General features: G+C 44.7%; 4 protein-coding genes, 1 non-coding gene and 2 pseudogenes across 6 annotated transcripts in view; 2 read left to right on the top strand and 5 right to left on the bottom strand.

The window, feature by feature from the left end:
• FAM240A (family with sequence similarity 240 member A) overlaps positions 1–6,227 on the bottom strand; it is a 9,281-nt gene extending 3,054 nt beyond the window's left edge. The window contains exon 1 of the mRNA XM_012771042.2: positions 6,079–6,227. Coding sequence (XP_012626496.1) covers positions 6,079–6,221 — 143 coding nt within the window. The 5' untranslated portion in view covers positions 6,222–6,227. The remainder of the gene's footprint in view (positions 1–6,078) is intronic.
• A 17,228-nt stretch (positions 6,228–23,455) lies between these two features.
• Positions 23,456–24,414, bottom strand: LOC105875085 (insulin-like growth factor 2 mRNA-binding protein 1 pseudogene; annotated as a pseudogene).
• An 11,750-nt stretch (positions 24,415–36,164) lies between these two features.
• On the bottom strand, positions 36,165–39,793 carry CRIPTO (cripto, EGF-CFC family member). Its single transcript, XM_012771653.3, has 6 exons — positions 39,479–39,793; positions 38,630–38,682; positions 38,406–38,537; positions 37,889–38,003; positions 37,684–37,793; positions 36,165–36,522 (listed from the first exon to the last, which is right to left on the bottom strand). Exons 1-6 carry the CDS (start codon positions 39,550–39,552, stop codon positions 36,407–36,409), a joined length of 600 nt encoding a protein of 199 aa, XP_012627107.1. The 5' UTR covers positions 39,553–39,793; the 3' UTR covers positions 36,165–36,406.
• Positions 39,794–41,587: 1,794 nt separating this feature from the next.
• On the top strand, positions 41,588–41,694 carry LOC142874925 (U6 spliceosomal RNA). Its single transcript, XR_012922509.1, has one exon. It is a non-coding gene; the product is annotated as a U6 spliceosomal RNA (small nuclear RNA).
• Positions 41,695–48,073: 6,379 nt separating this feature from the next.
• Positions 48,074–90,123, top strand: LRRC2 (leucine rich repeat containing 2). 2 transcript variants are annotated; one of them, XM_012771039.3, is made up of 9 exons: positions 48,074–48,258; positions 61,138–61,281; positions 64,216–64,423; positions 67,868–68,024; positions 71,680–71,816; positions 77,373–77,518; positions 78,877–79,032; positions 83,409–83,545; positions 86,020–90,123. In XM_012771039.3, exons 2-9 carry the CDS (start codon positions 61,157–61,159, stop codon positions 86,067–86,069), a joined length of 1,116 nt encoding a protein of 371 aa, XP_012626493.1. In that variant the 5' UTR covers positions 48,074–48,258; positions 61,138–61,156; the 3' UTR covers positions 86,070–90,123. The 2 variants fall into 2 exon arrangements, with proteins under 2 accessions (XP_012626493.1, XP_012626494.1); XM_012771040.3 differs by lacking the exon at positions 48,074–48,258 and adding an exon at positions 48,409–48,604.
• LOC142870592 (uncharacterized) lies at positions 48,151–56,722 on the bottom strand (annotated as a pseudogene).
• A 12,157-nt stretch (positions 90,124–102,280) lies between the features above and the next one.
• RTP3 (receptor transporter protein 3) lies at positions 102,281–106,714 on the bottom strand. Its single transcript, XM_012771038.3, has 2 exons — positions 105,713–106,714; positions 102,281–103,319 (listed from the first exon to the last, which is right to left on the bottom strand). The coding sequence occupies exons 1-2, from the start codon at positions 105,865–105,867 to the stop codon at positions 102,608–102,610; spliced, it is 867 nt and encodes a 288-aa protein (XP_012626492.2). The 5' UTR covers positions 105,868–106,714; the 3' UTR covers positions 102,281–102,607.
• Positions 106,715–143,294: the final 36,580 nt, after the last annotated feature.

The raw sequence follows: 143,294 nt of genomic DNA, 5'->3' as shown, positions 1-143,294 counted from the left end.
CTGAGACAGGAGGGTAACCTGAGCCCAGGAGTTTGAGGTTGCTGTGAGCTAGGCTGATGCCACAGCACTCAGAGTGAGACTCTGTCTCAAAAAAAGAAACAATCAGAAATTAAAATTTAAAAAATCAATTATAGTGACATCAAATATGAAATAAGGATAAATCTGACAAAAGATATGTATGAGCTGTATACTGAAAACTGCAAACCATTGTTGAAAGAAATTAAAGTAGATCTAAATAAAGAGAGAAATATATTGTGTTCATATATCAGAGACTCTAAATATTGCTAGAATGTCAATTCTCCTCAAATTGATCTATAGATTCAATTCTGTTCAATCAAACCCAGTATGTTATCTGAAATAATAGAAATCAACAAGCTGATTCCAAAATTCACATGGAAATGCAAAGGACCTATTAATAGAATAACCAAGACAACTTTGAAAAAGAAGAAAAAGTTGTAAGACTTACACTACCTGACTTTAAGAATTATTATAAAGGTAAGCAACCAAAACAGTGTGTCGTTGGTGCCAATGGATATATAAATCAAGGGAACAGAAGGAGAGCCTCCAAATAGACCTACACATGTGTGAGTAATTGATTTTCAACAAAAGTGCAAAGGTGATACAGTGGAGGAAGGACAGTCTTTTCAACAGAAGGTGCTGGAACCATTGGATAATCCATACCTCACATTTTATTAAATGATTAAGTCAAAATAAATTATTAATGTAAATATAAAACTTAAAATCATAAGACCACTAGAAATAGAACCTAGAAGGTAGTCTTTCCAACCGTGAAATAGGCAAAGATTTCTTATATACAACAGCAAAAACAAAAATCTATAAAACATTTTTTGATAAATTAGACTTGATCAAAATTGGGAACTTTTCTGCAAAAGAATTAACCGAAAGAAAGTAAGAAGACAATGATGAAGAGAAGAGAAGAAACTAGTGAAATATGAATAGTTCCTGTCTCATTAAGGAGGTAAGGAGATCAACTCAAAACGTAAGAAGAGAATAAAAAACAACAGAGAAAAGGGGAAACAGAACACTCTAAGTAACTAAGATGGTAGAAACAGTCAATTATAATAAATGTAAACAGACTAAACTCAACAATTAATGACTAAAACATGTCCGATTGGAAAAACATCTAATCTAACTATATGCTGATGAGAAAAGACACATCTAAACGATAAGGACAAAGGTACGCTGAAAACAAAAAAAGGGAAAAAAGATATATAAGGCAAATATTAATAAAAACAAAGTTTGTGTGGTTATATTAATAGCCAATAAAAAGACTTTCAAACGAAATGATAAAGAAAGTCACTGCCTTATGATAAAACGTTTCACTTCACCATGAAAAAATTTTACACTTTTAAACATGTATGCAGCTAATTGTCTCAAAATAAATACAGAGAAAATTAATGAGGCTATGTGGATTATGAAGAGGTGTTGAGGAGCAAGGAAAATAGTGCTCTTGTTTTCCAATATAAAATTTCTAAAACAACCTTTATTATAGAAGATTAGAACTCCTACGTATCCACCCCCAGCTTCAGCAACTCGTGGCTAATCGTGTTTTCCACATCATATTGCCCCTGCATTTTAAACAGAATAATTAGATTTAGCTGTTTTATCCTTAAAAGATAAGAACTTTTTCAAAAAGAAACTACCTTGCCATCATCACACTTAAAAAATGAACCAGAGGTACTGGATCTCATCGAATATTCAGCCAGCTCATGATCCCCAAATTGCCTTACAGTTTTTAACAGTTTGATTGGTTGAAGCAGGATCCAAATAAAGCACATACGTTTTTGTTTGTTGCTGTATCTTCTAAATTTCTCTTCTCTTCTCTTCTCTTCTCCTCTCCTCTCCTCTCCTCTCCTCTCCTCTCCTCTCCTCTCCTCTCTTCTCTTCTCTTCTCTTCTTTTCTTTTTTTTGAAACAGAGTCTCACTTTGTTGCCCAGGCTAGAGTGAGTGCCGTGGCGTCAGCCTAGCTCACAGCAACCTCAAACTCCTGGGCTCAAGCAATCCTGCCTCAGCTTCCTGAGTAGCTGGGACTACAGGCATGCGCCACCATGCCCGGCTAATTTTTTCTATATATATTAGTTGGCCAATTAATTTCTTTCTATTTTTTTAGTAGAGACGGGGTCTCGCTCAGGCTGGTTTCGAACTCCCGACCTTGAGCAATCCACCGGCCTCGACCTCCCAGAGTGCTAGGATTACAGGCGTGAGCCACCGTGCCTGGCCTTAAATTTCTTTTAATCTGTAAATTCTCCCTCATGTTTCCCCTTCCCTTGCAATTTGTTGGAAACCCGATCATTCTGGAGAGTTTGTGCAGTCTGGATTTTGCTGACTGCATTCCTGTGTGACTTTAACCTACTCCTGTCTCCTGTACGTTCTGTTTTTTTTTTTTTTTTCTTTTTGAGACAGAGTCTCATTCTGTTGCCTGGGCTAGAGTGCGGTGGCATCAGCCTAGCTCACAGCAACCTCAAACTCCTGGGCTCAAGTGATCCTCCTGCCTCAGCCTCCCGAGTAGCTGGGACTACAGGCATGCGCCACCATGCTCGGCTAATTTTTTCTATATATTTTTAGTTGGCCAATTAATTTCTTTCCATTTTTAGTAGAGACGGGGGTCTCATTCTTGCTCTGGCTGGTCTCAAACTCCTGACCTTGAGCGATCCGCCCGCCTCGGCCTCCCAGAGTGCTAGGATTACAGGTGTGAGCCACCACACCTGGCCTGTATGTTCTGTTAATGGGAGTGTAAAACTAGAGGCTGGATGAGATTCAGGTTCATTTTCCTTCCGACAAACTACTTCACACTGCACGGGCGAGAGGATGGACAGCCATCGCCTCTGGCTGTATCTCTCTGTTTTGTTTTGTTTTTTTTGATGTTAGCAAACACACTGATGATCCTTGCTTAGATCCAATTTACTTTCATTAGACGTCACCAAACGTTGTTTATGTCTGTCTGTCCCTTGTCATCTGTGTCTGCAGCCTGCAGCAGTGGAGGAGGTGCGGCCGGCAGGAGCTGTGGCCCGGCAGGCAGGCGAGAGGTCACTGCTAGAACAGGACCCCGCGCCGGGAGGGTGCGGGGAAGACACAGGTGGAGTCACCCTCTGGTCCTCTCACCACTGTCGACAGAACCCAGCCAGAGGCCAGAGGAGAGGGGACCCAAGGGCCAGCGCGGGAGAAGGGGTCTGCTGAGGGACGGCACTTGCTGGGGGGGCGGGGGGCAGAGGAGACAATCCAGCCTGGCAGGGGAGCCGGGAGTGGGGAGAGTCCTGGCTCAGAGAGAGCCCGGTCCACGGTCCCGAATACAGCCAGTCACGAGCGCCTAGTGTATGCTCAGCACTGCAGTGGGGACTTTGGAGAATACAGAAGATTATGCAAAAATGGCTATTTCTCTGCTCCACAGATGTGGCAAGCTCTTCTCTTGCCTCAGCCACGTGCACGTGTCATTTCTCCTGCCCGGAATGCTCTTCTCCATTCTCCCTGTTTCCCCTGGCTCTCCTTTGCCTGCAAGACATCACGGGGTCAGGGCAGCGGACCTGGGCGTGGGCGACACGCCTCCCGCCAGCTCTGCAGGCAGCTGCGCCCCGGGGGCCAAGGGAGCCCGCTGAAGCTGGGAGCGCCCTGGGACCACAGCAGGGAGCACTTGGGCCCGCGGTGGGCAGATGGGAGGTGGCAGCATGTGTGTCGGCTCCCTGACCAATTGCAAAACGGGGGACGTCCATGCACACCCTGTGCTCATCGGGAGCCCAGACGCTTCATCTGCACTGAAAGAAAAAGAGGAAGCGTGCGCTCCCTCTGGCCACGCTCAAAGGGCGGCGAGTCTCCAGCGCCTCTCTTACTTGGCTAGTGTCTGCTTCTCTATGATAAAAGTAACGGCGAGGAGACTGTGGCCCAGGGAGACCTGGGAGCTCACCCCAGGGACCCAGAGTGTGGGCCACGCAGCCGGCGGCTGCAGGGGTCTGCTCTCGCCCCCGCCCGCTCTTGCCACTGCCTCTTACTCTTGCCTTCCTCCTCCAAGCGATGTCTTCCTTTGCCACTTCGCTGCTGCTGCATCAGACCCTGGATTACGCGGAGAGGAGAGGAGGGAGGGCGGCTGCTATTCCTGAGCCCTGACCCCGGGCCAGCGCCACGCTGGGTGCTTTAGGTACATTTTCATATTCAAGCCTTCTAACAGCCTAGTGATCTGGGGCATCTTTTCCACTCTGTGACGGGACAACCTAGAGTGGTGACCAGAGCAGAGGCCCCCTGGAGCTGGGCTACACGGCTCAAATCAGAAGAGGGGGTGGAGGATAAACAAGTTAGGGTCTTCTGCCATCCCACCAACCAGAAAGTTTATTTCCTTGCAGGCTTTTGTTATATGCATAGATAATACTGTATAAATGTTTTAACAAACTGCGCAATTTGGTTCAGAGCCTGTTTTGTTCACCCCTTGGCTTGCGCCTCTCTTGGAGCCTCTGGTCTCTGCCTCTTCCTCAGTCAGTTTCACTCCACGTGAGGCCTTTTGCAAATTCCCCGGGGAACTCACATGGTATGGGACTCTGGAGGGCCTGGCCTGGGGAAAGGAAGATGGTGGAGATCAAAGAAATGACTGGCAGCTCAACTCAGCTTCTCCGGGAATGCCCGGATGCGACGCCCAGCACTACACTTCAGCAGGTAGGACAGTGGCCGGGAAGAGGACTGAGCAGGTCTCTGTAAGTGGAAGAGGCTGGGTTCTCCCCAGAGCTCAGGAGGGGGTTTGGGAAGAGAACAGTGAGTTTCTCACTGTGAATTAAGGCGTGTTCTCAGCCCTGCAGCCACGAGCCATGGGCCCTGCTGTCTGGTCAGCTCACACTGTCCCTTGCCATGCATGAGCTGTGGCCTCAGCAAGCAGCCAGCCAGCTGAGCTGCTCCTTTGGAGGGAGAGAAACCCAGACAGGCTCTCCCTCTCCGCACCCTTGGTGGCTTCCCACAGCTGTGTGTGAGGGCACTGAGCTGGCACCGTCTCCACAGTGACCACGACCCTCCTCCGCACACAGGCGTAACTACTCTCCACTGCTTGGACTCGCTCAGCCGGACCGAGGACGCAGGACAGAGGGAGAGATCCTGCCGGCCGGCCGCCCCCAGGAACCACGGGGGCATCCTGTGTCTTCACCCAAACGTGCACTGAGAATTGGTCACTGTCACCTTTGCTTGATTGCTTTTCGCAGGCACATTTGCTGCCCCCCTTCCTCCCTGATTTAGGGTAACCCTTGTGTGCTAGACAGGCGAGATGGTGACAGAAAGGAGAGATTTTTTCAGTTTATAAAGATAAGAATTAATGGACTGTGAGCATAGAATATTCAAATGGTTATGTCCTGTAAGACTGTGGTCCCACCTTCCGTGCTGTGGACCAATACCGGTGCGAGGCCTGTTGGGAACTGGGCTGCCCAGCAGGCGGTGAGCGGCAGGCAGGCGAGGCTTCATCTGTATTTACAGCTGCTCCCGTCACTCGCGTCGCAGCCTGAGCTCCGCCTCCTGTCAGCTCAGCAGCAGCCGCAGATTCTCCCAGGAGCCTGAGCCCTGCTGTACACTGCGCGGGCGAGGGAGCGATCCTGGTTGCGGCTCCTGTGAGAATCTAGCGCCGCTGACCCGAGCCGGAGCCGAGGCGCTGATGCTGGCGCCGGGGAGCGGCTGCAAACACAGATGATCACTGGCAGAGAGGGCTGACCGCACAATGAATGTGGTGCGCTTGAATCTCCTGAAACTATTCTCCTGCCCCGGTCCCACCTTCCATGAAACCCCTCCCTGGTGCCAAAAAGGTTGGGGACTGCTGCTCTAAGATATCCATCTGGCATCTTCTGGGGAAATCAATTTTGCTTTTGCAAATCAACGAGATGATAATGGTGTGTCATTGAGGGTTCACTGATTGTCACAAATGCACCACTGTGGTGCAGATGTTGGCAGTGGGGCAGTTGTGTATATGGGGGGGGCAGGGGGTAAATGGGGACTCTTTGTACTTTCTGCTCAATTTTGCCATGAACCTATAACTTCCCTAAACAATACCACCTATTTTAAAAATGAGTTAATTTTAAAAGTAGACGAACAGCTCCGTACCTCCTCAGCGCACTCCTTCCCAGGCGATGCTCCTCCGACTCTCGGTAGCAAGTCTGCTTGCCGATCTCCCTCTCCCAGAAGCGCTTGAGCTCGTGACAGGTGTTCCTGCAGAAGACCTCGCGGCGCGCGTACTGATTGTTCATCCCCTGGAAGAGGAAAGAGCGCAGATCCCCTGTGAAACACGATCCCCGGGACTCCGCAGGGTGCGGGCGCCTGTGTGGACCAAGACCCTGCTGGGACAGGAGGGGACCCTGGCCAGCCACAGGACCTGTCCGTGGGGGGACACGCGTGGCCCAGGCCCTGCTGCTGGTCGTCGGGACGCAGCTGTGCGCACAGAAGCGGCCGCCTGAGCGCTCGGTGCCTGAGCAGGCTGCCCCGCGACAGGCACCTGGCAACACCTCTGTCCTTCCTCCCCCTCACAGGAGAATCTCTTCTCAACATGTTATCAGCAGGGAGTGTGAGCCAGGCGTTTCGTCCACCTCCGTCCATTCAGCTATCACAACATCTGCATGAGATGGGCTGTACCGTCATCATTTTGTAGCTGGGACGTCTGAGGAGTTCCGGAACTTGCTGTGGTCCCTCTGCTATAACTGGCGAGAGCAGGCTTCATACTTCTGCGAGTTTCCAAGCTCTTTACTAAAGGGGCTTGTCATAGAAAATGATTCCAGTGCCTGACGCTCCCCAAGCAAGCTGCTTTGAGGTACGTGTGTGCGTGCGCGTGCGCACATGTGGGCTCTGTGTGTGGAATGACACTTGTCAGACACTCCAAATGCCCACTTCTTTCCATGAAGAAACTCTGCTCAGCTCCCGGACCTGAGTGGGCCCAGCAGAGACTGCAGATGCTCCCGTCTGTGGGTGGGGCCCCACAGAGGGGTTGGGGACACGTGAGCCTGAGTGACTTGGCTTGGCTTCCCCCAAAGAGGGATGGGACCCCATGCCAGGAGGGGCCGTCAGTGGGGGAGTGGTGGGTCCAGACCTGCATCCTACAAGATGCTCTGGGGGTTGAGACTGGAGGGGCAAGGGTGGGTGCAGGGGAGGAGCCCAGGGAGAAGCTGTGACCAGGGTGGGCGGGGTGAGGTGACCAAGAGTGGGCAGGCTCCCAAGGGATCTGGAGGTCACTCTCCACAATCCAAGTGGGGCGTGAAGGAGAGGGGGTGCCGGTAGAGCCCCTCCTGGCTGTGCCTGCGCAAGGCGGGAACGCCAGAGGTGGGAGGCTGTGGAGGGCCGTGGAGGGCTGTGGGAGTGACCTTGAGTAGCGCCAGAAGGATGGGGTTTGAGTTGCCACCCAGGGGAAGCACCGGAGGGGCACCTGCCACGTGTGCCTAGAACCGAGGGTGAAGGTCCCGGCCACAGCCCTCTCACAGAGGGATGGGGACCGTGAGGCGAGAGGAGGAGATGGGTCTGAAGCCAGATGTTGACTCCAGACCTGTGTTTCCACGGCCTCGACATACCTTCTGTTTGTCACATAAATTCTCATGGCCTCCATTTCCGCATCACTATAGATTCTCTGAAGATCAAATCTGATCGAGATGTAAAAGTGTTTGGCAATTTATAATGTTCTGAATAAATGTAATGACGAGCTTGGCCCTGGCCTCTGCTTTTCGGGCTGTCGTCTGACACAGGGACACCCCCAGCCCAAGCTCATTGGATGTCATTGACAACCCCAAATAAGCGCTCATCCTTTGTTTACATAATATTAAGAGTTTGGCTTCTTGGGTATGTGACTGAGGTCCATTTATGTCTGTCCCCGGTCTGTTTAAGAACTCTTAGATGACAGGACAGGGTCCATTCTTAGGTCAAAAGGTGAAACGGCGTCCCACGTAGGACCACGCCCAGGGGAGCATTCAGTGAGAACTTTTGTCCTATGTCCATCCACCTCTGGTCCATCAGAGGGGCCTCACTGCACCCACTCACTGGGGGCGTCCCACGCGTGTAAGAAGGAAGAGACACGTTGTTCCGAGGAATAGCCGAGTTCCGTCTCGCCTGAAGATTGACGTCCACATCCGTCTCCATCTTCACCATGTTATTTCCCTTTTAGACAGACTATCTTGTTTTAGTCATTGCTCTCACTAGGAGCAGAACTGTAGCAGCTGCTATCACCACTTTCATGGCCTCCAGGAAACAAAATTAAATGACAACATTATAAATACACATTTAGGAAAATATAAAGATAAGGCAGAATGAAGGAATTGAAGGTATCTGCCCGCCTTCACTTCCGAGGGCTGACGCTGGGATAAGACAGGGTCCCTCCTGGGGTGACGTCAGCTGAAGCAGAGAGTGACATGAGTACAGACTCGTCATGGGTACTTCATGTAACAGGTGCTGGAATGGGGAGGCACAAGGAGGGTCCCCTGACCTGTCTGGGGCTTGGGGTGCTTCCTAGGGGAAGGGACATGCCGATGACAGCACTGCAGAGCCAGAGCCACAGAAGCACATGGGGATGGGGAAAGGACTGACTGCAAGGGGGCACGAAGCACTTCTTAGGTTACAGAAATGTCCTGTAGCTTGTTTATAGTGGTGATTATAAAGCAGTATACACTTGCTAAAACTTATCACACTCTACATTTAAAATGGGTGAACTGTAGTATACACGAGTTATACCTCAATAAACGTCGGGGGAAAGTTTCTTCTCTTGTCTTTGAACTGAAGATTCAGCCCAGTCCCCCGGCTCTAACCTGCTGGGGGACTGTTAGCGACTCATGCTTTAGCGCAACCCTTCACAGGTAACGTGTTTCTGTGACTATTTGTGCTTTGGTCTCCTGGGGTCTGAAGTGAGGACAACTGCTTCCCCTTGCATAGGCATGGTGAGGAGACTACCAACACTTGGAAAGTCCTTAGGGAACACAGGGCATTGTCCTTGATGAATAGCTCTATGCCTCTGTACCACCTCCGCCAAAACACCACCCAATCTGTTGTTTGGGAGCATTGGGACTGGTGCTTCCAGTCAATCACCACCAACGTGGAAAAGCCATAATAATCTCAATGACAATTGCGAATTTTACTTCACAAAGTTAATTAATTCATGCTCAAAGAGAGCTACAGCGTGATGTGAAGACATCCATTCCGTTGAACAAAATCTGTTGAACTTCCGCCATCTGCGAGGCTCCTGTGCTGCACCAGGCGCCACCTAGTGGCCAGTGAGCCCCCTGGAACAAAGGAACATTGTCCCTCCGGAGCCCTGTCACCGGGCCAGCAATTTAATTTCCCTAGTCTCGGGTTGCTCTGAGTATTAAACCCAAGTGGAGAAATCTGAGAGTTGCTTTTTTTAAAGAAGAGTTTTGGCTTATACTGATCGTTCTTGTGACTCTTGGCTAGAGCGGCTCATTACATACCGGCCGATTGTGCGTGATACCAGCGTACGTCTCGCATTTTTGTGATTATTTTTCACATTTCAAAAAGTATGTTTAATTGCTTTGAAAATTTTTCTTTATGATCAAGGCTTGAAATAGAACAGGAGGCTCCAGTTCCAGGTAAGAGGGGGCAACTCGCCCCTCCCAAGGACGCCGCTCAGGACAGAATGCAGGGGGAGCTGTTCCAAGTCTCTGCAAAGTAAGTAGCAGCAGGTGGCTTGGAGGAGAAAACCGGAATTCCAACTGCCATTAGGTGGCGCTAGATTTTCCACTTTTCCTCTGGTATCCCCAGTGTAGGCTCAAGGCAACCAGAACCCCCTAAGTGGGAACATGGACAGATGGAGCTCCAAGAAATCCTTTGATCCTAGGGAGAAAGGGGGCTCCTCATGCTCAGAGAACGGGGGAAACACCTGACTTTCCAGGGAACTCCAAGCTGAGGGAGGCGTGGTGAGGACAGAACTGAGTGGCAGCCTGATCTGCAGAGACTCGAGACCTGGAGGGCAGAAAGTCTTCCTCTCTGAAGGAGGGCGGTGGCCCTGACGGGGTGGAGCTGACAATTGCCACTTATTTTCTCTCTTGGGCTTGTTGGCACTTGGCGCAGAAGTCAGTGCAGTTGCAGAGAGTGCGCTGCAGAACTGGGTAAGTAAAGTCCCAGACTTCTGGCCAAAGGACTGAAAAAGGGGACTCCAGAGAATTGCAAAGTATCAGGGATATCTCCGAGGTGGGCGGACCTCAGGAAAGAGATCCCTAGAACATTGCGCCTGAGCAAGCTGCCTCTGAGCTGCGCATGCGTGGCTGTGATCCCAGCCCCTACACCAAAGACTTTTCCAGCTACCCGGGCCGTCACCGCGCCGATGGCACTGCAAAGAATTTCAGAGGAAACTGACTCTGAAACCACAACTCACAGAAGGCTGGCTGGAACTTGAGGCCTGAACCCAACCACACGAATTGTCGGCTAAAACAAACAAAAATATCAATAGTCTCTAAAGGTCATAAACAAGACTGAAAGTGTAAGAACATAATACTCAAAATGTCCGGGCTAGAACTCGACAGTTACTCAGCAAAGAAGCAGAAAAATCTCAACTAGGACGAGGAAAGAAAATCTATAGATGCCAACAGAAATCACACAGATGTGATAATCTAACAGACTTAAAACAGCTATTGAAAAAATGCTCCAAGAATTAAGGCAAACACTCTTAAAGTAAAATGGAAAGAGAACAATTAATAAATTGGGCTCGATCAAAATTAAAAACTACGCTCTACAAAAGACATTGTTAAGAGAATGAAAAGACAATGTACAAATTGAGGGAAAAAAATTTGCAAATCACATAAATGACAAAGGACTTTTATCCAGAATATATAAAGAACTCTCAAAACTCATCAATAAGAAAACAGACAACTTAATTGAAAGATGGGCGAAGCACTCGAATAGACACTTTACCAAAGAGGTTACACAGATATCAAATAAAAACATCAAAAGATGTTGAACATCATTAGGCATTGGGCAAGTGCAAAGTAAAACCATGTAACGATGTCACTACATTCCTATAAAAATGGGCGAAGTAAAAAAATGTTGACAAGTGCTAGAGAGGATGGGTGTGGAGCAATTGAAACTTTCATGCGTTGCTGGAAGGAATGCAAAATGGCGCAGGTATTTATCCTGGAAAACAGTTTGGCACTTTCTAAAGTTAAATGTATACCCACCATTTGACACAGCAATTCCACTCCCAGGTATTTAGCCGAGAGAAATGTAAACTTATGTTCAAGCAAAGACCTGTACACCTCTACACAGCTCTACTGGTGATTGCCAAAACGTGGAGACAACCTAATAGTCCTTCAATGGGTGAATGGAAAAAAATCTTCAAACATGCATAGGACGAATACTGTGCAGCAATTAAAATGAACAAACTGTCAATACACGCAGTAGCTTGGATGAATCTCAAAGGCATTATGCTGCGCGGAAGAAGCCCATCTCAAAAAGCTTACATATTCTCGATGATTCCATTTATGTGACATTCCTGAAAAGACAAAACTCTAATGACTGCCTGGGGTTGGAGATGGGGGAGGGTATGACCACAAAGGCACAGCACAAGGGAATTTGGGGGCGGGGCGAGATGGGGTTGTTCTGTCCCCTGATCATGGTGGTTGCGTGAAGCTGTATGTGTGTTAGAATTCACAGAACTGAGCAGGCACAAAAGAATCATTTTTTCACTGTGTTAATATAAAAATTTAAAAAACAGAACAAAGTTTTTAATAAAATGTACTTTGACATTTTGCTGATTTGATGAGATTCGACCATTGAAAAGTCTCAAAGATTATTTACTGTCGCTGAAACACCACTGAGCCCTGCTACCCCATTGTCCCGAGAACCAGCAGCACTGGCTGCACCTAGGAGTTGGTCAAATGCAGAATTTATCAAGACCAAAATCTGACTCACAGTCTGCATTTTAACCCGATCCCCAGGTGACCCTTGCACATTACAGTTTAGGAAGCACTGCTTCAGAATCACGAAGACCGACACTAAGGTGCGTCCTCTTAAGTGTTGGTCTTCTGAGAAGCCCATTGTGCTGCAGGACTCTATCTGAACCTTCCTGGAGGGCGTTTGTTCCTCTGGGGTTTCAGCGTCTCTCAGTCAATATGTGCTGTTTTTTCTTCACTGTATTTCATATTACTAGAACCTTGTAAAGTGAACACTGGATGCTGATTTCTCGTGGAGTTTGACTTGTTTTGAATGCATCATTATATCGTACAGAGTGGGCATGGAAAAGCCCCATTATGATTCCTAAGTCATTCCCAAGCAGGTGCAAGCAAGCAGGCTCAGAGGAAAGACGACTTCCCTTCCCCCCAGGAGTGTAAGCGAAGCCTCCAGCCCAGGCACACTCAGGCTCGACATCCTTTACCGTTGAGAGGAGTCCGGGGCTGTCTTGGTGTGGTGTAAGGAAGGCAAGTGCTGCCGCGCTTGTTTCCTCGGGCCTGGGGTTCACAGAGACCACAGCCTGGTCCTGAAGCCTCAGAGCCCCAACCTTTTATATGCGGGGTGGAGGAGTTACGGAAAGGCCTTAGCCTGTCAAGGTTACAGGCACCAAATTAGTAGCAGAATTATAGAGATCTCATTCCAGGGACATGGTGGCCTTGCTCCTGGTGAAAGTAGTGCCCTTCCCTGCTCCCATGCCCACCCCGGGGGCTGGTGAGCTTCTGCTCTGGCAGGCCCTGCAGGCCATGACTTGGCTGCAAACAGAGTTAATGTTCAGAACATGCTCTGGATTATCTGTGAGCATGAATCCTCGGTGCACGGGGCAAAGCTGCCCTCCACTCCTTGGGGGATGAAGGAGCCTGGGGTGGTGTGACAAGTCACACTTTGGGGTCATCTTACAGGATGACTTAGAGAGGCATGTAGTTCTTTGGAGCCGATAATCCATGGATAGAGCTGGGTGATGACATTTCACAATCTGCTCAGGCCTCCCCGAGATGGGTCAGAAACAGTGAGTGTTTTCCAGTAAAAGGCATCAAACCAGGAAGGGCTTCTCAGTGGAAAGTGTCCTTTATGGCATTTCAAGGGGCACGGTGTATTCTTACACCAAACTTCAGGAATGGACCCTTGTCTGAGAACAGCCAGTCCAGGTCGTCATCAAACCCCGCTTTGCCACCAATGAGCCTGGTTGGGACTTAGGTTACACAAGTCACAGTGTTGATGCTCAGGCAACGCTGTATTTAATGGGTAGAGACTCCTGCAAGGGTCTTCTCCATCAGACCGACGGTTGCCAAGTGCGCTGCAGCCAAGTGTCTTACTGACAACGAGGGTGTGCCCTTCATCCGTGCCAGCTACGGACTTTCTCTGAGAAGTTTAAGAAGACTCTAGAGACAGAATAAAATTTCTCTTTGGGGGCTGTAGCTGATATCACTGAAGTATTAATATATTTAAAAGTAAAATATATTCATTTTCCTTTTAGTGTTTTTCTGCCGATAGATGTTATACACAGAGAAGACAGGATGAAAATGGTAGTAAAATATTTCTACCATAAGTTTAAATGCCCATTTCCTTGTTAGAAAATTCACAGTGAGACTGAATATTTAATAGGTGGAAGATTATCTTGAAGGATTGAGTTGTTTTTGCTTTTGTTTTTTTCATTGACACGCTAAATGCTGGAAAAGCCTTTTTGGTTACATTAGATTCCTCAAATTTTATTGACTCCATTAGCAAGTCCTCCAAGAAAAAGCTTATAAAATTAAGTGTGGCTGCTCCCCTTGGGCTCACAAGTGATTTGAAAAAACCTACCCAATCCACTAGCAGGAAGGTTATTGCCTCATAATTTGTTTACTTCAAAGGACAACCGTTTACAAGTTTCCCAGTTGATCTGAATTTTGAATCGACAACCTTCTGAGTTTCCAAATTTTCATTCTGTGTTTGTACTTTATTTAATGGATAGACTCCTGCAAGGGTCAATCAGACCAACGACTGCAAAGTGCGCTGTAGCCAAGTGTCTTACTGACAACGAGGGTGTGCCCTTCATTGCCCTTCATCCGTGCCAGCTACGGACTTTCTCTGAGAAGTTTAAGAAGACTCCAGAGACAGAATAAAATTTCTCTTTGGGGGCGGCCGTAGCTGATTCTGTGCCTCCCTAGCCAAAGTCTCTCACTTGGCCCCGTTCCCAAAATGCTCACTTACGGTTCAGGGTTTATGGCTGGGCGAGGAGGAGGGGAGAGATGTTTAGGACAAGGTCTTTCCTGCTCTGAATCAGTGTTGTTCACACTGTAGGTTAGGAAGCATTCAAAATTGTGTCTAACAAATGTCACAGCTGAGGAGGGGCCTGGCACAACGCCTTGACAAGTTAGGATGCTTCCACTTACGTTTGTGGTTTTGATCTGTGCAAGGTTTTGCATTTTTCAGTGTATGGGTTAATTTCAAATTGTCCTGATTAGCTCAAGCTATTCCCCACTGGAAACCAAACTGCTACGGAATGACGAAGGCCCTACCAGAGGAGAGAGTCGTGATAGAGAAAGTGGACGGGCTCTTGGCTCCAGCCTGGTCCTGGCCTTGTCAAGGTTCCTTCTCTGGTGCCCTGGCCCATCTGGAGCAGGAGCCCCTTCCTGGCTTGCTTCCTGAACAGGGGCTGCGGTTGACTTTATTGCTATTACTCGTGGATGTTCCTGGCTCTCCTCTGTTTTCTGGACGCATGGATGACTGCATTACCAGGCTTTCCCGAAGCTGACCAGAGCCATGGGATTCATTCTAGCAAAGTGCTGGGGTGACACTTGCCGCTTCCAGGCCAAAGCACTTAGGAGCAGGTGTGAGGTTTTCCATGTTCCCACTGCTGTGAATCCTGAAGTCTCGGGTTTAGACAGAGATGCTGTAAGACTACATAAGCCTGGGATGCTGAGTGAGACCTTGACGGCCCTGGAAAGTTGGCTGCAACTGGGGGAGGTTTTTGGAACAAAAAATAAACTGCTGCAGTTGTTTGTTTCAGAAATGTGGGTGTTGCCTATTATAGGTCATGCCATCATGACCTAGCCTGTTTGACTGATACATGCATATATCAAATATGACTTTCAAAAACAAGGTCTGCTCTGGGTGAACCTTTGTACAATTTGTGTTATTGCTTAGTCCCGAAACTGTTATTTTGCCTGTTGATAAGGGAGTGTCAAAGGAGAAGGATGATTTCCTTGGGGAGAGAAGGATATTGATTACCACCCAAAAGCCACTGTCCATTTCTCCCTTGTGACCAAACCTCAGTTTTGCCGGGTACCCCCACCCCCATCTCTGCCCAGCTACATCCTTCTCTGAGCCATTCGTGGCGGTCCCTGGGCACATAACACAACTCCAATCCATGTGCTGGAAGGTGGCGTCTCCTGGGGTGGGGGCTCTGGTGGAGATTTCCTTTTCTTAAAAAATACATGTTGGGAGTAGTCTTCTTCTCCCTTGGATTTGGTTGTGTCTTCCTGTGACCCTTGAAATGCTGCAGTCATGTTGGAACCATAACAGTAGCTAAAATCACTAAAATTGGCAGAATAGAAAGACAGAAAGACCCAGATTATTGATGACATTACTGAACCACTGAATTCACCAAAACCCAGATGCTCCCAGCCTTAGAAATTCATGTTAAGGGTGAAAATTATTTTCCTGTGTGGTTTAAGTCAGCTGAGTTGTTTTTTACAGTTGGCACTTCAACAACATGTGTTTAAACTGCACAGGTCCACTTATAGGTGGATTTTCTTCTGTCTCTGCCACCCATGAAAGAGCAAGAGCAACCAACTCCTCCCCTTCCTCCTCCTCCTCATTCTACTTATTGCGAAGCTGATCCACTTCCACTTAATAAATAGTAAATATGTTTTTTCTTCCTTATAATTTTCTTAATAACGTTTTCTTTTCTCTAGCTTATTTATTTATTGTAAAATAAATAAAAATATTTACTTATTGTAAAATATAATATATAATACATATGACATTCAAATATGTGTTAGTCAACTGTTTATGTTATCAGTAAGGCTTGCAGTCAACAGCAGTCTATTCATAATTAAGTTTGGGGGGACTCAAAAGTTGTATGTGGACTTTCAACTGCGTGGGGCATGGGCACCCCTAACCCTTCCATTGTTCATGGGTCAACTATATATACCTTCCTCTTGGAATAGAATCTATTCTTTTTCCTTTTCTCTGCTTTCTAGGCTTTTCCCCCCTCCTTTTTCTGGCACGGTTTCTGTATACACTTACTCAAATAGGGATATTGGAAAGGGCAAGAACTTTGTCCTGTCATTAGGCAACACATGCCAGTTAATTAGTTTTGCTAAATATCAGCTTCTTCATTGTAAATTAGGAATGATAAAACCTGTAGAGAGACATAATAATATTAAGCAATTGTTTTATTAGTATTATAAATAACAACTAATATTTATTAACTCTTTCTAGGGTCTGGTACTGTTCTAAGCTACACACACTCACACACAGTAATCCTAGGGTATTATTATAATTTCATTTCATAGATGAGAAAACTAAAGCACAAAAGGGTGAGCACCTTATCTGAGATCTTGTTAATAGTAAGTGACAGGTGGGTTTGTGAATCCAGTGGTATGACTTCAAAGCCCTTAATCCAGTGTAAGCTCCAGCACATAGAGTTGCCTGTTTGCTTAAACGCCACACCCAGACTTCTGTGTGTCTTTGCCCTTGTACTTCCACCATCTGTTCCCTACTGACAAGATACATAAAGAAGGCGATTGAGGCTACATAAAAAGTTTCAGAGATTGCTAAAGTTGAGATATTTGACCCCTCCAATGTCATATTGAAATCTGATCCCCAATGTTGGAGGTGGGGACTAATGGGAGGTGTTTGTTTCATGGGGGTGAATCCCTCATGAATAGATTGATGGCCTTCCTGGAGGGGGGACTGAGTTCCCACTCTGTGAATTCCCAGGAGAGCTGGTTGTTAAAAAGAGTCTGGCACCTTCCCCCTCTCTCTCTCTTGCTTCCTCTCTTGCCATGTGATCTCTGCACATGCTCCCCTTTGCCGTCCACCATGAGTGGAAGCAGTCTGAGGCCCTCACCAGACGCAGATGTTGGTGCCATGCTTCTTGTACAGCCTACAGAACTATGAGCCAAATAAACCTGTTTTCAGTATAAATTAGCCTCAGGCATTCCTTTATAGCAGCACAAAATGGACTAAGACAGGGGTTATCAGACAAAATAAAAAAGACATGACAAAACAAAAAAGAGACAACAGCATGCAGGCTAGTCTCCCTAGAGGATGTCTCTTGGGAGCAGGGTCACTAGCAGTCAGAGCAGAGCAGCACACACAGGCTCTGTTGTGGGCTTGTTTCTTTTCTTTCTTTCTTTGTTTGGTTTCAACTTTTGGAATAATTATAGATTCACAGGAAGTTGCAAAGAAATGCACAGGGGGGTCCTGTGCATCCAGTTTCCCAGTGTTAAGCCTTTACATAACTATAGCACAATATCAAAACCAGGAAACTGACATTGGTACTATCACAGGGTTTCTTCAGGTTTTCCCCGTCTCACATGTAATGTGTGTGTGTGCATGTGTATCTCTATGCAATTTTATCATGTATGTATATTTGCGTATTACCACTACAGTCAAGATACAGACCTGTTCCATCACAAAGATTCCTCTGATTGCCCTTTTACAGTCACGGCCACTTCCCTTCTTCCCATTCCCCACATCCTCTGGAAACCACTAACCTGTTCCCATTGTTTTGTCATTTCAAGAGTGCTACATAAATGGAATCATACAGTATGTGATCGTTTGAAGTTGGCTTTTTACACTCAGCATCATTTCCTGGCGATCCATGAAAACTGTTGTGTGTATCAGTAGCTTGTTCCTTTTTATTGCTGAGTAGTATTCTGTGGTGTTAGTGCACTAGTTTGCTTAACCGGCCACCTGCTGAAGGATGTTTTGTTTGCTTACAGTTTGGGGCCATTATCAATAAAGCTGCTGTGAACATTTGTGTACAGGCTTTGGTGTGGACATAAGTTTTCATTTCTTTGGGATAAACACCCAAGAGCTTGATTGCTGGGTCATATGGTAAGCACATGTTTAGTGTTTGAGGATACTGATAAACTGTATTCCAGAGTGGTGATGCCATTTTACATCCCCACCTATATCTGACGTAATATCTTTCTTTTCATTTGTCATGTTTTGCTTTGCTTTTCGAAAAACTTCTTATTTTAAAATAATTTCACATTTAACAGAAAACTTGTAAGAATAGTACAAAGAATTCCCATATCCTTCACCAAGATTAACCAAATGTTAATTTTGCCACATTTACAGTAGCATTTCCTCTCTCTGTCTCTCTGTCTCTGTCTCTCTCTGTCTCTCTGTCTCTCTCTGTCTCTCTCTCTCTCTCTCTCTCTCTCTCTCTCTATATATATATATATATATATATATATATAATCTATCTATCCATCTATTTCTTTTTGAACTATTTGAAGGTAAGTTGCAAACATTATGTCCTTTTACCCCTAGATTCTTTATTGTGTATTTCCTAAGAACAAGGACATTACCTTGTATAACCACCATACATGGATCAAAATTAGGGAATTTAACAATTATTACCTAATACACAAATGTTTTTCAGATTTTCTCAGTACAACTTACAGCGAATTTTCCCCCCCTGGTATCCAATCCCATATCACACACTACATTTACTGTGTCTTTTCAGCTACTTTTAACCTAGAACAATTCCACAGCCCCCGCACCTTTTTTTCTTTTTAAGTGTCACGACACTGATTTTTGAAGACACAGGCCAGTCCTTTGTAGTATGCCTCTCAATTTGGTTTTGCTTGATATTGCATCATCATTATTAGATTCAGCGTGTGGATTTTTGGCATGAACGCCACAGAAATGATGTTGTTCCTGCTGGGGTATCCTAGCAGGAAGCACGACATGGCCATTTGTTCCAATATTGGTGGCGTCAGCCTGAATCACTTGCTTAAGGTGGTACTGCCAGTTTTCTCCACTCTAAAGTTACTATTTCTCCCTTTAAAATGAATAAGTACTTTGTGGGGAGATGCTATGAGACTATGCAAGTATCTTGTTGCTCATTAAACCTTCAGCCTCTAGTTTTAGCATACACTGATAATTCTTGCCTGCAACAATTTTTATAAGATGGTTGCAAATGTAATTTTATAACACCATTTTCCTTCTATATTTATCAGTTGACACCCTACAGTAGAGTTTCTTCTTCTCAACTACGAGCCTACTGATCTATTTACCTAAATGTCTGTTTTATTATTAGTATGGACTCATAAATTATTATTTTATTCAATGGGTTATAATAAATTATCATTTTTAATTTTTATTCTCAAACTGTTCCAGATTTGGCCAGAGGCAGCCCCTTCAAGCTGGCCTCTGTGTCCCTTTGATGTGTCTTCACCGTCCTTTGAGCACTTTTTCACTTTTTGGCACGAGACGCTCCAGTCTCATCTTGTACTCTCCCTGTCCCAGCCCTGAAGTCAGTCACTTCTCCAAGGAGCCCTGGCTCCTTTTGGAGGAGAAAGGTATTGATAAGCCAAGACCTGGTTCTGGGTGTGCCTGTACTGTGGCACCTCTCGGCCCTCCCAGCACCTGGGTCTAGGGCTTTCTGGAGTGAGCCTTGAGGCTGCTTGGTGGATTTCTAGTCACATTTACTCCTGAGAAAGCCCAATACAGTGGACATGCGGCATTTTCTGGGTTGAGGGCTCCATTGACTGCCTTCTTGGGCTCTGTCTGGCCAAGTAGGGCAGGTGTAAGAGCCGTATTGAAGCAGTCCTTGGAGGACGTCCTAGGAGAGAAGCAGGGGCCACAGGTGAGGAGGAATCTCATGCAACGTGCACCAGGCAGAGCATTCGGAAAATAAAGCTACCTTCCCCTGTCGCCCACTCCCCGCCACAGCTCCTGTCCCAGAGGCGATGTCGGTAGATGGAGACATCGCTTCTATTACTAGTACTTTGTTGTCACACAGAGCCCTTTCTTCTTTCTCTTTTCTTGGAAACAGGGGATTTATGGTCCTTCAGTTTTTGACCATCAGCTGCCCCCAAATGGTGGAAGAAAATTCCAGGAGCTGCCAAAGCCCAGTTGGATTTTGAGACATTACATCCAGCACAGCATGTTCTTTGCCCTGAGAGCCGACTTATTAGGTGTGGGAGGGGTTAGGAGAGAATGGAATAAATAGCACGAAAAGAGGGCTGTCCTGGGGAAAATAACAACGCAGGGTTAAAAACCCTCCACCATTTGGCCCAGGAAAACCCGGCCTGCAAACCGGCCTGTGAACCAGGACTCCTGACTATCAAGAGTTGATTTGGCTCCAAGAAAGTAGGAACGTGGTCCAGCTGGCACACTCACACATGAGACTTTGCGAGACAACCCATTCGTCAGGAAGGGAGCTACAGTCCTGAGTGTAGGGACTGATGGAAGCAGAAGTTATGAGTCACTGGTCAGAAAGGGATGGCAGGAAAGACACCTGCAGGTATGGCCCAGCTGTCCTGTGGCCCAGGAAGGGCTGTCTCTGTCCTTTGTGACGGGGCACTGAGAAGCCCCTCGTCAGGGGAAGATGCTTTCATTCACTGCCGAGAAGCAGGGGCTGCCCCTCAACAGTGTTTAGACCTCTTATAGGCAAGTTCAAGGTCAATATGGCAGAAATCAGCAGGAGTGCGGGGATGGGGCAACCAAAACCTTTCTTCAACTGATCCCAACCTTTTATTAATGTTAGTTTTGTGACATCTGAACTATTGATGTGGGTCACGTGGTGTCTGCATCCTTCACTTGGCTGCTTTTCTGGGCCAGGGAAGGTCTTCCCGAGGCTGGTAACGTGGTGAGGCTTCCTGTTAACCTAGTGGTGGTCTTTCTTCCTAATGCCCAGAAAGGTGAGCTCCACCCCCTCCAGGATCCAACAGCACGTGACACATGACGTGTTAGTTACCCCGTCACCTCGCAGTCAGAAGGAGTGTAAGAACAGTAAAAAGATAGAATGTTTAAATTTAAGCATAGGAGACTAATTTTCTACAAGAGAGAGAAAGTGGAAGATGAAACTAATAGGTATGTTATGTTATGAAGCATTTTATGTTATATTGTGGTCCTCACTGAAAATCCTCATGTGAGGTTACCTTACCTGTTTCAGACATAAAAACTTTAAGGCAAGAAAGACGGAATAACATGCACATGATCCCATAGCTGTAAATGGCAGAGCTGGGCCTCAGAGCTGTCTGATCTCAAAGCATGCAGGTGCTCTGGACGCTGTTATGTTTGCGTCTGGTGGAAATTGGCCCGTATGTTAGGCACATTAGACATAACTTATAAATATCCACATAAAACACGAGTAACATTGTGTAATGTGATCCACATGTGACTAAAACATGTCAACCTGTCTGATCATCATTTAATAGGGAAGAAGTAGAGAATTCAAAGTTAAATCTTTGCTACTTAAATAGAAAAGAACTATTAGCCACTGTGGTCAATTAAAAAACAGATGACCAAATAAATGAACAACTAAAATGGGGTAGTTGGGGTTTGCTCAATAGAGAGTTGGGGCTTGGAGTCTGTGACCGTGGATTCTGGAACCCAATTTACTCCTTGTGACTCCTGACAGCTCAACTTCATTGGCTGTGAAACACAAGGAAAGTGCTTAACCTCAGTTAGGAGGTGGCCCAGGACTGACTGGCAGGTGAGAAACCCCTTATGAGTGTACAGCCCCAGGACCACGAAACTGAGCGCACACAGCTAGGAGGTGCACATGGCCAGGATCACAGAGGTATGGTAACCTTTCCCCCCAACATTTTTTTTTTTGCTTTGCTTTTCTTTTTATATAAAATATCAGCAAGCTGCAAAAAGAAAAAAATAATTTTTTTTTTTTTCAAAAATGGGGTTGGAGGAACAAAAAGGAAAATAAATGCTGAGGTAACTTCATACCTTGAGGTAGTTTACTTGGCACACAGCATTGCCTGACTCCGCCCACATGTCGTGGTTGTCTTGTTGTTATTGTTGTTGCAATGTTGGGAGGGAGGGGAACTCCACGCATGGGGTTTTCCACGTGTAGAGAGAGGCCTTCCTCCCTTCCCAGCACTCTTGCTATTACTGTCCAGGGAAGCTAAAGTGCATTACCTGGCTAATATGCATGGTCAATCAGTATATTAGAAGGGGAGGCCTAACCTCATTTAACTGATGGCTGCTGTCCTCCATAAGGGCTAAACTTCCAACGGATCTTATGAGCCTGGTAAATTAATAAATTAAGCTTATTTACTCCTTTGTGTATAATGCTGCTGGTATTCTGAATTTTGTTTAGACACATTTTTCATCATGCCAATAAATGAATCATGGAGGCAGAAGCCATCGATTAAATATTCCTCTAGAATACAAAAACAGAAGCAAGTATTCTACAATTTACTAAATTTTCCAGATGATGGACTTTAGCTTTATGGGGAGCTCAGGGTTGGCTTCCAAGTCCCACCACCACCAAGGAAACAGTGCCATGGCTGAGTGCCCAACAAGCCCTGCCTCTGGGAACCAGCCCTCATGGGAGCAAATGGGCTGGCATGAGGGCACCATGGCAGCCTTTGGGGCCACTCAAGTCCTCCATGGAACTGAGACTTTATCAAGGGGAGTCGGTTTCCCCTTCCCAGTGCTCATATCCAATCATTAAAATAGACTTTAAAAAAATATAAAATCCGCCTGAGAATGATGGGAATCAGGGACAGTGGTCAGCTCCTACCCTGTGAGCAATCAACACCACCTACGTGCACCTGGACATGACATGGGACCTGCATGGGCAGAGACGTGACTGTGGTGGAGAAGCCCCAGAAGAGTGGGGGAATTTCACTTGTGCCAATTTTTCAAGATGGTGATCTGAAATAGATCAGCCACCAGGGCACTCCCTTTAAACGTGGATTATGACATATATTTTAAACATCTTTCTCCCCATTTCTTCCCCTTCCTTATTACTTACTGCACCTACTGACTGGTTGGGGAAGGATTGGAATTAAACAACAGATTTGGATGGGTCTTCTCCCTTGAGTCGATACAGTAAGCAAAGCAATGCATTTTTCCTGGTAGCAGTAAAGATAAAACAACATAGGAAGAGGTGATGTCAGCGCATGAGAATGGAGGTATTTTAATCAATTAACCAAGCAGGGGAAAGAAGGCTGGAAAGATTTTAGAGTCAAGAAAGAAACCATCCTTTGATGCTGATCAAACCATCCCTCTGTATGTTTTAAAAACCTGAAGGAAATTTTATTTCTCTTCCCACTGGAGTCTGACCCACCCTCTTGGTGGGGCCTGGAGAACTTCCTTAAATAATCCACGTTTAAAAGCACCCTGAGCTAGAATTTCAATGGTGACACCCCGAGGGGTGGGCAGTGTTGGGCCAATTGGTTGGGCATTTGGGGCGCAGAGATCAGGGTTCCTCACTGAACATCTTTCTCAAGCAAGTGGGCAAAGCTGATCTACAGCCCAGCCCCGGTGTCCTGGATTCCCACTCATTCTCAGGCCTGCTGGGGAGAGTGCGCTCTCCATTGCTGCCCATTGTCCTGGACACGATGGGATGGGATGGGGCCAGTCACTTCCTCTGTGCCTGGGCCTGGTTACTCTGTCCCTTCTGGTGCTGCTGCTTAACCTGGGCCAGGATGTCTCGGATCTTTCGCTGAGCCATCTGGCTGGCATAGAAATGTCCGATGATTTTCACGATGACCTGGTCGTTCTCATCAGGGGTCTGGTCTCTTGGCACAACCACCTCAGCAGCTGTTAAATTCTGCAACTCATTCACCGTTTTGCCACCTTTGCCAATGACCCGGCCAGCTGCTGACGCTGGTACCCGTATATGGGTCTCCAGCTTTACTTCCTCCTTGGGACCATAGAAGTTCTCTTCCATGAGTTTGCCGTAGATTCTTCCCTGAGCCTTGAATTGGGCTTCTGGCGGTCCAGTGATGATAACCATAGGAACTTTGGAGTCGGGGTTTCAGGTGGTGCAATCTTGACGGAGGCGCTGGCGAACCGCGACAGCTGTTCGATGTGCTGCCCCTTCTTGCCGATGCTGGCGCCCACTGCCTGGGCAGGAATGAACACCTGCACCATCTCCTGCTCGGGAGCCTGCATAAAGGAGCTATAGGGAGCCGCTCCAGTACCGCTGCTGGGAGGTGGCAGGACTGCACTGGATGAGGCTGGGAAAAGTCCTACAGCAGCCAGGTTGAGGCCAGGGATCAAGTGAGACTGCAGGCTCATGGCGGCCACATCATTCTCGTAGGCCTCCAGAACTTTCTTCATGATTTCCTGCTCAGCCCTGCAGCAGTTCTCGATGGCCCCCTTCACAGTGATGGTCCTCTCAGGGTTGTAGAGGGTGAGGTCCTGCAACGAAGAGATGGTGACTTTTGTCTCTGTGTCCTGCTCCACCTTCTTCAGGTTACGCCCTTCCTTGCCAATGAGACGCCCTACAAAGTTATTGTGGGCCAGGATCTTCAGAGGGACCTCGTCAGCCGTTTTGGTGTCCTTTGCTTCTTTGTGCATTATCTCCAAGATCATCTTACAGGCAGAGGAGCAGCCCTCGGGGGTTGAGTGGATGCTGATGGCTTTTTCAGCTGCACCTGCGTTCTCCTTCCTGTGCACGTCTATCTTGGACTGGGTCTGTTTAGTGATGTTGCGGATGGGGGCCCCTTTCTTGCCAATGATGGCACCCACATACTGGGTGGGCAGCAGGAGCCGAAGGGGAATGTCCACCTGCTGCTGTTTGGCTTGGGCCCCCGCTGCCACAGGTGAGCCCTGGCAGGGCTGACCCCGGGAGCCAAAGCCTCCCGGGGTCAGAGCAAAAAAATCTGCAGGCCCCAGGATCCAATCCCAATCCCAACCCCAGCCTTCCATGTTCTGAGGTGAATAAGGCATAAAACTTATATCTCCCCCCAACATTTTGAGGACAGATCTGACTGCATATATTGAACCTAGTACCCCTTAAGGATGCTACCACTTGAAGATCATAATATCTCTGTTTTTTCTTTTTTGGTTGGTAAAAGATGGTCACCATAAATAAAGAGGTCTCTGGATGGCTAGGCCAAATGCAAGGGAAGTCTGGCAGTTACATGCGTAGCCCCCCGAGGGGCTGTGCCTCTTACTCGGACATCTCTGGGCAGCTTTAATCTTGGGCACACCAGGTCCCTCTGCTAGGGCCACAGGGGACTGTTAAACAGGAAGCAGCAGAGCATCTTTCGTCTCCCTCCGTCTTGTCTCAGCAAGCCCCTAGCCAGGCCCGACTCCCGACCTCCAGGGTCCTCTTGACCCAGTGGAGAGGTTAAGAGTCCTGAGTCATGACTGTGGGGCCTGCAACCACAAAAATTCAATACGGATTTCGTAGGACACTTTTTTTTTTTTTGAGACAGAGTCTCACTTTGTTGCCCAGGCTAGAGTGCCTTGGCGTCAGCCTAGCTCACAGCAACCTCAAACTCCTGGGCTCAAGCGACCCTCCTGCCTCAGCCTCCCGAGTAGCCGGGACTACAGGCATGCGCCACCATGCCCGGCTAATTTTTTCTATATATATTAGTTGGCCAATCAATTTCTTTTCTATTTATAGTAGAGATGGGGTCTCGCTCTTGCTCAGGCTGGTTTCGAACTCCTGACCTCGAGTGATCTGCCCACCTCGGCCTCCCAGAGTGCTGGGATTACAGGCGTGAGCCACCACACCGGGCCTGTAGGACACTTTTTAGTTTACAAAGTACTTTCAATTACATGATCTAATTTGCTGCGTTATCAAGGAGGATTACGGAAAGTGATAAGCAGTGCAACAAATGTAGCAAATGACATGAGACACACAGAGTGTTCCCCAAGCAATGCTGCTCCTGCTGTAGACAGCGTGATGGGAGTGAAGGAGGAGGCCTGCAGGTGAGCAGGCCGTGGGAACTGGGTGGCCTGGGCAGAGGCAGGCAGAATCGATGACCCACGTGCCCCACGTCCTCCAGCCCACCACAGACCCCACCTGGTACAGGGCCAGGAACTTGACCTTCTCTGAGGAGCATCCTGTGCTAACTGTGCCAGAAGTCTCGCTCCAAGGCTTCGCATGCCTTCGGGTGGTCTGTGCACACTGTGCCCCTTTGTGCTGCACCAATCTGGAGGAGTCGGTGCCTGTCCCTCTGGCAATTTATCTTCAAGGGCCTCGTTTAGAATGATGCGTTGCTAAGGATAAGAGTTGTGAAATTGACATGGCCTGGGCTCCTGTATCCCTTGGCATGACATTTTCTAGCTCCCGTATAAATCTGATCCATGTCCCATTACTTTCAGATAAGCAGCTCCTGCTTGGCTGGTGAGGTGGACACCAGTTGGTAAGCCGCCCTGGATCACACTAGCATTTTCGCCAGAGTCTCCCATGTCATTCTCTGAAGAAAAATGAGAGCAGCGGAAGATTCTCCAGCAGTGGTCCTGGTGGGGAGATTATTTTGGGCAAGAGACTTTTTGGGGTCCTCCCAGACATTCAGGGTGAGGCTGCTGAGTCCAGTCATGTCTGCCCAGGCATGTCCTTAGGCTTCAAAGAGATACAGCTCGGGCGGGGTGGAGGTGGCCCACGGGGCAGCCGTCCAGCCAGCCCCAAGGCTGGCTTCACGGAGAAGGAGTCAGGCTGAAGGGACAGTGGGATAGGACTCTTCTATTCCACCAGCCAGGTGGAAATGTGTTCAGGTCATGTCACGGGCTGATGTCCTGGGTCTGGCGTGCAGCCGGTGATCTGTGGGTGACCATGGCACAGAGCCAGGGCTGCTGCCGGATGACAGGGAGGCCGGCAGCCGGACGCCAAGTCTCCCATGCTCCACCACAGCCTCTCCTGGCTGCACGTCCTGGGGCCCAAGTCCCCTCCTGTCAGTTGAGGTCTTTCGTGGTGTCATTAAGGCCTTTTCTCTCCTGAGGATCGAGGTGTTGCTGGGGGACAGCCTGGGGGCTAGGACAGTCCAGAGGCCAAGGAAAGACTGGCCTCTGTTGGGGCTTGTGGCCTTGGAAACTGACTTATCACTCTAAATCCTCCTATTATGCTAAGTTTATCTGTGAAGTGAGGGGGTTTAAGGTCATCTCCAGCTCGAACACACGATGGTTTCAGAGAGGGTTCTTAGCCCAAGGTCCACGGACCAGGTATGGGTTTCCAGAGACCCATGAACCCTCTGAGAGTACACACGCCCTTGTCTGTATGCTCCCATATGCTTTTGTTTCCGGAAAGAGAGTCCATAGCTTCCTTAAATCCTTTTACACAGCTGAGAGACAATGAAGCTTATAAAGCATGTATTAATATAGGGTAAGCACCATTATCACTCTTTAAATCAGTTAACTCATATCTGGTCTTCAGGTCAGCCTTCAGGGACACAGAGAGGGTGAGTAATTTGCTCAGGGTCACACAGTGGGCATTTGGACTCTATAGCCCAAGCTCTTAACTACTGTACTACATTGGGTAAGGAATGGTCTCTCCATTCTTTTTTCTAGTACCTGGAAAAAACCCTCTCTGTTCTCCTACAACGGTGTTATACAGGCTAAGAAGGTGTTTTATGGTTGAGGCCAGGCACAGTGGCTCACGCCTGTAATCCTAGCACTCTGGGAGGCTGAGGCGGGAGGATTGTTTGAGCTCAGGAGTTTGAGACCAGCCTGAGCAAGAGCAAGACCCGTCTCTACTAAAAATAGAAAGAAATTAATTGGACAACTAAAAACATATAGAAAAAATTAGCTGGGCATGGTGGTGCATGCCTGTAGTCCCAGTTACTCGGGAGGCTGAGGCAGAAGGATTGCTTGAGTCCAGGAGTTTGAGGTTGCTGTGAGCTAGGCTGACGCCACAGCACTCTAGCCAGGGCAACAGAGTGAGACTCTGTCTCAAAATAATAATAATAATAATAATAATAAGGTGTTTTATGGTTGAATTTCTCTTCCAATTTAAACCACCACAGCATTGATTCAATCAGTAATAATTAAATCATTAGTACTGATTTAAGTCATTAATTTAATGGTAATGAGTCAATTGCAATAAATCAATAATAATGCTTTAAGTTATTACTAATAAAATCTTGATAGCTGTAGGACACTTGGTGCACGAAAGGCATGAGTTTCAAATAATTTTTGTTTCATAGCACGTAACTGATCTCAGCTAATTACTATTTTTGTAGATCCCTGTAATTGTCCAATAATGTCCTATAAAAAGTAATCCGTTATCATTCTTCACAAATATGGTTAAAGACAGTCCCAGGTCTTGCACTGGCAAATTAGTTTTTCTGCAGTAGCAATATATTAGCCTATGGTCTGTTGTTACCCAAACATATATCTATAAAAAGAAGTGACTAGAAAGATAAAGGAAACATAAGAGACAACTAATGACTTATAAAATGTTTTTCTGTAGAACACCCAACATGGAAAAATTATTTCATTATAGTCAAGCATGATGGCCTGTCTTAACTTTGTGTTTTTAAATATGTATTCTGGAGACCAAGGGTCCTTTAAGCAAAACTTGTGTCACATGGTTTTACTGAATTCTTTGGATTCAACAACAGCATACACGACTTGGAGAGTTTCTGCATGCACAATGGTACCAGATGTCATAATACCACTGTTGCTATGTGTGTTCATTAAAAACTGTGGGATTGTCTTGGAGAAGAGAGCAAACGTTGGAATGAGACTGCCAACAGCACACTGACATTATTTTGTGGGAAGCAGAAAACCACCCAAATATCGTATTCAAATTACATGCTGAGAGTTGTCTTTTCCTGGAAACCATGATGCAGCTGACACAAAATCTTCATTCCTAGCCACAGGTGTTTATGTCTCTGTGCTACATTTAAACTCTATCTTGGGCCGGGTGCAGTGGCTCAGGCCTGTAATCCTAGCACTCTGGGAGGCTGAGGCGGGAGGATCCCTTGAGCTCAGGAGTTCGAGACCAGCCTGAGCAAGAGTGAGATTCTGTGAAATAGTAAAAACAGTAAAAATTAGCTGGTTGTGGTCATGCACACCTGTACTCTCAGGTGTCCCAGCTGCTTGGGAGGCTGAGGCAGGAGGATTGCTTGGACCCAGGAGTTTGAGGTTGCTGTGAGCTAGGCTGACGCCCCAGCACTTTAGTCAGGGTGACAGAGCGAAACTCTGTCTCAAAAAAAAAAAAAAAAAAAAAGAAAGAAAGAAAGAAAGAAAGAAAATTCTATCTTCGTGCTACATAACAATTGCTCTGAAAATGTGCTTCTACATGTTCTGGGTTGGGCAGGCGAATGACTTCTGGTCAGCTCCATGAGAAGGGGCTCGTGGGTGTTGTATGAGTGGGAAGTGGATGGTCTCTGAGATGGCCCAAGCCCAGGAGGCCTCCTATTGCCCAGAGATGGGGTGATCTGGACTCCCCTTGGTCTCCTGGCAGATTTCTAAGGCCCCTCAAGAAGATTTGGGGCTTTCCACCTGTGCACCTGTGAAAGCCAGCGATGTGTAAGCACTTGGAAGCCACTTGAAGTGTAGGTTGAGTGGATAAATGAATCAGCATCATTTGAGAGTCCAAAATTGAGAAAAACTAAAAAGATCAAAGAAAATTTATTTCTCTTTCTTCATAGGATCTGAGCAGTTTGATCTCCAAGACTTTCTGCTCCTGTCATTGGAAGTGAAGTGAGACTGAGCTTTCCCTTCTGAAGCCCTGGGGCTTCTTCCAGCTATTGCCTTTTAAGTTCAAGAAGAAAGGCATTTCCCAAACAAATAAGACCACGAGATAGGGAGAGAAAGTTACCCAGTGTGTTTTTCACGTCTGCAGTGTGAATCTGAGAAGATGATGGAAGGTTCACAAATACTGTCCCCAGCCATGGTCCCCAGAGACCTGTGTGACTCTAGGTCAGCGAGGCACCTGCTCTCCCTCCCCCAGGGATGGCAGGACTTTCTGTCGGGGTCTGGTCACTGTGGTGATGGGCTTAGCTGTATGGGCCTGATTCGGTAGGTCGGGAGAGGCTCGGGGTGGGAGGATGTGTTTAAGCTGCCAGCTGCACAGAACCCTGCTGCCTCTGTGTCCCTCCCTGCTCCCTCCCAGCCCCATGCCGAGAAAGGGGGGCCGCCCAGTACGGGTTCCATGGCGGCCATCTGGGGCCGTGTCTGGGGATTGGACTGGGGGCCCTCAGGCCTGCGGAGGGGGTTCAGCCCAGCTCTGGAAACCGCCGACCTGCAGAGCTGCAGAGGCCCCTGTGGTGCAGAACAAGCCGAGATGGAGACCGAGCCTCCAGGTGGCGCCACCAGCCCCAGGGAAGCCTCCCGCCGTGGCGCCTCACGTTTGGCCTCACACTTTACTTCACATAGTTTGGTGCAGACGCAAATTACTTTCATAACTTTAAAAAAGCAGGGAAACAGAAAAATAATGCAGTAGGCACGTAAAGATCCACTTCTACTTAATGAGCAGTAAATATATTTTCTCTTCCTTGTGATTTTCTTAATAACATTTCCTTTTCTCTAGCTTACTTTATTGTAAGAATCCAGTATAGAATACGTACAAGTTACAAAATACGTGTTAATCGACTGTTATCGGTGAGGCTGCCGGTCAACGGTAGGCTATCGGTTAGGTTTTGGGAGTGTCAAAAGTTATAAGTGTTGCCGGGCGTGGTGGCTCACGCCTGTAATCCTAGCACTCTGGGAGGCCGGGGCGGGAGGAGTGCTCGAGGTCAGGAGTTCGAAACCAGCCTGAGCAAGAGCGAGACCCCGTCTCTACTAAAAATAGAAAGAAATTAATTGGCCAACTAATATATAGAGAAAAAATTAGCCGGGCATGGTGGCGCATGCCTGTAGTCCCAGCTACTCGGGAGGCTGAGGCAGCAGGATTGCTTGAGCCCAGGAGTTCGAGGTTGCTGTGAGCTAGGCTGATGCCACAGCACTCTACCCTGGGCAACAGAGTGAAACTCTGTCTCAAAAAAAAAAGTTATAAGTGGACCTTTGACTATGTGCAGGTCGGCACCCCTGACCCCTATGTTGTTCAAGGTCAACTGCAGGGAGGAAGGATAAGGAATTATGGACCATGGAGTTGAGCAGAGCAGCCAAGTATTCATCCTTGTTGAGGCTGCAGGAGCTGGGCAGTGTGGGTGGCAGAAGGCAGTGGGGGTGGGGCCCACTGGCCACGGTGACTCCCTGGGGCATGATCAGAGCTGGTCTCCATGGGAATTGCCCTTGGCCCGGGGGAGCTGCCTAGGCCAAGGAGATGCTTCCTCCCCGGGGACAGGCCCTAATGACTGGTGGTTGCAGGGGTATGAAGGTTCAGCCCAGTTGACCCACTGGGGCATCATTCCTGTACAATTTGAAGGTCAATGGACAAGTGCTGCTGCCACAGCCTGAGACGGGCATGGTGATGGAGGCACAGACCCCCAGGGATGGAGCGTCTGGTCACCCCTGACCCCCAGGTAAGCGACATAAAGCAGCAGAGGCACTAGCCCAGGTGAGGGGTGTGGAATGGGCAGAGGAGGCAGAGGAATATCAGTTGTCAGCTGTGCTCTGAGGTCAGCTGCAGCAGAGGGGCTGCAGTCTGATCCAAAACTCCACCTCTCAGGAAGCTTGCCAGGGACAATTGACCAGTCAGAATCCTGGAGGAAGTGGAATCAACAGGGTGACAGACACCCGGATCCCCCCAGAGACCGGGGTGCTGGCTGTGAACCACCCTCCTCTCAAGCCCGCACACCGGCCCAGGGCCACAGCCCCTCCCTGGGCAGCTTGTGCTCACTGACTTGCTGTGTGGGAGCACAAGGGCCCGGCCCTTGCCTCACTTGGGGACAACTCAGACAGGCCACCCAGAGCCCCCCATGCCACCGTGCACCCCAGCACCGCAGGTGAGGTGTCTCCCCTGCCTGCAGGGTTGCTCCACAGAGCGAACGCAGTCGGCCTCAGACACTTCCAAAGCAGCCCTCTGTACCGTGGTGGTGTGTTGCCCTCTAGTTTTCTACTCACTAATGTCATCAGAGTATGACCTCTCACAATTTTCACTGAAATAGAAACGTCTATTCTGCATTTAGCTACTCATCTTGAAGGTTTTCTTCTCCCTGTCATTTCAGAGTTGTCCCAGGCTGACTCCTTTTCCCATACAAGCGTCCATGAACTTCACTAGGGTTATTCGTAATCTCCGACACAAAATAAATCTTGCCTTTCTTTACAAAAATCTTAACTTCTCAATGACAAAGCATGTGCTATTGTAGATAGTTTAGATAAAAAGAATTAAAATTACCTAATTCCTCTACTCAGAAATGACCACTTTAATATTTTCATGTCTTCTACCTTATAAGGATTCCAGTGCAAGCTGTATTGTATTCTGCCTTTAACACCTGACATTGTATCTTAAGCATTTATTTCCCTATGTCTTTAAACATTCTTTCTAAAGATGTTCTAAAGGTGGTGTGATATTCCAAGGTTAAGGCTGAGTCCTAATGCAGTTAACCATTCCCGAGTGCCAAGCCTTTAAGCCAGCAACAGGTTTTGAATGAGCCAGGGCCAGTCTAGCCCCAAGAATGACGGGGTGAAAGAGCAAAATGCTTTCCACTCCAGAGTGAGGACCCAGGTGCGTCTTTGTTGGTCCCACACGAGGTCTGTGTTTTGAGAAGCCTGTGAACCTTTTGAGGGTGGAATCTAGAGTCTCGTGTATCCCCAGAGCACTGTTACTCAAAATGTACCTCTGGTTCATGATTTTGGATGGTTTACAGGTGAACGTTCTTTTTTAATTTCAAGACTTGTGTATATTATCCTGGACTTCACAAATGCTATTGCTTTGGACAAGTAAAAAGCATTTTAAAAAATGAGTTGATAGGCCAGGAGCGGTGGCTCACGCCTGTAATCCTAGCACTCTGGGAGGCCGAGGTGGGCGGATTGCTTGAGGTCAGGAGTTTGAAACCAGCCTGAGCAAGAGTGAGACCCTGTCTCTGCTATAAATAGAAAGAAATTAATTGGCCAACTAATATATATGGAAAAAATGAGCCGGGCATGGTGGCGTATGCCTGTAGTCCCAGCTACTCGGGAGGCTGAGGCAGAAGGATCGCTTGAGACCAGGAGTTTGAGGTTGCTGTGAGCTAGGCTGACGCCAGGGCACTCACTCTAGCCTGGGCAACAAAGTGAGACTCTGTCTCAAAAAAAAAAAGAGTTGATAACCACTAGGCACGTGAAAAGATTCTCATCACTAATCATTAGGGAAATATAAATCCAAACCATAATGAGATACCACTGCACACCCATAGGATGGCTAATAGAAAGAAAAACACAAAAAAGAAAGCAAGCATTGGCAAGGATGTGAAGAAACGGGAACCCATGTGCATTGCTGGTGGGATTGTAAAATGGTTAAGCTGTTGTGGAAAACAGTATGGTAGCTCCTCGCAAAATTAAAACATAGTATTACCATATGACTCAGTCCACTCTGAGTACATACATAAAAGAATTGAAAGAAGGGACTCAAACAGATATTCATACTCCAATGTTCATAGCAGGACGATTCACAGTAGTCAAGTGGCTACAATGGGTGAATGGACAAATAAAATGTAGTACATACATACAATGGAGTATATTCAGCCTTAAGAAAATGGTTTGGCACAAGCCACAACACGGATGATACAACATGGATGAGACTTGAAGACATTATGCTAAGTGAGATAGGCCAGACACAAGGACAAACACTGTATGACTCCACTTGTTTGTAGCATCTGGAATAGTCAAATCCAGAGATAGAAAGTAGAAGAGAGGTTGCCAGGAGCTGGGGAGGGGTGAATGAGTGGTTAATGTTTATTGGGCAAAGAGTTTCCTTTTAGGATCATGCAAGTTTTCAAAGTAGATAGTAATGATGGTTGCACAACAATGTACATGTATTTAACGCCACTGAACTCTACATAGGTGATTAAAATGGTACATTTTGCTATGCATATTTTACCACAATAAAAAGTGAATTGATGTAAAGAAAAAAAATTAACTACATTGCTTGATACTTTATTATGCTACAAAGAATAAAAACAACAACAACAACAAAAAATTAAGTACAGATGATGTGGCCCAAATCATCGAGGTGGTATGGGGATACCCAAGTTTGGAAAGCACTGTCCTGGCCTCACCCACAGTGTGGCTATGAATTATTTCCATGCAAGTGAAAAACTTTTCTTTCAATGCTCTCAAGCAAAACTTTTTTTTTTTTTTTTAATTTCTATTTCTGGCCCTGAAAATGTTTTTAAACCCTCCGTGCTAAACATACAGGTAGAAAGAGACTAAAATGTGACATTTGTTGAGAATCTATTTTGTACAAGTGTCACCGGTGTGAAGGTTCTTGCTAATGTCTCGGAAAGGAATTTCAGGACACAGACACAACCGAGTGACAGTGGCAAGTTTATTGAGCAAAAGTGACAGGCTCAGCAAGGGCTGTGCAGAGGGAAGTGGAGAGGTTCAAAACGAGCGCCGAGCCCCGAGCAGTTGCTATTTTTATTTGCTGAAGTCAAAGAAGGCTGGGCGGTCAGTGTGCATTCTGTCCAACCTCAGTTCTTACAGTTCCCCTGCTTTGCCCACAAGGGGGGTCAAAACCACAATGCTAACATTGCTATATCATCGTGGTAGAATGGGGGGAAGTTACTTTGTACCTGTGCCTGCGTCATGCTGGGAATTTAATGGCTCCTTCTCCTCGGGTCAACCACAGATCCGCAAGGCCGTTTGTTCGAGTGGCTACCTGACTTTTCTATTCCCTCCTCTCTTGTTCATACCTAAGTGACTACCCGCTCGAACACAAGTGTTTTATGGATTTATTTAACTTAATTGTAACACTGTGATGTAGATATTAATCCAGATTCACAGAATGGGAAACTGAGTCCCACTGTCATGTACAGAAGTGGCCAGACCCGCATTCTGCACCAGGCCCTGTCCGCCTCCACATTTGTGCTCTTTCTACTACTGCACCTCACTGCTTCCTGCTATCCCATTTCACTTTCTTTCACTGGGCAATGCAAAAAATCCTACCCGTTTGGAATTTTGCATCTGCACGGAATTAATTTGGAAAAACACAAATTGTGGAGTGAGTGGTACCTAAATAATGGGAGCAAATTTTGTCCCTCACAGAAGGGTACACACACAGCAAAGCCAGAAACAAAACTGGACACCCACCTGGGGCTCCTGGCTCTTGTGGTTTCCTCATTTCTGAGTCAGACATACTGTTACGTTCCATAGGAAGACAGACACAACACATACTCACCATGAAAACTTGGGAAAATACAAAAGTGCACAGTGGAAGAAGCCCCCAAACCACAAAGCACCAGTCATCGCACCACCTAGAAATAACTACAGTTCACATTTTGGTTAAGATAGTTCCCATTTTTACTGTGCATACACATATACACAATGTATTTTAAAAATGGGCTTTACAATATAAAGTTTTATCACCTGGTTTACAACTAAATATATTGTGAACATTTTCTCTCTTCTATAACAGTTAAAATAATTGCATAGTTTGGAGAAAACATAATTTATTAAGCAATCTCGTTGGGGAAATTTAGATGCAAGTTTCTTCCAAGGAGACTTCATCCTTCTTACAATGCCTTGAGAAACAAAGAAAGTCCTTGTCTTGTACAGCTTTTTATGGATGATGGAAACTTGCCTGTCAATTTAGCCTTTTAACTTGCTTCCCTACTCCCATCAAGTAGCCTATTTTCTCTCTTCTGATCCCTCTCGCCCATGTGCTTCTCTTTCCTACCGGATCTCCCTGGAACACGCGCAGACAGACTTCCATCACCCCATCACTCCGGTTCCTGCCCTCCATTTCCTCTTCTTAAAGTCCTTCTTTGCTTTCAAAGACATAATCTTAATTGATTTTGATCAACTCTACTCAAAACTTTACCCTCAGTTCCACATTAGGATTAGCCTTCAATAATCTGAAGACAGAATTCAATTGTTTAAAAGAAAATATTAATAAGGAGACCTTGGTAGAGTTACATATATCAAGAAACATAGGCTGGGCTTGGTGGCTCATGCCTGTAATCGTAGCACTCTGGGAGGCCGAGGCGGGAGGATCGCTCAAGATCAGGGGTTCGAAACCAGCCTGAGCAAGAGTGAGATCCCATCTCTACACTAAATAGAAAGAAATCAATTGGCCAACTAATATATACAGAAAAAATTAGCCGGGCATGGTGGCGCATGCCTGTAGTCCCAGCTACTCGGGAGGCTGAGGCAGGAGGATTGCTTGAGCCCAGGAGTTTGAGGTTGCTGTGAGCTAGGCTGATGCCACAGCACTGTAGCCCGGCCAACAAAGTGAAACTCTGTCTCAAAAAAAAAAAAAAAAAAAAAAAAAGGAAGAAAGAAAGAAAAGAAACATAGGACTTGGGCATAATGTAGAGATAGCTGACTTTTTTTTTTTTTTTAAACATGTCTGGGGAGAGAGCACGGCAAAGCTAAGAAGCAGCTGGCCCTTTAAGGAAGTGTTATGTACATTATGGAAATGTATTCATTATTTAAGGCAACTAACAAATGATCATCTTCCAGTTAGGACATTGGAGCAGCAGTCTTTACCAGTCATGAAGTTCCCATGGTATCTAAACTTGTATTTCCAGAAAAAGTCAAATGCCAATTAACAGTAACTTTGTAGAGAAAGGCAGATGCCAGCTAACATAAATGTGATCCATGCAGACAGTGGTATTTCTGGAGTCCGGGAAGCATCGAGCTGCTCATCCACCACATGGCCACCTGGAAGGGAAGGGGCACCCGGTCATTAAAGCAAACTCCCCAGCAGTTTACCCTGCCGCCCACACACGGCATATCTACATGAGCCAAAAATTGGTTTGGGCCCAACATCTGATGAGGACAATATGCTTATCGGATCAACAGTACTGACCACATGAATTCAGACTCCCCTAAAAAACTCTTTTAACACAGGTTGCCACAGGCCTACTGTTATCTGCTCTTCCGGGGACATTCTCATACCTGTACCCTCTCCAGCAGGCGATGCCTTCAATTGCGGGGATGGGCAGAACCTGGCGAGGCTCTCATAAGGGGACAACACATGCTGGGCTCCAAGTTCCAGGAAAACACAGTCGTCATTCAACCCACACTTACCAAACACCTGTCCTGGGCCTGACACCCAGGATGCAAGTGACAAAGACACAGTCCCTGCCTGGGCTGGGGCCTCATCTGTACCCAGTGAAGTGTCTGCTTTCATTTACTTCCTGGACTTGAATATATTCAATTTCTAATATCTCCACAGGCCAGAACTATAAGAGGCCTCTGAACTCTCATAGTGGCCCTAGAAAGCTGGTCAGGGTGGGGAGAGTACCTCTGCTCTGCTCTCGTTCTCCCTCCCCTCTAGGTCCTGCCCTTCTTTTCATTGCTTTCCTCAAATTAGTTAAAAAAAAAAAATTAATAAGGTGAAACATTCTGGGACCAGTCGCAGGGCTGGGGAGTGGGGGGGGGGCTATGCCAGGGCCTTTTAGGCCGCAGGAAGAAGTCCCTAAAGGACTAGCGCTGAGGTCAAGCCTCCGGTGGAATTGCTGTGGGGGCGGGTTCTAAGTGCATTGCCCATCCTGGAGATAGTTTGACTCCCTGTGCCCAAAGCAAAGGAACACCAGAGAGCAATTCTTGATTCAACGGGAGACCGGGCCTTGTTTGTTTTCCTCAATAAACGTTCACACGTGCTAACATGTCAAAGAGGCAGCAGGACCAGCCACATTTCTGAGGAAGTAAGAACCAAGCACGCCTAGGTGACCACGTCATCTCAGTGCTCTCGGGAGCAGAACTTCGGTTGCCAGGCTCTAGCAAGCCACGAGGTACACGGAGAGACCCTGGTAACCAAGCACCCCGAAAGGCAACTAAGTCACCGGAAAGGGCGTAAGATAGAGAACTTCTGCTTACCACACCCGGGGAGAAACGGCTGAGGAAGGCAGCGGAGCTCACCGCGCCAGCATCTGCACATGGAGCACTTCTTGGGCAGCCAGGTGTCATGGGGCATAGCCCCACAGTTCCTGAGAACGACAGCCAAGGCAATGCCCATGGACTTGAAATTTCCATTCTCCTTCCCTCTGCTCTCCACCCCTCCCTGCCCCCGTGAATGGCTCACTCTTTGCGCGCATCATACTCGCAGTTCCGGCCGTAGAAATAGGGGAGGCAGGCACAAAAGGACCCCAGCATGCAGGTTCCCCCATTCAGACAGCAGGTTCTGTTTAGCTCCTTCTCTGAAAGGTAAGAAGACTTGGCTGAGGGTGGAGGGACGGCAAAACAATTCCTGCAAGCAAGGTTCACACAACGCCAAGGACTTAATCTCCCCAACGTGTTTGCAGGTGTCTAAAAATTGCAAACCTCACAGAATAAGACTCTGCAATTGAGTGTTCCTTTTGCTACCTGTGCCTTTGAGCAAAGAAATCATTTTCATGCACAGGCCACTGATGGGTTTCAGGAGATCCCCAGGGAGGTGAAGTACACAATGCCTGTCTCGCGTCTAAAACCAAAAGCAGTCCAACCACCTGCCCAGTTCCAAAATCGGGTGCCCATCCCCTTAGGTGAAAGAGTGTTGAAAAGATACTCCGGAGACATGTGAAGGACCAGGACAGAGACGATTTAAGGCAGGCAGCTCTTACTGTCCTGTATTCCCATAGATGGCACCAACACGAAAGACCGAGGACCAACTGCAGGCTCCTCCTGGGACCGAAGGCTGTCATTTCTGAAGGCCAAGTCTTCCTGAGATGGACGTGTGAGTTTGTGGGCCAATCCTTAACGACAAAATCAACTCAGGGAGTCTGCATTTCAGGTCACATAAAAATTGTTAGTGATCAAAAGAACAACAACAAAAAAAGTCTCTCACCAGCAACTAATCCCAGTTCAAAAGCTTTGGAAAAGGCCATGATCAAAATCACACTAGGAAGAGGAAATCAGACATTAGTTAGCAAAACAAAGGAAATAAAATCCTACAAATTAGCACCTGGGTTCTCTCAGCATGAGGACAAGACCTCAGACCACAAAGGAGTGATTTGTAGAGTGCCACATTTCTTTTTTTCTTTTCTCTTTCTTATTTTAAAGGCTAACTCATGTAACCAAGAAATATGTTGAAAATAAGTCACCAATATGCAGTTCTTTCCAATACATATTATTTCTTAGGCCCTGTTTTCATATGTGCATAATTTTAAGTAGGTATACATTTTTTATCTTCTATTTTACAACATATATTAATATACATTATATATTTTTTCTCCCGCACAGTTTTCATGTAAGAATTTAAAAATGCCTGCATGACATTCCATGTTATTAACGAATCACATTTTACAAACTATTTCATTTTAACCAGTCAAAATGTTTCCACGTTAAAAAAAAATTTTTTTTGCTATTATTCTTAATGATTTTGCAAGTCTTGAATCTGTCTATACCTTTAACCCTTTCAGAAGTTGATTTTTAATTGGGTTGTAATATTGACCTTTGTTGACACAAAACTAGGAAAACACAATTTCATAGGCAAAGCCATTAATATGATTGAAAATGTTAAAAGCCAATGGCAAAGTTAGATGTAACCAGGCGAAGTTCCAGGTCTTTCAGGAAAAACAGCAGCAATGTGGACAACTTTTTTAAGGTTTGAGCAAGGCAAAGTCAAGCAATAGGTGCCAAAACTATTATAGTAACCTCTAGCAGTCAAAAAGTCACATTCAAGATTAGCTCATACCTGGAAGAGAAGCGTGCCATCTTCCTGTAGTCCACAGCTCTTAACAGATTAGGGAGGAAGAAAAATGTTAGCATGGCTTAATTCAGAAAGTCATTGTCAAAACACCCAAAGGACAACATTAATGTACTGAAGTGAAAGTGGCAATTTAAAATGAAACACATCTCAGAGGAGAAGTATGCTTTCCCCAAAGGGTCTTAGGAAAAAGATGCAGGAGCCAAGGTGTCCGGGGAAACTGGGGGCTTCTTGGCCCTAAGGAGTGTTTTGACCTTGAGCCGGGGACTCAGCTTTTCTGGAATTCTCCGGCTCCACAGCAAACCCCTGGGGGCGGGGCAGGCCCTCGGGCGGGCCGGAGCATGACAATGCGCGGACTCTGCGGGGCAGGGCGGCGAGAATGGAAAAGGAGGAGTCTAGTAGGACTGCCTAACTAGCGCTAATAGCTCTATCCTTGCTTGCAGGTTAAAAACACCGGATGCACTTTTGAAAAAAGGGTAAATCAATCACTCTATCAAGTTGGTGATTCAGGGTTGGAGGAGTGGTGGAAAGTGATTGCTTTAATTAGGAAAACCTGAACAACGTGTATCGTTCTCTCAAGACATGGGGTATTTTATTGCCAAGTTTTATTTCTAGAAAATTGCTTCCGTCTTTGTTTTTCCAAAGACGGGTCCTCCGCCCCGGGGAGCCTCAGGTGGCCAAGGAAGGCGCGCCCTCCGGCGGTGAGGAGCTAGGTGTGCCAGGGGTACGACTAGGAAGGAAGCTTGCAACCGAGAAGTTCAGGGTCAGGGGGGTCCGCAGAGACGTGCAGGTTGCAGGCGACCTCAACTGCGAGCGGAGGCCGGAGCGCGCGGCGCGGGCGCAGGTGGGGCGACGGGAGGGCCGGCCGGCCGCTGGGGCTCTGCGGTCGGGCTGCCAGGCCTGCTCCAGGACAGAGTTCTAGAAGCATGGCAGGCCATGTCAGCCTTGCCACGGTCGTGCCCTGGCTTTTCTGTCTCCCAGCGCCCACGGAGCGTCCTCTTCCATCCCCACGCCGCGCGGCCCCACGACACCGGGAGTTGCCCCAGATCCAGCGTGTCACATGGAACCGAGAAAGTGTTTACTTGGTGGCCCGGACTTTACAGATTTAGAGGCGCGTCCGCAGGCGGGAGCCTTCTACCATCTCAGCCCTCCGGGTTATTTAATTTGGTACTAAATACGTGCAAAGTCACCAGCAGTTTCTAAACCTTATTTAATTCCAATTTCTAAAGGAAAGCCCGGCTTTTATTTAATTGGCCAGGCACACAAATGCGAGGCTTTTATGCAGTTTTATGCAGTCCGTTTACATCCCTTTCTGCTGATTGGATTTAGGCTGAGCAGAAAAAGAATGAGTAGCAACTGAGGCCATTCCAGCATCAGTGCCTACCTGTGGGATTGCCCGGGATTCACAGGCATTACTGAGAAGAGCCTTTGTTCACATCTACACCAGATCTTGGGAGCGTGAAACTTACAATTATCTTTATTGGGGGAATTGGGCCTTCTGCAATCAATGTTGGGACGCAGCGACATTTTCAGCTCAACAGCAACTGACTAATTCCTGCTGCTCTTCAACTCCTCCTTGGGTGGCTTTTTCAGTTTAAACGCTTCAAGTCTCAAGCCGAGATCCCCGGGAGAGTGAGGAACTTGGTCTGCAGCTCTAGGAGGTGGGAGTGGGGGAGGGCTTGGCAGAGGAGAAGGCTAACCCCATAACCCCTCGAGCAGCAGGGACTGCCCTGTCCATTGTGCTAAGTAGGTAAGTAGCGTCAACATTATTAGTCTCACCTTATGGAGGAGGCACCTAGTTCCATTTGGGGATTTAAATGTCTTTTTCTTGGAGACTGGGCCGGCCCGTGGCAGAACTGGCAGAAGGACACACAGCCCTGCACTGCCACTTCCTTATCTAAAGGGGCTGTTTTGGAACTTTTAGAGCTTGAACTAGGAACCCTACATTTTCAGGGAAAGGGACTGAGATCCCCAGTCTGGTGACGTTGGCGTGGCTGGACTGAGTTCAGCCTGGAACCCAAGGGTGCCAGCCTTTCTGCCACACAAAATGCCCTCTCAGCCGAGGACCAGAACCCACTGAAAAGATCCCCATTCCCTGTGCTCGCTTCGGCAGCACATATGCTGAAATTGGAACGGTACAGAGAAGATTAGCATGGCCCCTGCGCAAGGATGACACGCAAAAAAAAAAAAAAAAGGAAAATCCCCATTCCCCACGGGTACAGAGAGCAGAGAAAGCAAAGGGGGCCCGGGGTAGACAGAGCCTGGGCAAGTTGTGTGACGGGGAGGGGAGAAGGAGAACGGTTGGGCTGAGGAAGGCTATTCATTTAACAGTATTGAGTGAGTCTACTGCTAGGTTGCTTGTAGACCAGGGCTGGGCCCTGGGGAAACAGTGGTGAGGAGGACCTCACTGTGAGGTTGGGGAGGAAGAAGAGTAATTAATGATTATAATTGTGATTGCAAGATGTTGCTGCTGCCCCCAGATAGGGGAATTGAATGGCTACCCCCGGACAGGACAGCCAATAGACACCTCTGCTCCATCTCTGCTGAAACTGGCCAGCGAGCGCTGTGCCAAAGGGTCAGGGCTAGGGCCGGGGAGCACCGAGGAATGGGGGTTCCCCAATCACAAGCAGCCCTTCCCCTCCTCCCTTATGAAGGACATTAATAGCTGAAAGTGAAAAACAATGGTCTTGGTCTCCGATATTCCAGTATTGCCCTAGAGCTGTTGTATATTAAAAACTGGAGCAAGTGAGACAGAATTGTGCTAAAAATCACACAAATAAATTTTTGACTCAAAACCAGCCAACTAAGTAAGAATAATGGGAACCAAAAACATTGCAATCAAAGGACAGACTCCCAGTGTCTGTCTAAAGTCCAAGAAAGAAAACAAACTTGGAGAATGAGATCGATTTTAGTCTTAAAAAGCCAATTCAACCTTGTTTCAATGGTTGAGAATATGTAGAATTAAATTCCAACTAAAGAGTTGAAAAGAACAGCCATTTCTGTAGCACAATGCCAGTGTTTCAAGGTAAAAGCCTCCTGTATCATAGGGCTCCTGGGGACACCTTTTGTCTTACCTCTGTCTTAGTCCTTAGAAAGTTGGAGCAGGCGAGAAGACAGAAGAGAGCAGAGACAGAGCTGAGGAATTATGTGCATATACGTACCCTCCAGCCGAGGAACGGTGAGGTTTCTCTAAGCCCATCAAGCTGAGCACCCGGCAACTGCTGATAATACCTGGGTAACACTCCTGCTGAAGTGTTATCCACCCGGCAAGCCCTGCCTAGTTCATTAACAAGTTAATGGCTTTCTGCGCTCACTGGCAGACTTAACAAATAGCAACTGGAAACCTATTGTATTTGCCATTGATCTCTGTGTGGGGTTTAAAAGGACAGATTCCTGCATGCAAAAATCTGCACCGTCAGTGGGAAAGGTGTGCTCAAATGAGTTATTTTAGAGCTGTATTGTTATAGAAGTGGTGTAAGAGAAACGGAAAAGAGCCGAAATGTTTTCCTTGTGTAGGAGCTATATTATATTTCTTCTTATAGAGACGTCATAAATTTTATCAATGAATGGACACGACATGTTTCTACATTTTGTGATGCACTTCCTTGTTCATATGTCTTGGTCAACGCTTAAGAGCATAGTCATCTGGTAAAATTCTAGCACTGGAATTGCTTGGTTAAAGGGTTATTATTTTCCAAGAAGGCTGCCAGCCTCTTCCCCTCCTCCAATGTTGAGAGCTCATTTCCCATGTACTTATCACTCTGGCTGCAATAAGCATCTTTTTTTCTTTTCTTTTTGTTTTTTTTTTTCTTTCAGCATATTATGGGGGTACAAATTTTAAGGTTTCAAAATATGCCCTTCCCCCCTCCCCCCACAAGTCTGAGTTTCCAGCGTGACCATCCCCCAGATGGTGCAAGGCTCACTCATTATGTATGTATTGCAATAAGCATCTTAATTTTTGCTAATATGGTATGTGAAAAATAGTGTGTCATTGTTGTTTGGATTTGCATTGTTCCTTGTGTCTATTGGGTGTTTGTATTTCATCTTCTATGACCTGGCCGGTAGTTCTTCAGAAGCCACTTGAACTGCCTTCTTTGAGACTCAGGCCAAATGTCATTTGCTTTGGGAAGTCTTTGCTGACACCATTCTCTCTACCCTGGATCCTAGCTGTGCTGAGAACCGCATCCTGGTATCCACTGCCCCAGAGTTTACCTTGTCAACACTGTATTGTAAACTGCTTGTTTTTTTTGTCTTTCACCAACTCTTCCCTCTATCCCTTTTCCCCCTGGACTAAGAGGTCCAGAAACCTGGTTTTCCAGAAATCTTGGCTTCCCCAACCACTAGTGTGGCGTCTGCCTGTGCTGGTTTTCTTTTGGCTAAATCTTACTCCACCAGCCACACTGGTGACAGACAGAAACGTTAAGTCTCAGTCTTATTTTCTAAAATGGAGGTGGGGCGAGGGCAAGGTCTTTGAGAAAGGGCACAGGAAAACAACTTGTTTCCCCAATCCTGAGCCTGGGAATACAACAAGAATACCCCCTTCCCCCAACAAAGAAGGAAAGAAAGACAAATCCTAAGTATGTACTCTAAGCCATTGTTGATATGCCAAATTCTGGGCAACTTGTTCAAGAGTGTTCACCATGTATGAGACAAGCTAATTTGGATGCACTTACTGGGGACCATGGTAGGGCATGGAAAGTCCGATTTAGAGTTTTGGATGTAGTTTGACTTAGAATTCTTTTATACCCAGGCTTCTGGATGCGGCACGTAATCCCAGAAAGATCGCTGGCTTTGTGCCCCAGAGGCCTGGGGCCAGTGACGGTGTCCACCTGAGGGCAGGTAATCCTTGGGCAAGGAACTTAACCCCTTGGGCCTCATTTCCTGCACAGTACAATGACTTGAGTAACATCTCCCTTTCAGTGTTGTTTCTGGCATTAGATAACACGTAGAAAGTTCTGGAGACAGTCTGCTGTGTAAGGAGAGCAACATATTTTATCTCCTTCTACTTGTTTCTGATATTTTCCGAGTTTTGATATAATGTTATTATGCACTTGGAACTGTGCCAGGCATAAAGTAGGCACTAAAAAATTTTAGCTATTTCTTCTGAGTATCATTTTTAATTTTTTTATTTATTGGCTCTGTGTGTGTTTCATTTTAACCCTATAATAGTCATGCCAAAATTTGAAGGAAAAAAAAAAGATAAAATTAAACCAAAATAGCTTTCCAACCATGATTCCACCACTATAACCTGAAGAGTCTCCAATAGGAGTTTTAGGATTGGTGTTCTTGATAATTAGTTTGGCTGAGTGGCAATCATCAAACCGTCCCTGGGGGTCCCAATAGATCCATTGCGTTGGCAAAGCCATCCTCCAGGGGGCGATGGTCAGCACTATGTCAAGGCTGCCCCTGCACCAGGTGGATGTGTGTAGCTTCAAGAGTGCAGGTGACCTTTGCTCACAGGGGTGGAACCGGCTCAGTTCTGAGTTCTGGCCTCTTCCAGTTGACTACAATTATATTTTTGGAGAAGTCTGAATCCTCCTAGGGAAAAACTAAGCAAATATGAATCTTGGAGAGGAGGGCACAGCGTTCTGCCCTCAATCAGGATTCTTACTGCTCCCTGTGGCCAGTCGTTGAGCCCCTGTCTGAGAATTTCCCACTGCGCTTGTCCAAGCCTAGATTCTCTGACCGGGGCAGTGCGGCCCACCTGAAATGGCATGCCAGCCCGGTGAGTAAGTTTCAATTCTCTAGGAGCCACATTAACAAAGTACAGAGAAACAGGTGAAATAACTTTAACAATATATTTTATTTAACCCAATATATCCCAAATATTATCATTTAATTGCTTTGTTAAAATAAAAAATAAATGAGATATTTTATTTAAAAAAAAATAGTAAGTCTTTGAAATAGGTGTGTATTTCGTACTTACAGTTCATCTCAGTTTGGACTAGCCACGTTTCGAGTGCTAGTAACTCCACGTGGCTGTGGCTGCTGTGCTAGACACTGTAGCTCTGCTGTTCAGGAGTGTGGCATGTGACCCACGAGGGCCAGTGCGGCCTTCCTCAGCCCAGGGTGCTGTGCGCCGGGTTTTTAGGCTGCAAATGTGGAGTAGTGAGCCAGGAGCCCTGGCCACCTGCTCCCACAGCAGGGGCGGGGGGGCATTTAGTAATGATCATTGAACTGGAATGCAACGTTTATAAACTTTCGAGTTTTTCATTCTTCTATAAATATGTCATAAAATGAACGAGATGGTGAGGGGTTGGTGAGACCAGGATTTTCTTGGAAGAATGCTTCACTGTGCCTGTGACTCACATTCTGACAGGAGCACTAGACTCAGAGTGGCTGGGAGGAAAGCATTTGGTCCCCCCACGGATGTCTGGCTGAGCGTGTATGTGGAACAAACATGTACACATCCCTGCGGAGAAGCTGGAGCAGGGTCTTTGCACCGCATTTCAGTAGAGGCTCCGAGCCCAGCTGGAGCTGAGTTGAATAAAAAGTCTTGAGCTCTTGGACACCAGCTGAGGTTGGTGATAATGAGGCTGTGTATGAGCTGGGCTGATTCCGGCTGTGCGGTAGCCCTGGGAAGGGAAGACCACAGGGCACGGTCCTGCCTGCTGCCCCCTGGCTGCAGAGAAACTGGGAGGTCTTTCTGGATACATCCAGCCCAGAGACACAGAAATCTCTGCACAGTGATTTTAATATGATAGTAACAATTCCTTACATGAACATGATGAGTACATTTTATATTTTAAAACACTTCCTGGTTCGCATCCTTGACTATGAATCGGAAGCAACTGTGGAGCATGCTGAAAAACTGACCCTGAACTGCACCCCAGGCTTACTGAGTGACAGCCTCCTAGGGGGAGAGGGGCCCTCCAAGCCATGCTGGTGAGGAGCCAGTCTTGGGTAGCCCCGTACCAAACTGTGCTACTTCCGGGCCCTTACCACTCACTGTGTGATGGGTAGAGGTACAGACTCTCAGCCTGTCTCTGGTTTCCTGCAAGACACACTCTGCATTTTAGTAAGATCCTGGGTGATCCAGGTGTAGGGTTACCAGATAAAATACAGGACATCCAGTTAGATTTAAATTTCAGATAAACAACAAATAAGCTTTTAGTATAAGTAAGTCCCTTGTAGTATTTTGAGACATACTTATATTAAAAACTTTTTTGTTGCTTATCTGAAATTTAAATCTAATTGTGTCCAGTATTTTTATTTGTGAAGTTTCTCACCTTATTTGGGTGCACATTCTAGTCTGGCCTGGGCTCTGCAATGGCCCGCTCCTCTGACACTAGCATCATAAAGATGTCCCATTGCATTTTGAATGCATTTATGGCATTTTCCACCCCATTTAAATATGATTAAGTTTTTGAGTATTTAGTTCGCTCATAAATTGAAATAATATTTAAGTATTATCTAAATTGAAACTGCTTTTTCAAGTTATTTTCTTTTGGTTCAGAATGCCAGGAAAAAACAAAACAAAACAAAAAGCAAACTAAACACTGTCTAATAAGTAGGTAACTTACATTATTTATCCAAAAAGAAAAATAATTTTAAAGATCTATCTTAAGTAATAAAAAAGCCTGTAATCCTATCACTCTGGGAGGCTGAGGCGGGCGGATTGCTTAAGGTCAGGAGTTCGAAACCAGCCTGAGCAAGAGCAAGACCCTGTCTCTACTATAAATAGAAAGAAATTAATTGGCCAACTAATATATATAGAAAAAATTAGCCGGGCATGGTGGCGCATGCCTGTAGTCCCAGCTACATGGGAGGCTGAGGCAGGGGGATTGCTTGAGCCCAGGAGTTTGAGGTTGCTGTGAGCTAGGTACTCTAGACTGGGCAACAAAACGAGACTCTGTCTCAAAAAAATAAAAAATAAAAAGCACATCCAGTGCTTTAGAGGTATGATTTAATACAGTCACAAAGATTTATTGTGCTTTATTAACAACTTAGTATATACATTTAAATAATTATAAATGTCAACAAATAGAAAATGTTCCACATAGAAAGTAGTCCTTTTAAAGTAATTTTTGTAATTAACATTATTTGTATATATCAGACAAAAGGTATTTCTCAGTTTTAGGGCTGAAGTATGTGAGGAGACGGTGCCATTAAAGGGCAGGAAGGGGCTGTGAGGCCTCCTGGGCACAGCCAGGGGCTTGATTACTGGTTATTGTCACATTTCACCGCGTTGGCTATCAGCAAAACATATTTGCCCAATTAGTTAACTCTCTAGAGAGAGCTTAAACTCGCATACATTTTAGGAAATTGAAAAGAAAGAAATATAAGGATGAAATTGAGACCTTCCACGCCCATTGCTTCCAACATGGGAAAAACTTACATTCCCTTGGTCATGTGGCGTTGTAATCCTGCTTCTTTGGTTCCGAGCTTAGAGCGCTAAGAGCACGGAGCCGGTCCCTGCTCTGGCCGTGTTTTAGTCCACGCCTGAGGATTTGCAAGTGAGCGGGCGCAGCGCGCGCAGAGCGAGCGGGTGCAGCGAGGCCTGGCCCAGGGCTCACGCTGGCCGCCGCGGTCCGCTCTGCGCCAAGCCCTCCCCGGGGAAATCTGTTTTGTCTCAGGCCGGGCTGAGTCACACAGAATAGATAGACAGTTTATCAGCACATGTCCTGCAGATCATGTTATCCGCTTACAAATATAGCCTGTTAGCGCACCGGCACGGCAGGCTCCGGGCAGCGCGGGCTCTTCCGGCTCGCTCGGCGGTGCTGCTCTGCGGGTGTAAACAGCGGATTAGGCGACTCCGGGACGCGGAGGTAAGGGCGGTGGTGGCGGGGGCCTTCCTGGAGGGGCAGGGACCCCGGGAGGGGGGGCGGGGCGCGCCACCTGCGGGGCGCGCCGGGCGGAGGGCTGTGCCTTTGCGCTCCGCTAGTTTCTGTCCTCCCCTGGGGCCGCGGTGACCTCGACCCAGCCCAGGGGCAAGTGTCCCTAATGGGACAGGGGCCCCGAGGACGAGGTATTGACGCGGGTGACTCCGGAGCCTGCTTAGCGGGCTTGTCCTGCGACCCGCCCTGGGCCACGGCTGAGCGCAAAGCGATCTGGTCCAAAGCGCTGTCCCGGGAGATAAATCAACTTTGTTTGTATCCTCTGGCGCCCTGGAAGGTATGAGTGACGCCTGACCCTGCGCGGGGGAAAGCGTCTCAGGGCCCGTGGCGTGGCGTGGGGTGGGATGAGGCGGGTGGAGTGGGGTCCAGGATGGAAAGTGATTGGAGACCCAGAGATTGTCTGGCTTTCAGCGGCTCAGCGCTGGCTCTTCTGCTGGACCAAGCCCCCCCAGAACTCAGGAATGGGAAGGGGTTCACCATTATTCTTCCAAAGAACCTCTGCGAACCGTGCAGGGTGGAGAAAACCCCTCAGGTGCTCAAGTACCTCTCGTTTTTATTTGGTGACAATGACCCTGTCTTAATTTCTTTTCTTTTTCCCTTTAAATAATTGACCATTTTTGAGCCTTACTAGGTGCCAGGTACTGTCTAAGCACTTGGCACAAATGCTCACATGTAACCCTCGTACCAGCCGGGCGAGCTTGGTGCTGCTGTCCTCGTGTCCACGGGAGAACACTGGGGCTCAGAGAGGTTAGGCCGGTTCTCAGGGCCATGCGGCCAGTAAGCCCATAGGCAGGGCTCCAGCCCAGCAGTCTGGCTCTGGGGAGGTCCTTTTAATCCTATCTGGACCTTCTCTCTCCTGGGCTGGATTTTCCAGCTTAACAAATTTCCATCAAAATAATCAGGTGTCTCCAGGGAAACTGCTCATGTGGCATAAATGATTTGGCTGACTGTACTAACTTTACTTGAATAGGTGGCCCATACTTACCCCACTGCTTCTCTTTTTATTTTGAGATAGGGTCTTTCTATGTCACCTGGGCAAGAGTGCAGTGGTGTCATCACAGCCCACTGCAGCCTCAAACTCCTGGGCTAAAGTGATCCTCCTGCCTCAAACTCTTAAGTCGCTGGGACTACAGGCATGCGCCACCAGTCCCAGTAAAATTTTCTTTTTGTAGATTAAACAGATGGCTGTGGCACAGCTCTCTACGAAGGGTCTCACTTTTACTCAGGCCGGTCTCAAACTCTTGACCTCAAGTAAATCCTCCTTCCTCAGCCTCCCAAAGTGCTAGGATTACAGGCGTGAGCCACTGTGCCTGGCCCTTACCCCACAGTTTCTATTGGAAAGCTCACTCTGTGTTCCAACTTTGGGGTCCAGGCAGTGGCCTTAGGTGAAGATAGAATGGAATTTGAGTCACCTAAGTTCCTTGGCTGCCATATTATTGCCCCCGTTGCACTTGGTGGCTCGGGAAATTCGGTTGGTTACAGTTCTCTTGAATCTGGCAAGGCTGCTGATGTGGGTCTTCACAGCGAGGACACACTTGGAAGTGTGTTGTGGCCTGGAATTGGAAAGCTCGAGGGAAAGAGGGGTCCCGGGGTCCCCAAGGGGCAGGAGGGGAGGAGAGACCCAGGCTCTCTCCCCAGGTTCAGGTGACCCCTGGCACTATCTCCTCTCCCTCCCCTCACCCCTCCCCACCTCCAGAGGGAGCCCCTCCTCCCAGACTCCTCCAGATGCTTCAGGATACTGAGAGGTTTGCCCCGCACCCACTCTGCACCTCCCGCCTCCCATCCCGGTCTGTCACTTGACAAGAAGGGAGAGGACTAGGTCACCAGAAAGCCCCCCCTCCCCCATATGACTTCTGAGTGGAGACCAGTGCTCTGGTGCCAGGGGACATGTTTTTCCAGTCATGTCCTCTGGCTCGGGAGAGTGGATCCTTTTGTAAAGTGATTCTGATATAACCGGATTGGGGAGGCGGGCACAGAAGTTAACCAGCCAAACCCTTCCTCGCTGTCTCTGTGGGACTCTCCCTCGCCCCTCGCCCCTCCCGGCGTCCTTCCTCTTGGCTCCCAATCAACATGCTGCACTGAGATACATCCCTTTATGCGGATGTTCTCCCCTGGGGACTGGGAATTTGGAGGCATGGACAAGACCTCAGTTTTTCTGCGTTTGGCTGCCCACAAATGTCAGTTATTTAGGATTCCTAGGAATTGAAAAACAGAAATACACACCAAGTAAAATGGCGCAGCACACATGGTCTCTGTATTGAGGTTCCGGAGCAGGAGCCTGGCATCTGTAGCCCTTGCAGGACTCAAGGCCTCCTCGTTCGATGTCTGTGGCACAGCTCTCTGTGCAGGGGCTCGTGCGAGGTGACAGAGACTACATCTGCCACCGCGTGGCCTGCTCTGTGTCAGGTGGCTGAGTTGATGGGTGCCAGCCTTCTGGGGACTTCCCGGTAGCTGCTCCTATCAGTAAACCGAGGCTCCATCCATGGACATATGAAATATATTAGTAATTGCACAATCACCTATTTAAGTTGCATTAAGTGCTGTAATGTGAATGAGCCATGGATGGACAGAGAATATCACGGGAGGGTCTTTAGAGGAGGGGGCTGGAAGGCCAGACTGAGGAGAAGACATGTCAGCTGAGTTCAGGGCGTGTGGGGAGGAGGCCATGGCAATGGGAAGAGTGGTCCAGGCCCCGGGGGCAGCGTGTGCCGAGCTCTGAGGGGAGAGAAGTGCAGGGTGGACTGAGGAGGGGAGCAGTAGGGGTGAGGCGGGGGCGGGGGGTGCTGAGGACAGATCATGCCAGGGGCTCCCTGTCCCCGTGGAGAGCTGGGATCTCACTCTCATTCCAAAGAGAAGTCTCAGGAGGATTTGAGCCCTGGGGCAGCTTGATCTAGTTTTTGTTGGGAAATGACTGTCACTATCGAGTGGAAAGTGTATTGGACATGGGTAAGCGGGAAGCCAGGAGACTAGTCAGGAGACTTTTGCACAACCGAGGCAAGATGTGACACTGGTGGTGAGAAATGCATGTCCTTGAAGACCTAGGTGATAGGTAAGTGGATGGGTGGATGAGTGTGTGCGTGTGTGTGTGTGTGTGTACACGCAAGTCTGCATGGCGGGTGGGCAGAGCGAGGGAACAGAAAGCAAAAGGAGTGACCTGCAGTTAATGATGTAGACATTCATGACATGGGGCATTAGGCAGGCCTGGGGAAGGATAGATTCTAAAGGAATAAGTTTGGGGGTCATTCTGTTTCTTTGAGACATGTGCAAGACATCCAAGTGTTTATGTCACAGAAGTGGCTGGATATAGACCCAGATGTCACCTTAAGTTAAGACTGATTTTCATAAGTGCCTCGTATTTTACTGTCCACTGTCTTAGTTATTTATTGCTGTATAACAAATCACGTCTAAACATTTCAGCTTAAAATAACATACATGTACTATCTCACAGTTTCTGAGAGCCAGAAATCTGAGGCAGCGTGTCGCTGAGTGTTTCTGGCCGAGGGGGTCTCATGAAGTTGCAGCCAGGATGTTGGCTGGGGCTGCACTTACCTGAAGGCTTGACTGGGGCTTGAGGGTCTGCTTGTAAGACAGCCTACGCACGTGGCTATGGCAGGAGGCCTTAGTTCCTCTCCTCAGGAAGCTTCTCAGGTGCTGCTTGAGCATCCGTGTGACACGGTGGCTGACTTCCCCCAGAGGGAGTGATCCAAGGAAGAGAGGGAGCAGGATCTTCTAGGACCTAGTCTGGGAAGTCACACACCATCACTTTCATCACACTGTATCCATTACGAGTGAGTCACTAAGTCCAGCCCACCTCAAGGGGAGAGGGATTAAGCTCCCCCTTTTTAAAAGGAAGAATGTGAAAGACTTTGTGGGTACAGTTTAACCCATCATATCCACCAAAGCAAAATATTTTATGTTTTATTGTCTGCTAAAGCTAGGATCAGCAAACTATACTGCAAAGGCCTGGCACCTGTTTTGTATGGCACCTGGGCACTGCTGGGACAGCTGGGGACCAGGCTGGGGTGTCCCCTTCTATTTCTACTCTTAGTGTCTGGCTACCTGGCCAGCTGTATCTTGCTGTAGGCCAAGGCCCACACTGGTTGCCATCTACATGTTGGAGTCTCCATTGTTGGCAGTTGCCAGACACCAAGCATTGGAATCTTAGCTCAGGAGATGGTGACTTAGCAGATCACCTTGCCCCCTGCCAGCCTGCTTGAGATGCAGGGAGGAGAGAAGGACACACAGGCATCTATCTGGGTGTCACTGGGGCAGAGGGTGAAACTGACTACAGCAGGCTTCCCCTGCCATCCCCAATCCCACCCCTCTGCTCACCAGGCCTGTCGGCTTCTTCCCTCTTGGGCTAGTCGCTCTTGTCCAAAAACATTTGCTGACTCCTGCACTGATGCAAAAGATTTGTCTAGATGGTATTTTCCTTTCCATTGTGAACCTAACTTTTGAGAGTCTGAGATGATTGACATTTTGACGCAGTAGCTGCAACACTAAGTCCCTGGCAGTCCCTGGACTGGAGAGAAATGTGCTTGACCACACTCTGTGCCCAGGGTCCTTTCCTTTCCAGCAAGAAATGCCGTTGTTTTCCTTCTCTGTCTCATGGTCCCGGGTGTTTTCTTCTCTGGAAGATGCTCTGTGACTGTGGACAGCGTAGCTCAAGTCTAGAGAGGCTTGTTCTCACAATTCTGCTACAACCACACAAACCCAGATCCGCAGCAGGGAACTGGAACTAGATGCCACCTTGGAACCATGACTCTTTGCTGTCAGATTCAGTGAGGGCCCAGGCTGAAGCTTTGCACTGCCTGGGAAGAGTCTACTTGGTTGTAAATTTTCCTCTAAGATGCTATTGCTTCATTTGTATTGAGGGTTTCCCACACTGGGTCCTATAGATTAATCTTTCCCTTTTCTGTTTTGGTGTAGTATATTATGGGGACATGTCTATAGTCCTGGAGAAAGTTAGTTCTTAAGATATTACATTTTCTGTATTGCGTGAAAGATTGTGTTGACTGGAGTTCATTCTATAGAGAAGAGATTAACTTTGTAAACAATTTGCCAGGTGTCTTTCTCTGTCCTAAGCTGCTGAGGGGCTGGTACCTGTGTCTGTCCCTGAAATCTGCCTCTTCTCTGCTCCCCAGTGTGGCCCCAGCCCTGGTTAGAGGGTCTCTACCTGCCCCGGACTGATTCTTGGGCTCTCATTGAAAAACCTCTTTTCCTAAGCACCCACCCATGGAGCTACTACCTCCTGAGTTCAGTTCAAACTTGTCCAGCTGTCTAGAGATGCCTCTGGACTCAGCCCTTTTCCGCACAGGATGCCAGGAGGACCTGGCTCTTGGGAGCTTGTATTTCTTAGCTTCCTAGCACCTCTGGACGTTACATGTGTTAATACGTCTCTAGTGGACGTGGTCATCACCTACTGTGTTTAGAGTCTCCAGTTTTCATTACTCATGTTTGCAAGCAGAATTTCATCTTACAGGGCAAGATTTCATCCTGGCACATTCGAACCCCCTTAATTCAAAGGAGGTTTTAGAACAGAACTTCCTTCTCTGCTTTGTACAACACAGGGAAAATGGTGAATGTGGTTAGATGACAGACACAGGATACCCTCTTTCCTACAAAAATACTGAGAGTAGTAATGGTGTGTAACTATTAAGAAATAGATCAAGGCCTTTGGTAATTAAATTTCATATATTGCTGGGATTTATCAAAGATGATTAAGTCATCTTTGTTGACATGATCCAATATTTAGAGCACAAAGGCATCAGTCAAGAAGAGGCCATTCCCTAAGATAGAAACTTGAATTGCATTTCTCTAAATTAATGCATAGAATTTAATAAGCAATGATATTTTTTAATGCAGGGGCAGTTAACATATAGATCTGGTTACTTCTCAAGGGCTGACTGGCCTCAGGAAATGAAAGAACCTCAGTGAAAGAACCTCAACGAGGAAATGAAGGAATCTGAGTTGTGTTTGGCTGGTCTAGAGAGCATACATACGCCCTGTGGTTAGCTAGCAGTTCTTCTAGCTTCAGTCACTCTGGCTGGCCGGGCTGTCTACACCGCTCAAATGCATTTAACTTTACTTTGGCTTTTTGGTTCACTTTCATGTGTAGAGTTGGGTTACTTGCAGAGATTTCCTCCGAGAAATTATGCTGACAATCTTTCTTTTTAATCTTTCTCCATTGTTGGCTATGGCCTTTGATCTTATGTTTTCAGGCTGATGTTAGGCATTTCTTTATGGAGGCTTTTATGTCAAAAGCCAAAGCCTTAAGAGCGTTGCAGGTTAGGTGCTCCTGAGGTGAAAATAACAGAGTAGGAAAAGTGGTAAAAGAAAAATTAAACACAGAGATTTCTGGTGCTGGATTGGGTGGCATAGCACATGCCACCCTGTCTCTCCCGCTATAAAACCTGCGCAGACTACATGGAGCAGTGATATGAACATGGAAAAGTAAGCAAGAGGATAAGGAAAGGACACCAGAATTCAGTGTCACACAACCGGTAGTGTTGCCCATTTTTCCCCTGTGTGATTCGCAAGCCAGGACACAAGGCGGCTTGAAACCCAGAACTGGGCACAAGGGCTCCTACAGAGGGCGCTCTGGGAGAAGCCTTCCAGTTTTGCTCCAGGAGTAGGAAGTGGGGCTCCTAATGCTCAGGGAATGGGGTAAATCCCTGTTTTTCTTTTTTTCTCTTTTTCTTTTCTCTGTTTTCTCATACTCCAGCCTCAGAACATTGTGACAGTAACAGTGATGGTGGTGGTGGTGGGGAGAGGTCAGACACCTAAAACTTGGAGAGAAGGGAAATTTCCTTTCTTTTTAATTAAAAAAATTAAATTAAATTAAAATTAATAATTACTTTATTTTTATTTATTATTATTATTTTTTAATTGACACATCATAACTGTCATCACATTTATGGGGTGCAATGTGATATATGTATACAATGTGAAATAATTAAATCAAGTCAACTAACATATCCATCACCTCATTTACTTATCATTTTTATGGTGAGACATTCAAAATTTACTCTCTCAGTTCTTTTGAAATATGCAACACATTATTATTGACTATAGTCACCCTGATGTTTATAGATCTCAAAACTTATCCCTCCTGTCTACTGGAAACTTTGTACCCTTTGACCAACAACTCCTCATCCCCTCCTTGCCCTGCCACTTTCTATTCTCTACTTCTATGAGTTCAACTTTCTAAAATTCCACATCTAAGTGAGAATGTGCAGGGAACCTTCCTGTCTGACCAGAGGAGCTGTAGTCCCCCAAAATTGCTTTCTTCCATCTCACAGTACTCCTGCTGCTTGGCCCCGAATGCAGGTGCAGTTGCAGGAAGTGCATGGCAGAGCAGGGTAGCTACAGGCCCAGGTTTCTGGCCAGAGGACTGAAAAGAGAGCCCAGGAATCTGGAAGCAGTAGGGAGAGCACAGAGAGAGAGGAGCTCAGGAAAACAACGCCATGAGTTTGTTTAGGAACTCCCTGAGCTGCGCATGCGTGGGTCTGACTCGGACCAGCATGCCGATGACTGTTAGAACTTAACACTGCCAGGACAGGCCACCCCTGTTGTCCCACACGAGTGGGTGTCGCACGTGGAACACAGGTGCATAGCACCACAAAGACTGAAAACTGAACTGATGTGGGAATCACAACCCTCATAAGGCGGCAGGTTGGAATCTAAAGTCTGAACTTAACCAATCTGATTAACTACGGTGTCAGCTGTCAACGTACTGCCTCGCAGTTCTGAATGCACCATCCAATATGTGTATTCTGTGATATGCAATGGAATTCTTTTAATTATTCATCCTTTAAAGTGCACACTGATGTTAAGCTTTCCTAGGAGAGGGCACTGGAGAGACAAGGTAGTAAGAGGCTTCCTGACGTTTCTGTTGTGGGCTGGGGATCAGCAGTGTGTGTATGAGAACATCTATTGGAACCTGCCCCGGCTGTATAGGTGCAGAATACAGTCCCTTTGCCACATTCCAGACTTAGCCTGGCAAAAACCTTTCTACAGCTCCCTCTCTTGACCCAGAAAACAGAGCCCTTGTACAGCCCATGTACTCTGAAGACCTCCTGCCCCTGCCTGCATTCAGTCTCTCTCTGCAAGCCTCCACGTGACCTGTACACAGTTGTCTGTGGTCCTGAGGGTCACACTCCAAGATGCCACTCCTTCTGCAAGTCCCTGTGTGGTCCACATACTTGCAAGTCTAGCACCTGGACTTCCACTACACGCCCCTGCCAGCAGTTGCCTATCAGCTGTTCCCCAACCTGCATTCTGGGGAGCGATCTATTGGTTGTCCAGGAACTCCAAAGCAGCCTAACCAAGCCAGAGGACTTACCTGTTCTCTGGTGGGCTCAACCACAACTTCTGAAATGAAGTCTGAACCCATTCCAAATTGTCCTTTCTTGGGTACTCTCACTCAGCCCTGGGATGTGAATGGAAAAGTAGAAAGTATCGGCAAAGAAATAGAAGCTATAAAGAACCAGAGGGAAATTTTAGAAATAAAATAAACAATATTTGAAATAAAATACTCACTGGATAGGCTTGTAAACATAATGGAGATGGCATAAGGAAGAGTTAGGAAACTTGAAGGTAGATTCCTGGATATTACCAACCTGAAAAACAGAAGAAAAAATTTGTAAAAAATGAAGAGGCCCTCAAGAATCTATGGGACAGTACAGAAAGGTCAAAAATATTTGTGTCATCAGAGTTCCAGAAGGAGGCGAGAAAAAGTATAGTGCAGAAAAAAATGTGAGGAGATAATGGCTGAAAAATTCCCAAATTTGGCAAAAGATATAAGCCAACTGTTAAGCAACCTGAGTGAATCCAAAACAGGATAAACCCAGAGAAATAAATACCCAGACACATCATAATTAACCTGAAGAAAGAAAGATAAAGAAAATCATCTCGAAAGCAGCAAGGGGGAAATGATGCATTCCCCCGAAGGAGAATACGGTTCAAGTCACTGCAGATTTCTCATCAGAAACCACAGATGCCAGAAGAAAGTGGCACAACATTTGTAAGTGCTGAAAAAAAAAATGGTCGACTCAGAATTTTATATCCAGCAAAAATCATCTTCAGGAATGGAGGTAAGAAAAAGACATCCTCAGATAAAGGAAAATAGAATTTGTCAACACACTTCCTCTAAAATAATTGTTAAGGAAAATTTTTTAAGACAGAAGGTAAATGATACCAGAGAGAAACATGAACAGTAGGAAAGAAGGAAAAGCAACAGATATGGTAAATATCAGGCTAAACACAATGGGCTAGTTTTCTCCTCATGAATTCTTTAAAATAAGTTTGATGATTGGAAGCCAAAACATAACATTGACTGAAACGATATATAAGACAACTACAACATAAAGTTGGAAGCACAGGGGGATCTATATAGTGGTAACGTTTCTACATTTTGCCAGAAGTGGTGAAATATTGTTTCTAAGTAGACCATGGAAAGGTAAGTATGTATCTTGTAATTCCTAGGGCAACCATAACAACAACAACAAACAACAAAAAATAACGATCCAAAGAGACATAGTAAAACACATACTAGAGAAAATAAAATGGAATACTAAAAAATGTTCAGAGAAAAGAAGACACTAAAGTGTAAAAGAGGAAAACAAAAGAAGGATCAAATGGAAAACAATAAAATGGCAAACCTAAATCCAAACATGTGAGTAATTATATTAAATATAAATGGCCTTACCACACCAGTTAAAATACAGAGATAGAATGGGTTAAATAAATGATCCAAGAATATTCTGTCTACAAAATTTCACATTAAGGCTGGGCACGGTGGCTCATGCCTGTAATCCTAGCACTCTGGGAGGCCGAGGCGGGCGGATCACTCAAGGTCAGGAGTTTGAGGCCAGCCTGAGCAAGAGCGAGACCCCATCTCTACTAAAAATAGAAAGGAATTAATTGGCCAACTGAAAATATATAGAAAAAATTAGCCGGGCATGGTGGCACATGCCTGTAGTCTCAGCTACTTGGGAGGTTGAGGCAGAGGGATTGCTTGAGCCCAGGAGTTGGAGGTTTCTGTGAGCAACAGAGTGAGACTCTGTCTCAAAAAATAAAATAAAATAAAATTTCACATTAAGTATAAGCATATATTTAGATTAAAATTAGAAGGATAGAATCAAGGAAGAGAAAAGACAACTCACAAAATGAAAGAAATTTTTTGCGAATCATATATCTGGTAAGAGAGCTGTATCTAGAATATATAAAGTACTGTTATAATTCAACAATAAATAAGGAGATAAATAAACCCAATTAAAAATGAACAAAGGATCTGAAGAGATATTTCTCCAAAGAAGATATATAAATGTCCAATAAGCATAGTAACGATGCTCATCATCATTAGCCATCAGGAAATGCAAATCAAAACAATGATAAACCACTTCATATCCACTAGGATGGCTACAATAAAAAAGGTAATAACAAGTGCTGTAGAGGAGAAACTGGAACCCTCGTACTCTGGTGGGAGGAATGTAAAATGATGCAGCTGCTTTGGAAATAGCCTAGCAGTTCCTAAAGAGGTTAAGCATAGAATTATCGCATAACCCAGCAATTCTACTGCTCTGTATTTACCCAAGAGAATTGAAAACAAGTGTCTACACTAACCTTGTGTACCATTTGCACCTTTGTCAAAAATCTTCTTTAGGCAAAGGAGTTTTAAGAGACAAAAGGCAGCCCCAGACAGAAATTAAAGGAGAGAAGGGAATAAATTGGTGTCAGCATTATTAGCGCTTCAGACTAAAATTATGGGCTTCGAATGTTCAGCTGTGCAAACATAAGCCAGTTCTCCCATTTGTATTGGCAAGCCATTTATAGAGAGCACACACACACTTGAGTCCAAAAATTAAATATTTGGTTTCATATCCCTACCGACTGCTATTTAGAAGTGTCTGAAACTGGAGAAAAAACATACATTCACCATCCCTACTATTTACTAACTGACACTCTGTGTGTTTGTCCAAATCAGGAAATGGATTTAGCCAGATTTTGATGCTTCTGGTAGGGGAAGTTTAAAACAATAAAGTTCAAAGCAGTATCTAGAAAATTATTTTACTTAGATAAGGGACATAAGCTTAGTGGAATGAAATCGAAATGAACTTTCATGTCCTGATGATGTTTTTTTTTCCTTTTTTTTTTTTTTTTTGCAGTAGACAAATAATCACTTAAATAGTAAACATAAAGTAGGAAAATAAAAAGAAGAGTGGAAAAGATCATTTAGTGGCCTGAGAGTGAAATAATCTGGATGCAAATCTTTTTTTTTTTTTTTTTTTTTTTTGAGACAGAGTCTCGCTTTGTTGCCCAGGCTAGAGTGAGTGCCGTGGCGTCAGCCTAGCTCACAGCAACCTCAAACTCCTGGGCTCGAGCGATCCTTCTGCCTCAGCCTCCCTGGTAGCTGGGACTACAGGCATGTGCCACCATGCCCGGCTAATTTTTTATATATATATCAGTTGGCCAATTGATTTCTTTCTATTTATAGTAGAGACGGGGTCTCGCTCTTGCTCAGGCTGGTTTTGAACTCCTGACCTTGAGCAATCCGCCCGCCTCGGCCTCCCAAGAGCTAGGATTACAGGCGTGAGCCACAGCGCCCGGCCTGGATGCAAATCTTTTATTTACTCATTGATTCATTCACTCATTTATTCAACAAATATTTATTCAATCAATATTTATTTATGCCATGTGCCAGGCACTGTGCTAGGTGCCAAGGATGCAGGCATACAATTTTTCTGGGCCTCGCAGGTTTCTTTTGGTGAAATAGAGAGTAGAGACTCTGAAGTCCCACTAAGGTTCGATGGCCAACATGGATCTGAGTCTGACTTTCTCCGTACTTGGATAATCGAGTAAAAAGCTTGTGAGGACTCGTGCTGCAGGAAACTCAGAGGACATGTCCCCAGGAAGTGTGGTCAGTCCTAGGTGGGCAGGCGCTGAGTGGGCTCAGTGTGATGGTGTTTGGTTTTATTGCTTCACGGTAGCTGGCTCCTAGCCTCAGATAGAGGGTGGGAAAGGTGGGGAGCGGAGGGCAGGGCTGGAGGTCACACAGACGACCCGAAGCAGAGGAGTGAGTTGTGTGTCGGCTTCACAGAGGGAAGATGTTGGGAGGAGGATGGACAAGCCTTCCCCGAGGGGAAAATATCGAGCTGATGAGTCACTGAAGGAAATCCTGGTATTGTTCCTCATGTCCTCATGTACTTAAAGGAAAGAAAGAACACTCAAATATATTTAGAAGAAATTGTATGGAATGAAAGGGGACTTTTCTTGATCATTCTCAATTAAGTAGAAAAGTAATCACGATGCTGTCTATGTCAGATTTTGTTTTTATTGAGGTTTAAATACAACTAAGAAGTTCGATTCTACTTGAGAGAGAAGGAAAGAGAATGTGGGTGTGTACACACGTGTGTGTGTGTGTGTGTGTGTGTGTGCGCTGTGATTAATTCGTCTAACCGTGAGTCTGTTACAGCCTACAGGAAGATTAGTTGCACACACTGGTGAATTCAATGGTTTGTGGACCCTGGGGGATGCCCAGGGACTTTGGGGACCCAGAGTTCAGCTGAGGGATGGGGAGACAGGCCTGGTGTTCCAGGGACGACCCCAGGGTGAGTGTTGAACTAAGACTGCCTGACACAGAGCACTATCAGACCCTGAGATCAGTAGCAAACCGCAGTCCTGGAAGTAGCAAGGCAGAATGTCATTCCTTAAGCCAGGTGACGCATTCACGTTTCAGTTCAAAGTGCACGTTAAAACTGTTCTCTGTTGTATGTCTCTGAAGCTGACATATATGTATTTTTTAAACAGGTAATTCCATGCTCCCAAAATGGGACATAAAGTGGTCGTGTTTGACATTTCTGTCATCAGAGCCTTGTGGGAAACTCGTGTCAGGAAGCACAAAGCTCGGCAGAAGAAGGAGGAAGAAAGGCTCGAGAAGAGTGCGCTGGAAAAGTACGTGCCTCCTGTCCCTGGTCCTGTGGCTGGTTTAGTGAGCCGGGCTTTGGGCAGGCAACAGTGGTGTTGTGGGCGAGGATGCTTTTCTTCCGAGATTTCTCACTGTCCGTGACATTTTCCTCTTTGGACTTCAGAACTCGGCACTGTTGCCCAAGATAGACACTGGATTCCTGTAACAGCAATACCCATAATTACAGGGACCTACACACAATCCAGGCACCGTGCTAGGCACAGGGAAGACAGCGATGACACAATAAATTCCTCTACACTAAACACTGCAGAAAAGTGCTCAGCTGGTTTCCCCTGAACTCACTAGGCTGCCTGATGCATGTCACACCCGCGTCAGCCGTCTGGTGGCAGCCCAGGCAGCTGGGGCTACCCTCTGCCACGGATTTCAGCCCTCGCCCATTGCACTGATTTCCAGATAAGAGTCATTGTGTTGGTGTCATTTTTACTCGGATTAAAATGATGTGATTTGACTAACATATAAACTCATGAAATATGAGTAAAAGAGAGTTATGAAAACCAAATTGAGTGCTTTGGAAAAACGACATTTATGATAAACACATTTATGACAGCCTTACGATTGGGTTAGCACTGTATAAGGCTGATAAAAGAATGACAAGCTAGCAAAGTTGTACATTCAGGTGGCTTGCATGTGTCCATTAATTTTATTTTTATTTTTATTCCTTTGGAAAGATCCAAAACTGGAACTCTTGGATCATGCATTATGGTGTTGCTTTTACAAGAAAGGTGCAATGCAATTTTGATTGGAAGACCCATTCTCAAAGGAAGTCCCTATGTCAAATTGGCGATTGGTGGTGTATTTGTATGCTTTAAGTTAAAAACAAATTGTGTACAGTGTCAATATATTCATATTCTTGGTTCTCCACTTTTATGAGATTTTGGATTGAATGAATGTCTATTCTGATCATGCTTGATATTAAGCTGCTACTCTTTTGTATAACGGTGGTTCTAGGTGGTTCTTAATTTACAGATGAGGAAGTTAGGACCCATGCAACTTTCCCAAGTTCACCAATCTCTTTCCTGTACATAATGCTATAATCACAGATAGTTGAAACATCTTTTCACTTGGCACTAATCTGAGATTATCCAATATGATATGAATCTTGAATTTAAGAATTAAAACAGTCAAACCTGACAATCCCCATGGCAATGGATCTGAGAGACTGATACTCACATAATCACAGAAGGACCCAGAGCCCCAGGAGCCCAAAGTGGCTCTCAGCCCTGCCTCAGCTTCCTCCTGACTCCTGCCATCTGGGGTTACTTGACCTAGAGTAAGCTTGCTGCGTGGGGACCCAAGCCCTGGGGTGGGGTGGCTTAAGGAAGTGTTTGCAGCTGATGGAACCTCCTGAGCTTCCTGGAACAGGAGCCGTCTGCTCAGTCCTCAAAACTTTTCTTGTGGTCGGGTGTGGTGGCTCACGCCTGTAATCCTAGCACTCTGGGAGGCCCAGGCCGGCGGATTGCTCCAGGTCACGAGTTCTAAACCAGCCTGAGCAACAGCGAGACCCCGTCTCTACTATAAATAGAAAGAAAGTAATTGGCCAACTGATATATATAGAAAAAATTATCTGGGCATGGTGGGCATGCCTGTAGTTCCAGCTACTCGGGAGGCTGAGGCAGGAGGATTGCTTAAGCCCAGGAGTTTGAGGTTGCCATGAGCTAGGCTGATGCCATGGTACTCAATCTAGCCCAGGCAACAAAGCGAGACTCTGTCTCAAAAAAAAAAAAAAAAAAAAAAAAGACTTTTCTTATCTCAGATGCAAAAAACTTTCAAATCCCTCCTCAGCCACTGGCACCCCCTGGCCAGCTGGCCTGAGCCCCACTGCCTGACTGAGACCTGGTCCACCCTTCCTTCAGGTAACAGCTAGGGGTTTCCATTCCAGGACTGACCCTGGACCACGGGGTTTAATTCACACTTATCTAGCATTTGTTCTGCCTTAGGCCATCTAGACAGCAGGTTGGCCTGTACGGCCTGATTCTAAAAATAGCCTCCAGGACCCCTGGATCCTGCTGCCACCCAGTTCCAACTTGCTGAGTAGGGTCTGGAATGCCTCCCAGCGTGTGGAATGCATTGAAGTCCTTATCAAATGTGGGCTACCTTATTTTGAGGCAGATAACATCTGTGTTGATGGTTTTGAAGAAAAATCCAAAGAATCTTGGTTTCGTACCATAGAATATGTGAAAGGCCTCAAAGGGAAAACAAATCCTTAAATGGAGAAAAGCCCGCCAGGTGCACAGTGCTGTTCTAACAGCTCTATGGGCATCTCGGGGCAGCCAGACATGCCATGGTCATCATGGAGCTTAGGGTCAAGCTGGGAGGATAAGCCGCAAGTGTGAAAAGCTATAACAGGATAGGTCAGGAAATTAGTGACAAAGGGTACTGAGGGGTTGTGGGAGGCTGAGTCCTGAGCCAGCTCCAGTGGCTGGTGCTGGACCTTGGTCCATTTAAAGGTGTGAAATTTCCGAAGGTGGCTGATGGGTGACATTCCTAAGTCAGGTGATTTATAAACTGGGGCTCCTCTCTGTTTCTATTCAAAGGCACTTGAAAGATCAGCAAATTCCTGGGGCCCTGCACTTTTTAAAAGCTCAAGTTGGTACAATATACTTCAAAAGGGATTGTAATTAAATGCATAGATAATTTTGGTAGAACTTTTGGCCAGAAATTCTAACTCACCTCCTCTACTTTTCTAGTCAAAGATACTAACAATTCACAGAAGGGTTTAGGGAGGGTTTCCCCTACCTGCCCCCACCTCCGCGTCCCTAAGCGGAAGGAGAGGGGGTGCTTAAGCAGGGGTGCAGGGAGATCAGCTGCAGTAGTAGTAGGAGGAGGGACCTGGCTGGCTTCTCCAGGCAGGTGATGGCCAGTCCCCGGGAGAGTAACTGTGGCCTCTGCTGCCGGTTCAGGATAAAGGAGGAGTGGAACTTCGTGGCCGAGTGCCGGAGGAAGGGCATCCCCCAGGCCGAGTACTGCAAGAACGGCTTCATAGACACCAGTGTGCGGCTTCTGGAAAAGATCGAAAAGAACGCTCTCACGAGGCAGAGTTTGCTTTCCAAGGACAGCGGCAAGCGGAGCAGTAGGTTCGTGTTTGAGCTTTCCGGGGATCACTGGAAGGTGAGTGGATATGTTTCTCTATCTGCAGCGCATGCCGCTCCTGCCTCGCTGTGGCTGATGGCTGCTGCTCCGCTGAGCTCAGGCGTCGGCCTGGGCCAAATGGGCGCGCTGGCCTCTGGAGAGCCTTCCAGAGGACGGGGAGGAGCCGACCGCCCGCTCTGAACCGGGTTCTCCTGTCTCTTCCCCCACGAAACTCGGAGTAGTCCTGGCTACCGCGGTGGGATCCACTTGGGTCCCTCCCGGGTCTAGCGGCTGGGACCCTGCGGCCCTCCCAGGGTGGCACAGTCTTTAAAGATGCTTCATTCTGTTGTTTTCCCTCCAGCATTTATCTATTTATTTTTATTTTTTTATTTTTTTGTTTCACCTCCAGTTTCATGCTGGACAAATCCAGCATTTAAAATAACTCTTTGGGCCGGGCGCTGTGGCTCACGCCTGTAATCCTAGCACTCTGGGAGGCCGAGGCGGGAGGATCGTTTGAGCTCAGGAGTTTGAGACCAGCCTGAGCAAGAGGAAGACCCTGTCTCTATTAAAAACATAGAAAGAAATTAGCTGGACAACTAAAAAAAGAAAAAAATATATATATGGAAAAAATTAGCCGGGCATGGTGGCGCATGCCTGTAGTCCTAGCTACTCGGGAGGCTGAGACAGGAGGATCGCTTGAGCCCAGAAGTTTGAGGTTGCTGTGAGCTAGGCTGACGCCACGGCCCTCACTCTAGCTCAGGCAACAGAGTGAGACTCTGCCACAAAAACAAGAAAAGAAAAGAAAAGAAGAAAAACCTCTTTGCCTTTTTGAAAGTTTAATGTAAACGGCAGAGCCTTTCATTCATCCGACGCCCCCTGGCGGGCAGTGACTCTGACTTGCCGCAGCGCCTGCGGTTGACAAAGGCACTTGAGCAACCCTTTGTCCGGCTTTCCTGTCCTGCGATTCCTAGGCCGTGGCAAACACACAGCCTCTTTCTTTCCTCAAGGGTTTACAGGTGGTGTCCTGGCTTCTGCTCCCACACTCGCGGCTTTGCCTGGGGACGTGTCCCCAGGGGCTGCCTGCGAGCTGACACTTTCTGGTTGCAGGGCCCGGGCACGCAGGGCGAGTCTGCGTGTTTGGAGAAGCTGTCCCGGGCGGAGGAACTCGGGCTACTGCCCATTTCATCGGGACAGGCTTCTCTGGGGCCTGCCCTCCATCTCTTTTGCCCTCTCACTCTGTGGCTGGAAGCATCTGGACTTGGAGAGTGAATGTTTGGGACGCTCCTGGGGCTGTTCTTTCTTAGCCGTGCGACCCGAGGCAGTTCACTTCCAGGTGTTTTGTCGTCCCCATCAGTAAAATGATGCTGATGCTTCCTCCCAGAGGTGATTGCTGTGAGACCTCTTAGCTGTTCTTTCTCCTGCATCCGGTCACTGTGGTCAGTAGGTGCGGGGCTACTACCTACGCTGGGACAAGAAGAAGGCACACCTGGATTTTCTTGGAAGTCTGGAGACACTGGGATTTCTAGAGCACTAAGGAGCGCCGAGTGTGTGTTGGGCACACTTAGTTTTTGAGGGTGTCACTGCAGGGCCCCCCCCGCCCCAGCCCACTGCTGCCTCCCTTCCCTCTGCATGTCGGTGCTTTGTCTGGAGCTGGTGAGAGCCCACCGAGAAGGAGCCTCTCAGTTCCCGAGACAGAGAAATCTCAGCATTCATCATCTGACAGCCACCTCCCCTGCGCCAGCTGTGCCTGGGGGACCCCAATCCAGGGACTTTGTTTCAACACCCCCCCAGCGAATAGGCCTTAGTCTCCTACCAGTGGGGGCAGAGGTGGCTCGTCTGTGCCATGGATAGGCGTCAAGGTTCTGGTCTGTAGACTTGGAACCTGACCCTCTTCTTTGGGCCCCGCCTGCAGCTGTCGTTTCCAGGCGTACCTGGCTCTTCCACTGCCTGAGCCCCTGGGGACTTCCGGGGAGAAGTCCAGGTTGTATCGTAGTCGTTTCCTCTGCTGGCCAAGACTGAGCAGACCCGAAAGCTGGGTTGCTGTCTTCCATTTTTGCTGCTCCTGTCTCCTTTCCTTTCCCTTTGTCCTTCTGCACGGTGTCTGCTGTCCAAAAAGTTCCTGTGCTGTCAGCTTTAGTGCATCTTTGGAGAGGAGCAAAAGTATATGTGTATGTTCAATCTGTCACTTTTACCCTAGTCCTTTTATTTCTATTTAATATGATGCCCTAATACTTGTCTCATGTTATTAAAAACAGTCATGAACACAGTTTAGAAAGTGTAACTATCTTTCCAGTGCGCCAGTATTGGCAGAGTGGAATGAGGAAGGTTATTTAGGAGGGAGTCAGTCCATGGAGGCTTCCACGAGGGGAGTGTGGTTGTGAGCTGCAGTCTCCCCCGTGAGCCAACTCGTCATCTTGTCACAGCTCCGGGGGCAGACAGGTGCTGTGGCGTGGGTCCCTTCAGATCAGAAGGGGTGGGGACGATTGCCGGGGCTGAGCTGAGTGCAGGGGCAGATGGGACCAGCAGTCAGCCGTAGAATCAGTCGCACCGGGCCCTGTGCTTGGTTTAGTGCTCTGTGGTCATCATCTTGAAATTCTTAACTTTTAACAAGGTGCTTGCATTTCCATTTCGCAGTGGGCCCTGCAAACCACCCAGTCCTTACTGTGATTCATTGAAACATCTTGGGGTTGCAGTTCTCCTCTTTCAAATGTGCCTTAATAGTGCCCGCCTTGCCCGTCGCAGGGCACTGTTGCGTGGGCTGGCACTGGAGGGAAAGTCCTCTTCTGAGTTAAAAGCTTGGCCCGCGCCCAGCAGCAGTGATCATAGCGCACATGACAAGTGTGAGTGGTGAGCAGAGGGTCACTATGGGTTCTGCTTGCTCCCTCCACACCCTTCCCGCACCCCCCTAGAGTTTTCTCCTCCCCCCCCCCCCCGCTGCTCCAGCCACTCTGCTGACTGCCCGCCTGGTCCCTGTCCTGCCCTTCGGTGCTGAGCACGACGCTCCTGCAGTCGGGGCTCCGTGACACTCGGCGAGTTGGATGTCTCCACCCAGACACGCAGCCCCTAAAGTCTTTAAACACTTCTCAACACCCCTAGAGCTGCTTCCCAGAGCAGGTGAGGCCTTGGTGAGACCAAAATTGAATGCATGGACAGATTTTATGTTTCGAAGATGTTAAATTGGCGTGTTGTAAATACATGCTATGTTTCGTGGCTGTGGATGTGAGCCTGGTTGTGTTCATTAGGATTTGATTTTAATACTATGAATTCATGGCAGCTTTGAGATGGGGCCGGTCTGCTGTGAAATGGATGACAGTGGCAGTGTCTTCAGTTTCTTTCTAAAGTGGCTGGAGCGCTGGCGGTGACAGCTGGTGCTCTCGTGTCTGCTCTCTCGCTTCTTGTGTTTAAATAAATACTTGGTTTCACATGGTTTTGTGCACGCACGCCGAGGGTTAGTTCTGATCCATGTCATCCGTTTTATTTTAGGAGCTCCCGGATTCCTTGAAGGAGCAGACGCACCTGAGAGAGTGGCACATCAGCAATACCCTGATTCAAATCATTCCTGCGTATATCGAGCTGTTCCAAGCAATGAGAATTCTGGATCTGCCAAAAAACCAAATCTCGCATCTTCCAGCTGAAATTGGTAGGTCACTTAGCAGGGGTCTTCAGGCCCCTTGTGTGTGGTGAGCAGGCAGCTGTTTGGCAGGTGGCACTGTGCACACACCACGTTGCTCTCCCACCTGCCCCATGGCTCGCTGGCCAGGGCTGTTGTGAGGGTCCCCAGGGCTGCTTGTCCACGGCGTCCCCTTTGGGCAGCAGGGCGGTGATCTCACCTGGATAACTCAGCACAAGCAGATGTTTGCCCATCGCTCAGAAACTGGAAGTTTCATGAGTGAGCAGTACTTTGTTTAGGAACTTTTTGTTCATTTCTTTTTAGTTCTAGAAATATAAACATGCAGTAACACGATTATTGTAAACATACAACAAAATACATGGTTCCTATATATCAGTCCACTGATAAGTCTAGCTTAGCTTATTTATGTCTTTTTGATAGATCAAAAGTATTCAGTTGCATCATCTTAAAATGAATACGGAGCAGGGATCCTTATTGCTCCTTTCTCCCGGGGCTCAAGGAGCAGAGGTCTGGGGGCTGCACAGAGCGCCACTCTTACAACACGTGCCCTGGGACCAGTGGAGTGGCACACTCGCGTGAGAATTTACCAGAAGCCTGACCATGTGGGACAAAGGGTGGCTTGTTGGGCCTCAGGTGTTCATACATGTCTTGCCAAGTGTGTCTGGACTACAAAGACCTGGCCACCCTTTGGTCCAGGCCAATCTCAGGGCTGTTTATGCAGCTAATTACCTGAGGGATGAGGTGATGTCTTCGGCCAGACAAAGAGCAGACTCGCTCACCACCTGCTGTGGAGCAGCGCATCCCCCAAGTTCGGTGTCCCTCAGCTGAGTGCAGTGTGTGCATAGCGACTGTCCAGGCCTTCTCATCATGCCGGGTGGGCTCGGCCGTAAGGAGAACGGACATAAAAATGCCCTCTCTGACCGGGAGCCTTGAGTCTTCTGCCAACATCCATGAAACAGCAACAGGCAAACTTACCAGCTTGTAAATTCAAATTCTAGACCCCACAAGGACAACTGCCCAGTTTCTGGAAAGGTAGAAGGACCTTACCAGTTTTATAACTGAAAAGTACCATCTCTGACTTGTTAGGGGTAACTTACCTCCTGCCCCTTCATTTCACAGATTGGCGAGAGCAGGTCCCAGTGACATTAGATGACTTAGTCCAGGGGTGGGGAACCTGCGGCTCTAAGGCCACATGTGGCCTTCTGGGTCCTTAAGTGCGGCCTTTCGACTGAGTCCAAATTATACAGAACAAATCCTTTTATTTTTATGAATACATTTTTGTCCTTTATATTTTATAAAAGCAAATATTAGATGCTTATCAGGATTTCTAAAGGCAACTACAGAGCAGGGAAATGCAGCACAAATTTCAAAATTGAATGTATAAGCAAATTTTAGTTTTAGAAGATATTAAATTGATGTGTTTATATTTTTAATTTTTGAAATGAACATGTTCAAAAGACCAAAGAGTAGGCTTTAACAAAATAATCCTCGAGATGACCAACACAATCACAGCATTAGTAAGCCATGAGGGCTGGAGGGATCAAATGAAATGCAGTGCGGGGGGTGGGGGGGAGGCCCAGGCCAGCACCTGGCACCCGGGGGGCCCCCTAGACGTGCACTGTCCTCCCCTGCCCTCCCTCCTGCCCCTTGTCATCTGTGGGCCGTCCCTCGCAGTGGCTGGATTTCTCCTGCTCACTTGGTCCTGAGCATTGTCGTCCTGCAGGGCACTGGGCAGCAAAGACTCCAGTCAGCCTAGAGGCACACCTAATTCCTAAACCTGGGTCCCCGGCCCCCCTCGGCCCCCCTCAGCCGCAGTCCCACTAGTGCCAGATAAGATGGTTTGGCTGAACCCGGGCTGAGCGCTCCCCGCCCACTTCCTGCCGGTTCCCCCAGCCCTGAGATGTTTTCCTCTTTGCTCCTTCCAGCTGAAAGAGTTTGGCTTCTCTCTTCTGCGGCTGGTGTTCTCATTCAAGGTCTTGTCCAAGGTCCTCTGCTCACTGGCCAGCCTCAGTGCTCCCCGCTCATCATCTGGGGTGCTCCGCCCGCTCTCCATCAGCCCTCATCTCTCCAGCTTCGCCTGCAGTGGGTGCTGGGGGGCCCGCAGCAGCTCTAGCTCGGGAGTCATGCTTGTTTTCTTCCAGAGCCCTCCAGGCACTTGACACACTAAACCATTAAGCCACACCTGTCACCACACTTCTTGCACGTCAGCAGGGAACAGGGTCAAAGTTTATGACACCAAACGGGCCATGACATGAATAGCACCCTGTTTACCCTCCCAGAGCAGAGTGGATGGTAGCTGATAAGAGCTGGGCGTTAAGCCAAGTATGTGACAGCTGCTATTGCATTTAATTGCCTTTAATTATGAGCTGCCCCATAGATGTACACATTTTACAGGTGAGGAAACCGGACTAAGAGGTTAAATAATATGTCAGTGAGGCATGGCCAATAAGTGACAAACCAGATGCAAAACCAGGTGTGTCAATCACAAAGGCTGGACCTAGGGGGTATGTGTTTTCTGATTCTTTGTCAACTGCTTAAGGAACCTGTTTCTTTTCCAGATGGGGGAACTTTTTTCTTCCTCGGGACTTGGGCATGAGGTCCGGCTCTGTAGGGTTTGGCTGAGGGTGTGTGCCAAGCCTGGGGTGCTGGCAAGGAAGCCTTGCGTGGGGTGGCTGGGCAGCCCCCACTGGGTGGGGCAAACTGGTGGGGAAGAACGAGCAGTAGACACAGTTCTACATCCCTAGTTCACAGCTTGGCTAGCCGAGACCCCTCTCTTGTCATCTTCCCCAGAACGTTTGTGTCCCCAGACCTGTACCCTGTCCTGCCAGGCCTGCCTTCTGTTCTGGGCCTGGCCAATCACACTGGATCCCTGAGGTTATGCCCTGCTGCCTTAGAGGTGGCTTGGTTTAAGAAAGCACCGTGAGGAATCCCACATGTCCCCACTGCCCCTCCTCTGGCTTCCTTCATCTGGAAGGTAGATGCTCCTAAGGGATGGGGCTGTGGCCCTGTAGAACACATGGTTCTACACGTGGTTCTACCTATGAAAGGGTCTCATAGTGTAATTTTCAAGAAGCATGAATTAAATAATAATTAAATCAATGCAAATATGAAGCCAAAGATACATGGTGAATTATATGTAATCTATACACAATTTGCTTCTTTTAATCATTTAGCACATACGTAGAGCTTTATGTGTATTTCAGTACATAGTTCACTTCCCATTAGAGCCCACCGTTAGGCTATCGCTGGTCACTGTATTTCCTAGAAGCTGTGCCACTCTTCAAAGTGACTGCCTGTTATTTAATTCATCATGTAATTTCAAAGGAGTTTGCAATCTTATGGGTGCTGAGCCTGACCCAAGGTGCATGGACGGCAAATCCCCTATACTCACCTTGCCTATAGTTTCACAAAGGATTAAACAATTGAAGAGTAAGCAATAAATAAATGGGTAGATAGGTAGGTAGGTAGATAGATAGACACTTATGATCAAGGACCAAAATGCTTAGGATAAAAGATGAGTAGACATTTAATAAAGAATGCTTAAAAAACAAACACAAAATATATTCAGTGACTTCCCCATCTTTATTAATATGTTTTACCTCTTAGTTTTTGTTTTTGTTTTTAAAAGACCTACTCAATGGCTGTTAACTTTTTCTGATGACAGGTTGTTTGAAGAACCTTAGAGAACTAAATGTGAGTTTCAACCATCTGACGAGCATTCCTCCAGAACTGGGAGACTGCGAAAATCTAGAAAGACTGGATTGTTCTGGGAATCTAGAATTAACTGAGCTGCCCTTTGAAGTAAGCAATGCACAGTTCTGCACTGTGATTTACTTTGATTTAATTGATTTATTTCGGTGTTGTCAGAAAGTATCAGTGGTGATGTATCCCTCTTTTATTCTTTATGGGGGCTCATTATGCTGCTCAGGCTAGCTGCAAACTCCTGGGCTCCAGCAATCTTCCCGCTTCAGCCCCCTGAGTAGCTGGGACCACAGGTGCAGGCCACCGTGCCTGGCTCTCCTTCTGGATTTTGGTAATTTGTGTCTTCTTTCTTTTGTTTTTTCCCTTGTTGAGCCAACTAAAGGCTTTTCAATTTTATTGATCTTTATATAGAGCCAACTTTTGGTTTCATTGGTCTTCTCTCTTAATTTTCTGTTTTGTATTTTTATTGATTTCTACTGTAATCCTTTATTATTTCCTTTTTTTCTGTTTTCTTTGGATTTAAGTGGCCTTTTTTCCTTGTTTCATAACTAGGAAGCTTAGGATATTGATTTGGGCTTTTCTTCTTTTGTCATATGGACATTTAGATTTATGATTTTTCCTTTAAGTATGGCTTTAGCTGCATCTCCTGCACTTTGATATGTTGTTTTAAAATATTCATTCAATTCGAAATATTTTCTAGCTTTCCGTATGATTTATTCTTTTGCCCGTAAGTTATTTAGAAGTGTGTTGTTTAATTTTTCAAATATTTGGGGATTTCCCTATTTATTTTTGTTGTTGATTTCTAATTTAATTCCACTGTGGTTTGGGAACATGCTTTGTGTGATTTCAGGTCTTCAAATTTATCAAGACTTATTTTATGGTCTAGTATATAGTTTAGAGAATATGCCATATGCTCTTGAAAATAATTTGTACCTACTGTTGTTGGGTAGAGTGTTCTGTGTACAATTGCTCTTCATTATTCATAAATTTCATATTTGCAAATTTGCCTACATGTTGAAATTTATTTGCAATCCCAAAATCAATAGTTGTGATGCTTTCGTGGTCATTTTTGGACATATGCACAGTGGTGCAATGTTTGAGTCACTTGATGTACTGAGGTCAAACAAAGCAATGTTCTGCCTTCTTGTTTCAGCTCTTATACTATAAAGAAGCATCCTTTTTATCTAGTTAGTGCCATGGTTTTTTTTTGTTTGTTTGTTTGTTTTTTACATTTTTGTTGTTAATCCCACTGGCTAAACATGGTCCACAAGCATAGTACCAAAATGTTATCTAATGTATGTTAGATAAGCTTTGTTCTGGCATGAGTTATAGGGCTGTTGGCCATAAATATATTAAATAAGGTGTCTTTAAATAGAAACACACATAAAGCAAGGGTATGTATTGATTGGTTGACATAAATGTGACTAGAGGCTCTTAGGTTCCTATCTCTGTGTTTCCCCTAAGAGCAATGATTCAGTATTTGGTAATTCAGTGTTTACGGTGATTTCACAGAACATAATTACTGTGAATAACAAGAATCAATTGTTTGTCAGTTAGGTCAAGTTGGTTGTTCAGATCTTCTATATTTTTGCTCATTTTCTGTTTAGTTATTTTATCAACTACTAAGAATAGGGCATTGAAATGTCCAATTATAATTGTTGATTTGTCTTTTTGCCCTCTTAATCAGTTTTTGCTTCATGTATTTTGGGTTGTTCGGTTTATTATTGTTTTATCTTTCTGATGTATTGACCATTTTATTATTAATATCATGAAATGTCCCTTTTTGCCCCTAATAATATTTCTTTTCTTAAATAAAATTTTGTCTGATATTAATATAGTCATTCTTGCTGTCTTATGATGATTTACATGATATATATTTTCTATCTTTTTGCTTTCAATCTATGTGTGTCTTTAACCCTAAATTGTATCTCTTGTAGCCAGCATATAGTTGTTATTATTATTAGTATTATTGGCCAGACTAACGATCTCTGCCTTTTGACTGGGTTAGAAAAATACCATTTTATTTCTTCTATTGATTTTTTTGCTATTTTTGTTTTTATTTTTGTGTCTACTTGTTCTAGAGATCACAAGATGCTTCTTAATTTATCATAATCTACTTCAGATTAGTACTAACTTAATTCTGGTGAAATATAAAAGCTATGCGCCAATATATTTCCATTCCTTCCATCCTTTGTATTATTATCATATATATTACATCTATATATGTCATAAACCAAAAATACAGTGCTATACTTATTGCTTAATACAATCTTCTACCTTTTAAAGAAGTTAGAAGAAGAAATAAAAAAGAAAAAAGAATCTGTATAGAATCTTTTATGTCAATCCACATATTTATCATTTCCCATGCTCTTTATTTTTTCTGTGTCCTATAGTTACTCTCTAGTGTCATTGCCTTTCAGCCTGAAAGATGTCCTTTCGTATTTCTTGTAAGGCAGGTCTTCCAGCAACAGATTCTATTAGTCTTTGATGATCTGAGAATCTCTTTATTTCACCTCCAATTTTTTTTTATTTCGGCATATTATGGGGGTACAGATTTTAAGGTTTCAATAGATGCCCATTCCCCCCTCCCCCCACAAGTCTGAGTCTCCAGCATGACCATCCCCCAGATGGCCCACATCTCACTCATTATGTATGTATATACCCGCCCCTCTCCCCCCTGCCCACCTGCCCAATATCCTATTACTGTAGTACCTATGTGTCCACTTAGGTGCTGCTCAGTTAATACCAGTTTGCTGGTGAGTATATGTGGTGCTTGTTTTTCCATTCTTGGGAAACTTCACTTAGTAGTATGGGTTCCAGCTCTAACCAGGAAAATATAAGATGTGCTACATCACCGTTGTTTCTTAGAGCTGAGTAGTACTCCATGGTATACATATACCACATTTTATTAATCCATTCTTGGATTGATGGGCACTTGGGCTGTTTCCACAGCCTTGCAATTATGAATTGTGCTGCTATAAACATTCGAGTGCATCACCTCCATTTTTGAAGGATGGTGTTTCTGGATGTAGGATTCTTGGCTGACAGGTTTTTTTTCTTTCGGTGTTTTAACTATGTCATTCTACTTCCTCTGTCCGCCAGTGTTTCTAATTGCATAGGTGCTGTCCTGCCCATACGACGGGTCCAGGTGCGGATCTCTTTCTCTATCCTGCCAGGGTTCATTGAGCAGCTGGGATGTGTAAAGTTTTACATCAGATTTAGGAAGTCTCAGCCATTATTGCTTCAAAAATGTTTTCCTGCTCCTTTCTCTTCTCACCTGTGGTGCTCACGTGATACGTATGTTGGGACACTTGATGTCCCACAGGTCCGAGGCTTTGTTCATTTTTCTTCAGTTTTCTTTCCCTCTGCTCTTTAGACTGAATAATTTCTATTGATCTATCTTTTAGTTCACTAATTCTTTCCTCTGCCACTTTGAATCTGCTGTGGAGCTCCCTAGTGATTTTTAAAATTTCCATTATTATACTCTTTATCCCCAGAATTTCCATTTGTTTGTTTGTAATTCCTGTGTGCTTACTGAGAATCTCCATTTGTTGATTCATTTAACCTTTGTCCCATTTTGGTTTTTGTCGTTGCGCAGATATGTTCTTATTCTCATGTTGATTTGTTGCTGTCCCCTCCACCAGTCCTCCACAAGAGCAGGATTTTGCCTCATCTGCCCACCTCTCCAGTGCTCAGGACAGTGTGTGGCACATAGTAGCCTCTTACTAAATATCTGTTGAATTAGTGAGTAGAATAAATGGATGAACATTAGATGAATTTTAAATGATTCAAACAGCTTTATCATAGCTTCTTCCCATTCACAAGTGTGGCTTGACTCCTTATTACCTAGCATTTCTAATACGGCCTTTAAAATCCAGCACTGTACTTAGTGATCTCAGACTCACTTCTGCCAGCTCCAGCAGCTCTGTCCATTGCGAGTCCTCTGGTTTAGTTAGGGGGTTCCAGCAGGGACGGCCTCTCCAGCACCCTCAGCATCTTCATGTGCCTCTGCATTTGCTAAAATGTGTCTGTCTTCACAGGATGTTACTTACACAAATAATTGACACAATTCTGATTTAAAATTCAAATAAACAGCAGGTAGAATGAATGCCCCATAGACGGTTAACTGAAGGAGCAAACAGAAATTCTGAGACAAAGGTAAAGCTTATAAAACTTCCAAGCTACATGTACATTTTTGTATAAAAAAAAGTGTTTTGTTTACTATGACTGAGGGTCATATTTTGATCTGCACAGCGTTGGAATTTTCAGATAGATATAAATACTTCCAGAAGAGTTTCTGAACGTTTTCCTTTGCCCTTGATGAAAGTAGCTAGTGGGGAAATGAATTTATAGCCAAGTAATTTTTCTCCCTGCTAGTTCAATGCCACTGTGATTTTTCTTACTCTGCTTTTCACAAAAGTTTAAAATTATTTCCTTTAAGTGCCTCAAAACATTATTTTACAGTCTAAAAATGCATTTTATACATTTATTATAAAAAGAAGAAAGGAGAGTGAGTGATAGTAATTTAGTCTTGATTTTTCTGCTGATCTGATAAGCCTGCCAACACAGAGACTTTAGACTGAGTTATGGACACCCAAAGTCTCTTTCTCAACTGATTATTCATCACATTACTGTCTTCACATTCATTTTTGAAATTCAACAGGAGCAAAATTAGAATGTCCCCATTCCAAAGAATGCTTAGTGACCTGTGTCTTACTAAAGCAAATTCAGCACTGTGGCATTGGGTTTCATATTAAGCTAAATAGAGGCATAAATCTACTACTTTTTTTTGTACATTTCAGTAATACCTCCTATTGGTCCAATCGGCTCCATATTTCATAACAATTTTGAAAATGTATCTCAAGAGGCAGCTCGGATTTTATTCCTGAACTCTCTAAATAAGTCAATGAAAGGTAGCTCCTATGTTTCCTAGTACTACCAAACTTATAAAACCAAATCCAAACATGAGACACTCTTCCCATTGCATTTGAAATCAAAATCAAAATATATGTCCACACATATTTCAGGTACCAAGTTAAAAATAAAAATTATGGACATGAAACATAAACGGTAGAGATTTCTGATCATTTGCTATGTCACTTTACCAACCCAAATGTGGGTCAGCTTAAGAGTTGCCAAAACTTGTTAGTGCAGTCTCCCCCAAGTCATTCTACTCTTTCAGACTTGCACTTTTTGTCTTCTGTGACTTTGCATATGCTGTTCCCCCATCTCGGTTTCCTTCCCTACCTTTCCATCTGCCAAGGGTCCTCAGGACCTGATTCTAATATTCCATTCTCTGTGGGCTCTTGGTTGATCCCTGGCCCATACCCCACTGTGTTGTTGGGCAGATTAGATATTTACCCGAGTTACCAAACATGGCAAGTTGAAAGCTCCTTTATGTTCTTACTACGTAAAATTGCATTGCTCCAATAAACTCCTGGAGGGCAGCCACAGTGTACTGTTTATCTTAGCTTCCCCAGCATGTCAACAGTGAACGACACATAGTAGGTGCTCCAAAATACAGACTATATTGATCTGTTTTGCATATATTCATAGAAATGCCTTTGGGGAAGAAATATCACTCTAAAAATTATTAATTGAACTTAGTTGTCATTCTCATAAAACTAAGTAGAATATTTTGTTGTTCTTTTCTAGTTAAGTAATTTGAAGCAAGTTACATTTGTAGATATCTCAGCAAACAAGTTTTCAAGCGTCCCGATATGTGTCCTGCGGATGTCTAATTTGCAGTGGTTGGATATCAGCAACAATAACCTGAATGACCTGCCACAAGATATAGACAGGTAGCTACTTGCATTCTGCAGGTTAGGTATATGAATTAGTTACTAACTCCTTGAACACTGTTAACATTTTAAACATGTAGTACGCAATTGTTTTTTGAAATCAACTAATTTTCCAGAACTTATTATTTCTAGGAAATTAGTTTTCCAGGAAATTACAGAATAAGACAATTTCCAATCTGCATCACATCTATCCATGTATGTGTGTGCATTTGAACACGTCTTCATTGTCTTGGCCAACTTTAATTTGTTTCATTCTTCCATAGACTGGCATCATTAACTTTTCTTTACAACACAGAAGTAGAAAAGTAAATTTATTACATATAGAATAGAAACATATCTCTCTATGTTTAGAATATCAGTGAGAACAATTTTTATTTCATTCATTGATTTACTATACATAATCTATCAAATAAAATTGATATGCTTAGCAAGGTTTTCAAATTATATTCTTGTAGCTATTTTACATTTAAAAAATAATTATTATACTGAATCACTTAAGATTCACTCATTCATCCATTTATAATATTATTTGGCTCCTGTATGGCAGCCCGGAGAGTGGGATGGGTGTAAAGTGGTGAATGAAACACAATCTCTGGCCTTCTGGAATGTACAGACTTTTTTTATAAAGAAGCATGAGCCAGCTATCATGACACAGAAGCCAATAGCAGCTTAGGCCTGATTGACATCTTGCATGACCTGTCTCTAGTCCTGGTACATTTGATGTGTATCGATGCTTTCCGGGTTTCTGAGAATAAGTGGAAATTATTTTAGTTTGAAACACAAGGGGGAATTTATGAAATATTTGTGGCATTAGCCACAATTTTGCAAATTAATGAAAGAAAAATCTTTCAGTGAGTTAGAATAAAATAGAAAACAGAGTAAAACGTATTTTCTTTTCGCTCTGCTGTTTTCTTCCCATCTTAAAATTGGAAAATATGATGGGAGAAGAATAACTCTGCTTTTAAGGTGTTCAAAAAAGAAATACATTGCCAACATCCGTTTACTCTCATTCCAACTCTAGTAAGATTTTTTTCCTGTGTCCTGTTGACTCTTATAAGTGCAGGAGACACTTGAAGAGGGGATATGCTGATTTTTGAGGCCCCATGATGGTCCGTGTGCTTATCTTGCTGCTATGTGTGTCTTTAGTTGGTGAATAAGTCAATAAAAACTTAAAAAGAAATTGTGTCACCTGGCATGACTTTCTTAATTTAAAATTTAAAGTGAGTTTGTTTTCATAAAGGTGGCATATATAAAATAAACAAAGTGGGAGTTCCTACTGGAATTTGTTTGTAGTCCACACTGGTTTTCTTAGCTGCGAAGCTGAGTCCTGGTGTTCTCTGGTTCTGTTCACTTCTTAGGCTGGAAGAACTGCAGAGCTTTCTCTTGTACAAAAACAGGCTGACCTATCTTCCTCAGTCCATGCTTAACCTAAGGAAGCTCACCCTGCTAGTCGTCAGTGGGGACCATCTGGTGGAGCTCCCAACTGCCCTTTGCGACTCATCCACACCATTAAAGTGAGTAGCCCAGAGACCCCCCAAAGAGGCACGTTTGGACACAGGTAAGGAGTTAGGAGCCTTGGAGCCGGGGCCGCTGTCTCAGGAACCGGATTAGATGGTTCTCGTACTCTGAGCACCTGAGCCCAGTCCCAGAAGGTCTGATGACTTCACAGGATTTTGAGGTTTTCGGCGTTTGGCTCAGAGGATTTCTGGATGCATGCTACATGCTGGTGGAAGGTGCAGTGGGGCACATGCCTGGGCCCACTGCCTGTCGCTCAGCACTCATGTCCCTGCTGGCCTGGAGGGGGCAGCAGCTGTTGAACAAATCCTCCCTGGTACCCTCACCCTTCTTTACTTTTCCTTAAACTAAACCACCCATAACTAAGAAAAGCCATGCATGCAAACGTGATACAAACAGACTTCCATCTAGGGTGAGAAGGAAATGGAATTGAAAATCCCCAGCTCCACCCTCCCCTAAAATGACCCCAAGGCAGCTGACGTCGCTCCCTGGTAGCACATCCTGCCAGAATTTGGAGCCCTGGGGTTCCCCCATCACCTTTACCCTAGCAGCTTGGAGCCTTCACGGGAGATGGCTCTAGTACGAGCCACCTTGTCTCTGTGTCCAGAGACCCCTGTGCCTCGAATACCAGGTGCTTGTTAAAACTCCCCCTGGAGGGAATATTTCCCTGGGACCCCAAGCTCTCTCAGTGGTGAATGCTCACTATCAGCACAGAGTCCAATCCTATCTTCCTGTCCTTGCAATAAAATGCATGGCAAACAAAGAGGCTTGACTATTGGACACAGAGAGACCAATTTCACACCTGTGTAAGTACAAGATTAACAGGGGTATAAGACATCTCCCTGCTGCCCACCCCATCCCATCCACTGGAATGGGTCTCCCACTGTCCTTGGCTGGGTTGGGAATGTTGTTTGCATAAGAAGAGGCCCACTGGTGAGAGGGCAGCAGGATCCGTCCCTTCCACATGTGGCAGCTTTGCATCCGAGAGAGGTCAGGGTAAAACTGTCATCTAACTAAAGTCATTTCAAATGACGTAATTATAGGACTCAGAAATTTAAGAGAATCAGATGAAACCTCTTGGGATTATTGAAAGTTAAATAAAAAGACTAAACGCAAGTTTGTATAAAAATTTAATAGGTTACTGATTTTAAGGAATAACCTATAGAAAAATAAGGGAAGAAATGATGGCATTAATAGCAGTAACCAAAAGTACAAAATATCTAGGAAAAACCCTAGTGAAAAATAGTTCTCTTATCTGAAAGGGACTAAAATATCTTCCCAAAGGCTATCAAAGAAATTGTGAATATTTGGGAAAGACATACTACTATATTTTTTTCTGGGTAAGAAGATGGTAAAGATGTGATTTCTTCCAAAAATTCTACCTAGGTATGATATAATTCCAATCATAACTCCAATGGAATTTCCTTTTTGGAACTTGAAAAATGAATTTGAAAGTATATGTAAAAGGAAAAAAGCTAAGAACGGTCATGATAATTTTGGAAAACGAGAGTAATGTTACAGAACATTGTAATTCTTGGCAAATGATGTGATGTGGAGCAATGATTTATAGATAAATTACTGGAAGAGATTAATACATGGTACAGGAATTATCATAAACCAATGAGGAAAGTATGGATGATTTCATACAAAATTGAGGAAATTGGCTAGTTAGAAAAAAAAGATAAAACCTATTCCTCATTTTATAGCACAAGAAAGCTTTGTAGCACATAGCCATATATGCCATATATAGTGGATATCATAAATACATGGTACATAAAGCATATAGAAAGTTCAAGCCACAAGTTCAATATAAAAAGGAAGGCATAGAAAGAATAAGAAATACCGTGTTAGGGTGGTGGCTTGACCATATGTTTCACACTTGTCCCTCCTGAGAGCCCATTAACATGGAAGGAAAAAATGTAAAATACGTAAGCTTTGCAGTGACGGAGAGAGCAAGGGGAGGCCTTCACAGAGTGAGCGATCTCAGCACGTTTATGCGAGACATAAAACAGACAGGACAGCGGTGATTGGTGACGATGGGATGAAACAAGCCCAAGCCCAGAGAGCAAGCCGGAGAGTGGGCCGGTCTGCCCTGAGGAACTCTGAAGAAGCTCGGTGGTCAGAAATTCCAGGTACAGGGAGGTACAGACAGAAACGTGGTGCTAGAAACAGAAGGAAAAAGGGACTATTTCCACAGTAACAGGCAGCCTCCCTCAACGTCCTCCTCGACTCCAGTGGGCGGAGCACTCTGCCCAAGGCCCCTCGAGGGTGGCCCTGGAGAAAGGACCCTGGAGTTTCGTGTTTGGAGATTGCCCAGAGCACCTGCTAATGCCCTGCCGGGGTGACCACCCCCAGTGAGGCCCACCCCGTGGCCAGAACTGCTCGTATGCCCAGGGTGCCCAGCCAGCATTTCTGTGTCTCATTCTCAAGTATGACGGCATCACCAAGCCTTATCACATAATTGTCACAAAAATGTAAATATTGTTTACTCATTTTCTATTTTGGAATCAACCTCTAGGTAAAATAAAGTTTAGATGTGGTTACACATCAGAATGACTATAGTATTGACCTTAACGATGTAAAAGGTTACAATATCTGTGATATGCTTTTAGAGGCATCATAAAGATGAGACGGTTAGCTGGGTGTGGTGTAGCCTGTAGTCCAGCTACTCGGGAGGCTGAGGCAAGGGGATCACTTGATCCCTGGAGTTTGAGGTTGCTGTGAGCTATGATAGTGCCACGGCACTCTGGCCTGGGCGAGAGAGTGAGACCCTGTCTCTAAAAAAAAAAAAAAATTAAAAAAAGATGGCTAATGCGTGGATGGATGTGTGGATATGTGGTAAAGCAAGTATAGTCTGATGTTTTTTACTTTTTATTTTTTTATGGAGATACACTCTCACTCTGTTGCCCTGGGTAGAGTGCAGTAGCATCAGCCTAGCTCACAGCAACCTCAAACTCCTGGGCTCAAACGAACCCCCTGCCTCAGCCTCCCGAGTAGCTGGGACTACAGGCATGCACCACTACACGTGGCTAATTTTTTCAATTTTTAATAGAGGCGGGAACTCGCTGTTGTTCAGGCTGTTCTCGAATTTCTGAGCTTGAGCAATCCTCCCGCCTTGGCCTCCTAGAGTGCTAGGATTACAGCTGTGAGCCACCACGCCCAGCAGTCAGTTGTTAAAAGTAGAGGCTGAGAGGTGTGTACATGGTTGTTCATTATAAAATTCTATTTTTCTGAATATTTGAAAATTTTTATAATAAAATGTTAAAAGAATATATAAAAATTGGCAGGTGCGAAGGTTGGAAAATTGAAGAGAAAGGGAGGACTACCATTATTTGATTGACTGACACTAAAATATTTGTCCTAAGGTAGAAGATATTTTAAATAGATTAAGTAAAAATAGCAATTGACAATGAAGGAGAGATGCCTCTGGGATCCAAGAGTAATGCAAGGGAGGGTGAGAGAAAACTGCTTCACAAAAAGGTACATTATACTCTGCAAAATATAAAATATGTACAGCGATTACTTTGATAAAAACTTTGAAGAATAAAATATAGATATGTTTCCTATTTTGGGATAGGGAAGAATGATAAAAATTAATTAATGAAAAATTGTAAAGGAAAAGGTGAACGATTCTATATACATTAAAAATGGAAGCTCTTTTATTTTCTCCATATTCAGACATTAAATAAGACTAAAAGGAAAATGAAGAGGGAAAAATACTAACGCATGACATGTGTGTGGCTCTGTCTCCCATATACAGCGCGCTCTCCTACGAGCCAGGGACAGCAGCTAACACCTCAAGACTGCAGGGCCTTCAATTGCAACCAAAGACTATTTGAGAGATTTCCAATTTTGAATTGAAACAATTATATCCTTCACACCAAAACATCTTTAAAAATCGTGAAGACAGAAGGTCAAATGCTGCTTTTTTCATAGCAATAGTGTGTTTTCTGCATACCTCTTTTGTGGGGATTTTCTCCGAGTCCTTTGTAATTTAGCGACGTCATTTTAAAGTCTGTTGTCACTAATTGGGGGTAACGTCAAACACTGCAAGACAACATGCAGTTGTAAGGATCTGACTGAGAGGGTGCGTTTTGTCCACTTCGAGTCTCCTGTCCTGTCTTCTCTGTGACTAAGGTGTTCTCGTTTCCTCATCAGGGCTCTGGACAGTCAGTCTCTGCCTTAAAACTGACCCCACACTCCTGCTGGATTTGGGATTCCACTGTGAGACTCATAGTATATGATCAACTGTGACTTTCTAGGATGAGCCGGACGTCGGGGTTTCCTACCACAGAGGTTGTGATCTGACATGAGAACATTTGCAGTTAAAAATGCACAGGTGATAATGTCATATTTTCCATGCTTTCTTGAATAGATTTGTGAGCCTTATGGACAACCCCATTGATAATGCACAATGTCAAGACGGCGATGAAATAATGGAAAGTGAACAGGATAGCCGACATTTTGATAAAGAATTTATGAAAGCCTATATTGAAGATCTTAAAGAAAGAGGTGGGTTGCTCATATTTAAAATTATTTAAAATGAATGTCCAGAATTCCACTCCCTTATGCCACACATTTATTAAGTCAAATTGACAAAAAGTTAATTGGTTAGGGAGCAGGTTACTTTGTAAATTATTTTTCCATTTACCCTCCCAAAAAACCAAACCAAAATGACACATTTCCTTAAAATATCAAATTTTTCTAGTGCATTTGATTGCTTGGTATATCACCGACTGTTTGACAGGGAGGCCGAGAAACACACCCTTAGAATGTGAGGATTGCATTATTACATGAGCTTTAACTAAATAGTATTGACAAAATAGCATTCGACGTTAATGGGAATATACAGTTCCATTTCAAAATCCATTTATTTTCAGCTTTTGAAAAAGTTATGTCACATAAAATCAAGGGATACTTATATAAAAAATAAATCTCAAGAGGAAAAACACAAGATAGCAGATTAGTGAATAGATCTGTTTAGTTTTGCTTTTCCACGGGGTGGTGACAATATAGAGGAGCGTGGGTGGTCAGGTCCCTCAGGAAAGGGTGGGACGGGTGTTTCCCAGAGCCAGATTCCGGTGGCTGTTTCGGAAGGAGTCGTGAGATCCTGCTGATGTGCGGGAAGGCGTAGAGTCCCCTCTGCCTGTCACATGCAGACATCCAGGCCTCAATGGCCGTTTGGACTTCTAATCACCTCCTCCTTTCTGGATCCGAATGCCTTGGAGTTATCACTTAATTTTTCAGTTGTTTTCCTTGGTGAGCTAGGCGTGCAGCTGACGGTAATAGGGATTCCTGTGAGGGTAGGAGACAGTAGCACTGGCCCCAGTGCCTGTGGGGACGAGATCTGTGGCAGGTTCCCTCTGTCACCCTCAGGAAATTCCGTGCACAAGAGCGTCATCCTCCCTCATCGGGAGATGTCTGAAGGTGCTCAGTCACATTCAGACGTTCAGAGATTCCATGGCACTAAGGAAAAATTCCATTTATTTGATAAATTGAAAACTTTTTCAACTCAATTAAGAAAATTTCTATACAGTTACCTTTAATCTATATAGCTATCACTAATCTTTTTTGGTTTTTGTTTTTGTTCTTTTTTTTTATTAGTACTCACTGATGTATGATTTTTCTCTTATGAAAAACTTTATTGTTCTATTTTACTCATTTAATTATTCATGATTATATTTTAGAGCTATTATATAAAAATACAAAAATGGATTAGAGAGAATAGGTCTTAAATTTTGCCTCTATGTGGCCAGCAATAATAATTTGCTTTCAAAGTTAATTAATTTAAATAAAATAAATACTATTTAATGAACAAATTCATTATAAAATATTTATTAATAAATAAATTCATTATTTAAATAAAATGATTTGTTATTTAAAAATAATTTGCGTTTAAAAAATTAGTGATAGATTTTGAATCCATTCACTTATTTCTAAATAATTGTAATGATTTTAATTATTTATTCATAATGGATAATCCTGTTGCTAATACTCAATGTCAAGATGATGTCATAATTTAATATTTATAAATAATTATAATAATTCTCTTTCATATATTCATATTGGTATTGCTAATATTCAGCTGGTTTTGACCTGTAAAAATGCTAGTTTCTTACGGTTCAACCTGTATATGGTCAAGCATGTGCTTTGAATTTTTAAGAATGTATTTGTTTTCCTTTCTTAATTGTGGTGTCTTCCATTTTTTCTCTCCTTCCTCAATCGACCACTGTCTGAGTCAGTCGTAGAGTCAATGGGTATCAGGAAAAAAGTAGGTTTAGTCCCCTTCGGCCTGCAACTGTATGCAACTCAAGACTGATGGGGTTGTTTGTGAAGCCCTCACTGGTCCTCACACTTCAGTGAACTTACGAATCAGGGTTTTGACCCATCATGTGTGGGTAGGGCTGAGAAGGTGCATTTCTAACAAGTTCCAGGTGGTGTTGATGCCTTGTGCCCGAGAACTGTTGCTATTCAGACATCCTTTGACAAGATTACCTGGGAAGGGAGAGAGAGATGGCCGCTGACTAGCAAGAAGAACAAGTCTGGGAGAAGGTTTCCCTAGTAAGATCAGACTTGGTGTAGGAATAGTCCTAACTTCTCCCTTCCACCTGGGATCCCCAATCCCAAGTCCATCTGTTTCTGTTCTGTCAGCTTTTATTTCTACAGGGTCATGCAGTTTCCGAGATCTTGATGTAGTTGTGTGAGTTGGGTGGAAAGATTGCAAAAGAGTGAGAGTTAATTAGATCTAAACATTTCTGAAGCTTGGCCATGCGTTTGTGATGGCTGACTTAAATGGTGATAAATGTGTTATTTAGCACTTATACATTATCTCTATACTTAAAGCATGAAGTGGCAATCATTTGTGTATTGACATAAGCCATGCTGTGTAGTTATTTATTCATTATTTATTATTTCATAATAAATATTATTTATTATTTCATAATAAAATGGTGAATGGTTGAGCATATTTTTTCTTTTTGTTACAGAATCTGTTCCCAGCTATACCACCAAAGTATCTTTTAGCCTTCAACTTTGATATCTTCCATCAGAAGACTGCCAAATCTCCCCATCCTGTGGAGCTTTAAATCTTTGTGTTATGTGTCATGTCATATAGCAATAATGGCTTGTGCTTAAGGACACAGTCTAGAAACCACTGTGATAGTTGTTAAGAAAAATGATTTTCAAATTTCGTATTTATGAATACCTCCTTCCATGGACTGGAGAATTGATAAATTGGCTTAAATATTGATATTTACAGGTTCATTTGCATACACTCATTTCCAAATAATGCACATTTAATATTTTTTTAAATGTATTATTTTTTAAAATTATAGCTTAAAGACCAAATTCTGAAGTTAAGTGCATTGTTTTCAGGAATTAAAGGATAAAGGGATTGTGAAAAGAGCATTTATATTGGACTGGTCAGATGAGAGTTTATTATTTTGAAAAAGTTTTAATTTTATTAAGATAATTTTCCTTGGGCTTATATCAGTTGCTATTTCCATATGTTTTAAATTATATTTTGGCAAGTGTTGGCTCTCAGGAGAGACTTTAGGTACAATCTGGGCCTTGAAGGTAGAAAGGCTGGAACGTCGGCCCGTGCTTTGGGCACGAGGCGGTCAGGTGGTAGGTGGGTTGCCCTGGCTGAGGACGTGTGGGCCTGGCTATTCGTGGAAAACCTTGCATGGCCCACGTCGGTGGCCATCCTGCCCTGAGTGGCTGCCTCGGGGGTCCTGGGACTGACCTCAGAGTAAAGAGCAGAACAATGCCCTCAGGGCCCTTTCCCTAAAGGTGGCCAGCTAGGGTAACAGAGAGGACTAGTCTACACTGATAAGGAGTCCCTAGCAAGCCTTCCTTGTGGCTATGGAAGGAGAACTGTGCCTTCGCAAAGATGCCTCGGCCCAGAGGGAGCCCATGGGACTGTGTTTGTCATTGACAAGGATGGGATTCATTACGGGGCTTCGGGCTCTTAGATCACGTTACATGCTTTGGAGAGATTATACACAGTCTCTTATTTTTATTCCACTGTCTTGGGCTAAAATAAACAGGATTGTGACGGGTGCTCTTCAAGATAAGCTTAAACAAGTAGCCTTTGTGAGTCAGAAGGGAAAGGTGCACACAGTTCCATGTTCACACAGGAATCGACACCTCTGTGCCCGGTGCCAGGCCGCCCCACAGAGCTTCCTGCGGTGGCGGAACGTCCCACGTCTGTGCTGCCCAGTGCAGTGGCCTCCAGACACGCGGCTCTCAGCGCCTGAACAGTGTCTGCCGTGTCTGAAGAACTAACTTTTAAATTAAATTTAAATAGCCCCGTTGTTTTGTCAGGCCACACTCGAGGCTGGAGTAGCCCCCAAGCGACAGCGGGGTAATTCCCATGAGGGAGTGTCCCAAACCGTCCCGAGATGGCACCCTGTTGGGGATTCCAACAAAAGAAGCACTAAATGCCAGGGTGACCAGTCCAGACCTTTGTTAGGGGACTGACCTACGGGATGGGCTGCAGCTCCTTGTGGCGGACAGAGAGACAGGGGTGTTCTACCCAGGCACGTCCCCAGTGAAGGGGTTGGGTCAAGAGTTCACATGATGGTTTAAGGAATTTGGCTGGGGGCAGGGCTGGCTTCTACGTGTTTAGCAACATGGATGATCTTCTAGTGTTTCCAGCAACAAGCTAAACACCCTCATCGGTGCCTGAGAATGTCCAAGGCCTGGGCTTGGGTTCAAGCCTGCAGGGGAAACAGGTAGCTGGCTGGGTCTCAGAGCAGTCAAGGTTTTCTTTCTTTCTTTCTTTCTTTCTTTCTTTCTTTCTTTCTTTCTTTCTTTCTTTCTTTCTTTCTTTCTTTCTTTCTTTCTTTCTTTCTTTCTTTCTTCTTCTTTCTTTCTTTCTTTCTTTCTTTCTTTCTTCTGTTTTCTTTCTTTCTTTCTTTCTTTCTTTCTTTCTTTCTTTCTTTCTCTCTCTCTCTCTCTCTCTCTCTCTCTCTCTCTCTCTCTCTTTCTCTCTCTCTCTCTTTCTTTTCTTTTTCTCTTTCTTTCTTTTTTTTTTTTTGACAGAGTCTCACTTTGTTGCCCAGGCTAGAGTGAGTGCCGTGGCGTCAGCCTAGCTCACAGCAACCTCACACTCCTAGGCTCAAGCAATTCTCCTGCCTCAGCCTCCCCAGTAGCTGGGACTACAGGCATGCGCCACCATGCCTGGCTAATTTTTTCTATATGTTTTTAGTTGGCCAATTAATTTCTTTCTATTTTTAGTAGAGACGGGGGTCTCGCTCTTGCTCAGGCTGGTTTCGAACTCCTGACCTTGAGCAATCTACCCGCCTCAGCCTCCCAGAGTGCTAGGATTACAGGCGTGAGCCACCGCGCCCGGCCTCCTCTGTGTTTCTTGATCAGCACAGAGAGAAAGCAGGGGAAACTGGGGTCCCTGCGAATGCGTGTTTGCCATACTGGACAGCACAGTTCAGGCTTTGGGGGTTATTCTGGGCTAGAAATGAAGGGTGACATTTATTTCCTCTTGTCTGAAGAACCAGCCTGTTCTCAGGGGCATGCATTTTAAAAGGGTTATCGTTGATATCCCGATATTTTGTCTTGATGAGCTTAGTGATACATCTAAACATTTTATTCTCAAGAGATGTAATACAGGCAGAATATTCTAAAACCACATGGTCATGCTTCAGTAGAGAACTGCAGCAACTTCAAATCAAACTCTGAGAAGGAGGTTAAAAGATGAAGAGTAGGAAAATAAGAAATCACTGTATTTGAACCTAAAAAAATTATAATTTTCTTTTTAACACTTTAAAATGTAATTCAAATTCATTAACTGTACTACCTGAATGATTTTGGAATTTTATTTCATGCCAAGGTATATGTTATATACAGCTAAATGGAAAATGTATCTGAGAAAGGAGTGAGTGGGGGCTTCCACACAAATAGACTGTTCATAATTTATGTAAATTTTATTAAAATAAAAGCAGTCTTTTGTGTAAAAACCTTGTCTCAGTGTCACATATAAATAAATGGAAAGAATTCTGCATTGACATGTAATTATTTTGTGTTACATGATAACCCAAAACAAATATATTATTTGAGTGTTTGTAGAGATACTATTTAATTTATTCATATAAATGTAAAAATACAGAAAGATTCTAGAGTAGCATCTTAATGGAAATATTATAGAGATTTGAAAATTTTACATAATACATATGGACTGATATGTAATTTGGGAAACAGAATATATGTATAATCATTAAAGTAATGAGTGGAAAATGCTTGTCTCTCTTACGAACTGGCATGTGTTTGTATCTGTCTTGTCCCCACTATTAGGTTTTCAGTTCCTAGAGTTTGCCTAATACAGGTATAGACTGTGCTTAAATGTTTGACAGTGACAGCAAGTCTATGCAGAATTTATCCACAAATTTTTGCTGTGTTCCCAATAGTTATCTCTGTGCTGAGATACAGAAATATGAGTTGTGACATTGCCTTGAAAATATGAACTTGCCTCATAAAAATGACATTTTCTAGAAATGCAAATCAAAACCACTACAAGATATCACTTCATACGCATTAGTAGGGCTATGATAAAAACAAAACAAAACAAAACAAAACCAAAATAAGCATTGGTGAGTAAGTGGAGAAATTGGAACACTTGTGCATTGTCTGTGGGATTGTAAAATGGTTTTATCACTATGGAAAACAGTATGATAGTTCCTCAAAAAATTAAAAATAGAACCACCATATGATCCAGTAATTCCACTTCTGGGTATATGTACAAAAGAATTGAAAGGAGAGTCTCAAAGAGGTATTTGTACAATCATGTTCATAGCAGCACTATTCACAATAGCTGAGAAGTGGAAGCAACCAAAATGTCCATCAATGGATGAGTGGATAAACAAAATGTGATGTATAATAATACACACCATAGAATACTATTTAGCCCTGAAGAAAGGAAATTCTGACACATGATACAACATGGATGAACCTTGAGGACATTAGGCTAAGTGAAATAAGCTGACCACAGAAAGACAAATACTGTATGATTCTACTTATTTGAGGTATCTAATGCAGTCAAATTCATAGAGACAGAAATTTTAATGGTGGTTACCAGGGGCTGGGGGAAAGAGGGAATAGGGAGTTGGTTTTTAATGGGTATAGAATTTTAGTTCTTTAAGATTAAAAAGTTCTGAAGATCTGTTTCACAACAATGTGAATGTACTTAGATGGCTGAACCGAACGCTTAAAAATGGTTAAATGGTTTATGTTATGTATTTTACCACCGTTTTAAGAAATTGCATTTTCTTTACTTTCGTGAAATCAAATGTTGAGCCTGGTTTGCAAATGCATTCCATGTGAACCAAAGCTCTTTGAGACCTGGTGTTAAGTTCCAGTTCTCTAGTGAGCCAAGTGATAATACTTTAGGGCTAATTTCTCATCTTTACCTTTGCCAATTTTGCTTTTAAAATACTCTCATTATAGAACAGAGGACAATATGGTTATTAAATATTAATAACACTATAATTATGGTGGCATCACAATTTAGGTCATTAGAATCTTGCAGAAGCCAAATTCCCTGGGGCTGAGAGGGGACACGTGGCAGGCTACATTTTTAGTAATTTATTCTGACAAATTAAAATAACACTCCTTCCCAGGGGATTACATTACTCTTCTAAAGTCCCCATTTCTATCTCTGAAGTTTATAGTAACCAGAAATTTATTTGTTCAAATGCAATTTGCTGGACCAAAGGTCCTCAATCCAGCTCTCTGTCCTCCCCATCTGGGTTTTGGGGGTGCACCCTCCGTGACTCCCCCACTTGTGCCACTATTTTCAACATCCCTACTGAATAAGAATTTAGGAAAGCACAGTCAGAAGCTCAGACTGTGACTCAGAGTAGGACCAAGAGACAGGCATTATTGGGGCCGCCATACCACAAGGGAATTCACGCATTTTTTCCCTAATACTTGTAAGGTTTTATTATTTACATTTAAATCCATAGTTCATTTGGAATCTATGCTGGTATATGGCTGAGGAATAGTTCTAATTCTATATTTTACCATATGGCTATCAGGTTACATTAAAAACACTTACTAAAAAGCCTACCCTTTCCACACAGATGTGAGATGATGCCTTCATTGTATATTAAATTTGCATATGAATCTATTTATGGACTTTGCATTTTGTTCCAATGGTCTTGAATGCCCACTCTTGATTTTAAAATACTTAATGAAATAGAAATTGATGAGCACTTTCAAAGTCAACATTGTACTTAATGAGGAAAAACTGGAGACATCCCCTCTAAAATCCCCACTACTACTACACAATTAGAGAAAAGAAAAAAAATAGAGGTATTGAAGTTAGAAAAGAGGTAAAATGAACACATTTTGCAGATGATGTGATTGCCCATCTGGGAAACCCAAGAGAATCAGCTGAAACATTATGGCAAAAAATAATAGACATCAGGAAGATAGTGGGATATAAAATATATAAAACCCAAAAGCCCTCATGCATAGTAAAAATAGCTAGAAGATATAATGAGAGAAACCAATTTATAATATATAAAAATTCCTGATAATATATATACAAAAACCCATGGATCAAAGGTGTTAAAACACATATGAGGGACTCAAAAGCCTTTACAAATGGAATGATATGCCATATTCTTGAATAGGAAGATTCAGCATAATAAAAATTCCAATTTTCCCTACATTAATCTATAAATTTAATGTGATCACAATACAATACCGGTAGGCTTTCTTTTTGTCGCGCCCGCCTCGCCAGCAAGGAAGACGTGGCAACCGGAGTTCTTCTGACAGTGCTTTAATGGGGTTCCCTTTAGACTTACATGATGCGGAAGACCCAGCCCGGCAGCACGCAGGCTGCTATATACCCTAGAAGCACAACCCCTAAGCTGGGATAGGCCGCTCAGCTGTCGAGCCACCAAAGCATTAGTCCATATCAGGACCCTTTGTTTGCATGCTTGCGCCACAGGGCAACCGACAATTGTGCGTGCTACTTGTTAGCTGCTCTAGGCAAAGCCGAAAACAGGCGCCAACTTGTAATGGCGTTGACACCGCGCCCCACATCTCCCCCTGTTTTATTAATTTAATGAGAGCTGAGCAACTGTTCAGCACCGTCTTTTGACTGTGCGATTAAGGTTGCAGAGCCTCACTTTCACCAGCAACCACCTAACCTCGTGCAATGAGCACAACTCGGAGGTGTGCAAAGGCTGGCTGTGGGATAGGAGACATGCCTTATTTGGTGCAATGGGAGAGACCCCTCAGAGTGCAAAGGCCATGTCTGCTAAAATACCTGGGGGTAGGAGCGGGTGCAACCCAAAACTAGGCTAACCTTTTAGCATGGTCAACCACACCTGTGCAGACTGTCTCAGTTCAAGCGCAGCAAATGTCTGTGCCAAATACCACATGGTCCGTGGCTGCAAGACCGAAACAGGGTCATAGAGCTAGGAGCTTCAACAGGAACAGGAATGTATCTAGGCAAGCGGGTAACAATGGCAGAGGGGTGAGACATGGCATTCCAACACAATGTATAATTGCACGTATTAGAGGAACAGTTCACATGTGTACCAGAGGGTTTTTCCGTGGATACCACCCAGATAAACGGGGGCCAAACCCAGACAGGTATAGGGGCAAAGGTCGCGTTTTGCCCTCCCGTAATCACCCTCACAGAACCTTCAAAAGAGTCGCTAAGATTTCTGCCATACCCCCAGCCACTGAGGACAGGGGAGCCAAGTCTGTGCAGCTTCCGTTAACCCCACACAAAACACAAAGTCCCCTTCAAGGAGAAGGATCTATTTCCCTCCAGTTTACTACTCTGCGTGTCCAACGGCAGGTACGCAGTGCCCAAGGAAACATTAGTAGAAGAGAGGCGGGGGAAAATTGGTGAGTTATGTGTCACAGGCATCGGCAGAGGAAGCACTGACAGGATCCCCCAGCGTGGCTCCGCTGCCATCCTCGCGATCATCCATGCTGTCGTCAGGAGGAGTAGCCAGCACGTCTTCATGCTGCTCCAGAGGCTGCTGCACCGTTCTAGTCAGCCGCGTGGGCACCCAGATGGGATTGTCCTGGTCCTGTGGAAAAATACAAATAGCTCCCCTGGATCTCATTATCACTGGATCCGGGCCTTTCCATAGATTAGACAACACATCTTTCCACTTCACTAATTCTTTCTGTGGCGGAGCAGGCGTGACATGCCTGTCTGCTGCCGAACGTCCCTTGACATCTAAATTTAAAAAATTTAAAGTAAAGAGAGCAAAGGAGAGGCGTCCTTTGGGTGATAGCCCTAGCTGTAGGGCATCTCCCCCTTTTTGTTTTTGTAAGTACATTTTGAGTGTGCCTTGAGCACGTTCCACGATGCCTTGCGCTTGAGGGTTGTAGGGAAGACCGGTACGGTGCTCCACACCCAAGCGAGTGCAAAACTGCTGAAAAGATTTTGAGGTATAAGCCGGGCCATTATCTGTCTTAATAACCCGGGGCTTGCCCCAGGCTGCCCAAGCTTCTAGGCAGTGAGTGATAACGTAACTTGCCTTTTCTCCAGCCAGAGGCGTGGCATGAAGGACGCCTGAGCACGTGTCAACAGACACGTGAACATACTGAAGCTTCCCAAAGGATGGGACATGAGTTACATCCATTTGCCACAGTTGTAGAGGACGCAAACCCCTAGGATTTACGCCCGTATGAACAACGGTGCGAAAAGGAGCACAACTTGGACATTGCAGCACAATCTCACGAGCATCTGCACGTGTGATGCTGAACTTAAGTCGTAAGGTTTCAGCTGGCACATGATAAAGTTTATGAAAGTCTATGGCGGCGGCGTGGCCATCAGACACCCAGAGGGCGCGAGTGGCGCGATCTGCCATAGCATTTCCCGCAGCCATAGGTCCAGGTAACAAGGAATGAGCTCTGATATGCTGAATGGAAAATGGGTTTTTCCTATTTTGAATAGTATTCCTAATTTCTGTAAACACAGAAAAGACAGTACTCTTGGCAAGAATGTGAAAGGAGTTCTCTAACTGTTTAACTGCGTTGACCACATAAAAGGAGTCTGAGATGATGTTGATAGGTTCAGTGATGGTACTGAGAACCAGACCGACTACGGCACACTCTACTAGCTGAGGAGAAGAATAGTTAAACTGTTTTGTATACACCTTGTCCTGAATGACATAGCTCCCAATACCCGTCTTAGAGCCATCGGTATACACATTCAAGGCATCAACCAAAGGTAGCAGTGAAGTTACTCTTGGGAAAATAAGCTCGTTCCGCATTGCAAACTGCAGTAAGGCATGTCTGGGATAATGGTTATCAATGCTCCCTGGGAAGGTGCATCTCAATATGGCCCATGCATCAAGAGTGGCACATAAGGTGTTCACCTGATTGGCAGTATATGGGCAAATCAGGCTATTAGGGTGACGCCCAAAATGGGATACAGCCAAACTAATACCCTTTAAAGCTATCTCGGCCACACAGGTAGGATAATGGCCAATTACCTTTCTTGGAGAGGCTTGAGGATGCACCCATAAAAGGGGACCATCCTGCCAAAGCACTGCCGTAGGGAGCGTAGGAGAAGGGAGTACACAGAGGGAGAAAGGATCATGGTGTTGAATGCGCACCAGTTGCGCCTTCTGAATGGCTTCTTCTACCTTATGAAGAGCCTTAAGGGCCTCAGGAGTCAAAGTTCTAGGGGACGTAATGTGTGAGTCTCCCTCTAGAATCTGAAATAATGGCTTCAGTTCTGCTGTGGTAAGACATAGGAAAGGTCGAAGCCAATTGATATCTCCTAGCAGTTTTTGAAAATCGTTTAAGGTCCTCAAAGCATCTCTTCGGATGGACAGTCTTTGAGGCACAATTTTGTCAGGGAGAATGCTACTACCAAGAAACGCGCCTACTTCTCCCTCTTGCACCTTTTCTGGAGCGACCAGCAAGCCTTTTTCCTTTAAGTGAGCCTGAAGGGACGCATAAGCTTGGCGAAGTACGCCATTATCACAATGACACAAGAGAATATCATCCATATAGTGTATAATTTTTACCTTTGAAAACTTCTGCCTAACCGGCTGGATAGCTGAGGCCACATAAAGTTGGCACATAGTGGGCCTGTTAGCCATGCCCTGAGGCAAAACCTGCCATTGATATCTTGCATCAGGCTGCTCATGGTTTATGGAAGGAAGCGTGAATGCAAATCTGCTTTTATCTTGAGGGTGCAAGGGAATAGAGAAAAAACAGTCTTTGATGTCCAAGATAATTAGACTCCAATGTTTAGGCAAAGCTGAGAGAAGGGGCAGTCCTCTTTGAACAGGCCCCATAAGCTGCATCTGGGCATTAATTGCTCTAAGGTCATGCAACAGTCTCCATTTACCAGACCTTTTCTTAATCACAAAAATAGGGGTATTCCAAGGAGATTCAGAGGGTTCAAGATGCCCAAGAGTAAGCTGCTCTTGCACTAGATTATGGGCCGCGAGTAACTTTTCAGAGGGTAAGGGCCACTGGGGTACCCACACTGGCTCTTCTGTATTTCAGGGTATGGGCAGAGGATCCCCAGCAGCGAGCGGCCGGGGCATGCGGAGGTGGGCGGTACCGCTCACAACCGGCAGCTTCCTGAAAAACTGGTTCCTCTTTCTTTTCTAGTTCCTCATCTGACTCTGGGCTACTGTCGCAGTCTGACTCAGAGTCAGCAGTGTCAGATAAATGTAGATTGTCAAAATCTGGTAAGGGGTCACAATCAGGCAGATCGGGCTGCGCTTTCCCTCCCTGCATTTCCTTTTCTAGAGCTCTACATTCCTTTTTTCCACCTTTTACCGCGGTCCCTCCCTTACTGCTTCTCTCTGAGCTTGCTTCTTGCAAGTCACTCAGTGCTCTTTGGCTAGCTGCTACGCGCGGGCCTGAAGTCTCATCATGCAGGCATTTCATGATAAGGTTGTAAACGAGGAGAGTGCCTGGCTTTAAAAGTCTTGCGCCACGAAGGTCCCGCCCTAACTTCCCCCAAGAGGGAATAGTTAAAGAACCCGAGTGGAGGAACCAAGGAGCTACATGGTCCACCTCCTTCAAAAATTTTATGAGGGTCCTTTCCTCACAGTGCACTCCTTGTGATGCTAAGAGGTTCTTAATAGGCCACAAAAGGCGCCGCAGCGGAATATTACCCATTTTTTGGAAGCAGGGGAGTTTTGGCCGTCCCACACGTCAGTTCTGAACTCACCTCTGTCGAGGTCGTCTCCGCTGGTGCTTCAAAGTTGTTTCGGTTCCCGGGTTTCGGCACCACTTGTCGCGCCCGCCTCGCCAGCAAGGAAGACGCGGCAACCGGAGTTCTTCTGACAGTGCTTTAATGGGGTTCCCTTTAGACTTACATGATGCGGAAGACCCAGCCCGGCAGCGCGCAGGCTGCTATATACCCTAGAAGCACAACCCCTAAGCTGGGATAGGCCGCTCAGCTGTCGAGCCACCAAAGCATTAGTCCATAGCAGGACCCTTTGTTTGCATGCTTGCGCCACAGGGCAACCGACAATTGCGCGTGCGCTGAACTTGTTAGCTGCTCTAGGCAAAGCCGAAAACAGGCGCCAACTTGTGATGGCGTTGACACCGCGCCCCACATCTTTTCCTTTAAATTTCTTTCTTTTTTTTAAATCTAGAACTAGACAAGTTGATTCTAAAATATATGTCAGAAAATGAACAAGCAAAATAGCCTAGAAAATTCTGAGAAGAACAGTAAAAATTGTGAAAGCACCTGCCAGTTCTTTCCTTGTTAGTGAGTTTGAGGAGATGAAAGACAAGCTCAGGGCCTAGTTATGCTCGAGCTGGGAAGGTAAGTCTAGGAAGGTGTGATGGTCAATTTTAGGTGTCAACTTAGCTGGCATGCAGAGTGCTCAGATGGCTGGTAAAACATTATTTCTGGATGCGACTGTGAGTGTTTCCTGACAGATTTGCATTTGAATGAGTAGATTGAGTCAAGAAGACAATCCTCACCAATGTGGGCAGAAATCACGTAGATGCCCAGATAGAACGAAATGGTGGAAGAAGAGTGAATTTGCTCTCTTCTGGAGCTGGGACATCCATCTTCTCCTGCCCTCCTGCCTTTGGACTCTGGGACTCACAATTGCACCGTTTCTCTCCCCCCTCAGTTCTCAGGCCTTCAGACTCAGATGGAATCACACCACTGGCTTTCCTGGTTCTCCAGCTCGCAGATGGGATGGTAGGCTGTGGGACTTCTCGACCTCTAAAATCACGTGAACTCATTTCCATAGTAAATCCCTTCTTACAAGTCTATACACAGATGGTCCCTGACTTATGATGGTTCTACTTTCAAATTTTTGACCTTTCAATGATGCAAAAGTGATATGCATTCAGTAGAAACCATATTTCAAAATTTGCATTTTGATCTTTTCCTGGGCTAGTGATTTGTGGTATGATACTCCCTCCCCATGCTGTTCTGAGCACGTTTAAGGTAGGCTAGGCTAAGTTAAGCTATGACGTTCAGTAGTTTGGATGTATTAAATGCATTTTTGACTCATGATATTTTTAATTTATGTTGAGTTTATTGGAATATAATCCCACCGTAGGTTGAGGAGCACCTGTATACCCTATTGCTTTTGTTTCTCTGAGAAATGTGATTAATACAGACGGCTATTCTGAGCCACATGTAGCGTGAATTTGGGAAGTGATATCTGAGCCTGTAGGAAGAAGGAAAATCTTGCAACTAAAAGAGATGTGAGTGACTTAAGGATAAAAGATTTTTAGGGAGAAACTCCTTGGGGAATTCCTTGAAGACCAATGGCCAGATTATTTCTAAGGAAAGATCATTTCCTATGTTAAACTTGAACAGTTTCTAGCCCTGTGTTGTTATTAACATATTTTGTTACCTCCACAAGTTCAAGAAAACAAGAAGACATAACCCAGTAAACAGCATCTGGACTCACCCAAAGCCAGTCCGGCCATCCCCACCAACCAGGTCTCCCTGTGCTCATCAGCAAGTGTTGGTTGCCTTCCCCCAGACCTTGCTACCAAGGGGCAAAAACTGGATTCTGCCAAGGCAGTGATCAGTCACTGGCAAGCAGGTCCTGGTCCTGCCACCTGGTCTGTGAGCCTTCAGGTGTTTAGGTGGCCCAGACATGCGCCGCATATGTCCCCCAGGCAGACAGGACTGTGTTCTGACGGAGGGGAACACCGTGTATCAGGCCACCGTATGCTCTGTTTAGTGGGGAACACGGAGATAGGGTTTAAATCCAGGGCACGCTTCTCAAAGTGTAGGGCCGCTGGGCACTTCAGATTCTCATACTCCGTTCATGGTGAGGGGGAGATGCCTGAACAATCACATATGGTGAACATCACTTATTTCACCAGTAAACAGTCATTTCTCATATCTTTTATCTAATGAACAATTTGCCCCCTTGCAGAAATATTTATTTGAAACTTACGACAGCTGCCTTGAGTAAGGATTCCTATTAGATGCTAAGGACTGCTAACTGCCAGCCTCTGGGATGCGTGCGACTGCACACAGGGTATAGAAGAAACGTTAGCAGACACACCCCGCACCCCCACACACGCGAACACATGAACACACGTGCGCGCGCACACGCGCGCACACACACACACACACACACACACACACACACACACCAGTATCTATAGTAAAGTGTTTAGAAGTTAATCACAATGAATGATGAGGAAAATCTGGCCCGGGGTTTGGCAACCACAGGGCCAGGGAAGACAGTCACAGGCAGTCACCTGTGAGTGGCCTGAGGACTTCCTGGGAGCCCACAGATGCAGAGTCCTCTCTCATTCAAGTGACCCAGATCTGTGGTAGCCACTAGCCACTCCTGGCTAATAAGTGAAATGTGGCTAGGGTGACTGAGCATGTATGAACGACTTGCACCTGTGAACCTAATTTTTCAATCGTAAATTTTATGAATTCTAAACACAGATCAAGTATGTCCCAGAAATATGTAACATCCAAATTGTAAGCATAAAAATGCATACTCTGTTTCAAAGACTTAGCATGAGAAGAAGAAAATCACTCAGAATTTTGATGCTGATTACATGTGAAAATGATAATATTTTGTAAACATTTGGGTAAATAAAATGGGCTATAAAAATTACAAAAGTAAGTAAAATTACTTTTATTTACTTTTAAAATGCGGCCACTGAAAATATTGAACTTACATATGTGACTGACAGTCTATATCTCTGTTAGACAGCGCTGCCCTTCGTGAAAGTGGCGTTTAGGGAGGAAATATTCTACGTTGGCTGTCTCAGTGTTCACGTCTACTCTCGTGTTAGAAGACAGTAGCCTTGACCAGAGGTGAGAAATCTGACAACTCTATTGCGAGTTTGTAGTAACAGCTTGCCAAAGTCTTTTTGGCTCTGGCCATTGCAGAGTAGCTAGGATTGGACCAATCCTATCCCCCCAAATAGCTATAAAAACTGGACAAAAACCAGAAGGCAAATGCTAGAAAGCACCGGAGAACAACCAACATGGCCAGGCCACGATGTCCTTGGGAGGAGGGAAGCCATAGGGTGAGCCCCGTGTACCCCGGTTTTACTAGAGGACAGTGCCTAAATTGCAGCCCAGGAAATAAAGCAACGCTGAACGTGACCATTTTGCTTGACTGAGGAGACAGAAGGCAGAATTTGAGGCTGCATAAACACCTGGAATTTGAAGGAAAAAATCCCAGAAAGAAAGAAGGAACGGAATAGAAGAGGCCTAAAATTTTGCATTCAAAATTTTTCCTCAAGCCAGTTGGCTGATTCCCAAGATGTGCACGCACGGGGTGCTGCTCCAAAGGAAAAACAAACAACCCACAGCTGGGAGGCCAAAGGCCTGCCCAGGAATTTCCGCAGCCGCGCAGTGCTGGGAAGTCAGAAGTTGGAGTGAAAGCCAGTGAGACTGGGGGTGAACGGCCCCCGGAGCACGGACCGCACAACCTGCGAGTGAGGGCAAATGTGAATTAGGGCCCACCTTCAGGTAGATCCTCACTGTGTCTCCACCCAAGCCTTGGCAGGGTCCTTCTTGACCCACAAAGTGCCCAGCCCGCTGCCCTCACCCCTCTGCAAGCCAAGGACTCTGTCCTGAGGGCGCCTCTCAGCCCGGCACCAGCAGTCCCGGCCGGCCCGGTCCCGCCTGGCCCTGCAGAGCCGCCTGTCCCTCCCAGCGCCCCGTGTGTCACTCGCAGCAGTGGTGACGTCTGCTGAGGCCAGGCTCACCCAGGGCCATTTGTTCATGACGCGTTGGTCAAGTCTTGGTCGCTTATGAAACACACGTGTTTTTCAGTTTCAGAGGCAGCGTGTTCTTTGCTGTAGAGTGAGTTAGGACCACACGTTGACACGAATGAGGGGAGAAATGGCAAATGGGTGAAGTGGGAAACACAGGTTTCCACTTCGAAGCTGTTCATACCCAAATGGGGTGCAGGGAGCCCGGCTTTCAGTCCAGACGTGGCAGGTGGCAGGCGCATCTGGCCACGTGGCCCTTGTCCTCTGAGCGAGCTGGGGCTGTTGGATGGCTCCCCGCCGGGTTAGGAAGCAGGGAGGGGTGTGGGGAGCCGGGTCCTGCCCCAGACATCCTGGTTCACGGGGACGCCAGTCAGCGCTAGAGCTGGGTGGACTGTCACAGGTGCTACACACACGACGATGGCACTAGAGCAGTGAAATCCTTGCTGGGGTGTGAAAGGAGACACCACGGGGACAACGGCCCTCGGTGGGGCCTGGAAAGATGAGCACGATGTAGCCAAGCAGAGGCAGAGGGAATCTGTGAGAAAAGCCTAGGAGTGGGAAGCAAATGGCATGGCTGCGTGTGGGTTTAGGGGGCAGGTGGGAGGTGGGACCAGCGGGGACAGCACTCCGGAAGGAGGGAACCCCAGGGTGCCGGCAACCCACAACTCAGCCAATGCGGACGGGCAGATGGGGGAGGTTGGGGTGGGGGCAAGTGAAAGAAATTATTGCTTTCATTTCCTCTAAATAAATTGAAGGAGTCACATTTCTAGATACAAAAACGTGAGGAGTCTTAAAATTATTCCCGTTACTCGGAACAGAACACTTTCAAAAGGCCATTTTAGTTTCAGAGTCCTAGTGAGGACCCGTCCAGACTTCCACGCTTGGTCCTTTAATACAGGGGTTCCCCAGTGTTTTTGGTGGCACCATGAGGTCACAAAAGAAACCACTGAGCATGCACTCCAAATGTGTGTGCATTTGTTATTCACACATCATATACATATTTACGCACACCATTCTTCTGATATGTTAACATACATGATAAAACATGCCACAAGAAATGGTAAATTTTAAGGAGAGATTAAATGGAGTTTTAAAGCTATCTCCCCTCCTCAGTGGCGCCTCCCGCCCGCCCCTCAGCTGCACCTACCCTGGCGGAAACCACTAACTGAGAACTCGGGTTTTCAGCCCAAATAAGCTACTGCCCCCGGGTTCAGCTCCTTCCCGGGCAGGCTCAGGCTGTGGCAGGACCCCCTGTGCCCCTCCAGCGTCGTGTCCCAGCATTGCTTTGCTCAGCTCTAGAATCACCTAGATTTGAGGAGCCGTCTTAATTCCTCCCTTTTGACTTTTTCTATTCCTTCTACCTCCCCATGTTCCTCTCATGACTTCCGACGTCTGGGCAGAGTAAGGAAGGATTTACAAAGCAGGGAGGGTGCGGGGGAGAGACTCTGGACCTGAAGTCCTGGAAGCTTCGGGCCCAGGGCTCCGGCCAGCTGTGCAACAGCGCACCAGCCACTTGGGGCTTTCAGAGCACGCATGCAATGCTGCCGTTTCCACGGAAGGGTGCCGGGCATGTGCCGAGGTGTGATGCCCGCTGCCTCCAAACCTTCTGTTGAAATCTGATCCCCAAGGGTGGAGGTGGGGCCTAGTGGGAGGAGTCTGTGACTTGGGGGTGGGTCCCTCATAGACAGACGAACTCCCTCCCCGTGGGGGTGGTGAGTGAGTTCCCACTCTGAGCTCCGCAGATGCGCTTCATGCAGAACATGCAGCGTTAGGTAAGCTCTGTGCGGGCCTGAGTGACAGCGCTGTGGGCCGGGAGTGCAGTGTTAATAAACCGACAACTTGTACTAATTATCTTTAAACAGAAAGACACGGTGGCTCGCCCCGCCTCAGCTCTCCTGGGCGTGTGCTCCCTGTGGAGACCACCGTTTGGGAACCCAGGTTTGCAGCCCAAATGCCTCCGCAGTCTGACCTCAGCGGGTCCGTGCAGGGTTTTCTGGCGAAAGGGCACACAGGCTTCAAAAGATTTCCAGATGGTATGTGAGTCATAGACATTTCAGCGAAATTATAAAGTTCTTTTTATTTAGTAAAGTGAAGGTCATATAACAAAATTAACCTTTTTAAAGTGAAGAATTCGATGGCATTTCATGCATTGGCGGTGCTGTGCAGCCGCCACCTCTATGCCCTTCATCATCCTCACCTCCCAACCCCACGCTGATGCAGTCGTTGCCTCCCATCCCCCACCCCCTGCCCCTGGTAGCCACCTCCTGTCTCTACAGATCTACCTGTTCTGGACATTTCATATGCATGGAGTCATACCATACGTGGCTTTTTGTGTCTGATTTTTTTTTTTTTTTTTTTTTTTACTCAGCGTCAAGTTTTCCAGGCTCACAGGGTTTTGATAATCACCACCACCACCACGATGAGGAGGAGGAAGCCGCAGCAGGTGCCTACTATGTTCCTGCGCGTGTGGCTCCGGGGTGCGTAGGAGGAGAAGTGCTCACCGGAGGGGCAGGTCTCCACTGCCCTCTGCCCCGGGCAGGTGGCATTTGCTCTGGGGATCCAGGAAGTGGGGAGGCTCATCGCCTGCGTGGGCTCTGCGAACAGGGAGGCCACCACGGGCTGCAACCTTCCTGTCTCCAGGGGCAGGGGCAGGAGCAGGGGCGGGGGCGGGGGCGGTGACCGGGGCTCTGGCGGCTCCTCGGCAGGGCCCAGCCAGCCCTCGGCAAGGCCCAGCCAGCCCTCGGCAGGGCCCAGCCAGCCCTCGGCACAGCATCCCTGCAGACACGCCTCGCAGTTGTCTCTGTCGTGCGGCCCTTCGAGAGACACTTCCTTGATCATGGGAATCTCCTCCATCGACTTAAATCTTTCTCTGTAGCATTTCTTCAGAATCCGGAGCACCAAGTTGTTCAGGATCCTTGAGATGTTCTCTAGTGTGAACTCAGGAACCTCAAATGGAGGCTGGGAGCACTTCTTACACCTCTGAGCAAACACCCTCATCTTCACCTGGCCCCGGGACTTCTCCTCGCTCCAGTGCATGTGGAAGAGGACCTGGACTTGGGCGGAGGCCCAGCTGCGGGAGCAGGAGGAACACTGGAACCTGCGGAGACAGGACGAGAGCCTCAGCGTGGTGCCATGTGGCCAAGTCACGCACGGGCTGCGGCCGGAGGGGGAAGGAGCAGCCAACAGCACAGAGACTTGGCTGGGCTTGCGGGTTAGGTGTAGAAAACCTTCCGGAGCCTTCATCCCCATCTCCGCTGAGTCGCAGACACGTCTGTGCCCCACGGTGTCTGCCGAGAGATTGACAAATCATAAGCCGTCGGAGCTGGGAGGGACCTTGGGCGTCTACTAAGTCCCACGTGCTCATTCGAGAGATGAGGCTGCTCTGAAAACTCGCCAAGCCCAGAGACCCAGTGCGGGTAACAGGCAGGACCCCAAAGCAAGGTTGCCTCTAATGTAAATTCAAATGAGTCAAAGGCTACAGCTGCAACAGCAGCCAGATCAGCTTGGAACCCGGGACTGCAGTCCACACATGGACACAAGTGGGTGTTAAGTCACAGACCCTCAGGCCAGGGTCCTAGAGTGAAGCTGACCTCGCGCTTGGCTGCCCAGGGCCCTGGTCTGCAGTGTCCCGGGACAGCCAGTGTCCAGCTCTCGCTCCCCTCGCTCCCCCTCCATCCCAACTCTTTTGCTCAAGGTCGCCAGGAAAGCTTCCTATTCTCAGTGCCACTGGCCTCAGACAGGGTGCAAGAGAATGACACCTTGTCTTGGCAGGCAGGAGGGCAACTTTCTGGGCTAAGATATTTGGACAAAGACACGTTAGGACAGGTAAAGAGAGAAGGCGGCAGGAAGCATATGGCTGCACCCAGGATAGAAATCCTAGGTGAGGCAGGGGGCTGCGTGTGGCAGAGACATTAAATGGTCACCACATTACCCGCCACTGCCTCCCACTCCCCAGCACCCAGGCAGTCGGGTGGGGGCTACGGGGCCAGCTGGCAATGACAGGAGGCCGACAGTGATAGGTGCTCCTTCCAGATCTGGCCACGGGAGCCCCTGTAAGACGTTCCAGCTCTCTCCTCCTCTGCCCCAGTGACCCCGGGAGCCACGTGGTGGGTTAAATCCCTGGTATTTCCAGGTGCACTTGTTCCTGCAGCTGAGCCAAGCCTCAGGACACCTGAAGTCGGGATGTGACTTGGGGGGCCGGGAAGAATGAGTGGGTCCAGGTGCCCCTCCTGGATCTGGGTTCTGGCCTCAGTGCGCGGGCTGAACGTGCGGATGAGACACGGGGAGACGCCGAGAAGCTTCGCCCACTGTGAGAGACCCTGCTGGGACTCGCCGGCGTCAGAGGGGCCTGGGCTGTGTTCTGAGCCAAAGTCCACCGCCCTCCCTGGGTCCTGGTGCTCCGCTCCTGCGCTGGCTCGGAGCCCAAGTTCTCACCAATACACGGCCGAGACTTTGCTCCGATGCTCCTGATGCCAGCTCCTGGCCTGGGAAAGCCGCAGGCCGTGAGGACGACTCCCCTGCCCGGACTCCAGAAAGGGCCGTGGGCAGCACGGGGTCCCAGGACGCCACCCTGTGTGCCCCGAGGGCAATCCCCACACCGCCTGCCCGGGCCCTGGGGCTCCACTTTTGGGGGGGAGGGAGGGCGAGACTTTGGATGATCTCCAAGAGTCCTATTTAGAAAAGATTCCATCAGCTCAGGGCAGAGAGGGCAAGATTGCTGCGTGTGGCTCGGCCCCCTGCCTTCTGGCCTCTCCCTGGGCTCTCCTCTGGGTGGTGGGCTCTCCCCCCAGGGGCTCCGTGGTGGACCCGTGAGTCTCCCCAGGTGGGGAGCACATGTGCGGCCCCTGAGTGGAATAGCTGCCCTCCCTCCCCTGGCCCTTCCTCGCTGTCCCCCGCCTCTGCCGCTGCAGTTTCATTCCCGCAGCCTGCTTTCTGTATCCAGGCATTGGCCCGCGCTGGTGTCCAGGCCTGCTGTTGTTTGGGGGTTCATTATAATTTAATGAAGTTAAAACTTCTTGGGGCCAGGCATGGTGGCCTCGCCTGTAATCCTAGCACTCTGGGAGGCCGAGACAGGTGGATTGCTCAAGGTCAGGAGTTCAAAGCCAGCCTGAGCAAGAGCGAGACCCCGTGTCTACTGTAAATAGAAAGAAATTAATTGGCCAACTAAAAATACATAGAAAAAATTAGCCAGGCATGGTGGCACATGCCTATAGTCCCAGCTACTCTGGAGGCTGAGATAGGAGGATCGCTTGAGCCCAGGAGTTTGAGGTTGCTGTGAGCTAGGCTGACACCACGGCACTCTAGCCTGAGCAACAGAGTGAGACTCTGTCTCAAAGAAACAAAACAAAACAAACTTCTTGGATGATGGGCATCTTTCTTCCTATAGTGTTCCATTTGCAAGCATGGACTGGAACCAGAAAACTAACCACTATACATAGTAAGAAATCAGCAAGAATTTTCTGGAAGGTGTACCATCGCATTCCCCCTCACCTGGCGAAGACCCACTGCTGGTATTGCATCCACCCTGGCTTCAGGACGTCGGGAAGAAGGCCCTTGTCTGGTGTCAGGGTCCATCTGTGCCATGGCTTCACCTCCTGGATTAGTTCCTGGAACACCTGCTTCCACACCTCGGCGTCCAGAGCCATCTCCGCTGCTCGTGTGCCTGAGCGGGTCGAGCTCCCCCGGGCCCTGGCAGGCCTGCAGTGGGAGATGAGGTTGTCCACTTCAGAGAGTGAGGGCTCGGCCCTGCTCTCCCTTTGCGGGCTGGACTGGGCCCACAGACTAGGTCTCGGCCCAAGGACAAAGGTCAGTTGATTCTGGCTCCACGTTCAGAGAACAGTACTAGACTCCACAAGAAATTTCGAAAGATGCAGAACTCATGGTCTCATCAGGCAAAATGTTACCAAAGAAGAGCTCAGGAGTCCGTGTCCGGAGGAGAGAATTTCAGTCTGGCTCTGCCCTCTACCTACCTATAGCTGGAACACGCCTTTTACCTCCGGCGCCCGCACATGGTGGAGAGGGGCTGTGGTTGCTCCTTGCAGCTCCAACATTTGAAAATCCTGCTCCAGTGGGCCGCTGTGCTCATGCTGGGGAGGAGAGACACAGAGAAGGACGTGGCTGTCCCGGTACGTCACCCGCATTCCTGTGTCCCTGCTCCCTGGTCTTTACGTCCTCGCAGACAGCCGCTGTCCAAAGCTGCCCACCCGTTGGAAACCGAAGCTGACGTGGTTGGTATGTGCCCAGGAGACCAGCTGGAAGGGCCCCAGGCAGACCTGGAGCCACTGTCTTCCTCCCTGAGGGGCTTCCCTGTGGCCCCACTTCCTGCAGGAAAGGCTGGAGGAGGAGGAAGGCGGGACAAGCTATGGGGCGAGTGTTGGAGCAGACAGCACCCCAGGAAGGTCACCGGACTCTGGGTGTCCGCATCACAAGGCCAGGGCACTGAGGATCGCGTGGGTCTTCCTTTCAGCCGGGCACTGACCCGTGTCCCTGGCTAGCACCCAAGAGGAAGGCCTCGCCCTCAGCAGGGAGGAGGGAGGAAGGAAGGGAGCCAAGGGGGGAGGAAAAAGGAAGGGAGGCAGGCGGACGAGGAGGGAGCAGCATTTCTGTGACTGTTGGAACAAAGCCACCTCCTTCCTCCTCCCCAGCCCAGCTGCCCTCAGCTACCGCCCTGGGCACAGCTCCTCCTCAGTTGGCCCACGCTGCGGCGGCCTCCCCTCTTCCCGCACCAGTTTTTTCACAACATTACAGTTGTCCCAGGGGGGTTGGTTCCAGGACCCCCTGTGGATACCCAGAGCTGGGGTGCTCGGGTCCCTGAGATAAAATGGTGTGGCGTTTGCACACAACCTCCGCAATCCTCCTGTACACTTCGTGTCATCGCTAGATTCCTTGTGATACCTAATACAATATAGATGCTATATAAATAGTTGTTATTTAAAGATGAGTATTGTTTTTATTGTTGTGTTATTTTTTATTGTTTGCTCTTTAAATATTTCGACTCCCACTTGGTTGAAGCCGTCACTGTGGAACCCTAGGACGTGGGAGGGCCACGTGCACTCATGAATCACCTGCAGGTGGGAAGCCCTCTTAGGTTCTTGCTTTGGACTTTTTCTTTTCCTTCAACCTCTCTCTGTGCTCCTCCCACCTATTCTCAACTTCACGGCAGACTGGGAAAGGATTTACAAAGTGGGGAGGGTGCAGGGAGGAGAATCTGGACCGGAAGTCCTGGAAGCTTTTGGCCCGGGGCGCTGACCAGCTGCGGGCAGTGCCCGGGTCACGCGCGGCAGTTTGAGGCTGAAACGCTGCGGTTCAGGCGGGAGGACGCTAGGCATGCCCGCGCAGAGGGGGCCCGCAGGCCAATGCAGGTCTCTCATCTGGATGAGCTTGACAAAAACAATTCCAGGACCTGTTTGGAACACCCTCAGCTCTCACCGAGACCCACCCACTCTGGAAATGGGTTTCTTAACATAAATACGAGCTTATGTCCCTGCCTCTTGTCCAGCAGGGCAGGGCAGGCTTGTTTCTCCCCTTCTCCCCTGGGGCAGGGCTTTGGCACTTTCCTCCCTGTGCCCAGCTCAGCCTCCCAACCCAGAAGGCACTCTCCTTGGAGCAGGGTCAGGGCTCACTGACCCTGACAGCCTGGACACTCACTGTCATGCTTTCTGGACACTGGGCTGGGCCCTGGGCCGCTGCTGGGAGGAGGCCGTTTCTGAAAGCTGGGGCCTTGGTACTCTGCGGCAGGCGGTGGGAACTGGGGAGGGGCATGGGCCTCCTCCCCGTCCCTGCTGACCTGGGAGCCTTAGATCCAATCTCAGTCTGCACAGGAGCAAGACCACGGCATTGTCCAGCTCAGGTCACAGCCCCAGGCCACCACGCGGAACCCCTCCCTCTTCGCTGCAGACACTGTGAGCTGGCAGTGCTGTGCAAAGGGAGCAGAGTGTTAGACGGTTTTGAATGAATGAATTCCTGCACCCTCTTGGAGAGACATCTTGAGCTCCCGCCTCTGTTTCTCCCCTTTAAGTGTTCATGTCCAGATCACCGAGCACCTCTGCTCAGTATCCTCTGTCTGCGGACAAGATGACTAGGAGAGGCGGGACTGGGTCTAGCAGGGAGAGAGCCAAGAGCCTGGGTCTCCAGGGACTCCAAGAGCAGAGCCATCAATGTCCAGAGTGGCTGGGACTGGGCAGCAGCAGTCATTGGTTCAAACATGTTTGTAAGCAGGGGTGTTTATGTCAGGGGCTGTGTTTAAAGTGCCCATGCTCGGGGTGGGGGGTGCGGGGGGGCACACAGCAGAACCCATCTGATCCACATCTGATCTATGGTTGTCTGCCTGTGTGTTTGTTTTTCACATTCATCTAAAGTCTTCCTCCTTGTGTGGACACTCTGGTTTCAGTCGTTTCTCATCCACCATATTGTCTCTCTCCCTGGCCTCTGAGGTTTTTGATGACAGATCTAACAATAATCATGTGGGGAAATTATGATGACGGTTATCTTCCTGGCAGCCCTATAGATGTTAATGATGGAGCTTATTGTGTATCACACACCACAGAACACATTTTGATAGTATCATGATGTCAGCTACATTTTAGCATCACTCTGACATCAATCACGATTTAAAGTAAAAAAATGGTATATTACAAGTAGAGATATTGTGAGGTCTTTAAAAGCCTAAAGTTATTACAGATTTTCCAACTGTAAGGAAGGCCTTGCTGAAATAACAGGAAAATATCCAATTCCCTAATTTTCTTATGACAGCTAAAAGCCAATCCTATGAGCTCTCTGCTGGCACGCAACCTGCTGGGACTCTTGTTTTCACAAACATTAGAAAAGAGCCAAAATAAATGAAACATATATCTTTCTCTCCATATTCAACAGCTAAACAGCTTTAGAACTTGTTTCTGTAGCCTGAGGTGTTCCTGAGCACCTTCCAGACCAGAGGGCAGGTGGTAAACTCCAGGCCTTCATTTCCTGCCCAAAACAATATCTCAGGGGCAAAATCACATGCCCTATGGTAAGCCTGACTACATTTCAGAGATAACCAAGTCTCCAGGAACAGAAGAAACAGGAAAGACAGACAACTCGGTATCTTTCCACTGCCTGCTAATTACAACACAACAATTACTATTTTTTCTTTTGTCCCCATAAAGGCAGAAAGCCACTTGGCCTTGCTGCCAGCATCTCCCTTCTCTTTCTTTGGGATACCACTTCATATCCTTGATATCTCTCCCCTTCCCTCTTTCTTTCGTTTTCTTTGTCCCTCCAAGGTTAAAATAAACATTTTCTAATGTTTATATCTTAATTTCAGCATGAGAAATCTTTCTCCACCTGCACTGTGAGCTCCTAGTATAAATACAAAGGTCCCTGAAGCATTGTATAGGTTTAAATTGCTAATAAAATAAATATAGATCTCCCATCCAAAGTACTAACCATACCTAACCCTGCTCAGCTTCCGAGATAAAACGAGATTGGGCGCAGTCAGTGTGGTATGGCCGTAGACTTTGATATGAATCTCCATAACCATGTGAACAAAAACCACTTTTTTAAAGAAGAAAATGTTCTTATGATCAAAAAAGGGAAAAACCACTCTGGGTTCTCCTCAGCCCTGATTAGCCCATTTCTTGCTCTGACCTCAGAAAGAGCCATGGTTATGGAATTACTAAAACCTAGGAATCATTAAAATCTAGGCTAAGTCTAGGTTTTAGTAATTCCATAACCAGTTCTTATCACCCAGGAAACTACTGGTGACTTGTAGAGTTTGACCACAGTGAGACATTATACTTAGCATTGTTTGTGTAATTAGCACAGTTAGTATCGTCTGTCAGTAATCTTAGCATCCTATACTTAGTGTTGTGATCATAGTTAGTATTAATGGTATTGTTAGCCTGGCTGATATAGCTAGTATTATTAGTATCCCTAGCCTAGGTAGTGTAGTTGGTATTGTTCATTAGTTACTTAGCATAACTAGTGTAGAGTTAGCACACAGGTGACCAAGCAGCAGGGCTTGGCCTCCAATTTGTCCACTGAGGTGCTTAACAATTATAAGCTCCTGAAGAAAATTGACTGGTGCAGCTTCACCAAGGTGATGCTGGCCCCGTACCTTCCTACTGGGACCCAGGTAGCCATCAAAATCGTGTCCACTCAGAGCCTCCATGGCCTGGAAAGTGTCAATATGGAGGTGACAGCCATGAGGAACCCGAATTATCCAAACATCCTTAAGCTGTTGGATGTCATTGAGAGTGAACTCACCCTCTATTTAATAATAGAATATTCCAGTGGTTGAGACCTTTTCAGGTATATACTGAGACACAGCCACTGGGAGGTCAAAGAGGCTCCGGCCAAATTCCAATAGATCCTGGCCACCATGCAGCAGTGCCACAAGAACCAGATTATCCACAGGGACCTGAAGCCCCACCTCCTACTTGAAGACAATGACATATCACGCTAGCTCACTTTGGCTTTGCCATTACATTTAGTGAAGGGATCAAGTTGGAAAGCATTTGTGGAACTCCCTGTTTTAGTGCCCCAGAAGTTCCTGCATGAGAACTATATGGGACCAGAGGTGGATATGTGGAACCTGGGGGTTGTCCTCTACACCATGACAGCCAAGACTCTTCCATTTGACGGATAGAACTGGAGGGACCTTAAAAGAACATCACACATGCAAGGAGGAGACAACTGTTTTCTTCTAGGAGGAACTGAAAGCATTTCTGAACAGTTTCTAACCCTTGACCCGAGAGAGAGTCCTACCTTCCCTCAAATTATGAGGGGCATTTGGATCAATGAGCAGGAGATGGCAGAGGAGACCAGAAAGGCCACGATGACTGCCAGTCCTCTACCAGCCTGCAGACAAGTCCCAATCCGCGCACAGCCCCCAGCATGGCCCCACTGCCTCCCCTCCACCCACAGCAATAGCAGCCATGGAGAACAGCAAGGAGGAGACACCTTTTCCCAGGAAAATCCCGGGAAGTCACCTGTCTCCAGGGGGGACAACCAGATGGAAAGACCTCAATCTCTTACCCTAAGGAGGGCCAGGACTGGAAGGGGCCCGCTAGTTGATTTGCCAAGTTTGTGGTAAGAATCTGCTGTATCCTGCCAGCCCAAAAGATCTGCTGTAGAAAGCTATACAAGGTGGCGCCAGGGAACATGGACAGCTGAAGCAGCAAGAGCAAGTGTGTGGGGTGGCCCGGTCATGCGTCCTGCATCTATTTTATTTGTTATGGTTTTACTGATATTAGTTTTAATAGGAAAGTCATAGTTGTATATATGTATGGGGTAAAATGAGAAGTTTATATACATGTGCAGTATGTGGAATGGTGACATAAAGTTAATTAACATATCCATTACCTCAGAAAGGCAAATGCAGCATGATGTCACTTACGTGTGGAATCTGCAAAGCTGACCTCAAAGACATAGAGTAGCTTGATGGTGATGAGAGGCTGGGGGATGGCAGAGGGAGGGCTTGGGTAGTTGGTCACAGGGCACAGAGTTTCAGACAGACAGGAGGAAGAGGCCCTGACATCTGTTGCACAGCAGGGTGGCAAGAGTCAAGGAGAATATACTACACATTTCAAAATACCTGAGAGTCCCCTTCAAATGTCTCCTTGCCTTTAGAGTAGAGAGCAAGAAGACCCAGAGCTCCTGGATCCTGACAACACGGAGTGGGAGGTCGGCCAGGCGTGGACTCACAGCTCCGGGTGGGAGCCGGCAAGAAGCAGCCCGCGGCCTTCAGAGGCATCCGAGCCACAGTAGAGTGAGCTGAAGCAGGGCCTGGAGCCCTGGGGACAAGAGGGCCCCTCCGTCCCCACCGGGTCCCCTTTGTTCCCCAGTGTGGATTTTCTTCGTGCTGAACAGCCCAGTGAGCGGTCACCCAGTGCTGCTGTCCCTAAACTCCATCCCTGGCCCTCACCTTCAGCAATGGTTATTTTTTACTTTTTTAAAATTACAATTCAAATATCAGAGATTCAAGTATATTTGAATTATTTTGTGAAGTAACTTAATTCTTAGGGACCCGTAGTTCCAATTCTCTGGAAGCTTCCATCCTTCGGAGCTCTTCTGGACTCGCAAGCTCCTCATTAGGTTGGCTGACCTACGTTCCTTGCTCATTTTACCTCCAGGGCTCAATAGAACATTTTGTTAAGCAGATATAACATTCCCGATTGGTACTCTATTGCCTTTCAGTTCTTTCTTGAGAACAGATGGATGTTGAAGGAACATTCAAAGCTGCCTTGTCTTGTTAGTTGACTTCTTGCAGTTTGCAGAGCAGAAGACACAAGGTGGAGACTGAATCACACTGTCCTAGACTCTGAAGTTTCTAGTTATGAATCCTTGTTGTGCCAACCAGGAGAAAAAGGTGAGTGGAGAACTGACTGTATTTTACTCTATTGCTTTATTTTATATTGTTTAATACACTGAACAATTGTGAATGGCATATTCTATTTGATTTAGTGAGAAGTGTTGTGAGCATTCTCTTTTGTTGGAGGTAATAACAAGTTTGTTCAGAAGGGAATCCCTGTGAAATCTTGTATCATTGCTATCAAATTTTTCTGATCACAAAAGGGGCAAAGGGATGATTTGGAGGTGGACAATCATAAATTTTGAAAATGACATTTTTTCTGTTGTTTTGCCTTTGGTTTTAATTTAGTATTTGTATATGTGAAGATAAGCGTGTGCAAAATAATGACATAGAAGTTCACAATAGGGCTTCTTTGGGTAAAACAAGAAAGAACTATAATGGATGATGGGATTTACTTACGTTTCCTGTTGAAAATTTATTGTGATGGCAAATTGTAACATTTTCAAGACTAAAAGTGTTGTTTTTGTACTTAAAATAGGGAAAACTACAGAGTAGGATTATCAAAAAAGCAAAATGATAATTTCTTCAAGGCTTAGTCTCATTGATTAGGCTTGTTGATTTTGATGCCAGTGCACATTTATTTATTCTGTTTATATTTTTTGAAAAGAGAAATTGAAATCAATAAAATGTGACTTTCCAGACTTTGCATATTGGGCTCTATAGATTCCTAAGTTCAGGAGGGCTGAGTCTTTAAAAAAAAAAAAAAATACATGAAAACAAAAGAGGATCCATGACATCCAAATATTTTTCTAGCTCACTTTTTCTACAGATGCATGATTGATTTGGAGTAGGAGAGTTCTGGCCCTATCCATCATTAATAATATTTATCATAAGACATATACAATATAGTGAGAATAGTTATAATAGCAAAAAATTAGTATCCATCTATATTTGTCCTGAAGTCAGAATTGAAATACTCTCCTGGTTCCCAAACTCTGCTCTTATCCACATATTTGTAGAAAAATTGACAATATTTTACTTCTAAATAACTTGATTTTCACCCCAGGAGCTTATCTTTTGAATTTTAAATTTTCCCATGGCAATTTTATTCTGTATGGGAATAGCTCCCTGAAGAACAGACCCTTTACTGCCTTGAAATCAGATTGGGTCTCAGTTGTACCACCTATGAACGTGAGCAGGTTGCTTCATGTCCCATTTGTGAAACAGGGGAAGTACTAGCTGCCCTACCTAAGTAAGAGAATGCTTGGAAGATGACTGCGGAAACTTGCAGAAGTGGTAGGTATTCTTTTTTAGGGTAGCATTTTAAAATAAGTGGAGAGAGAAGAAATTACAATGGACTACCTACTAGATGCCATTGCTTTTGTCAGCCAATTTACATATATATATATATATATTAGGTCCTTTAATCCTCTGACATAGGCATTGTCGTCTTCATTCTGGTGTGTGACATTGAGTGAGTTATATATGTAACATACATAAAAGTTAGATGTTCACCTTGAAAACAAGAGAAATGGCTACACCCACTTTATAAGGTTGCTGTGAGGATTAAAGTAACACATGACTGACTCTGCCCAGCGCCTGGGCTCTTTTTAGTGCCCAACAAATGTGAGCTAACATTACAACCTTATAGACTTTGGGTTAATTCATGTGACCTGTTACACAATAATGCCAGATCACAAAGATGTCATTGGTGAGAAATCCTGTGGCTTATTGTGCCTATTATCTACCTGTCTGTCTATCAACTATCTTCGATATCCATCTATTTTTTACTAAGCAGATGGAAGAGAGAAAGAGGAAAGTTTCATTTGGCATGTAGACACTTAAAACATGTCATTGTAGTCCCTGTACCAAGTACCTACTGGCCGCTAACCCAGATAACAAAAGTAAAAGGCAAAGCAAGTTGTCCTGGCTCAGGTTACTTTGTGTTGCTGTAGCCTTGGGAAGATTCTCGTAACAGAACAACATGGACTAAGTTTTCTTTACCCTGAAAAGTTTAAACACACGTTCTCCGGAAGGTATATATGGGGAGGGGATGTTCATGTGTTTTTGTCGTGTTGAAGGATTGGAGTAGGGGTGACAAATTTGGAAAAGCTAATTATTAATACTTGATAATGTTAAACTTTGATTCAAAATGGAAAAACAACTGTGCTACTCAGAAAATCTGTGAAGTAGGCCGGGCACTGTGGCTCACGCCTGTAATCCTAGCTCTTGGGAGGCCGAGGCGGGCGGATTGCTCAAGGTCAGGAGTTCAAAACCAGCCTGAGCAAGAGCGAGACCCCGTCTCTACTATAAATAGAAAGAAAATTAATTGGCCAACTGATATATATATATAAAATTAGCCGGGCATGGTGGCGCATGCCTGTAGTCCCAGCTACTCGGGAGGCTGAGGCAGAAGGATCACTCGAGCCCAGGAGTTTGAGGTTGCTGTGAGCTAGGCTGACGCCACGGCACTCACTCTAGCCTGGGCAACAAAGTGAGACTCTGTCTCAAAAAAAAAAAAAAAAAAAAAAAAAAAAAAGAAAATCTGTGAAGTAGAGCAATGAAACAAATTGTCATGGTAATTGGGAATATATTCATGTCAGGTCTGTGTTGAGTGTGGGATTAAAGTTAATAATGTATATTTTAAATTAATTATAATATTTTTAGACATTCATACTTTCAAACTCTTGAAGAAGTACTGATGATTGCTGTCAGCGTTTTTCCCCTCTACTTTAGGTCTACTTATTGTCAGATGATTGTTTTTGGCAAGAAACAGGAAATTGCCCAAGTAAAAGTGTGCAAATTCTTTCCTTTTTAAATTATTAGTAGAATGCTTCTGTATTCCTTTTTACCTTTAGACTTGCTTTTGCTTGCCAATATAGGTTACAAGTGCCTTGTAAAGTGAAAAGCAATATATCAGCATTAATTTTTGTACCTTGAGTTGTGAAACGGAAAGAAAATCTTGATCATTTGAAAAACATTAATTTCCTAAAACTAATTTATGTAATAATGGAATGTGGTGATACTTTTTGTATTATGGACATAAATAAAAGCAAAATAGCTTTTTAAAAAGCATTTTCATGCTCTTTTCAGATCAGCTCTCTCCTGGGGAGTCTTTTAGGGCAAGGAGTTTCATAGACAGCTCTTTACATCATGCAGTGAAAAAAAAGTAAGGAAGAAGAATCTACTCAAAAATGTGGAAGGAAATGAGCCTCAGAGGAGAGAGAGGTTGTTAAAATAGTCTAGATAACTCACCTGCAAATCAGAATGTTCTTACTTGAAACGTGTCCTGTAGTGCAGGACTTACAAATAATGTCAGGGAGGAAACTATAATGACTTCCTTTTTCATGTTACAGAAAGCAGAAGCCACTGGAGAACAATGGCCAAGAGGCAGACCTAAGTGGGTGAATATTAAGATATCATAGATTTCTGTTCTTTTTTTTATAAAGAAAAATTTCTTTTTTTTAAAAAAATAGAAAAGTTGTATTCATTAATTACATGAATTTCTATGTTGTGGTTCGATGAATCTTTGAAAGAGTTGAGGCAAGTGACAAAATATCACTTCTCACCATTAGGCTCCAGGTGTTTACTGGAAACACTTTCCTCTCCTGAGGTGGCTCCTTTTTCTTTCTCTTATCGACATCAAAAGAGTCTCCACTCTTCCTTCCAATGGGGCAACAATGAGGTGACTAGTTTAATAGGTTGAACAACTAAAGTTAAAGGGTACAATGAAGCCTTGGAAATTGATTACAAATGGTGATAAAATTCAGATGAAATGTGTTGGAGACAACTTTGTAGTGTTTTCTTCCCACCCCTCCATGGCTTTGTTTTGGACACGTCTCATGATCTAGGTGGCTTCTGTTTTTCGTTTGACATGGCTTGTTAGGAAGCCAGGGTCTAATTTTCCCTTAGTAATCACTCTCTATGTCCTGACATTGGAGACAAGTTGCATCAATGAAAGTGCACTTGGTCCCATAGGCACACAGATCCTCAATCTTTTGAGGCCAAAGATTCAGTGATCTGTGCAAAACTGCTGTGAATGCTCAAATAAAATCTTAAGGCACCTGTCCCACGGGCTGAGTCAATGGACCCCCTCTTGGCCAAGGAGGTATCCTAAAACTAAATTGCCTGCCATGAGAGGGAAGTCAGACATTCTTCATCATGCTCTTCTCCCTTCCTGGAGACATCCTTTGTAACCCATTAACAGGCCTATGGATATGCAAGACATACCCGTATGTCCTCAATTTACACACAAAAATATATGTCTGGTGGCTTCTCTCTGATTAACAGACTTCCTTATCTTAAAACAGTAAAAAGCCTTTAGACAAAGCTTCATGTCTTTACAATTACAAGTCAAGAATCTTTAAACCCATCCATACCTGTAGGCATCCCCACCACTCAGATGGCCCACCTTTTTGGGCCAATCCAAGGTATGCCTTCCATGTATTGATTTATGACTTTACCTGTAACCCCTGTCTCCGTGAACTGTATAAAACCAAACTGTAACCCAACCACAGTGAGTCCACTTGCTCGAGGCTTCTTGGGTGTGCCTCTGGGTCATGGTCCTCAAACTTGGCTCAGAATAAATCTCTTTAAAATCATTTTACAGAGTTTGGCTTCTTTTTTTTCACAAGATTGGCGCCCAGACATGGGGCTCAGAAAAGTCTCAGCACAGCCAAAGGTGTAGCTGGACCTCGGCTCCAAGTCCTTGCGTGGCCCTTTTGGGCTGTCCAATGCTGAGCGCCTCCTTAAGTGGAACTGGTAAGTTCCCCTGAGCTCCGGACCTCCCGTTTTTTGGTTGATGGTCTTGGTTTACTCTGATTGTTGTTTGGATGCCAATTTAAAATTTGGAGTTGCATTCTAAAGGGTCTTCTCCATTGCCTTTTCATCCCAAAATTAATTAATCTGAATTGTCTTTTTTGTGCATTTGTGAAAAAGGAAACTAAACTTTCTTGTATGTAGATAAGGGAGAGACTGAATTTCTCACCTCTGAATGCATTTTATTCCTCCCAGCCAAAAGGCAGCCCTGGGTAACCAGGGTCCTGAGTGGGAGTTGCCTGGGGTGATTCCCCAAGGTATGAGTGGCCCTATAGGGAACCCCAAATAAATTAATTAAAAGAAGGTTCATGCACGAAACACATATAAGAGCTGATCAGTTCGCATTTTGAGCCCTTCTTAGATGCTAGCCTTCCTAAGAGGAAAACTGAGACACCTAAGAGGGTGGGACCAACTCAGTGGTCAAACATTGATTAGCCCCTCCCACAATCAGCACACTCTGATCCATGACACCTAACCCTACACTATTGGTTTGATTGCTTTCTTTAAAGAAAAATGGAAAAAAATCCTTTAAAAATGAGGAAAGACATGGAGAATGACACCCTTCAGGCCCCTCCGTTGGTCTGTGGCTCCTCTACTGGCAAATATTTTTGTAAATGAGAAGGTTCAAAGGCGTGCCAGGTTCTCCAGGGCTCCAGCTGGTTATAGCCAATTCTTACGCAGAGTTTGCACAGAAGGGCAAATTACATCAAGAAAAATTCAGAGCTCAATGGAGACCCCACAGTATAAAATCAAAATATCTCTCATGCTATTTCTCTTTTCTTTTCTGGCTACTCTAAAACCTGCTAACTTTTTCTATTCATGTTAAGATAACTTATTCTTTATATTTACAACAGAAAGTCTACCTGGAGATCCTGCTGCCAGTTGTAGCTAAAATGCAAACATTGAAAACTCATTTTGAACTGAAGAAAAAAAGGGTAAGGAGGTTTTTAAAAAAATTAAACTGCCTTAGATACTTCATTACTTAAAACTTTGATTCGCAGGCCTAATTAGGTTATCAATCAAAGCACTATATTTGCCATGTGAACAAGATCCAGTTTCGTGAGAAGAAATTTGGATCTGGCTGTCTTTTACAGACTGGTGAGTTGTGTTACCATCTCATGGCTAGAGTTCTAGGGTAAAATCTATTAGAAGTTTGTGTGCATGTGAGTGTGTTAGTGTATATGTTTAGGTATGTTTTATGTATTTCATGTTTGTGCTTACATGGTTTCGGATTTGCTTAAAAATAAGGGAGCACACACAGATTAATTAAACAAACCCAATGGTTCTCATGAATTTAGTAATCTTTGCTAAATAAGCTGGCTTATTATTAAAAAATAAAAAGGTATTAGCAAAGTAACAGTAAAAATGTTTTCAAATGGCCAGCATACATTTGTTCTTGCCTGAGTTTTACTGGACATTTTTATTATTCTTGAGGTGGAGAGATTTGATATATAAGTTATAAAATGATAAACTCAGCCAACGACAAAATGATCTGTGTTTATATGATTCTGGATAAGTAAAGTAAATTTAATATTTGGTCTAAAATCATAATCACTAAATCTGAGTTATCAACAAAAAATACCTATGTGATTAACTTTAAAAATGTAAACGTGCCTGAATAAGTGTCAGCAAATTAGAATAAATAAAACACCAAGTAGATAGAGCACAAAAACAAACTTATGGTCAAAGGTTTATAAAAATATTTGGGGTTTGGTCTTTTAATCCTAACTGCAGATACAGTTTCTTTCCACTGATACAATGTCTATAGAAAGGTACACAATATGTGTTTCTAACTCACTATCTTCTGATATTAACTGCACTATTAGGGATTCAAAAGTTGCCCTAGAAGTTGTAGTTAGAAGACCTTAAATTGGAAGGTTTAGTTTTCCCTTGAGCTTGTCCACTTTTGTCTTAGTCTTTACAAGCTATCTGGTTGGTTATGCATACATTATATTGCTCTAAGAAAGTTTTTGCCTAGAAAAAAATTCCTAAACTGTTAATTTTTGTATAGTAATTTATTTTAAGGTAAAAAGTGAATGATTGCTAAAATCCAAAGAGAATTTCAAAACAGGCTTTCCTTTAGAAATACTACATGTCCTCAAGTTTATACCCAAGCTGAGAAAAACTGTTTTGAGACCATTTAGATTGTTTTTAAAGAGCTTAATCTTGATCCTCATGAAAAAAAAAAGATGTCACAACTTTCTGTGACATTTGAGGTGTGGAGTATTGGTCCTGTAGTTTATTTTTCAGTCTAATGTCAAGAAATATCATGTTGATGGGGCTCAGAAACTATCCTAAAATGAAGGCTTCAGAAGCAAAAATTCTCTAACTTGCCTTGTCTGCCTGCCTCTTCTTCCAATTCTTCCCTGAAGCTAACCATAGAAATCAGAACTCTTCCACAAGGCAGGTAAAAAGGCTAGGATCCCTTTTTCTGAAAGCTAGCCATAAAACCTAAAATTATGCCGGGCGCGGTGGCTCACGCCTGTAATCCTAGCTCTCTGGGAGGCCGAGGCGGGCGGATTGCTTGAGGTCAGGAGTTCGAAACCAGCCTGAGCAAGAGCGAGACCCCGTCTCTACTATAAATAGCAAGAAATTAATTGGCCAACTAATATATATAGAAAAAATTATCCGGGCATGGTGGCGCATGCCTGTAGTCCCAGCTACTCGGGAGGCTGAGGCAGAAGGATCGCTTGAGCCCAGGAGTTTGAGGTTGCTGTGAGCTAGGCTGACGCCACGGCACTCACTCTAGCCTGGGCAACAAAGTGAGACTCTGTCTCAAAAAAAAAAAAAAAAAAAAAAACCTAAAATTATTTCATATAAAAACAGGCCATAAGGTAATTATCTGACCTAGTTTGTTTAACGGTAAAACCCCCATTCCAGGAAGGGCCCTGCCCTACACCCAGAAGGAAGGAAGGCACAGTCAGAAGGGGCCAAACACAATCCAGACCCAAGGCCTTGCTGGGTTCCCCACTCAGCCTGTTAGGATTAGCTCACACCCTTTCTGTCCAGTCATATTTCGACATTTCTACACTCTTTAAACATAAAAAGGAACAATTTCCCTACATCATTGAGAGTTCATCCGGAAGGCGCTCATGTATAAGTTTTTAGTTTTGTTCTAATAACCTTAATGTCAGTAAAATTTCTAGCAAATCTTTATGGGAACAGTGGTCTTTGCTCCTTTCAGTTTGACTAAACTTTGGGGGCCAGGGGCACTTTGATCCCTATGATATCAATACATTTTGTTTTGACATGTGGTGTTTTGGAAGGATCTAGTTAATACCTTTTTTTTTTTTTTTTTAGACAGAGTTTCTCTTTGTTGCCCAGGCTAGAGTGAGTGCCATGGCGCGTCAGCCTAGCTCACAGCAACCTCAAACTCCTGGGCTCAAGCGATCCTCCTGCATCAGCCTCCCGAGTAGCTGGGACTACAGGCATGTCCCACCATGCCTGGCTAATTTTTTCTATATATATATTAGTTGGCCAATTAATTTCTTGCTATTTATAGTAGAGACGGGGTCTCGCTCTTGCTCAGGCTGGTTTCGAACTCCTGACCTTGAGCAATCCGCCCGCCTCTGCCTCCCAGAGTGCTAGGATCACAGGCTTGAGCCACCGCGCCTGGCCAAATTAATACCTTTTAAACAGAATATATTCTAAAATGTCTACTATGTTTATAAAATTTAAAAGTGATATTGCATTGTTTAAAATAACAAGTCTTATTAAAATACTCATGTTTTTCTTGGTTAATATTTATGAGTTTAAAAAAGTGAAAAGTATATTAATCCCTGTTCTGTATTATATATGTAATTTATAGGGTATAAAAATAGTTAACAAAAAATAACTAGAAGTAATAACTGGAATCTATGTGAACTACTAAATAAATAAATTAGATAAATTAGATAAATATGAATAGGTAAACACAAATGAAATTTTCATATAATTTAAAATCTTAAAGTCATGTTAAGACGATCCTGAAATGCCTGAGTGATTTAGAAAATACTAAAACATTTCAAACCTAAGTTTAATTTTATATACCTTGATATCTTATTTTAAAATATATTTAGGAATGCTAATAAAATTAGTGACTGATAACAGTTCAAAGTTTCTTTCACTTCCTCAGTTTTTCTAAGAGTTGGTATTATAATTAATATATAATGGAAAATTCTAGATGGAAGGGAAACAGTTGTATATGAAAAACTTTTTTCCATAAAAAGCTTATGAAATAAATATTAAGAGTTTTGTTAAAAAAGATAATTTTGACATAATGAGTGAGATGTGCACCATCTGGGGGATGGTCATGATGGAGACTCAGACTTTTGGGGGGAGGGGGGAAATGGGCATTTATTGAAACCTTAAAATCTGTACCCCCATAATATGCTGAAATAAAAAAAAATTGAAAAAAAAAGATAATTTGTCTAGTTTATTGATTTTTAAATGGCTTTAAATTAAATAAGTAAATAATAACTAAAATTAAATGGATATAAAATTTAAAGGTTATAAAATGTTTATAAAAATCTTAACTTACACTCAAACTGGTTAAAATTAGATGGATTTGGTTATAAAATTTTATTAAAATTAACTTTATCTTTAATACACTAATACAATAAAAAATTTGGTTTTCTCTTTTGACCTAGATTTCCATATAATATTAATAGGAATAACAAAAGCTTTTGGGAATAACAAAAATTGTTTTGTTCATCTTTTGAATAAACTTCAAAAAGGGGGAGGAAAAAAAGAGACATATTCAGCCTCCTGATTACATTGTACTTCAGTCTGTCTATCAGGTCTTTTGTTTTGTGGTTTTTGGTCTATAAGTTCTTAAACTTGTTTGAGAAACTTAGTCTCCTCTCTATCAAAGAATACAATTTTTGCATTTTAAAAATATTTAAATTATAATTTTGGCTAAATAAATGTCTATAATTAAAATTTTATAATAACCTACAATATTGTTTGATGACAAGAATCTTATGATAAACAATTCATCACTTCCTACTCTCTAAACTTTCACTAACATTTAAAGTTACTAAAAATAAAAATTCTAGTCAATACACGTGATTCTATAAAAAGTGTACCAAAGAATAAGAGGTTTTTAATAAGAAAAATTTAAAAGCATAAAATATATTTTTATTAAAATATATATAGTTTTGATGGATTCAGAGGTTATTTAAAGGTTAAATAAAAATATGGGTTTAGAAAGAAAATGAAACAACATAAAAGGTAGCTTGTAAATAAGAGAAAATGTAAAAAGGCGATGAATATAAAAATATATTTTTTTTTGGAAAGAAAGGTTAAACAGTCATTTTTAGGCAGGTTTGATAACCAGCATGTAGTCTGTGGAGGTTGGAGTAAGTTTATAAAGGGAGTTTCTCAAGGAATTTTGTATGTGGTGCAGTTACTTACAATTAAAAAGAAATTTTGTTTGACACAAAGTTTTCTGCAAATATTAATTTGTTCTTAATAAAATGGCATAATGTACTCATTTTAATTCTATAACCTATTTTCTTTTAGTTTAAAAAAATCACACTACAGAAAGTTATTTTTTATTTTTTGGTAATTAACCTAGGAATAAACAAAAATCTTATAGTTTATCAAGATAATTCCTATACTCTCTCTATTAGGTTTTGACTAACTACAAAAACTAAACTTTCAAGGGGTTAAAATCACACCCACAGAATTTATTTTAATCACTTTTAGAATCGTTTGATGACTATCCCTTCTGGATAAATAAACGACCCATATTTTACAGTGACTTGTGATTGTATTTTAACAAATGTTTTAAGGCTTTAATATTTGACAAACATTCCAAAACCCAAATTCTAAATCCAGCCTTTTGCCCACAAACTAACTTTTTTATATATTAGAGACACTGAGAGTCTATGACAAACATATTAATTTTATTTGCCACATTAAAATCATAGAGAACACATTGTCAAATATAAAATGGTGTTTAACTTTAGGTTATATTTGTATAAGTATATTATGAGTATAAATTCCAGCATTGTAAATATTGATATCTTAGTGTATGTTATCAGTAATAAGGATAGTTATGTTAAATAACTATGCCACAAAAATAACCAGCTTTGTCAATTGTCTCCTTAACCTTTACCTAGGCTAAGACTTTTATTTTACTTTAATTCATCTCAAAAAGTGTTGTTTTTTTTTTAACTAGCTAAGTCCCAAGTTGCCTTCAAGGAAAATCATGGAGAAGACTGACAAGTTCTTTTAAATGCCGGCTTCTAATAACTTTGGAGATTATATACCATTGGACTGATACAAAACAAGCGTCTAGGACTCTAATTAGAAAGCTGATATTGCCATGAGTATCGCTAACTCAACCTCATGAGACAGAATAGTAGTAGTAGTAGTAAATATAAGTAGTAGTAAATATAAACATTGTTCACATTTAAGCTAAGGGAATTTAGAAACTTTTATTGTGTCACAATATTTTTAGTCTCTTTAGGAATTTATACTAAGGTGGCTGATAAATTACTTGTTATATCTCCTTTTACATAAACCTGTAACTGAAAACAATTATACTCAGGAAGTTCTAAGTCTACAAGAAGCAGGAAAAATAAATTTTATGATTGAGATGGATGTCTGCACCACATGGCCTGAAAAGACAAAGTTTCTCAGTTAGTATTTGTTTAGGCTTCTGTGTGCCCCTCCTTGACCTGCAAGGTCTAAACTAATTCGGTCCCTCCAAATTGGCCCTTATAATCTCATAAGCACCCTGTTCCACGATAGTCCCTGGGCCTAGAGGGAGGATGTTTGAACACGGCATTGGCAGATTCAATAGTTTTAGGTTCTGGAGATGTCAGGTAAACTTGCTATTTACTTTAAACTTGTCAGGACTCTGGGAAACAAAACAACAGAATCAATAGTGTTCTAAATAAAAAGTCATAAACAATTTAGTTTGCTCCCATGCAATAAATTTCTCTTCTGTTTGAGGTGGAGTTACGGATACTCATAGCCATATCAGCTTTCTAATTAAAGTTCTGGAAGCTTGTTTTGTTTTAGTCCAATGGTGTATGTATCTCCAAAGTTATCAGAAGCCTGTATTCAACAGAACTTGTCAGTCCTTTCCATGACTTTACTTGAAGAAATAGCCTTTGTACTTAAGTTAGTTTAAAAACTTTCTGAGCTGCATCCAAGTAAAACAAAAACTCTTAGACTAGTCATGTTTAAAGAGACAACTGACAAATCAAGTTGGTTATTTTTATGGCACATGGCAATTAAACATAATAACCATAATTATTGTTGGTAACATACACCAACATATATCACTATTTTATAATATGGGAACATATATTAATAACATACTTATTCAAATGTAACCCAGAGGTAAATGCCATTTCATATTTGAGAACATTTCCTGTATGAGTTTGATGTGCCAAATAAACCTACTGTCTCTCTCAGACTTTCAGTGGCCCTAATATATAAAAAGCTAGTTTAAGGTCAAAACCCTTCCTTTAGAATTTGGGTTTGGAAAGTTTGTCAAATACCAAAGGCTTAAAACATTCATTCAAATAGAATCACAAGCCATTATAAAGTAAGGGTCATTTATTTAACCAAGAGATATAGTCAGCAAAAGATCCTAAAGGTGATACAGTGAGTTATATGGGTGTAACCTTAACCCTTTTAGAGTTTAATTTTTCTAATTAGTCAAAACCTAATAAAGAGAGCACAGGGATTACCTTGATAAAGCATAAAATCTTTGTTTCTTTTTAGACCAGTTACCAAAAAATAAAGAGAAACCTCCTGTAGTGTGATTATTTTTTAATTAAAAAGGAAACATTCTATAGAATCAAAATGAGTATACATCATGTCATTTCATTAAGAGCAAATTAATATCTACAGGAAATTGTTTCAAACAAAATTAATTTTTTTTAATTATAGCCAACTGGACCACATATAAAACTCCTGAATAAATTGCCTTTATAAACCTATCCCTACCTGCATAGACTATCTACAAAACATGCCTACAAACTTTCTGTTTAACCTTTCTTATCACACATAGATTTCCATATTCATTGCCTTTTTAGATTTTTCTCTTACTGACAAGTTACTTTCTATTTTGTTTTTATTTTCTTTCTAAATCCATATTTTCCTTCAACCTCTGAATTAGACAAAATTACATATTTTAATAAGAACACATTTTATGCTTCTTTTATAATTTCTTATTAAAAACATATCTTATTCTTTGGTACACTATATATAAAATCACATGCATTGACTAGAATTCTGATTTTTAGTAACTTTAAATTTTACTGAAAGATTCAAGAGCAGGAAGTCATGAATTGTTCATTAGAAGACACTTGTCATGACAAAAGATTGCAGGTTACTATAAAATTATAGACATTAACTTAGCCAAATTGATAATCCAAATATTTTTAAAATTGTATTCTGTGATAGAAAGGAGACTCAGTTTCTCAAAGAGCTATGAGACCTAATATAGACAGGCTGAAGCACAAATTAATGAGGAGGCAGTCTGAATCTGTCTGTTTCTCTCCTTCCCCCATTTTTGCAGTTTATTCAAAAGATGAACAAAAAAATCATTTGTTAGTCCTAAATTCTTTTCTTATTCCTATTAATATCATATGAAAATCTAGGTCAAAAGAGAAAACCAAATTTTTCATTGTATTATTGCATTAATGATAGAGTTAATTTTAATAAAATCTTTTTTAAAAATCTATCTAATTTTTACCAGTTTGATTATAAGTTAAGATTTTTATAACCTTTACATTTTATATCCATTTAATTTTAATTAATATTTACTTATGTAATTTAAAGCAGTTTTAAAACTAATAAATTAGACAAAATTATCTTTTTTAACAAAACTATTAATATTTTTATTGAAAAAAATTTTGATATACAATCATTTCCATTCCATCTATAAATTTCAATTATACATATTAATTATAATATGAACTCTTAGAAAATCATAGGAAGTTAAAGTAACTTTGAACTGTCAGCCTTCACCAATTTTATTAGCATTCCTAAATATATTTCAAAATAAGATATCAAAGTATATAAACTTAAACTTAGGTTTGAAATGTATTTTACAATTCACTCAGACATTTCATGATCATCTTATCATAACATGACTTTAAGATTTTAAATTATATGAAAATTTCATTTGTGTTTGCCCATTCATATTTATCTAATTTATTTATTTTAGTAGTTCATATAGATTCCAGTTATTACTTCTAGTTATTTTTGGTTAACTATTTTTATACCCTGTAAATTACATATATAATACAGAACAGAGATTGATATAGTTTTAATTTTTTTAACTCATAATTATTAGCCAAGAAAAACATGAGTATTTTAATAAGACTTGTTATTTTAAACAATGTAATATCACTTTTAAATTTTATAAACATAGTAGACATTTTAGAATATATTCTGTTTAAAAGGTATTAGTTAATTAGATACGTTCAAAACACCACATCTGAAAAGAAAATTTATTGATATCATAGGGATCAAAGTGTCCCTGGCCCCAAAGTTTAGTCAAACTGTAGGGAGCAAAGGCCACTGTTCCCATAGAGATTTGCTGAAAATTTTACTGACATGAAGATTATTAGGACAAAACTAAAAACTTATATATGGACGCCTTCAGGATGAACTCTCAACGATGCAGGGAAATTGTTCCTTTTTATGTTTAAAGTGTGGGCAGCCATGTCGAAATATGACTGGACAGAAAGGGTGTGAGCTAATTTTAACAGGCTGAGTGGGGAACCCAGCAAGGCCTTGGGTCTGGATTGTGTTTGGCCTCTTCTGACTGTGCCTTCCTTCCTTCTGGGTGTAGGGCAGGGCCCTTCCTGGAATGGGGGTTTTACCGTTAAATATACTAGGTCAGATAATTACTTTATGGCCAGTTTTTATATGAAATAATTTTAGGTTTTATGGCTAGCTTAAAGAAAAAGGGGTCCTGGTCTTTATGATTTCCCTTGTGGAGGAAGGATTCTGATTTCTATGGCTAGTTTCAGGGAAGAATTGGAAGAAGAGGCAGGCAGACAAGGCAAGGTTAGAGAATTTTAGCTTCTGAAGCCTTCATTTTAGGATAGTTTCTGAGCCCCATCAACATGATATTACTTGACATTAGACTGAAAAACAAAAACAAAAAACTTCAGCACCAATCCTTCACACCTCAAATGTCACAGAAAACTTTAACTTTTTTTTTGAGACAGAGTCTCACTTTGTTGTCCAGGCTAGAGTGAGTGCCGTGGCGTCAGCCTAGCTCACAGCAACCTCAAACTCCTGGGCTCGAGTGATCCTTCTGCCTCAGCCTCCCGAGTAGCTGGGACTACAGGCATGAGCCACCATGCCCGGCTAATTTTTTTTATATATATATCAGTTGGCCAATTAATTTCTTTCTATTTATAGTAGAGACGGGGTCTTGCTCTTGCTCAGGCTGGTTTTGAACTCCTGACCTTGAGCAATCCGCCCGCCTCGGCCTCCCAAGAGCTAGGATTACAGGCGTGAGCCACCTCGCCCGGCCTTTTTTTTTTTTTAATGAGGATCAAGATTAAGCTCTTTAAAAACAATCTAAATTGTCTCAAAACATTTTTTCTCAACTTGGGTATAAACTTGAGGACATGTAGTATTTCTAAAGGAAAGCCTGTAATGAGATTCTCTTTGGATTTTAACAATCATTCACTTTTTACCTTAAAATAAATTACCATACAAAATTAACAGTTTAGGAATTTTTTTCTAGGCAAAAACTTTGTTACAGCAACATAATGTACATATAAGCAGCCAGATTGTAAAGAGTAAGACAAAAATGGGCAAGATCAAGGAGGGAAAACTAAAGCTTCCAATTTAAGGTCTTCTAACTACAACTTCCAGGGCAACTTTGACTCTCCAAGAGTACTGTTAATATCACATGACAGTGAGTTACAAACACATTGTGTGTACCTTTCTATAGACGTTGTATCAGTGGAAAGAAACTGTATCTGCAGTTAGGATAAAAGACCAAGCCCAAACAGTTTCATAAACCTTTGACCATAAGTTTGTTGTTGTGCTCTATCTACTTTGTGTTTTATTTATTCTACTTTGCTGACACTTAGGCATGTTTACATTTTTGAAGTTAATCACATAGGTATTTTTTGTTGGTAACACAGATTTAGTGGTTATGTTTAGACCAAATATTAAATTTACCTGACTTATCAAGAATCATACAAACACAGATTCTTTTTGTCATTGGCTGAGTTTATAGTTTTATAACCTTTATTTCAAATGTTGACACCTCAAGAACATAAAAAAATGCCCAGTAAAATCCAGGCAAAAACCCAGTATGCTGAAAATTTGAAAATGTTTTTACTTTTATTTTACTAATACCTTTTTATTTTTTAAAATAATCCATCTTACTTAGCAAAGATTACTAAATTCATGTGAACCATTTGAATTTGTTTAATTAATTTATGAGCTCTCCCTTATATTTAAGCCAGTCCAGAACCATGTAAGCATAAACATGTAATTCATGGACATACAGAAAACATACCTAGATATATACACTGACACACACAAACTTCTAATAGATTTTGCCCTAGAACTCTAGCCATGAGATGGTTATACAACTCACCAGTCTGTAAATGACAGCCGGATCCAAATTTCTTCCCATAAAACTGGAACTTGTTCACATGGCAAACTTTAGTCGCTCTGATTAGTAAACTAATTAGGCCTGGGAATCAAAATCTTGGGAAAAGTAGTTTCCATGGCAGTTTAATTTTTTAAAAAAAACCTCTTTTACACGTTTCATTCTTCAGTTCAAAATTAGTTTTGAAAGTTTGCATTTGAGCTACAACTGGCAGCAGGATCTCCAGGTAGACTTTCAATTGTAAATACCATAAACAATGAGTTGTCTTAACATGAATCGAAAAAGTTAGCAGGTTTTAGAATAGCCAGAAAAGAAAAGAGAAATAACATGAGAGACATTTTGATTTTATAGTGGTAGGTCAATCATTTGAGTTCTGAATTTTCCTGGATGTAATTTGCCCTTCCATAAACACTTGTGCACAGGGTTGGCTTTAACCAGCTGGAGCCCTAGAAAACCTGGCATGCCTTGGAACCTTTCCATTTACAAAAATGCTTGCAAGTAGAGGTGCCATAAATCAACTGGGATGCCTGAAGGTGGGTCATGCTCCATATCTTTCCTCATTTTTAAAGGATTTTTTTCCATTTTGCTTTAAAAGAAGCAACCAAACCATAGTTTAGGGTTAGGTGTCATGGATCAGAGTGTGCTGATTGTGGGTGGGGCAATCAATGTTTCACCACTGAGTTGGTCTCACCCTCTTACCTGTCTTAGTTTTTCTCTTTGGGAGTCTAGTACCTAAGAGAAGGCTCAAAATGCAGAGTGATCAGCCCTTATATGTGTTTCCTGGATGAGCCTCTTTTAATTAATTTATTTGGGGTTCCCTATAGGGCTGCTCAGGCCTCAGGGAATCACCCCAGGCAACTCCCACTCAGGGCCTTGGTCACCCAGGGCTGCCTTTTGGCTGGCAGGAGTAAAATTCCCCTTGTCTTTGGAGTTGTGAAATTTGCTCTCTAATTTATCTACAAACAAGACAGTTCAGTTTCCTCTTTCACAAATGCACAGAAAAGCCAATTGAGATTAATTTTAGGATGAAAAGACAATGGAGAAGACCCTTTAGAATGTATCTCGAAATCTTAAATTGGGATCCCAAACAACAATTCCTAGGAAAAGAACCAGCTGAGAGTAAATGAAGACCATCAACTAAAAATGGGAGGTCCGGAGCTCAGGAGGACTTACCAGTTCCACCAAAGAAGATGCTCAGAGCTTCAGGGCTCAGGAGGGCCATGCTAGTACCTGGTGCCAAGTTTGGGCAGTCCTGAGTCTTCTCTGAGCCCCATGTCTTGATGCCAATCTTGTCAGTGGGAAAGAAGGAAAACTCTGTAAAATAATTTTAAAGAGATTTATTCTGAGCCAAATTTGAGGACCATGACCCAGAGACATGCCCAAGAAGCCTTGAGCAAATGGACTTTCTGTGCTTGGGATACAATTTGGTTTTATACACTTCAGGGAGACAGGGGTTACAGGTAAAGCCATAAATCAACACATAGATGGAAAGCATACATTGGTTGGCCCCAAAAGGTGGGTCATCTTGAGCAGTGGGGGACGCCCATACATTATAGGTGGGTTTAAAGATTCTTTGACTTGTAATCGGTTAAAGACCTGCAGGTTTGTCTAAAGGTTTGGAATGTTTTAAGATAAGGAAGTCTGTTAATCAGAGACTAACCACTGGACAAACCACTATATGTTTTTTTTTGTTTTGTTTTGTTTTTTTTTGAGACAGAGTCTCACTTTGTTGTCCAGGCTAGAGTGAGTGCCGTGGCGTTAGCCTAGCTCACAGCAACCTCAAACTCCTGGGCTAGAGTGATCCTTCTGCCTCAGCCTCCCGAGTAGCTGGGACTACAGGCATGCGCCACTATGCCCGGCTAATTTTATATATATATATATCAGTTGGCCAATTAATCTCTTTCTATTTATAGTAGAGACGGGGTCTTGCTCTTGCTCAGGCTGGTTTTGAACTCCTGACCTTGAGCAATCCGCCCCCCTCGGCCTCCCAAGAGCTAGGATTACAGGCGTGAGCCACAGCGCCCGGCCTTTTTTTTTTTTTTTTTTTTTTTTTTTTTTTTGAGACAGAGTCTCGCTTTGTTGTCCAGGCTAGAGTGAGTGCCGTGGCGTCAGCCTAGCTCACAGCAACCTCAAACTCCTGGGCTCAAGCGATCCTTTCTGCCTCAGCCTCCCGAGTAGCTGGGACTACAGGCATGCGCCACCATGCCCGGCTAATTTTATATATATATATCAGTTGGCCAATTAATTTCTTTCTATTTATAGTAGAGACGGGGTCTTGCTCTTGCTCAGGCTGGTTTTGAACTCCTGACCTTGAGCAATCCGCCCGCCTCGGCCTCCCAAGAGCTAGGATTACAGGCATGAGCCACCGCGCCCGGCCTATATGTTTTGTATAAATTGAGGACCTGCAGGTTTGTCTTGCATACCCTTAGGCCTGTTAATGGGTTACAAAAGATGTCTTCAAGAAAGGAGAGGGACATGATGAGGCATGTGTGACCTCCCTTCTTATGGCAGGCAATTTAGTTTTAGGGTACCCCCTTGACCAAGAGGGGGTCCATTGAATCAGCTGGTGCGGGGAGCCTAAAGATTCTATTTTAATTCACAGCAGTTTTGCAGCGATCACTGAATTTTTGGCCTCAAAACATACAGGATCTGTGTGCCAACCAAGTGCACTTTCCTGGATGTAACCCTCTCCAATATGAGGACATGGACAGTGATTACTAAGGGAAGCAAGTAAAACTGCAAATTAAACCCGTGCTTCCCAACAGAGCCAATGTGAAAAAGAAAACAGGAGCCACCTAGAGAATGACATGTGTCCAAAACAAAGCCATGGGTGGAGGGTGGGGGGAGAAAACACTATAAAGTTGTCTCATACATTTCATCCGAATTTAATCACCATTTGTAACCAATTTCCAAGACTTCATAATACCCTTTAACTTTAGTTATTCAACCTATTAAACAAGTCATGTCTGCGTTGCCCCATTGGAAGGAAGAGTGGAGACTTTTCGATGTTGATAAGAATAAGAAAAAAGAGTCACCTCAGGAGACGAAATTGTTCTGAGTAAACACTTGGAGCCTAATGGTAGGAAGTGGTGACACTTTTATTACTTGCCTAAACCCTTTCAAAGATTCATCAAGCCACAACATAGAAATTCATGTAATTAATTAATACAACTTTTCTATTTAAAAAAAACCAGAAATTTTTCTTTACCAAAAAGAACAGAAATCAATGATATCTTATTATTCACCCACTTAGGTCTGCCTCCTGGCCATTGTTCTCCAGTGGCGTCTGCTTTCTGCAACATGAAAAAGGAAGTCATTATAGTTTCCTACCTGACAGTATTTGTAAGTCCTGCACTACAGGACATGTTTCAAGTAAGAACATTCTGATTTGCAGATGAGGTATCTAGATTATTTTAACAACCTCTTTCTCCTCTAAGGCTCATCTCCTTTTGCATTTTTGAGTAGATTCTTCTTCCCTATTTTTATTCACTGCTGATGTAAAGAGCTGTCTATGCTACCCCTGGCGCTAAAAGACTCCCATGGAGAGATTTGATTTGAAATGCATGAAAATGCTTTTTAAAAAGCTATATTCCTTCTATTTCTGTCCATGATGAAAAAAGTATCACCACATTCCATTATTATGTACATTAGTATTTTAGGAAATTAATGTTTTTGAAATGATCAGGATTTTCTTTCCATTTCACAACTCAAGTGACAAAAATTAATGTTGATATATTGCTTTCCACTTTACAAAGGACTTGTAACCTATATTGTCTGCCAAAAGCAATTCTATAGGAACAAAGGAATACAGAATCATTTTATAACAAGTTAAAATATGAAAAATGTGCATGCTTTTACTTGGTCAATTTCCTGTCTCTTGCCAAAAACAATCACCTCTCACTTGACCTACAGTAGAAGAAAAATAGTTGGCAGAAATCATCAGTGCTCCTTCAAGAGTGGAAAATTGTCAGTGTCTAAAACTGTTATAATTAATTTAAAATATACATTATTAAGTATAATTCCACACTCAACACAGACCTGACATGAATATATTCGCAATTATCATTTGTTTCATTGCTTTACTTCACAGGTTTTTCTGGTAACACAGTTGTTTTTCCATTTTGAATCAAAGTTTAACATTATCTATCAAGTATTAATAATTAGCTTTCCACCTATTTCACCCCTACTCCAATCTCTCAACACAACAAAAACACATGAACACCCCACCATATATACCTTCAAGGAGAACGAGTGTTTATACTTTTCAGGATAAAGAAAACTTAGTCCATATTGTTCTGTTATGAGAATCTTCCCAAGGCTACAGCAACACAAAGTAACCTGAGCCAGGACAACTTGCTTTGCCTTTTACTTTTGTTATCTGGGTTAGCAGCCAGTGAGTACTTGGTACAGGGACACTACAATGACATGTTTTAAGTGTCTACATGCCAAATGAAAATTTCCTCTTTCTCTCTTCCATCTGCTTAGTAAAAAATAGATGGATATAGATGATAGTTGATAGACAGGAAGATAATAGGTACAATAAGCCACAGGATTTCTCACCAAATAACATCTTCCTAACCTGGCATTACTATGTGGCAGGTCCCATGAATTAACCCAAAGTCTATAAGGTTGTAATGCTGGCTCACATTTTTTGAGCATTAAAAATAGCCCAGGCGCTGGGCTAAGTCAGTCATGTGTTACTTTAATTGTCACCATTAGCCTTATAAAGTGGGTATAGCGATTTCTGTTGTTCTGAAGGTGAACAACTACATTTTACATAGGTTGCATATATAACTCACTCAAAGTCACACACCAGAATGAAGACCACAATGCCTATGTCAGAGGAGAGTTAATATATATATGTAAAGTGCCTGACAAAATCTATGGTATTTAGTGGGTAGTCCAATGTAATTTTTCTCTCTCCACTTATTTTAAAGTGCTACCCTGAAAAAGAATACCCACCACTTCCGCACGCTTCCCCAGTCACTTCCCAAGCATTGTCTTGCTTAGGTAGGGCGGCTAGTACTTCCCCTGTTTCACAAATGGGACATGAAGCAACCTGCTCAGTGCATAGGTAGCACAACTGAGACTCGATCTGATTTCAGGTAGTAAAAGGACTGTTCTTCAGGGAGCTATTCCCATACAGGATAAAATTGCCATGGGAAAATTTAAAATTCAAAATACAAGCTCCTGGGGTGAAAAATCAAGTTAGTTAGAAGTAAAATATTGCCAGTTTTCCTATAAACACATGGGTAAGAGCAGAAGTTGAGAACCAGGAGAATATTTCGCTTCTGACATCAGGGACAAATTTAGATGGCTACTAATTTTTTGCTATTCTAACTATTCTCATTATATGGTATATGTACTGTGATGAATGTCATGAACGATGGATACAGCCAAATTCTCCTACTCCAAATCAGTCATGCATCTGTAGAAGAAATGAGCTAGAAAAATATTTTGATGTCATGGTTCCTGTTTTGTTTTCATGTATTTTCATGTTTTTAAAGATTTAGACCAGCTGAACCTAAGAATCTATAGAGCCCAATATACAAAGTCTAGAAAGTCACATTTTATTGGTTTCAGTTACTCTTTAAAAAATTGCATAAACAGCATAAATCGTGCACTGGCATCAAAATCAACAGGCCTAATCAATCAGACTAAGCCTTAAGAAAATTCTCATTTTGCGTTTTTGAGAATCCTGTTTTGTAGGTTTCCTGATTTTAAGTACAACCTTTTAGTCTTGAAAAATGTTACAATACCCTATCACAATAAATTTGTCAACAGGAAACATAAGTAAATCCCATCATCCATTGTAGTTCTTTCTTATTTTACTCAAGGAAGCCCTATTGTGAACTTCTATGTCATTATTTTGCACACGCTTATCTTCACATGTACAAACAATAAATTATACCCGAAGGCAAAACAACAGGAAAAGATATTATTTTCAAAATTTAAGATTCTCTTCCTCCAAATCTTCCCTTTGCCTCTTTTGTGGTCACAAAAATCAACAGCAACGATACAAGATTTCACAGGGATTCCCTTCTGCAGAAACTTGTTATTACCCTCGAAAAAAGAGAATGCTCACACTACTTCTCACTAAGTCAAAGACAATATGAATTTTAATACAATTCAATGTATTAAAGCAATATACAATAAATGAATAGATTAAAATACAGTCAGTTCTCCACTCACCTTTTATTCCTGGTTGGCACAACAAGAATCAAACCTAGAAACTTCAGAGTCTAGGACAGTACAATTCAGTCTCCACCTTGTGTCTTCTGCTCTGCAAACTGCAGAAAGTCAGCTAAGAAGACAAGATGGGTTTGAATGGTCCTTCAACATCCATATATTCACAGGAAAGAACTGAAAAACAATAGAGTACCAATCTAGAACATTCTATGTCCTTAACAAAATGATCTATAGAGACCTTGAGGTAAAATGAGCAAGGAACGTAGGTCAGCCAACCTAATGAGGAGTGGGCAAGTCCAGAAGAGGCCAGAAGGATGGATGCTTCCAGAGAATTGGAACTATGGGCCCTAGAAATAAAGTTACTTCACAAAATAATTCAAATGTTTTTGAATCTCCCATATTTGGATCATAATGTGTGATGACATTTTTTAAAAAAGGCATTGCCGAAGGGATGAGGGCCAGGGATGGAATTTAGGGACAGCAGCACTGGGTGACCCCTCACTGGGCTGTTCAGCACAAAGAAAATCCACACTGGGGAACAAAGGGGACCCTATGGCGGCGGAGGGGCCCTCTTGTCTCCAGGGCTCCAGGCCCTGCTTCAGCTCACTCTACTGTGGCTCGGATGCCTCTGAAGGCCGCGGGCTGCCACTTGCCGGCTCCCACCCGGAGCTGTGAGTCCACGCCTGGCCGACCTCCCACTCCGTGCTGTCAGGATCCAGGAGCTCAGGGTCTTCTTGCTCTCCTCTCTAAAGGCAAGGACACATTTGAAGGGGACTCTCAGGTATTTTGAAATATACAGTACATTCTCCTTGACTCTTGCCACCCTGCTGTGCAACAGATGTCAGGGCCTCTTCCTCCTGTCTGTCTGAAACTCTGTGCCCTGTGACCAACTACCCAAGCCCTCCCTCTGCCATCCCCCAGCCTCTCATCACCATCAAGCTACTGTACCTCTATGACATCAGCTTTGCAGATTCAGCAAGTAAGTAAACTTCACATTATACCCATACATGTATGCAACTATGACTCGTCTATTAAAACTAATAGCAGTGAAACCATGACAAATAAAATAGATGCAGGAAGCATGGCTGGACCTCCCCATATACTTGCTCTTCCTGCTTCAGTTGTCCACGTTCCCTGGCGCCACCTTGTTTACCTGTCTGCAGCAGATCTTTGGGCCAGCAGATACAGCACATTGTTAATATAAAGTTGGGAAATCTCCTAGTGAGCCCCTTCCAGCACTGGCCCTGCTCAGAGGAAGAGGTCAAGGTTGTCCCATCTGGCTGCCCAGCCTGGAGACAGGTGGCCTCCCCGATGTGTCCTGGGGAGAGGTGTCTCCTCCTTGCTCTTCCCCATGGCTGCCAGTGCTGTGGTGGAGGGGAGGCCATGGGGCCATGCTGGGGGCTGTGCCGGGATCAGGACTCATCTCCAGGCTGGGTAGAAGACTGGCAGTCACTGTGGCTTTCCCGGTCACCTCTGGTGTCTCCTACTCCTTGATCCAAATGTCCCTCAGAATTGCAGGAAGGGTGGGCCTCTCCCAGGGATCAGTGGTCAGGAACTTCTTCAAAAATGTTTTCAATTCTTCAGAAAACTAGTGTCTCATACCTTCCATGGGTGATGTTACTTTTAAGCTCCTCCCAGTTGTCACCATCAAATGGAAGACTCCCGGCTGTCATGGTGTAGGGGACAACACCCAGGCTCCATGTCCACCTCCCATCCATGTATTCCTCACCCAGGAACATTTCTGGGGCACAAAACAAGGAGTTCCACAGAAGGTGTCCAGCTTCTTCCCCTCAAAAAGTGTCGTGGCAAAGCCAAAGTCAGGTACTTTGCTGTTCTCCTTCTTGTCAAGTGGAATGTTGGGGCTTCAGGTCCTGGTGGACGACGTGGTTGTCGTGGCAGCACTGCACGGCAGCCTGGGTCTGTGGGAATTTGTCCTGGGCCTCCTCTTCCTGCAGGCGGCGGTGTCTCACCATATGGCATAAAAGGTCCCTGTCATTGGCGTACTCTGTGACTAAGCAGAGGGTGTCTTCATTCCCGATGACATCCAGAAGCTTAAGGATGCTCTGATGATTCAGGGCCCTCGTGGCTTTCACCTCCATTGTGACACTTTCTAGGCTGTAGACAGTCTGCTTGGACATGATTTTGATGGTCACCTGGGTCCCAGTAGGAAGGTGCTGGGCCACCCTCACCTTGGTGAAGGTGTTTGAGCCAATTATCTTGATAAGCTTATAATTGTTAAGCTTCCAGTGGATGAATTGGAGGCCACGACCTTCTCCATGGTCACCTCTAACTATGCTAACTCTATCTTAGCTATGCTAACTAACTAATGAACACTACCAACTATACTAACTAGGCTAAGAGTACTAGCAATACAAACTATACTGAGTACTCTGACAATGCTAACAATACTAACTATATGAACTACACTAATATACTAATATACTAATATGCTAATACTAATATTAGTAATACTAAATATGCTAACAATACTCATTATGCTAACACTAGAAAGAAACAATACTAAGTACACTCTCCTAACACCAATAAAAATCAATATTAACCATGATATGCTAATGCTACTAACAAACAATGCTAACTATAGTATGGTACAAGACTAACAAACTACTAATTCTCCTACACTAACGCAACTAACACACATTGCTAACTATACCGACTACACTAACAATGCTCACTATCAAGGAAAAAGCAGTCTTGCTACAGTCAAACTCCACGGGTCACCAAACTCCGCAGCTTCCTGGGCAGTAAGGACGAAATCCTAGGCCCAGCCAGGGGCTCATACAGGTGCGACTAGCTGGATAACAGTGGCGCCCTTTGAGGTCAGAGCAAGCAATGGGCCAAGCAGGGCTGGGTATAAGCCACGGTGGTTTTTTTTTTTTTTTTTCCTTTTTTGGTCACAAGAACATTTTCCTTTTAAAGAAAATAAGTGTTTTTGTGTGACATGGTTATAGAGATTGATATTTAGTTTATTAGAAATTGAAATCTGTAAAAGGCTTCAGGAACCTTTCCATTTATAGTTTGAAAATGTGTAATAACGTTAGGCTTTTAAAGACCTTATAATGTCTATGCTTAAAATATTCAATTTCTTTTTCTTTAAATTCTGGTTGGTGTCAGGGTGATGCTACAGTATAGCTGATATTATGACCGACCAGTGCTGGGGCAGTAAGAAGTGGGTCAGGGCCAGCTCTGCCTCTCTGGGCCCAGCCCGCCTGGCCCAGCATGAGGGAGAGTAATGGTGACACCACGACCCAGCACTGGGCTGCAGGTCGAGCAGGGCTGACTCGGGATGGCCCCACCGCAGGCGCAGTGAGAGGTTCCCTGAAGGCACGGACTGGAACTGTTTTGGCTCCTGTCCTGGCCTCCTTGGTCTGCAGTCAGATGAGCACTGTGGGGCAGGGCCTGGGGAGCCCTGCACACCTGGAACCTGGGTGCCAGAGTGCAGTCCCTTCCACGGCCACACCAGCGCATCGGCGTCCTTGCCGGCCCTCGGTTTCTCTTGGTCCAAAGGAATAACATTGCGCCCCTCCTCTGGCAGATTAGTGATGAAATAGGGTAGCAGGAACACCAACTGAGGGCCCACTGTGTGCCAGGCTCCGAGCTTGGGCTCAGCGCTGAGTGTGCCCACAGGATGCATGTCCTGGACACGGTGCGGCCTCAGCTCCACTTGGGTCTCCCGGCCATGCCGCAGTTATGCTCCTGCCCACGGTACAGCCCCTGACTATTTACTAAGGACACTTTGGCCACCTCTCACTTGCTCCATGCAGGCCGGGCAAGGCCCCATCATCTGCGTTTCAGGAGAGGGAGCGCAGAGGGGAGCAGCCTCAACACCCACAGGCAGAACCACAGGAACAGCAGAGGAGGACTCAGACCTGGGGTTTTCTGCTCTGGACTCTGAGTCCTTTCTGATGTGTGTAGGTGGTGCTGAGAGCAGCCATGGCCCAGCTCAGGAAGGCCAACCCCTTGTGGCGGCCACTTGGAGCCGCAGAGGCCATGGCCCTGGCATCAATGCCCGGGCTGGGCTCTCGGCAGCCTCTGCAACTCTGGACAGGTGGCCGCTGTGAGCTGAACGCACAGCAGAACTGAGATGTCCACAAGGTGCAAACTCTCTGCAAGTCCATTTCCCTTTTAAATCCTGGCAAACTTACCCAGGGCAGCATCAGAGTCTGGCTCCACGGTCAAAAGATCAGGTGCTGGGAAATCAGACAGGGCTTGCTGGAACTGCCACTGGCAGCTGAGAAGGGACTGTGGGTGTGTCAACAGAAAAAAGCCAAACTCTGCAAAATAATTTTAAAGAGATTTATTCTGAGCCAAATTTGAGGACCATGACCTGAAGCCACTGCCAAGAGGCCTTGGGCAAGTGGACTTGCTGTGGCTGGGTTACAGTTCAGTTTTATACATTTTCAGAGAGACATGGATTACAGGCAAAGTCACAAATCAATACATGAGAGGCACACATTGGTTTGGCCCAAAAAGGTGGGGCATCTCGAATGGGGTGCAGGGGCTTACAGGTTATAGGTGGGTTTAAAGATTTCTTGGCTGGCAATTGGCCAAGAGAGTTAGATTTTATCTAGAAGACCAGAAAGGATATGCTTAATTTAAGATAAGGGTGTGAGCACTCTGGGAGGTCCAGACAGGAGGATGTTTTAAATTTACCATAGGCATTTGCTAGGATGCTTGAGTTAAGATAGGGGCTTATCTTTTAGGTGATGTTAGTGCTATACTGGAATCAGGTTGAGAAGTAAACCACTGCTTTATTTGGTTAACAAAAGCTGCCTAGTGGGAATTTACCATTTGTCAGCCTGACTCAGCTGGCCTCCATAGGAAGGAGTTTTGAGCAAAAGAAAAAGATCAGAGTTCAGTCCTCACAGCTCATCCGTGTGGACTGAAAAAATCCAAGCCCTGAAATATCTGAAAGAAGTTTATTCTGAGCCAAATTTGAGAACCATGACCCGGAGCCACTCTCAAGAAGCCTTGAGCAAGTGGGCTCGCTGTGGCTGGGTTACAGTTCAGTTTTATACATTTTCAGAGAGACAGGGGTTATAGGCAAAGTCACAAATCAATATATGAGAGGCATACATTGGTTTGGCCCAAAAAGGTGGGACATCTTGAAGGTGGGGGGGCTTACAGATTATAGGTGGGTTTAAAGGTTCTTTGGCTGGCAATTGGCTGAGAGAGTTAGACTTCATCTAGAAGACCTGAAAGGATATGCTTATTTTAAGATAAGAGTGTGGGCACTCTGGGAGGTCCAGACAGGAGGATGTTTTAAATTTACAATAGGCGCCTGCTAGGATGTTTTAAGATGCTTTAAATTTAAGAATAGGCATCTGCTAGGATGCTTGAGTTAAGACATTTTAACTTTATGATAGGCATCTGCTAGGATGCTTGAGTTAAGACAGGGGCTTCTTATCGGTTAGGTGATGTTAATGCCATACCAGAATCAGGCCTGGAAGTAAACCACTGCTTCATTTGGTTAACAAAAGCCGCTTAGTGGGAATTTACCATTCTTTAGCCTGACCCAGCTGGCCTCCTTAGGAAGGAGTTTTTTTGTGTGTGTGTTTTTTTTTTTTTTGAGACAGAGTCTTGCTTTGTTGCCTAGGCTAGAGTGAGTGCCATGGCGTCAGCCTACCTCTCCCAGCAACCTCAAACTCCTGGGCTCAAGCAATCCTTCTGCCTCAGCCTCCCAAGTAGCTGGGACTACAGGCATGCGCCACCATGCCCAGCTGATTTTTTCTATATATATTACTTGGCCAATTAATTTCGTTCTATTTATAGTAGAGACGGGGTCTCGCTCTTGCTCAGGCTGGTTTCAAACTCCTGACCTTGAGCAATCCTCCCGCCTCTGCCTCCCAGAGTGCTAGGATTACAGGCGTGAGCCACCGCCCCCACGGCCAGAAAGGAATTTTTAGCAAAAGAAAAAAAATCAGAGTTCAATCCTCATCCGAAAGTCCAGCAGAAGAGCATCTCGGTCCCCCAGTAGCCCCACACTAACACTCCCCCACTGTCTCCCAGCCTCTCTCCCACCTGCCCTCCCCCTGCTCCTCCCCTCTTCCCTTCGCCCTCTCTCTACACTCCCTTAGAAGCTAAAAGCATCTCTCACATTTTTTATTTTTTTTATGGCAGAGTAGCTTCCACTTCAAGGCCTCATGTTCGACCCCAAGCATTATTAAGGTCTTTCTTCCAAACGAAAGGATAAGGGAGTCCTGGCGTCTCCTTTCCTGGACAAACCCTCAGCGCAGCTCTCCTCTCCCTTCCCCCTAAGCAACCCGGAGGCTTATTCGGCCGCCTCAAACGCTGCTCCTTTTAGGCAAGGTTGCTGGGCGAACTCCATGTTACTTTTGGCTGTTTCTGGAGAAGCGTTTACCACAGAAGTGGGCGGTACTGTGGTGGGAACGCAGGTGGAAGGAAGTTCTGGGGCGTCTGCTATCTGTGGGGTTTCAGACAAAGTACTTCACCCCTCCAGGCCTCTTTGAAGAAGGGAATAACGGGCAATATACAAAGCTGTCGCAAGCATTGAATAACATGATGTGCGTGAAAATACTGTCAGCCCCAAAGCTCAGTGAAGTTTCTGATTGCTTACTCATGGGGCCATGCTAGCCGGGTCACCAAGCAAGGTGGCATGCATTGTCTGAGTCTTTGGGTGTCTTCCTTCCTTGGTGGACAGCAGCCTTACTAATAAACTGGTCCCAAAACTCTGCTGCTCCTGTCTCATGGACAGTCAGAGGCTATTCCAGGTGGTGTCCATACAAGTGGGGTGCAGGGGAGACTTGAGGCAGGGCCGTGAGGAGGCCAGCTGCTTCTCCCCTCTGATAAGCGAACCATGGAGTCCACACATTCCTTCAGGGCAAAACCCTGCAAACTCCTGTTTCTGTCTTTAACATAGTAATATAGGGTGATACAGTGAAATAATGGTCTTATGAGCTACATCTCATTAATTCTTCAATCATATTTCTCAACAGTAGGGAACTAGCAGTCTTGCCAGAGGTAAAGCATCACAGGCTACGGGAATTGTCGATTTCAAGAACTTAAAAGTACCCCTGCGCCTACACACAATCCTTGCCTCTGGGCACCTTATCATTTATAGCAAGCAACAGTTCAAAAGTTATTCTTCTACTTTTGCTTCATTACAAAACATTATTTATTGTAGATTGTTAGAAACAGTAGATGGATAGAAACAGTGTGTGTGTGTATGTGAGAGAGAGAGAGAGAGAGAGAGAGAGAGAGAGAGAGAGAGAGAATATCAATCTGTAGCTCTCTACTTAGAGAAAACCACTATAATATTTTAATGTCAATGCATCCAGATTTTTTCTGTGTGTACTTAGTGTGAACTTCTTCATGACATTTTTGTTCATAGGGAGTCATCTTTTTTTATTTTTCCAAATCTAATTGAAAGTATCTCATTACTCACCTTTTAGAGCCATTCAGTCATTCAACAGATATTGATTGAGCACTTACGATGTGTCAGGCCCTCTGCCAGGTGCCAGGGACATAGCAGTGAGAGCAAGCAACAACCCCTGCCCTTGCCCAGCTGGCATTCTTGTGGGAGAAGACGGACCATAAAGGAATGAACGAGGAACATGGCTGCCAGCACAATGGCAATAGCAGAGCAGGGGAAGGGCTTGGGAGTGCTGGGCAGGCTGCAGTGTAGCATGGGTGGCCGGACGCGAGGCAGGAGCAGGAGACCTGTCATGCAGCTGCTGCAAGGATCCAGCTGCGAGATGCTGGTCACTGGGCCCAGGAGGAGAGCTGAGGCGGTGAGGGGAGATGGAGTCTGGATGCATGTGATGGCAGAGCTGAGGGGATTCCTGGCAGAAATGTGAGATGGGAGAGCAGGTCAAGGGTGACTCTGAGGTGGCCCCAAGGCATCCAAATGCCATTTTCTGCCATTTTCCGAGTCGGGAGCGTCTGTGGGAAGATCGGGTTTGGGGAGACAGAGCAGAAGCTTTACATGCTAAGTTTGAGGTGGTGCGTAGCCAAGTGGGACGTCATGAAGGCCAGTCTGTGACTTGGGGATGGGCTAGAGATATAAATTTGAGTTTCAAAGTTAAAATGTTGGTATTTAAAACCACAGGTCATTAAGGAAGTGTGCGTAGATAGAGAAAAGGTTCAAGGAGGGGGGTCCTAGACTGGCAGGAGGAACCACATCTCCGTCTCGGAGGGCTTCCTGG

Source organism: Microcebus murinus, chromosome 1, assembly GCF_040939455.1.
Source record: "Microcebus murinus isolate Inina chromosome 1, M.murinus_Inina_mat1.0, whole genome shotgun sequence".
Taxonomy (NCBI): Eukaryota; Metazoa; Chordata; class Mammalia; order Primates; family Cheirogaleidae; genus Microcebus; species Microcebus murinus.
This window is presented reverse-complemented; position numbering and strand designations above follow the sequence as displayed.

Bases quoted from the DNA above. Each gene is read 5' to 3' on its own strand.
- CRIPTO (XM_012771653.3), bottom strand. From the start codon at position 39,552: ATGCTAACATTTTTCTTCCTCCCTAATCTGTTAAGAGCTGTGGACTAC. The intron at 37,794-37,888 runs GTGAGCCATTCA...TGTCGTTCTCAG, and splicing joins GAGTATGATGCGCGCAAAGA to GAACTGTGGGGCTATGCCCC. The intron at 36,523-37,683 runs GTAAGCAGAAGT...CTTCCCTTCCAG, and splicing joins GCCGTTTCTCCCCGGGTGTG to GTGGCCATGTGGTGGATGAG.
- LRRC2 (XM_012771039.3), top strand. From the start codon at position 61,157: ATGGGACATAAAGTGGTCGTGTTTGACATTTCTGTCATCAGAGCCTTG. The intron at 61,282-64,215 runs GTACGTGCCTCC...CTGCCGGTTCAG, and splicing joins GAGAAGAGTGCGCTGGAAAA to GATAAAGGAGGAGTGGAACT. The intron at 71,817-77,372 runs GTAAGCAATGCA...GTTCTTTTCTAG, and splicing joins TAACTGAGCTGCCCTTTGAA to TTAAGTAATTTGAAGCAAGT.
- RTP3 (XM_012771038.3), bottom strand. From the start codon at position 105,867: ATGGCTCTGGACGCCGAGGTGTGGAAGCAGGTGTTCCAGGAACTAATC. The intron at 103,320-105,712 runs GTGAGGGGGAAT...CTGTCTCCGCAG, and splicing joins CAGCAGTGGGTCTTCGCCAG to GTTCCAGTGTTCCTCCTGCT.